The sequence below is a fragment of the Ipomoea nil genome, unplaced genomic scaffold (assembly GCF_001879475.1).
Source record: "Ipomoea nil cultivar Tokyo-kokei standard unplaced genomic scaffold, Asagao_1.1 scaffold1043, whole genome shotgun sequence".
Lineage (NCBI taxonomy): Eukaryota > Viridiplantae > Streptophyta > Magnoliopsida > Solanales > Convolvulaceae > Ipomoea > Ipomoea nil.
The window spans coordinates 11,923,643-12,058,901 of NW_017617471.1; the positions used below are offsets into that span (position 1 = coordinate 11,923,643).

At 34.2% G+C, this 135,259-nt stretch overlaps 11 protein-coding genes, 1 long non-coding RNA gene and 3 other non-coding genes across 18 annotated transcripts; 13 read left to right on the plus strand and 2 right to left on the minus strand.

Annotated features, from left to right (window-relative positions):
• Positions 1-5,545: 5,545 nt before the first annotated feature.
• Positions 5,546-7,061, plus strand: LOC109181054 (ankyrin-1-like). Its single transcript, XM_019330811.1, has 2 exons — positions 5,546-6,162; positions 6,760-7,061. The coding sequence occupies exons 1-2, from the start codon at positions 5,551-5,553 to the stop codon at positions 7,036-7,038; spliced, it is 891 nt and encodes a 296-aa protein (XP_019186356.1). The 5' UTR covers positions 5,546-5,550; the 3' UTR covers positions 7,039-7,061.
• A 5,035-nt stretch (positions 7,062-12,096) lies between these two features.
• LOC109181571 (26S protease regulatory subunit 6A homolog) lies at positions 12,097-15,902 on the plus strand. The gene is made up of 10 exons (XM_019331402.1): positions 12,097-12,383; positions 12,479-12,595; positions 13,381-13,488; positions 13,633-13,824; positions 13,941-14,132; positions 14,394-14,512; positions 14,691-14,778; positions 14,988-15,107; positions 15,205-15,345; positions 15,579-15,902. Exons 1-10 carry the CDS (start codon positions 12,267-12,269, stop codon positions 15,654-15,656), a joined length of 1,272 nt encoding a protein of 423 aa, XP_019186947.1. The 5' UTR covers positions 12,097-12,266; the 3' UTR covers positions 15,657-15,902.
• A 1,572-nt stretch (positions 15,903-17,474) lies between these two features.
• LOC109181570 lies at positions 17,475-25,907 on the plus strand. Its single transcript, XM_019331401.1, has 6 exons — positions 17,475-17,917; positions 20,254-20,423; positions 21,891-21,949; positions 24,485-24,510; positions 24,589-24,979; positions 25,076-25,907. The coding sequence occupies exons 1-6, from the start codon at positions 17,749-17,751 to the stop codon at positions 25,605-25,607; spliced, it is 1,347 nt and encodes a 448-aa protein (XP_019186946.1). The 5' UTR covers positions 17,475-17,748; the 3' UTR covers positions 25,608-25,907.
• LOC109181574 lies at positions 21,958-24,023 on the plus strand. Its single transcript, XR_002054229.1, has 2 exons — positions 21,958-22,438; positions 23,488-24,023. It is a non-coding gene; the product is annotated as an uncharacterized LOC109181574 (long non-coding RNA).
• A 101-nt stretch (positions 25,908-26,008) lies between the features above and the next one.
• Positions 26,009-31,754, minus strand: LOC109181572 (serine/arginine-rich splicing factor SR30-like). 4 transcript variants are annotated; one of them, XM_019331404.1, is made up of 15 exons: positions 31,650-31,754; positions 31,039-31,127; positions 30,541-30,606; positions 30,369-30,443; positions 30,168-30,270; positions 29,502-29,548; positions 29,347-29,404; positions 29,215-29,264; positions 29,028-29,084; positions 28,839-28,954; positions 28,693-28,764; positions 26,665-26,698; positions 26,435-26,584; positions 26,291-26,309; positions 26,009-26,256 (listed from the first exon to the last, which is right to left on the minus strand). In XM_019331404.1, the coding sequence occupies exons 2-14, from the start codon at positions 31,120-31,122 to the stop codon at positions 26,295-26,297; spliced, it is 927 nt and encodes a 308-aa protein (XP_019186949.1). In that variant the 5' UTR covers positions 31,123-31,127; positions 31,650-31,754; the 3' UTR covers positions 26,009-26,256; positions 26,291-26,294. The 4 variants fall into 4 exon arrangements, 2 of the variants coding, with proteins under 2 accessions (XP_019186949.1, XP_019186950.1); XR_002054228.1 differs by lacking the exons at positions 26,009-26,256; positions 26,291-26,309 and adding an exon at positions 27,085-27,223 and having other exon boundaries at positions 26,522-26,584; XR_002054227.1 differs by lacking the exons at positions 26,009-26,256; positions 26,291-26,309; positions 26,435-26,584; positions 26,665-26,698 and adding exons at positions 27,131-27,223; positions 27,336-27,591.
• Positions 31,755-37,328: 5,574 nt separating this feature from the next.
• Positions 37,329-56,417, plus strand: LOC109181270 (the record flags this gene model as incomplete). The annotated part of the gene is made up of 5 exons (XM_019331022.1): positions 37,329-37,412; positions 54,078-54,367; positions 55,566-55,621; positions 55,728-55,958; positions 56,159-56,417. Coding segments are annotated over exons 1-5 (843 nt in total), but the record flags the coding sequence as incomplete, so codon positions are not given.
• Positions 39,537-42,430, plus strand: LOC109181573. The gene is made up of 3 exons (XM_019331406.1): positions 39,537-39,767; positions 39,856-39,946; positions 41,979-42,430. The coding sequence occupies exons 1-3, from the start codon at positions 39,686-39,688 to the stop codon at positions 42,094-42,096; spliced, it is 291 nt and encodes a 96-aa protein (XP_019186951.1). The 5' UTR covers positions 39,537-39,685; the 3' UTR covers positions 42,097-42,430.
• A 10,025-nt stretch (positions 56,418-66,442) lies between the features above and the next one.
• LOC109180873 (60S ribosomal protein L22-2) lies at positions 66,443-68,250 on the plus strand. Its single transcript, XM_019330571.1, has 3 exons — positions 66,443-66,536; positions 66,640-66,885; positions 67,865-68,250. Exons 2-3 carry the CDS (start codon positions 66,653-66,655, stop codon positions 68,007-68,009), a joined length of 378 nt encoding a protein of 125 aa, XP_019186116.1. The 5' UTR covers positions 66,443-66,536; positions 66,640-66,652; the 3' UTR covers positions 68,010-68,250.
• Positions 68,251-69,874: 1,624 nt separating this feature from the next.
• Positions 69,875-70,633, plus strand: LOC109181272 (uncharacterized mitochondrial protein AtMg00810-like). The gene has a single exon (XM_019331023.1). The coding sequence runs from the start codon at positions 69,875-69,877 to the stop codon at positions 70,631-70,633; it is 759 nt and encodes a 252-aa protein (XP_019186568.1).
• Positions 70,634-70,816: 183 nt separating this feature from the next.
• On the minus strand, positions 70,817-72,015 carry LOC109181273 (uncharacterized mitochondrial protein AtMg00810-like). Its single transcript, XM_019331024.1, has 3 exons — positions 71,757-72,015; positions 71,518-71,655; positions 70,817-70,917 (listed from the first exon to the last, which is right to left on the minus strand). Exons 1-3 carry the CDS (start codon positions 72,013-72,015, stop codon positions 70,817-70,819), a joined length of 498 nt encoding a protein of 165 aa, XP_019186569.1.
• Positions 72,016-81,614: 9,599 nt separating this feature from the next.
• LOC109181274 (agamous-like MADS-box protein AGL80) lies at positions 81,615-82,133 on the plus strand. The gene has a single exon (XM_019331025.1). It carries the CDS (start codon positions 81,615-81,617, stop codon positions 82,131-82,133), a length of 519 nt encoding a protein of 172 aa, XP_019186570.1.
• Positions 82,134-88,455: 6,322 nt separating this feature from the next.
• LOC109181275 (agamous-like MADS-box protein AGL80) lies at positions 88,456-88,896 on the plus strand. Its single transcript, XM_019331027.1, has one exon. The coding sequence runs from the start codon at positions 88,456-88,458 to the stop codon at positions 88,894-88,896; it is 441 nt and encodes a 146-aa protein (XP_019186572.1).
• Positions 88,897-119,773: 30,877 nt separating this feature from the next.
• On the plus strand, positions 119,774-119,858 carry TRNAM-CAU. The gene is given in 2 exon segments: positions 119,774-119,811; positions 119,823-119,858. It is a non-coding gene; the product is annotated as a tRNA-Met (tRNA).
• Positions 119,859-119,945: 87 nt separating this feature from the next.
• On the plus strand, positions 119,946-120,018 carry TRNAV-UAC. Its single transcript has one exon. It is a non-coding gene; the product is annotated as a tRNA-Val (tRNA).
• An 87-nt stretch (positions 120,019-120,105) lies between these two features.
• TRNAV-UAC lies at positions 120,106-120,178 on the plus strand. Its single transcript has one exon. It is a non-coding gene; the product is annotated as a tRNA-Val (tRNA).
• The last annotated feature ends 15,081 nt before the right edge of the window (positions 120,179-135,259 follow it).

Genomic DNA, 135,259 nt, shown 5'->3' on the forward strand with positions numbered 1-135,259 from the left:
TTAACCATACTTTCAAGTGTTTTGTTCGGCTCAAAAGCCGTTCATACAATGCTCTAGTCCTTTCATATTCACCTTCTGATATCTCGAAATCAATATATGCCTTCTATAGTAATTCTGGCATGTCCATTGCAGGTTGGTTAATTGCAAGCTCAAAAATAGTCCGGGCTCTCTGTTTCATCCAAAGACTTCTCCAACTCAGCAAATTTAGTTCATGCATAGCAGTTTCCTGGAGACCATTCTAGGTATTTTTCATAAAGTTTTCAGCAACGATTTATGTTACCTAGGTGCAATTCTATTTCAATGTACTTTTTGAATATCTTGTCTTTAGGAGCCATTCCAATTGCTCGTCCAAGGATCAATCTGGCAGCTTTCAGCCTCCACCGGCCGACAGGCGACAACCGCCATGTATAAATTGTAAAATGGTTATTAGATAGAAAAAGAATTGATTTTAAAATGTGTATCTTGAAGGAATATATATGGACATTAAAGTATAACCACATAGCAAAATACTGACTATAACAAATCTATATGGGAAAAATATTAAATCCAAAGAAAAAATATATTCAATGGAGATAATGTAAAAAGTTAAAAAATAATAATAAAGATTTCAGGAAAAACTAAACATAGACAGTAAAACCTAAACAAAAAATATTAAAAACTAAACAGTATATAGTATATAGTAATCTGTCGAATAAACATATACTGTAAAAACTAAATAAAGATTTCAAATACTATCCCTAATCTATCAAATAAACATATATAGTAAAAACTAAATAAAAAATAATATAAGATTGAAATAATCTCCAAAAAATCACCCAAAAGAGTAGGACTTACATACCACTTTAGATAGAGTATTTTTCCTCAAATTTTTTTTTTTTTCTTGGGAGATGAATCTGTACGATTTGCATGTTAAAAAAAAAATAGTATAATCTCCAAAAAATCACCCAAAACAGAAAATATTCTAGTATAATTGAAAGACTAAAATGATCATTATTATTATAGTTAATTTTATCAAATATTGTTTTACAAATCACCGATACAATTTGCTCGTCAAAATTGTTAACATAATTCATTATTTACTAATTGCTGATGATCAAATAAGGTCTATATAGACGTGGAAAAGTAAGAATATATTCCTACAGCTGTTAATTATTCCTATTTAAGCCTTTCATTTCTTTTTTTTTTTGTTGCCCAAAGGTATCCTCCAGTCGATAGTCAGAAGACTAATCCCTCGTCCCTACTGTCAGCACACTATAGGGGACTGGCCAAATGGTTTGTTCTTTTCATTTCTGCAAGACTGCAACACCAACTTTTTTTTTTTTTTTTTTTTTGGAAAATTCTGCAACACCAACTATTTCCAGAGGACCCAGAGTTGTAGACGTATGAGCAATTTAAAGGAGTTGTATCATTCCTTCCAGACAAATACAAATGGCAGGCCCCTGCATTTGCTTTATATCACTAATCTATCATTATATTTGAATGTCTACTTAACTTTTATGGTAGTGATGATGCTGATATATAATATACATATTTCTTGACGCGAAAGACTTTTAATCATTATCAAATGACTTAGGATTTTCAGGAAATTATCTACAAAACGACCAATAATTGTTATACCATGGATCTTGATTAAAGAATTATGTATCTGAAGTTGATATTTTTTTATACCTATAGTTAATAGTTTATATGTTTGTAAATAAATTTTGGACACATAATATAATATGTTAATTATAGACACATAAAATAGTAACTGCAAACACATGAACTATTAACTGTAGGCACATAATATATTACAACATATTATGCATGTGTCTGCAATTATCATATTATGTTTTTGCGGTTAATTATTTATGTGTTTGTAGTTAGCATTTCATGTATCTATAGTTAATCTAAATGTTATTTTTGGACCAAGATCCACAATGTAAGGTATACCGTAATCCAATATAGTATAATTTGCCTTTGGATTTTCAAGAAATTATTTATAAAAATGACTTTGGGTTTTCAAGAAATTATTTAATACATCACTTTGGATTAAGTTCTGGGAAAATTATATCATGAATTTAGATCTATGTTGCAATATAAATCCAAGCCCATTAAAATAATATTGTAAGTTTATAAAAAATTTAGATAAATTAAATATGGTTGTTTCCAAGCCCATATATATATATATATATATATATATATATATATATATATATATATATATATATATATATATATATATATATATATATATATATATAGTGAAAGGTTCCCGTGCGATGAATGCATCCCGTGCGGATGTGCGATGGATTAATGTGCGTGAGATTTGTACACAATGTGCGTGAGTGTTGTGCTTAATGTGCCTGAGATTTGTACTTAATGTGCGTGAATGTGTAAAATGCAGCAGAAAATATTGATGTCAGCTTCTTCCCCATTCCCAGTAGCCATTTGTCCCTCCCTGATGATGATGATGCGGAGGCGGGCTATGGTGGTTAAGAATTATGGGAATAATACAACAGAAATCCACACTTAGCTGCTGTGCAAATTTTACTGTGCGTGCGTCATTTATATAAACATTCAACTGCACTGAAGGTAGCTGATGATCTAGAATTCATGGCCAAATTAAAGGAAGAAGTAAATTGAAGGAAGAAGTAACAAGAAGGTTGGGCCTGAACAGATGCTACGACGATGAACATAGTGCCCTTCTTTTGCGCTACAGCATTGTTGATGCCTTTCAACTTTTCTCAATTATTTGATTGCAATTTGACAAAATAACCGAAATGGCAGGCCCCTCTAATAATTTACAGCAGAACATGCAGCACTGTATATATATCTTATAAAACCAAATTCAGTTCGATCATTATTTGAGTGAGTGACGTATATGGTGGTGATGCAAGACTTGACACGCAATTCACGACCACTCACAATTATTCTCTGCAGGTCCGCATCAATATAATGTATGTGTTACTCTTGATTTTTGAATGAATGGATAAAAATGAATAAAATTTTAAATTTGGACAAAATTAGGATAATGCGTTTGACAAATGCAATTTATATGTTAATCCATCCAAAACCCTACTTGCCAAATGCTATTCATATTTTCTCTAAATACATTTTTGAAATTTAAGAAAATATAAAATTGAATATGGCATACGTGTTTGATGTATGGGTGGAACGAGTGAGGTTTGCTAGGGCCGCAGTTAATATTCATTTTAGTATATAGTTGTATGAATCACGATCCAAAAACGACGTCGTTTCACTTTTTTTTTTTTTTAATGCGACCCGCTTCGACATACATTTTTATAACTCATAATGTATATTATTATAACTTATAAAGTACATCATTTTACTTCAGAAGTTTGAAATTTCATTATTCTAACACATAATGTACATTTTATAACACATAAAATACATTATTCTAACTTATAAAATTTAATGACGTCGTAGAGTTTGGACTATAGTTCACATAATAATTTACCCCGCATCATAGAGAATAGAAAATAAGAGTACATGTTCATAGAATTACTCAAAGAAAAAATATGAATAGCCCGCATTTGGCAAATTCAATTTTGCTTTAATTTGGTCAACATATAAATGACTTTTTGGAAAGGAAAATGCTACATTTGTACTCTCAGATACAAAATCTTATGTAGACATTTATGTTGGGACCCACATGAACTTATCAGAATCCGTCATATTACGGAGTAAAATTTAGGGAGTACATGTAGTACAAACTCTTTTGGAAATAAGTTTTTTCTTTTAACTAATTTTATTACAATGTAGTATTTGTTCATACATACTTTCTTAATCTCTCCCTAGAAGCTAGTAATTTAAGCTACTTTACCGAATTGCAATGAGTTTGTCCACTAGCTACATACATTCAAAAGTTGCACATACATCTCAGATCATCTTCATATATATATATATATATATATATATATATATATATATATATATATAGAGTTAATGTCATTTTTGGTCCTAGACTTATTGGGGTGTCGACAATTTTTATCCTCTATAATAAAATTTGCCAGTTAATAACCACTATTATTGATCGTTAGACACTTTTGATCCTCCGTCAGAAAATTCATCTCTTGACCGTCTAATTGAAGGGTAAAGTTGTCTTTTTATGCCATTTTCTTCTAAGTATTCATCTTAAGACTCCGTCAACGTTGCGATAATATCGAGGAAGGCCGCAGAAGTACGCAGAAGGCCGCAGAAGCCGCCTGCGATAATATCCTCGTCGCCGGAACTAGAGCTACCCAACGCCGCCGGACGAAACTTCGGAAATCTACGAACGGATCTTTGGTGAGATTGGTGATGATCATGAAATTGTGTGAAGAAGAATGATTGGTTTTGGTGTCCAGATCCGGAGATAGCAGAGATGAAGAACGATCGAAATTGGCCCCCTTTTTGTACACCCGTCCTCAAACGTATCGCCCGTAATCTGTTCTAACCGGCGAATTCTCGTCCTTGCTTGTTGTCGCTGATGACCCGGACCTCCCAGAGACTAGCGCTGTTAAAGATTGCCGTTCGAAGCAGAGCTTCTCCTAGTCGCAGAAGTACGCTCCGTCAATGAAGCCGCCTGCGATAATATCCTCGTCGCCGCCCCTTGCTCTGCAGTCTGCTGCCGGTGAATCTTTGTCTCCCACCGATACGTAGGCGGTGGAGGCCGCCGCGTCTCCGAAGAAAAAGGGGATGGGCAGACCTCCCGATTTTGGGCGAAAGAACCGGCGCCGCCCTGCGTTTTGCTCTCGAATCGGAATATATATTTTAATCCTCAAAGTCAACTAATCCTCCTTGGATGGAAAATGATTGGGATCGAAAGGCAATCCCCTTGGCCTCAAAGTCAACTAATCCTCCTTGGATTTCTTCCTGGTATCAACTCCCATCTTCTCATAATCTTAGATTCTAATCCCTAATGTTTCTTTGCAAATGCTGGGTAATTGTATTCGTAGACATGAATTGATTATGATACCCTGGAATGGAATCACCTTATTTTTGGAATTTTTTTTTGAATTGACAGTATAGGGAAGGAAGAACATTGCATCTTTTAGTCTTCAGATTCATTCTCGATTTATGTTGAAAAATTACTGTTATTTTTTACTGTAATTGACACTTCGCCTTCGCCTTCTACAGTCAATGTCGAACTGCTACTTTGTATGGGTCTTCCAATTAGATAGCAGTTGCTTCGAATTGGGTAACAAACGGTTCAATTATGGTTGAAATCAACTTCGAATTGGGTAATAAACTGATTGGGGTTGCTATCGTCTTCGAACTGCTGAGTTGAGCTTCGTCTAAGTTGTTTACAAGTAAAAAAATATTTCACTAATAGGATTAGAAGAAGAACGGATAAAAAGACAGGTTTGCCCTTCAATTAGACGGTCAAGAGACGGATTCACTGACGGATGATTAAAAGTGTCCAACGACCAATAACGGTGGCTACTAAATGGCAATTTTTATTATGGAGGATGAAAAGTGTCAATACCCTAATAAGTCTAGGACCAAAAATGGTATTAACTCTATATATATATATATATATATATATTGGTGGTGTATGCAGTATAAATGAAATTCTTCACAAACACAGGGAGAGAGATGGACGATACGGAGAAAAGGCTTTATGAAGCTGCAATTGACGGCAACACAGTCGCCCTACAAGAACTGCTAGCAAACGACGGACTGATTCTGGAGAGGATAACAGTGACTTGTTTCCACGAGACCCCGCTGCACATAGCCGCCATGCGAGGCCACGTTGAGTTCGCAGCTGCAATTCTGGAACGCAACATTCAACTCGCTTCAGAGTTGGATTCCCGCAAGTTATCTCCCCTTCACGTCGCATCAGTGAAAGGGTATGTGCAGATGGTGAAGCTGCTGGTTTCGGCTTGCCCTGAGATGTGCGTGGCGCGCGATCGATATGGCAGGAACCCTCTCCACCTTGCCGCCATGAAAGGCCGGCTTGGAGTTGTGGCAGAGCTTTTGAGGAGTAGACCGGAGGCCGCTCGACAAAGGACTGATTTCGACGAAACTGTTCTGCACTTGTGTGTGAAATACAATCAGTTGGAAGCTCTCAAGATGGTGTTGGAGAGCATAGATGGTGGTGATGATGAGTACGTGAACGCAGTAGATTCTGATGGAAATACCATTTTGCACTATGCTGCTTCTGACAAACAAACTCAGGTATATGTGTGTGTGTTCATATGCTTTTTTTCTTTTTCTTCCTGGCCTCCAATTTATAGCTAGATGGAGTTTCTCTGTTGAGCGGAGGCCAACAAGGGCCAAATCTAATACCATGTGACTAGGGGATTGTTAGGCAAATTCCCTAATTGGTAAGTTCAGTATCCTATATATTATCTTGGCAAATTCCCTAACTGTACTCTCGGAAATGTGTGACGGTATAAGGAAATAAAGTTACACATTCGCTAGCTACAAGTTATAGCTTTTGGTTTAGGGTTGGGGATTCAGCCTTTTGGGGTAAGTTATAGCTTTTGGCAGAATTGTAAGCGCTTGATCTAATAAGTGGTATCAGAGCCAACAATTAAGATTGACGGGTGCTGTTGGGTGGAGGTTGATAAGGACCAAATCCAGGACTATGTAGTTAGGAGATTGTTAAGCGAATACATATAATCGTAAAAAACCAAGTCTAGTACAGTAACTCTTGAAATTAAAATATTTGACTGTATAAGTAAATAAAATTTACGTCTTTGCTATAAACTATAGCTGGATCACGAAGGTAAAGCTATAGGTAACTAATTAACAATATTAAATTAAGTGCAGATTGTGAAAAACTTTGTAAGAAACAAACAAGCAGATGTGAATGGAAACGGAAAAACAGTGATTGATGACACTACATTAGCACAAGAGGAAAGAGAATTATCCCAAGAATGGCTGCAGCTGCCGGAAATTACTGAAGAACCTCCCTCAACGGGCGGAGGCGCCGCCATGGGAGCCCGACACGACACTCCTAACAATCCCCAGGCAACCCATCAAGCAGAAAGGCCGCCGAGAAGAAAGACCGGAGGGGCAATTATGGTGGCGGCCTCAGTCCTTGCATAGATGACATTCCAGGCCGGAGTCACCCCTCCGGGAGGGGTTTGGATAAACAACGATTCCGTTAAATACAAGAAAGTCCCCGTCGGCGGCCGGTCTCCGCCGCCGCACAAGGCGGGGGAATCTGTGATGTCCGATAACCGGCAGGGAGGGTATCAGCATTTCCTGGACGCCAACACGCTAGCATTCATCGCATCCCTCACCGCCGTACTGCTCGAGCTGAGCGGGCTGAACCTGAGATGGATCGACGGGTGTCTCCGGCTGATCATGTGGTTCACCGTTGCCGCTATTGTGGTGACTTACAGCGTCTCCGCCGTGCTCGTCACTTCCCACAATTCCATATCGGACCTCAGCCGAACGGTCAAGATTTGTATAAGCATTTGGTGCATCGTAATGGGTTTGGTTGTCCATGGGAACACCCTTCGCCGTCTTTACATCTCAAAGCCATGGCTGGGAATTGCAAGGCTTGGGAAGAATATAGTGATGCGAGGGAAGAATATAGTGATGAGCAATAATTACTGGAGTCGAGTCCCACAAGCCTAAGACCTGCAACATCCCTTTCTGGAAAGACTGGTCGGGGATTCAATCTTTTAGGAACCATACCGAATGTAGGGATAGGCTGGGCTCGCTTAGCCACCAACCCAGTGTCTTCAAAATAAATATATTTTTCAGTTTTTTTTTTTTTATTTGTCATGGTCAGATCAATTATGTGTTATTTGCTTATTTTCTATAGTATTTCTAAATTTAATTTGGTGTCTTTTAATATAGTTTTTAAATATATAAATTTTATATATTAATATTGTACTTAACATTATTAAAAGTTATATTTGAAATAATAATTTCAGTCAAGTCTTATTAACTGAATTAAACACATAAAATGAGACGGTGAGAGTATATTATAAGAGAGTAACCTCACTCAAAATGACAAGAGATCTACAATTATAACTACAAGATACGAATTTGAATTATTGTTCTCTTAATTTAAATTGATCGGTTTTAAATTTTCTTTGCTGGTTAAAGTCACAAAACAAAATAGCACAAAACTAGAAATTGATATTGTAATTAGAGAAAACGACTCTTAATCTGACGGGCCACACGCTTAACAAATCTACTAAGATCAGATCAATTTTACTTGTACAAGACTCATTGATTTAACTCATTTAAGTAAGGGCAACCCCCATAGGAGGTCCTTCCAAGGATTTTGGAACAGTATAATTTCTTTGGGTCAGCTTTTTACAAACGGGATTGGAGGATTTTGTGAAGTTCTTCCTCCTGCAAACCAAAATTTATTATCAGATTTTATCAGGCTAGTAGTTTTATTTTTAATTTTTAAACAAAGAAAGAATGGTGCTGCCAGTGATCAGAAGTGAACTTCTGCAAAACAACACCGTGATGGTCTTTTGTGAGATTAGTTTCCTTAATTTTTATTTTAATTATATTATTTTTTTAATAGTGCTACCAGTGGACAACGAAATAATGAGATTCAACTATTTTTATTCATTTATGTTTATTATAAATTTATAAATCAAATAAATAAAAAAATAATTAAAATATGAAGATAAAAATGGTGGGTCCATAAAAAATTATGAAAAATTTAAAACTAATGGGAATAAGAGTTTTTGTGATTGTGTGAGATAGTGAATAATGAGATAGATGTTGGAGCCCACAAAATTTTGGGAAAAAATTCTCAATTATTGAGGATGCCCTAATCAGGACTAGCACTTATTACAACACCAATCATGACTTTAAGTAATCATACTATCACGTACGCATTACAACCCCAACTTGACAAAACTGGTAGGATAAGTTAGACAAAGTACAATTTGAGATGGTAGGATAAGTTAGACAAAAGTATAATTTGAGATAATTTAAGGATGTGTTGGTGGGTATGCTACTTATTATGAGTTTTGATATTTATGCTATGGATGTGTTTGGTTCGCATTTGGGAATCGAAATCGGAATCAGAATGTGTATCAAATATTTGGTAATGGTAATGAGTTTTGGTGAAAGTATATTCATTGCATGTTTGGTAGTAGGGTGGAATGAGAATGATTATGCTAAGGATAAATAATAAGATGAAACCCTTATAAAATAAGGGAATGAATTTTTCCATTAATGGGGTATTCAAAACCCACAGTAGTGTTTTAAAAACCAGTCAACCAAACAATAACAATCACTTTCATACCCATACATAGGGATGTCAATTTAGCCCGAACCCGATGGACTAACCCGATAAAAACCGAAACCGACAGGGCTATGATCCGAACGGGCTAGCCCGATAAAACAAATTAGCCCGACGAGCCCGAAATTGATTAGCCCGATACCCGATAGGGCTAGCCCGAAATTAAAAGGGCTAGCCCGACAACCCGAACTATTGAAAATTATTTTTTATTGTAGAAGTGATGTGAAACCTAACATACATAAAATAATTATTATAATTAAAAAGAAATAAATAAATAATATATATATATATATATATATATATATATATATATATATATATATATATATATATATATATATATATATATATATGCCCGAACCGATTAGCCCGACAACCCGACAGGGTTAGCCCGAAACCGGGTGGGCTGGCCCGATTGACATCTCTACCCATACATGAGTGCTAAATCTGCCAACCAAACACACCCTAGTTTGATTCGCACATGGGAATCGGAATTGGAATGGGTAGCAAATACTTGGTAATGGTAATGGGTTTTGATTAAAGTATTGGGAAAATGGTCAAATATCCCCTCGAACTTTAGCTTAAAAGTCAATTAGGCCCCTAAACTTTTTGAAGGTTCAATTACACCCATCAACAATTCATTTAGGTGCAATGAAGCCCCAAATCAGGTTAATGACCTGCTATCACAGGTCATTAGGGTTCAGGCCACCTTCTGACGAATTTTCCGACAGAAAAAAAGTGACCAGCGGCCGACCGACGAAATTTCCGACAAGAAAAGAAGTGTCCAGCGACCGACAAACGGTCGCCGGTCACAAAGAATGTCATTTTTTTTTGTCGAAAAATTTGTCGGAAGGTGGCCTGAACCCTAATGACCTGTGATAGCAGGTCATTAACCTGATTTGGGGCTTCATTGCACCTAAATGAATTGTTGATGGGTGTAATTACACCTTTAAAAAGTTTAGGGGCCTAATTGACTTTTAAGCTAAAGTTTAAGGGTCTATTTGACCATTTTCCCTAAAGTATTTTGCATGTTTGGTAATAGGGTGGAATGAGAATGATTAGGCTAAGGATGAATAATGGGATGAAATCCTTATAAAATAAGGGAATGAGTTTTTCCATTAATAGGGTATTATAAACCCATGCATATTAGTGTCCAAACAATAACAATCACTTTCGTAATCATACCTGAGTGCTAAACCCACCAACCAAACACACCCTATATTTGTTTGTCTATTTTTATTATCTTACTATTGGAATCAAATTCTTTAGTAATTACAAAACTCAATAACCTTTTACCCATCTACTTTTAAACAATGGAATAAAAGATAATAGAGAAAAATGAAAAATAAAATAAAATAAAAAGGTCATTGCCCATGTATTAAATATGGAATTTTAATATATCTATACAAAACTAATAAGAGGCTCCTAACGGAAACTAAAAAATGTTAGGTGTAATTGTTTGTTAAAATGAATTGTTCATACTACTTTACTCTCTATTATATCATTTACTTTTCTTAAATACACATACATTCCGTTGGTGTAAACTTTAGTAACAGAATATTCCGTTAACTATTTATTATTCTTAAATTATTTTCATAAGGAATGTCATATGTTCGAACCCCATCTCATTCAAAATTGACATAATGTTAAGCATATACTATGAATATGTTAGAGTGTATAAAAAATACAATATAAAATTTAACATAAACTTTGGTCAATTAATTAGAATCACGCATTGGGCATTGATGAAACGATACACCTAATTTATAGTATATATTCAACACAGATGAAAAATCATGTCTATTATCATTGTCTTTTGGGGGAAAGAGGATTTGGTTATGTTTTTGAAGCACACTAGGAGATTAGATTAAATCAAGAATTCATTTATGGCGAAAGTGGCAACAAGAGAAAGCATGGATCACGCTAATTAATAGGGGTTTGTACTCAAAAAATTATGCTTGTGTACTATCCAGTGAGAGTGTTTTCCTCTAAAATTGGTATTGTCATATTTATGCATTCTTGAAATATTTACTTTTATGAAAAAAATTATGCTAAAAGTGCAATATCTTGAGTTAATATATATCACCTCCATTAACGTTTGAACCAACAACCTCCCATATGGAAGAGCAATTCAGTGTCACTAAACCACAAGGTCTTTAGCTCTAAAACACTAATTTAAAAGTACACATTGGCATTGGACCATTGTGGTAACTAGTAACATCCCATATGAAAGCGCAATTTAATGTCAGTAAACCACAAGGTCTTTAGCTCTAAAACACTAATTTAAAAGTACACATTGACATTGGACTATTGTGGTAACTAGTACACACACACGCGCGCGCACATGCACGCACGCACGCGCGCACATATATTATTTTCATTTTTATTTTATTTTTATTCTAATTTATATTTACTACCCAACAAAGTGACTCATTATACTTTAACACATTATAATTACCAAGTATTCGATTCCATTACCATTCCGATTCCAATGTTTGAAGTAAACAAACCCTAAATGATTCTACAAATTGATTTCAGACTTGAAGTTTTCTAAAAAAGTTTAAACGAACCAAAACATGTTAATCAATTTTCTATTATTATGATTCAGAATAACACCAAACATGTTAATTAATTTTTTCTAAAAATTATAATCATCAAATATATTCTTTAAAAACATTTTCTCAAGAATTTAATTGATTGGAAAGTACCAAACCCCTCATACAATTTTTTAAAGTCTCTTCCTTTCACAAACAGAATAATTCCTTTTTTTTTTTTTTTTTTTTTTTTTTTTTTTACCTATTCTAATTTATTCCTGGCCCATGGACCTGAATTTGAAAGGCTGCTGCCTTGCTGAGCTTATAAGAAACCAAGTCTAAGCCCAATGCCCCATTCGATTTTCTTGTATTTACTTCAATTACTTGGAGTCTTGGAGACAGAGTCGATTAAATTTGATACTTTCCCAGTTTTCCTCTAATTCCACTCAGATCGATCCTTTGCTTGCTTCTGAATCCCTCAATTTCTCTCTTCTCTATCGCACACACAACGAGCGGGGATGGCAACGGCGATGGTGGAGGACAGCAATTTCGAGGATGACCAGTTGGCTTCGATGTCCACTGAAGATATTGTTAGGGCTTCGCGGCTGCTCGACAATGAAATTCGAATTCTGAAGGTTCTTCTATTAAACAGTTTTGGGTTTTCATTGAATTTGTGTTTTCTCATTCCAATGTATTCGATGATTCAATGTTTGATAATGATGGACATTAGGAAGAGCTGCAGAGAACCAATCTAGAATTGGATTCTTTCAAGGAAAAGATCAAGGAGAATCAAGAGAAGATTAAGCTCAACAAACAGCTTCCTTACTTAGTCGGGAACATAGTTGAGGCGAGTAATTGGTTCATCTTTTTTGTTCATTATTATATATTGAGCACTGCAACTCATATATGTGGAGAAGCTATGAAATTAGGGGTTTCATGGATTCTAGGTTCTAAAGTTTTTTGCTCAACAGTAAATATTGAAACTTCATATTGATTAGCTGGTTTTTTCTTTTGAGATACACTGTCAAAACTCAAGACCTAGATTGTTGGGAACTTGATGAATGTAACTTAGGAATCAATTTTGGGGGGCACTACTCTGATCATTAGGAGTAAAGTATGAGCTTCATAACATGGAATATATTTTATTACATTACATGTGAAAAACCCAATAGGACTTGAATCATTACTCTACATCCTGCTCTTTCAATAACTAGCTTGTAAGCTTAGATTTAATGTGGAAACACTTAGTTTTATTGGGAAAATAAAATCATTAATGCTATGACTTGTTATTTGTGTAAATTTGTAGACTGATACTAAATTTATTCTTGCATGTTTGGTAGTTTCATAGGCCAATACTTCTATATATTTATAACAGTCCTTCCTTGGTGGCATTGCCTTGAATCTTATTGCCTCTCTCTTTAAGTAGTGGTCTGTTGCCTGGTGATGGATTTCATGTGGGCTGACAAGGAAAAGTGGAAAACTATAAGATTCCTCAAGAGTAAAATCATTGTTTTCTATTGAAGAACATAAGAAATTCAGTTACATGATTTTCTGATAAAATAAAAGATGTAAACACTGCCACACTGGTACGTTATCTCTTTTGAGATGCTAATTAATTTTTGTCATTGTCAGATTTTAGAAATGAACCCAGAGGAAGATGCTGAGGAAGATGGAGCAAATATTGATCTTGACTCACAAAGAAAGGGCAAGTGTGTTGTACTGAAAACATCCACTCGCCAGGTAAGATTGCATGTTCTTGTCAATATTTTCTCTTCATGCCTTTGTTGGTATTCCTATTTGCTGAAGTGAGTGCCATTCAGTTTCAATGATGCCTGGTTGTCTTCAGACTTCAACTGATATTGATTTGCTTGTTATGAATTGTAGACAATTTTCCTGCCTGTGGTTGGTCTTGTTGATCCTGACAAATTAAAGCCTGGTGATTTGGTTGGTGTGAACAAAGATAGTTATTTGATCTTGGACACTTTGCCATCTGAGTTTGATTCTCGGGTTAAGGCAATGGAAGTTGATGAAAAACCAACAGAGGACTACAATGATATTGGAGGCCTTGAGAAACAGGCATGTATTTTTTCTTCACAGTTGAACAATTATGTTGTATGGATTAACTGTACATTTTGTTTATTCTTTTAGCATTTAATGTAGAAATCCTCTAATTTTGCTTGGAACTGTTACAGATCCAAGAATTGGTTGAGGCAATTGTTTTGCCCATGACACACAAAGAGCGGTTTCAGAAATTAGGAGTTCGTCCACCCAAAGGTGTTCTTCTATATGGGCCTCCTGGGACTGGAAAAACTCTTATGGCTCGTGCTTGTGCTGCACAAACAAATGCTACTTTTCTTAAGCTAGCAGGTCCCCAACTTGTTCAGGTATTAGATTTCTTGCAATCTTGTTAATATTTATTTTCCATACATCTTTCTTTGCTTTGCCAACACCAAGATATTTGTAAATTAGTGTTTTGATTTTTTAGATAGAATTTGACACATGTATTTTTTAGTTAGATAGTTAGTGTGGTTATTAATAGTATAAGTTTCAATAAGTTTGATATGTATGTGTATATATATTCTGTATCCTTAGATTGATTATGAAAGTTCATTGTTGACATAACAACCATATTATTATGAATATAGATGTTTATTGGAGATGGAGCCAAACTTGTCCGTGATGCTTTCCAGCTTGCAAAGGAAAAATCCCCTTGCATTATTTTCATTGATGAAATTGATGCTATTGGCACAAAGCGTTTTGATAGGTACACTATTTACCTGGCATTTTCAATTGTACTTGAATAGCTTTGTGCCTCCCTATGCAATATTTTTTGCTGCTTGTTGTTGTTATCATTGTCTGATGGGTGAACAAATGGATCACTTTTTTCCTGCTGATTTGATGATTGTTCACTGTAACTGACTTTTTGTTCATTATATGCACAGTGAAGTCAGTGGGGATCGTGAAGTCCAACGAACTATGTTAGAATTACTGAATCAGCTTGATGGTTTTAGCAGTGATGAAAGAATAAAGGTATATTCTTTGCATGATTAAATCCTTATGATACCATCTCTCTGTTTGGTGGTTGTTTGTACTACTGCCAGCTGCCATTTTTCTGGAAGTGTAGAAATACCCTGGCTTGAGATTTTACACGTGTACACAATGGTTGCCTTTTATCGTTAACAAGAATGTGTCAGTAGACTTGTGCTGTTGTTCATGTTGTCCTGCTTCCTGCCCTTCAGGTCATAGCAGCAACAAATCGGGCTGATATTCTAGATCCTGCTTTGATGAGGTCTGGTCGATTGGATCGTAAGATTGAATTTCCCCATCCTACAGAGGAAGCCAGAGCTCGGATATTGCAGGTAAAGCCTTGCATAAGGATATCTCAATAATCTCTCTTTTTTTTTTCCTATTTGTGTTTTGACTTCTATGTAATGCACTAATGCCATGAAATTACAGATCCACTCCAGAAAGATGAATGTTCACCCAGATGTCAACTTTGAAGAGCTGGCTCGTTCTACAGATGACTTCAATGGGGCACAATTGAAAGCTGTTTGTGTTGAAGCAGGCATGTTAGCACTCCGGCGGGATGCTACTGAGGTCTTTCCCTTGACCCTTTCTGTTGTTCGTTAAAGTGTGTGCAAGGGGTTTTGTCGCCCTTGGGTCGGAAATTTGGCATGCCATGCATCCTATAAGCTTTAGGAGGATTTAATATGAAACAAACTCCATACAATTAAATATCAAGAAGTTGTCTAGAAAACAACAATAAACATCCATTTTTTCTTTGTCAATTGTCGCGAGCACTCATTGTAATTTGCTTGAATCTCCCACAGGTTATCCATGAAGATTTTAATGAAGGCATTATCCAAGTGCAGGCTAAGAAGAAAGCCAGCTTGAACTACTATGCTTAAAATGGAATCAGCAAGGTGGGAATGTTACTTGTTAGATTTTACATTTCAGATGAAGAGCATTTAGCGATTACATTTCAAATCCTAGCCTTCTTATCAGGAATGGGAAAGAGAAATTTATGTGCTTGATTCTGTGGTCTGTAACTTCATATTGACAAATTGTTAACTGCTTAGATCTTTTGACTTTAATTTAAGATATTCACAGAAGTGGGTTCTCTTCCTAATTGGACTTATTTTATGATTCTCCCACCAGTGTTGTCCTAGTTTTGTTGCAAAATGGTTTATGCATTTGTTTTAACGAGTTTGTACTTTGTAACTAGAGGTGTGACTATGGAACAATTTTATGACATTAGACTACAAAATTGCTGGTAAAGTGAAGTATAATTCTGTTAATTAGCTTTATACTCTGATTTTCTTTGGATGACAAAGGAAACTTCACAACCTTTTTTGTGTGTGAGTAAATCTTTTTGTGTGTTGAGTAAATCTTGCATTAATCCTAATTGTCAAAGGACCAAAAGGGAGTAAACCAACCTAGGTTGCCTATAGCTGATCGGCTTAAATTAAGGGACAAAGTTTTGAACTCGTGGCTTTGTGATTATAAGCGGAGATCTTTTGTCATCTTGGTTGGGATTACACCCCTTGTACTCCTTGATTTGGTTTTATAGGAGCTCGTGGTTGATTTAAGGGTGGCTAATAAGTAAAAATGACTGTAATTTGACAAAACTAGCATGTATTTAAAAATTAGGACGTTTTTTAAAGTCAAACAAAATTTAGAAAGACATTTGAGAAATGCATTTTATGTTAGTCTCGGTCAACCACAAACGCAACTGGAAGATGCGAGTCTTTTTATTATTATTTTTTTAAAAAATTTGGTCCCCGGCAACCAGTTTTAGTCGCTGGCTTCTCCGACGAAGGAGAATGTGCCCAAACTGGTCGCCTTCTCCTTTGTTGGAGAAGCCGGCGACTAGTTTTGGTCGTCGGTTTCTCCAGCGAAGGAGAAGGCAACCAATGGCCTTCTCCTTTAACTGGAGAAGTCAGCGACTAGTTTTGATCGCTGGTTTGATTGGACTCAAATTGAAAGTGGACCCCATTAATATTTGTAATAATCACTTATTTATTTTCAAGCTATTTTTCAACAATATGTTTTTAATTATGTTATATACGGATATGAATTTGATTCGGATATCAAATGTAAAAATCTTACACATATTTAAAGGTAAAAAATATATTTATCAATTTAAATTAAATATATCCAAAATAATTTTAAATATAAAATTTTAAAATCACTCGAAATTAAATTTGTGTTAATTTATAACATCAGTCTAAAAAAATAAATTTGAAAAAATAAATATTATTAAATAAATTTTTTAAATTGAAAACGGAGACTGAAAATCAAAAAATTAGAAAACAAAAAACATTTTTATGAAGTAAACTGACCATAAGTTTTTTGCTTTGGAAAAAAAAAATAATAATAATTTTAGATTTCAACTCCAACCTTAACACCGACCCAGAGTCTTCCCACTTCTGTTTTTGAGTTTCACGTGATATTCTCTTCACATGTAAACTGCTGTCCGAAACAAAATGTAAAAGAAAAAGAAAAAAAAATGATAGTGCCACGTCAGAGCCGTCAACCACTGGCAGACGCGTCGGGGCCCACATGCCCACGCAAGCTTTGGCAAAAATAAAAAAGTCAAATTGATCGGCACCGTCCTTAAGTCCACGTCATACGGACAGTTAAAGGATAAAAATCGCAAATCTAAGGGCCGTAAAACAGGCGGTGATGAACCCACCCCCCACCCACCACCCAACCCCCACCCCCTACCCCTACTTCCCCTCTAGGCTCTATCCATCTTCCTTCGTCTGTCTGTCTGTCTTTATAGTATTTCCAAATACAGGCCCTCTTCTCATCAATGAAAGCTGTTAATTTATCACTGAATCGAGAAAATACAGATCAAAAAACTTTGATTTTTTATTTTTCTTTTTGCGAGTAAATCAATAAATAATTTTCATTTTCATATATAAATAAATATAGAAAGAGAAAGAGAGAGAGGGAGAGAGAGAGAGAGAGAGAAATAGGGGTTAGGGTTGCGTAGGTATGGGATTGGGCGATATGGATCTTCTGGAAGACGGTGATTCGGGAGGAGGCGGAGAAGGAGGAGGCAAGGCGTCGGCAGCGGTGTCGTGTTCGATTTGCCTGGAAGCGGTGACCGATAATGGGGATAGATCCTGGGCTAAGCTTCAATGCGGCCATCAATTCCACCTCGGTTAGTTCTATTCCTAGCCGTATGTTGCCCGATTATGTAATTGAGTTGGGTGATTTTGAGATCTGATTAATTGTTATCGCTTTTTCGGTGATCAGAATTCGTCTTATTTTCCATTTTTGAAACTTAGTTGTTGGCTTGTTGATGTTCTGTAATTTTAAGTGAATTAAAGTGGTCGATGCACTGTTGCATATGTTCTTCCGGTGTTTAATTCTTTTGTCAGGTTGAATTATTACGTGATGAGAACCCCCGGTATTTGCCCTCTGCTAAAAATTAAAACTTTCCTCCATATTTTCCTCTATGGAAAAGTCTCACATAGTGTTCTGAATAGTGAAAAACTGTATGAATACAAGTGCACAGAGGTTTTCTCATGAGCTGAATAGTCTTTAATGAGCTTATAGGACTAAGATAATTCAATTTTGCATCGTTATATATTGGTTTATGATTTTCTGGGCAACATTTTTGGATTAAAGATAGTAGATAATTATCAATTTAGCTCAGTGGATGTTGTTAAATGAATTATATTTTTATTACAGAGTAGTATTTAGCATTTTCTGCATTTCTCTTGACACCCTCTTTCTCAGGTGAGGGAGACTTCTTTGATTTGATTTTCCTGACTATTTGTTGGAGCTATTGATTTTTATCATTAAATGTGAAATTAACTGAGTGCTTGAAACAAGCTTTTTCTTCTCTCAACTCTCAAGTAGGTGCTCAGTATTAGGATTTTTTAATTTGAAGTTTTTACATAGTGCAAAAAATGGTGTTTTATTTATTCACTATTTGATTTAATTATGAGGGATCAAAATAAACTAGTAACTGGTGGTTCCTTACAATGAAAAATGGATGAGATTTTATCTGTTTAATTCATTATTTACTTGTTTTTGGGCTGATTACCAAGCTGAGGCACAAACTTTGCCTAACTCATGGTAATGGAACAACCAGTTGTGGATCAAACATGAGGTTACACTAAGTCATATAGAACACGTTATGCCGCATCCAATTTTCTGTTACTTCCTGCTAAAGTAATACTGAAATACATGGAATTAAGGTAATGTTAAAACACATGGAAATCTTATATTGGTCTTACTACATGCTTTAGTATTCTTTCTAAGCAGAGGACTAAAGGAAGTTGATCACATTTGTCTTGACTGTTAGCATTACACTGTTATCTTAAATTTGCACCCCAATAAGTACTACTTCTGACCTATCTTACCTGTTTTACCTTCCTTTTTAATCCATCAAAAAACATTATCCACTTCCCTAAAATAACCATACTAGCTTTTTATTTTTCCAAAACTACCCTTATGGATTTCAAAAACTTAATATACTTCTGGGTTTTCTAGAAAAATGAGCCAAGCAATTCTTCTAGTACCCCTTTCTTCTTCAAACCCAAATCTCTTTCCCCCCATCCCCTTTCTAATGGCAAAATCCCCATTCCCAACCCATCTAATTGGAAAAGGGGGAATGATCCCAAACAACCAATGAATTCTAAATAGGAGAAACTAATCACCAAGACTTTTTGGAGATCACTAGTGCTGCTTCAGTTTTGTCAGGAAGTTCCATCATTGTTCTCCAATTGATGTCTCCATTTGCCTCCTGTCTTCACATGTGTCAAAAGACAAATAAGATTAAAGCTTGTCTGACAACTGACAAGAGCACAACGATACACCGTTTGAACCCCAATCTAATACACAACACAAATAGCTCATCGTTTTAGCAGTCAGATATGCATTGTTTTGTGTTGGAATTATTGACAGTAAATAGAGTAAGCATTTCAGATTTGAATTTCTTAAATTTTACAGGATTTGAATTGTCTTTTGGGTTTGGGCGGATAAATGTTGAAATGCGAAACTCTAATCTGAATATTTTGGATGGAGGTAGACAAAAGAAATGAGACTGTATTTTGAGGTTTGATTTCTGACAAATGGAGTCATGGAGGAGAAATATGCTGGTATGGAAGTAGATGGCTTTGTGAAGCATCTTTCTTCCAAATGGAGCAAGGTTAAAAATGGAAAATAATGTGCTTTTTTATTGTTTCCTTAAAATGTATGCAAAAAAGTAAAGTGGACAAACATTACAGGACAGGGAGTAATTCTTGGTCATTCCATTATTGTAAATTGATGCAAAGTTTGTTCTTTATGCAGTTTCATTGTGCAACTTGATAGTGTTGTTTTTATCAAATTTTCATTCAGTTTGGGCTTTGCTAAATGACGCTTTTATATATGGATTATGGATTGGAGAGTTCGTTTCTCATTAATTGGGTTGTACTTTTTGCTCTGTATTGTATAAAGTGAAAAGCAAGTCATATTTTCTTCTCTTGTTTCTTTGTCCACCTTCAGATTGCATTGGATCTGCATTTAATGCAAAGGGAGCAATGCAATGCCCAAACTGTCGAAAAGTTGAGAAAGGTCAATGGCTTTATGCTAGTGGTCATCGTTCATTGCCTGAGTTTAGCATGGATGACTGGGCCCATGATGAGGACCTGTATGATCTAAGTTTCTCTGAAATGGTACATACACAGTTTACATTTACCTTTTGAGCAGAATGGCATTCTTCTAATATTTTTTTGTCGAAATGGATTTACAGCAATCTTTAGTTTCCTTCATGTTGAGTCTTCAAGGTTTTTTGTGGAATTGATTTTACAAGGTGCATGTGACTATGTTACTTGTAAGGTGGTCTAGGATAAAAGACTATGAACTTTGCATAACTAATATAATTTATATTGCCTAAATATGAACAAGGCATCTGTAAACAAGTAACAACTTGTGGTTTTTGGAAAAAGTAAGAAAACTGTGCAATGGACATTATAACCAATATGGAGTCTAAGATAGCAGGAATGTTGTTGGCTGCCAACGTGAGGAAAAGCATACAGAAATGCTACAGTAGATGTGAAGAGCAACAAGCATCTATTAACTAAAGTTTAATAGTAAAAAGAAGCAGCGAAAAAAGTTTTAAATTTAAAAAAGTAAAAAATAAAAAATAAAATAAAAGAGGGATAGGAGGGGGTTTCAGGTTGAGGATTGCTTTCTGCAGCAAATAGGAAGGACATAATGTTTCTGTCTATTTGCTGTGCTGGGTTCATCATTGAGATCATTAATAATGAAAATAAAGGTGACTCGGTTTTTTATAGATCAATCCCTCAAGTAACTAAAAGGCAAGCGGTTTCTGATAATTACAACATGTCGCAAAACTCCTTGTTTGCGATAACAGGAAGTATCCCTATCAATATTTTTATAGGAAGAAAAGAAAGGGTATATATTCCATATATTATAGAAAAAAAAATCTTAATAGAAAATATTTTAATTGGGAAAATATCTATTTTGATCTTAGAATAAAAGTATTTCTAGTTATTAACAAAGTTGTATGCACCTAAACTGTGGCCACACACTGCCAATTGCTACACACTGTCACCAGTGCTGCTAAACATGAAAACCATTGTATTATGTGTGTATGTGTGGTACATCTAATGGGAACAGAGATTGCACTTTGAGATCTCTACTTTATTTCTCTAACCTATGCTACTGAACTACAAGGTCCTCAACATTTATATATCACATATATGTTAATTCCAAATCAATTATGTGCCTTAATCATGAAAACACAATGATTTTAAATCTTTTGTGGATCCAAAAGTTAAGAGCTATCCCTAATTTTTGCTATATATACACACACACACAAATAAATTTTTTTATTACACATGGCTCTAGAATTGCAAAAAAAAGAAAAAAAAAACAAATAAATTTAAACTAAATAAGTCACGGCTGACTTCGCGTCAAATCGGCTGAGTTAGGCGCCTAGTCGGCCGGCTAGGCGGCGCCTAAATGGAAACTCGCCACGGTTGGGCAACGCCTAGGCGTGATTTTTACAACTGTGGTCAATACATAAGTGTAATTATTTTTTTTTGGTAGGGAATACATAAGTGTAATTATTGTATCTACTCTTTAATATTTTTTCCTAATTTATTCGTTGTTTGCAGTCATTTGGAGTTCATTGGTGTCCGTTTAGTGGATTAACTCGACTACCTTCATCTTTTGAGTAAGCACAATTCTACTCTTGAAATTTTTTTATTTTCCTTTTTTTTGTTGAATAGCTGACTTTAGGTCAAACCTGTTAGAGATTGATTACATTTTGTAAGGATTTTTTTTTGGATGGTTTCAATAATCTTCTTCGTCGTAAGATCTTGAAACATGCAGTGAGTAGGGAAAAAGGTTGTTAAAAGACATGTTGGTAACTGTTCAAAGCATGAGTGATTTGACTAACTGAAAGCAAATTAAAAGACATGTTGGTAAAGCTCAAGACAGATGATAACGGGAGATGAGGAATTGGATTAGCAGTGCTAGTCCCAAGCACCTTAGATGTGGATGGAGAAAATTGGAAGGTAGATAGGGGCTAGAGTTTTACCTGTCATATGATTCGTGGCACAGCCGAATCAATAACCCATTTGGAAGCTGAAGAGACTAGGCAAGTATTGGGATTACATGAAGTTGCAACAACTACAATTGAGGCAGTTGATGAAGATTCTTAGTACCTTAGGAACTTAGCATAGTCATCTACAGAGATTAAAATTGTTTTCTTAGAATTAGCATCTGAAGACACCACCATGCGGAAAACCGATTCCTATGATTTTTATTTTGAAGCCTCCAACAATCCTTCTTCATATGCCTTGGCTTCTGGCAATAATGACAGATTATTGTATTGGGATGTTGCCCCTTGGGGGTCCCTACTTTGGTACGATTGCCTCCCAGACTTACTCGTAGGTTTCTTGCTCACAAGGATGCTACTCGACTGAGGATTCTGTGCGTAGTAATCTAGAGAATACATCTGATAGAGATTTGAGCTCCTCACCTAGGATTTAGCTGATTCTAACCGAGGATGGGGTCCAACCAAAAAGCTCATCATAGCCATTTGTTCTCACCTTCTGCTGTTCTTTGATATCCAATGTGAATGACATTAACTCATTAAGGGCCTCATAAGTTTTCTTGAATTCCATAAAATAAGTCTGTAGAGGTTTGTCAAGCATTTTGGCACGATAAAAAGCCTTATAAACATCATAGATTCGAATAATATTGCCCTTACCCGAATACAAAAAATTTAGATATTCTAACAACTATTTGACAGTTTCACAGTGGCTGACGAAACCAAAGACCTCATAATCAATGGAATTTCGTATTTGAAGAAATATGAAATTCTTTTAGTCTTTTCATCATCATGTGGGTTTTGAGGTTTTCAGTCATATGGTCATCTTTTTCAATGCTATGTAGATATTTTAATGGTTTGTTACCATTCAAGGTCTTTAAGAGCCATTGAGTTTGTGTTATGTAATTCTTGTATTGACTGGAAGAATATCAGACACAACTAAGGACTTATTCTCAGCCATTATGCTAATCAAACAATTAACACGAAGCAAACTTGATACATACCCAACTTAGGTAAATAATTTGCAGCCACACATTGTCAACCAAGCCCAGGACAGTGTGGTAGACGAACGGGCGACCCCGGGAAAGGGAGCTGGAGTGGATTCTCGCAACGGAGCAAGGCAAGTGATAGCAGCGGTGCATTGTGGACACTCGCAGTTCAGAATCACCCCTAAACTTGCAGACCGGTTGACCAGCGACTCCTCTGGTGCGGGCAGTGGCTACAAATGGCCCGCAAAAAACCCGACTCGAACTTCTTGCCGTGCGCACAGAAAAGGAAGAGGAAAAAAATACGGATTTTTTTTTTTTCTCAAACCTGAAGCTCTTGATAGTTGATACCATGTAAGTCTAAGAGAAATCTGTATTTCACACACCACGAAGACAAAGGAATGCACACATATATAAGGAAATCAATCCCTAAGGTCCTGCTACTAGTGACTAAATATATGCCCTACCATGTATAATGTCTAACACTGACAATGTGATCTAGCATATAATTACAGATACTCATGTATGCACCTGCAATTTTCAAGATACGAAAGAAGCATGTGCAGCCTGAAGAGAGCTAATTATCCCATATTCCATCAATCCCATTTTGCAATTATTGATCCTATCTCCCCTAGGCATGCGTAGGAGAGTGCCATAATTATCTTCTATTTTATTGCTATACAGATGTGTTAAGAATATAAAACAAATAGCTGTTTTATCATACTTGACCCAGAAGGGATTATAATAATTGTCTTCAATTTGGATGAGAGTGGATTGAAACATTTTAAATGATGCAGCAAACCTGTAATGGTTGAAAAATTATATGGTTGGGTCTGATTTGGGATGGAGCAGAATGTGAAATGAGGGTTCATATTACCGGTTGTGGATCATGGGATAAGTACTGACCTCGTTTGACTGGGTTTTAATCAATCATGAATGTGTTTTGAGACAGTTCTCCATCCTATCTCTTTATCATTCCCCAAATGGAACATGGTCTCAAGAGATGATTAAGTGTTCTGAATATTGAGTGTGATGCAAATAATGGGGAAGAATTTAAGTTTCTGCTCTCTTCTGCTTGCAAATTTCAGTTGTTTGCCGACATGCTTGTCCTTTAATTATTTTCTTGTATATATACTACTAACATCCTCTTCACTTTTTATATTTGCAGTGAAGGAGATTTTGGTTCGAGTGCATGTAAGACTTTGTACTCTTGGATTATGAGTTACTTTTTCATATGTCTCGGTTGTGATAGAAGCTTTTGCATTATTGTAGATCATGATCTTCTAGGGAACCATGCTGTTTTCGCTGAACATACTGCTGCTGTCTCTTCGTCCACTCATCCATGCCCATATATTGCCTATGTTGGTATTCATCCAACATCCTCAAATTCAAGTGGAAGTGTGTCTGATGGTCCTAATTTTAACAATCACTGGAGCAGTTCAGCTGTTCCAAATGAAATTCCAACAACATATGCTTTTCCAGGCATGGATGTCCATTATCATGGGTGGGAGCACCACCATTCATCTTCTTTTCCTACAAGTAGCAGCCGTATTGGTAATACTGATCAGCCCTCCATTCCCTCTGTTTCTCAGAGAGCTGCTAGAACAAACTCTGATATACCAAGACCTGGATCTTTTGTCCACCCATTCCTTGTCAGTCACAGGTAGAAGAAACTATAACTATTCCATGTTAGTTATGGATTATTGACTTAAAAAATGTTTTGCCAACTCAATTCCTTATATATTGCATGCAATTGCAGTTCTGGTCGACCTGGGAGTTCAGTTGCCTCATCAATGATTCCTCCTTATCCTGGAAGTGTAGCTCGGGCTCGTGACCGTGTTCAGGCTCTTCAAGCATATTTCCAGCAACCCAGCAGCAATTCACCTGCTGCCGCCGCCGCTGCTGCTGCTGTACGGACGCCAGTTATGTCTGGTGGTCGGAGATCCAACAGTCACAGGGTGGTCCCTCAAGTTGGGCCAGTGGCATCCTCGTCTGATCAGGCGGCGGGAGGCTTTTACTTCTACCCATCTGCTTCATCTGGAAGGAGCTTTCAAGAAGCAGAAAACCCTAACCGATACCACAGTTGGGAGCGGGAACACTTGCCGGCCTTCAACCTACCCCAGCAGCAGCAGCAGGAGGTTGAAAGAGATCAAATATGGGGGCCATATCACCATGCACAGGCACAGGCAGGCAGTGGGTCTGATTCCGGTATCAGATCTGGCAGCGGTGGTGGCGGCAATTTCCGTCAGAGGCATGGATCTGAAAGGATGCCATCTCAGAATCGGTCATAGATTTGCTCTGAGCTGCTCTCCTCTCCTCTCCTCAATCTTATGATTTATTTAAAAGAGAAAAACTGTGATTACTATGGCTATGGCTGAAACGCACTCTTTATGTATGCTTTTGAGAAAACCATGTATACTGATTGGAAAGGACTGGAGTCCCTGGTTTTAGTGGTCTGTCAAATATGGGCAGATTGCCAGATTGTATACTGTTGTTGGTGGCCCCGAAATGACTCTTTTCTCTAGGCCACATGGATGCATGCATGTGTTATGGCCAAGAGTAAACACTTAAATTGCCTTTGGTTCATAATTTGTTTGGTTGGTTAGTCGACTACACTGTAATTACACACTTCTCCACTCATATTATCTCTTCTGTAATGAGTTTAAAGCAGGATTTCCAAGGCAGTGTTGTCTATATATGAAAACTCAATAGTAATAATAGTATAGTGTGACCATAAAATCCACAAATTCTACAAAATCGCCAAATCCCCAACTTTGAATCTATATTTTCAACATCAATATATATAACTCCATAAATTCTATTGTAGGCAGTACTAGAGAGAGTTTCTGCCAGCCACAGGTCACTAATCAAGTTTCAAGCACTTTAAACACCACAAAATCCTCGTCGTTTTGACATCTATTCTACTAGCCTTCAGATCTCTCCTGCAATAAACACCATTCCTCACATTTTCAGCAACTTCAAACAGATCTCTCCTGCATAAACACCATTCCTCACATTTTCAGGTAAATTATTTTAGGTCTTTTGAATATATATATATATATATATATATATATATATATATATATATATATATACACAAGCATTCTTAGGCACTTACAGAATGGGGATGAGACAGGCTCCCACTTCGACTTCGACTTCGGCTGGGGCTGGGCTCTCTACTCACAGAATGGGGATGAGATAGGCTCCTACTTCGGCTTCGGCGGGGGCTGGGCTCTCTACTCGTTGCAGCATGTTTCTTCCCCTGAGCCTACATAATACCAAAAGTCAGTGCTAGTTAATCAACACTATATAAAGGGAGCAAAATGCTTTGCATTATAAATTACTTACAGGTGATGCTGGAGATTTAGATCTTGACACAGATCTGTAAAAATTCAAAAACAGCACATTTAGTAACATGGAAACCGAATGTATCCAATTCTAAGCCCAGACCATAACATGATTTCTTCAGTGAATCTCAGCACCACTCATCATTTCTATAAGCTTCATTTGAATCTGAGCAAGCTTACATTGACCACATAAATGGGCAGTTCCTGCCAGCATATATATAAGCTAAAGACAGACCAAGAAATCATTATTGTCTCATTCTGTTAAATTCCACTATAACCAGACCATAATGGAAGCAAGATTAGTTTTCCTGGATTTCCAGTACTGTTAATTGCTAGCAACATTAGCACAAACATGATTCACATTAATGTGTCACATCCATAGAGATCCACCACATAAAGCATTTAATAAAATGCAGTTTACCATCCAGGTTCTGTCGAGGGCTGTTATCAACTACACAGCACACTGCCACAACCAAATGAGTTGCATCATTGCATGAATTTCAGCACCATAACCATCAAGTCCTAACAAGCAATCCCCAGATCGCTGCGGATAGCCAAATCTAGAAAAGAAAAAAAGCAATTTTCATAAAATCGTATATTAACCGCGAAACTGACAAACTCCTCTCATGTTACCCCTCCAAGAGACCAATTATATCATGAGCCCCAGCTCACCATGTATGCTGAACACTGGGTTGAATTTTTATCACATTAGTGATAATAAATATTGATCACAACTGGCAATGAGTGCTCATTAATTTTAGATGTTCATTGACCTTATAGGTTCGTCACCAACAGCATCTAGCATTCACTAAGGCACACATAGCTATGTAAGCCAGACTCCCTAGTAGACCAACTGCCATTCTGAGAAAGCATGGTGGAGAGGAAGAGATGGAATGGGCTAACAGATCGAAGCATCCCACTGTATGACCTAGATCATACATAAAGCAATTTTTTGTCTATAAAATTATGTAGCCTGAAAAGAAATTATTGATCCACATACCAATGAAAGGAAATATTATCTTTCCAGCCTAAATATCCAAATTGGTAATCAACAAAAATCTCAAGTTCCAAAAACGAAGTACTTTTCTGTAAATTGTGTTGTCTGTATGAAATTATATTTTCAAGTACCGATGAAAAGACATTTCTATGCAATCCTAAGCACCTAATTGGCTAATAAACAAAATGGCAACCAGAGAAGTTTTCATAAGCTCCAAAACATCAACTTTGTCATATGTGCTATCCATCTTGCTGAATTATGCTATAGCAAATCTTGCTGATAAGGCAGTCCCAAGAATGTAGTACAAATAACACCTCGCAATTTTAAATTAAAAGAGTAATATTCATTTCATTATTATGAGGCAATAAAGCCTCAAAAGCCTGCAAAATGGTGTAACTGTAAACAAATTTTCTTTGGTTGTTTGCCAGCTTTAATATTCAATATAGATTCACACTTCATTTTTCTTCTACTTGGTCATTCTAATAACTGAAACATATTTGTAGGCCTTAATTATAAATAACTATAGTGGTTTAACTGACTTGTACAGACCACATTATCCAACATTACAAAACTTAATTAGAAACAATCTTTAGAAAATTGTGTTCAGTATACAAATTAAGTCCAGGTTAGCCTTAGACATATAGTTGGATAATGATTTGACTTTTCTAATCACAAACAACAGCTGGACATTTTTTATTCAAGAAAGAAAATGGCTTGCAAAAACTGACATTTCATCAAAAGCATAAATGCTTTCCTCCACCTTAATTTTTTTTTTCATTTTTTTAATAGTAATTAAACACAGCCAGACATCTCAATAAGGCTGAACAGATTTGCTATGGTAAGCCAAGAAGATAAATTTTCAATTTATACAAAATGCCTGACAAGTGTCATTGCCAAGATTATATCAATGTTATTTTCAGTAAAAATTAGTTCAGTTGTTCACATACACAGCAATATACCAAAATCAGAGTTGATAATATTGACAAATAGAAGAAATAACTCGTTGAAAAAAAACACGTGAAATATAAATACCTTGAAATAGAACGGACAGGAGATATAGACCTCGACCGTGATCTAGATACTGATTTATCCCTTGGGGATACACTGCAAATAATTGTGCATTAGAGAGCAAATCATCTGCTGCAATTGATAATTAAGCATAATTTAACAGTGAAAACCTTCTGCTCTCGCTGCTATGGCGTTTGGGACTCCGGCTTCTTGAGTAATTTCTGCTCCTAGAGTAATATGGATTAGGACTCCCGGAGTAGCTTAGTTTGCTATCATATTTCTCAACCTATAAGCATTCACTGAATTAGAAAATTATTCATACATAAGAACTGACATCAGAGATGGGGTTCGAGACAAACCCGTATGTAAGCACGGGAGTACTGATTTTTGAATAGAGTGTCATCCAGTTTCTTTATCTGCAGTAAGAAAAAAAAAAAAAAAAAAAAAAGAGAAATATAAAATTAAAAAAATTCAGAAACAACTGAATTGGTGAAGACTACATAACTATAGAACTAAAGCACCCACTTGAGTACATTACTAACTTACCGCATACTTCATGTCATCATAGTTTGTATAGTCCACAATTCCTCTCATGCCTAAAATAAAAATAGTTCTCAGAATCAAGAATACAGTGAATACCAGTTGATAACAAAACATCATGAGAAATATCATGCCTACCATCCCGTTCACGATAAACTTGAGAAAAACAGACATCTCCAGCTCGGCGCATGTGATCCTAGCATGACCAAGACAAGTAAATCTTGTTAAGGCAACATTGGATAGTCTCTAAATAATGAAAATCAAACAAATCAACCAGCCAGAAGTATTCTTACCTTCAGATCCTGCCATGAGGCAGAAGAAGGAAGCCCAGTAACCAGAACTGCAAAACAAAACTCTCAGAATCAAATTCTTGATGTACATTTGATTAAAAGATCTGCGCACACATATAAATAACCAACTACTAGGTACATAAGAAAACAAATGATCAGCATAATAAATACAATATCAATTGATCAAAATAAGAAATAAAGAAGTGTTGATGTAAATAAAGATAAAAAAAACCCCATGCTAAATCGCTGACCAAACACAGGCTATTGAAGATTAGTAAATAGTAACTTTCTTTGGGTGTGTGCACAAGTTTGTTTCTATTTGTAATAGATATTCAGTAAATAGGTTTTAAGTCTCAAAAACATTTGAATACATAGTACTTTTATTATGTACAAAACTTAAATAAATTAATAACTTCATTTATGTCCAATTATAAAATAATTATTATAGTTTTTTATCCTTTATTCATGGATATTATAAATATAAAGTATGCAAGCTCATCATGACATTAAACAGATTCAGCTCAAGTTAGAGTAGAAAATGACTAATTTTATAACAAAACTTTAAGACTCAAAACTTAAAAATACCAACAGACAAAAACATTCAAAAAGTTATCCCAGTTCTTCTGGAGAATCAGAACTATAGTTTGGATTCTAGAAAAATGTGCATACCCCGATATTCTGAGCGTCTTGAAACTCCACCACGACTCGCACCACTATAGGTGCTTTTGTGATCATATGATGAAGACCCTCGTCCACCATGTGCTAGTTCAACCTGATTAAATTGATAAAAGCAACATGTTAGAATCAGAAAGCAACAGAAACATCAGAAGGGAAAAACTACATATTACAATAGAATGATAGATGACTAACCCGCAAGCGATGCCCATCAAAGCTATAACCATCACGACCACGAATAGCATCCTCAGCATCACGAGGATCTTCAAACTGAAATAAAAGAAACCATTAAGAAAGTTTCATTAAGAAACAAAACTTGTTCAAATAATCATCTAACAGCTTTTTAAAACCCTAGCATTGAACTCACCTCTACAAACGCATAACCTGGTGGTCTTGATGGAATTTTCAAATCAATGTCAACAATATGCCCATACTGCAGCAAACCATCAAACAGATGTCACATTTATAGTAGGTCCATCAAAATTACAAAAAAAAAAAAAAAAATTAAAATAATAATAATAATAATAAGATAGAACACTAAGAAAACTAGGGTCTTAACTCTCAACAATAACTACCATAACCTTTCTCAATTAGGCACATAATCTAATTATTATGCCATCCTTTAACTCTCTCCCCAATCCCTTCTCTTTTCGTTTTGATAAATTACATTACATGCAGAAAGGTACAAAAGATGGTGATATGGGCATTACTTTCAATTCTAGAAGCACCTCATGTCAAAAATGTACAAGCAAACAGAATACTACAAAATACAAGTGAGGACTGAAATATGAATAGCCCTTATAGAAAGCCATGTACATCAGGACCATAAGTATGCTTTTATCATCTCATAAAATGGAAAACCAACCTTGTAAAACAAATCTTCAACTTCTCTCTCCCGGGTATCTTCAGGGAGATTGCCAACATAAACGGTCCTGCTTAAACGACCCATCACACCTGAAACCATTAGCAAATTTGTCATACTTGGTGAAAAATCATTTTAAAATAAGTATTCTAAGTGGCAAGTGACCTGAAAACTTGACAACGAAAATCGTTTGACGGACAACACTAAAAAAAATTTAATGAAACCAAAAAGATCCCAAATAATTTTTTTTTAAAACCACAGCATTCAAAATAAGCACGATATATTTTATTTCTTCATGCACTCCGTATTAAAGAGGTGAAAAAATAAATAAACGCTGTAGGCAAAACCCTAAAGAGCAGGGTTTTATTTCTCCCAATTTCTTTGTTTAAGCATCCGTCCATGGCAAATCGAGAAGAAACAAACAAACAAAAATAATCAAGAAAGACAGCAAAAATACATTGAAAAATGTAAACGAACAGAAACGAATTACATTTTTGTTCTACTGAAATCAATAATTGCCAGACAGGAAGTTTCAGACACAACGAAAGCACTCCACGATTCCAATTTTTGTTCCCCAGAAACAAATAAAAATAAAAATGGAGTAACAAAAATACCTTAAGCGAGAGAAGCAGGATAGTAGGAGGGAGCGCTGGATGTTCAGAGAAAGAAGCGACGAGAGATTGAGCGAAGGGGAAGTTCAGAAGCATACGGCGTAGTATTATATATATATATATATATATATATATATATATATATATATATATATAGTCCGTATCAGTTTAGTATAGAAAGTAGAAGCATAAAGGTGGGGAGGTGAAGTCATCACTCCACGACACGTATCCTACGACCAAACCCCAAAATTTGAACCAAACTTTTTTTTTTTTCTCTCTCTCTTTTTCGTCCTTTATTAATTTTTGAATTAATTCCACCAAGTCCCTTGTTTTTTATGGCGATTCCAAATTTAATCTCAAATTATCATTTTTACAATTTAACATTTAACATTTTTATTTTTTAAATATTTTTAGTCATTCTCACGACTTTTTCTATTTTTAGTAATAATATTTTTATCTTTTGTTATTTTTCCAGATTTCACCGGTTTAATTAGTTTAGAACTTTAGGTAACCTCTAATTTTTAGTAATCATATTTATTTTTTAGTAAAGTCCTAAATCAATTAAACCGGTTGAAAGCGGAAAAATAACAAAAGAAATATATAAAAAAGACAAAAATGTCCTTACTAAAAATAGGAAAAGTCATGAGAAAGACTTAAAGTGTCTAAAAAATAATAGTCTGGGATGCTGAATGGCAAAAACGATAGTTTGGGACTAACTTTGAATCGCCATAAAAAACAAGGGACCTCTGGTGGAATTAATTCTTTTTTTTTTTGAGTTTATTATACAATTGAGAGTTAGTGACCAAAATGGCAAAATCATCTATTATAGTGAAATTATTGATTTTGTCTCAATTATCATTCTTACCAAATTAAATCCTCAATTATGAAAATCATATTCAATTTTGTCATCTCTTAAGTTGAAATTATCAAATTGGAGGATATTTGTGGTACTTTAGTCGGGTGGCGTCATTTCTACATTTACATCTACAATCTACAAATCTAATAAGAGCAAATAATGTTAGGCCCTTAACTGGAACAAAAAAAAAATGTTTATAGTAGTTATTTCTTAAAATGAATGGTTCATATTATTTTGATTTTAGTATTTTTTAAGATTTTCCTTATTTACCTTCTATTATATTATTTTCTTCCCCTAAATAACCATAAATTCCGTTAGTATAAACTTTAGTAACGGAATATTCCGTTAATTATTTATTATTCTTAACATACTCATTAATTTATATAAGAAAAATCTTAGGTTCGAATCACATCCCAATTAGAGTTGGCATAATTGTTAAACATATATTATGAATATATTAAAATGTATTAAAAATATATAATATAAAATTTAACATAAACTTTGGTCAAATAATTAGTCCGACTAAATACATAACATTCAAAGTTGAGCATCAAATATTATAAATCAGGAACTTTAAAAATCATTTGATTTTCTTGAAATTTTTTTTTAAAAAAAAAACACATTTAGGTTAACTTTTTTTTTTTTTTTTACGTTTAATTAATCTTCGTTTCATTATCCCGAACGAAACTTAATATTTCAATTATACTTTTGCATTATTGGAATGGTTTAGGTTAGTATGATATTAATATTTTGTGTATTTTCTTTTTATAATGGTACAATTGTACATTACTTTACAAATATTATATTATTATTTTTTTTATCGGACAAAATTGTTCTTATATCATTGTCAGACCTGTGCGACCTAACTACAAAGTTGTTGATCATAAATACAATTACACATGGACTATAAAACGGTAGGAGCATTTTCCAAATAATTGACAATGTTAACATCATACTAGCTCCAATTGAACAAGTTTACACATCAGAATTTTATCAATGCATGAAAACTGCTAAAGAAATTTGTAAGTTAATTTTTACTATATCATTATAACAATATATATTGTAACAATATATTTTAAATTATTTATCATCATTTTCTATTGACAACAATTGTCATTTACAAACTTTCAAAACAAATTGTATCAACAAGGAATGAAGATTTTTATAAAAAAAATCATTGATTTCATTATTGTTGATGAAAAGTATGTACGGCACTTTATTACTCATATTAAATTAAATAAATTAGTTGCTACAACAAAAAATAATACATATGCATTTAATTAATTTAGAATTAGATGTGGTCTAATGGTACCCGGGTTAGACTTCCATTTGGAAGGTTGTGAGTTCAAGCCTCAGTGGAGGCGTTATTGGCTCTTGGTGTTTCAGTAGGTTGAGAAAGTATATGAACAGATCCTACAATCTAATAGAATTAGATGTTTATAATGCTTTATTTAAAAAAAAAATATTCATTATAAAAAAAATTTAAAAGAAATATAATTTCATTAGTTATATTGTCTTTATTTTCTACAATTCAAAGATTCCTTATCTTTTTTTTTTTTTTTGAAAATAAAGATTCCTTATCTTCAAATTTATTAATTTGTTATATTCACTACATTGTCCATTGTCTTTCTTTTACATTATCTTGTAATTAAATATCAAAGTTATAATACAAAACATGTTATATATATTTATTTACCAAGTATTTTATACAAATATAATAAATATTAATATTTTGTTTAATACTTTCACATGATAACCTACGACACACATCTTACAACACATAAAACATGTAGGGGAAAAACTACAACTACTAAATATCAATAGGTGTTTATAAGATAAAGAGTTCATATTACAACTAAAATCTCCATCATATACACAACAAGGCAAATCTAAAGCTTCCTACACCGTAATCTCATTGCATGATGAATCTCTCTATGCTGCTACCAGTAACCTAATTGCACATGACACACTACAAATTAAAAAAAAAAAAAAAATAGAAGACATGTACTGAAAATTAAAACAATGATAATGCTACCTAAAAGAGAATTAAGAAGAATTAGAGAAATTTAAAACAAAAGTAGTATTTATTTAGACTATCGCTTTAAGACTAAGTGTTTAGATTAACGTTATTACAAAGTTGCAAACATTTATTTTAGTGACAATTATAATCAATATCTCATATATTATCTTGATTTTATATACTTTAAATTATCAATTTAAATAAACAAATTCAACATTTATTTACCTATGCATAAAAATCTCCTATATAATATTGCATTGATATACTTTGAAAATTGAAATTAAATACTTATTTAAAAATAGTCATTAAACATTATCTCATTCGCGCAAAGCGTGTAAAAAAACTAGTATTGTTTATAAGATATTAAAACCCTAATATGAGCGTCACTTTCTTCTATCATTTTCTAAGCTTCAATCTAACCATCTTCTTAAATCCAAAATTTCAACACCACTTTTATAGTTATGTTACCTATGTATACTCACAATAATGCGAGAAAGGGTCGTTCAAGGGTTCACTATGGTGAGGCAAAATCCATCCCTAATTGTCAATTTTTCAAAGATTGAATGTGTGAACATTATGGACGAAAAAAAAAAAAAAAAAAAGGAGAAGAGATTGGAAATGAACATCTGATAATCAAATGAGTAAAAGTGGAGTAGTTAATTCATTAATTTTTCTTTTTTTGTATACTCACTAACTTTGTGTATGGGGAGAGGTGGTGGATGTGAATTTGTGAGATGGTTTTATCCTTTAATATGTTCAAGATCCAGGACAATTATTGAAATGAGCAAAAAATTAAAAGCCTAAAATCAAAGCTAAAAACCCACTCATACTACCATGGTTCAAAATTTCGGGTGAAATCGAAATCAATGTGTTGGTTTAGCGTTTTGACTGTTTTGTTTGTTTTGGTAGAAGGGATAGTGTTATGTAATTTAAAGGCTTAAAATGTTAGGGGTCGTTTGGTTCACGGAATGTCAGCTTACCTTAGAGAATGTTAGATTGCTGGGAATATTAGATTACTGGGAATGTTAGATTCCTGTGTTTGGTTAAAATTGGGGCATGTGATATAATCATGTTTGGTTTAGGGTTATCTTTTATACACACTATAATATCCTTAAGATAACCAAGGTTATCTTAGATTACCTAAGATTTTGAAGGGAATCACATTCCCTTCAAAATCCTATGTGGAGGGAATGTTGCATTCCTTGGGAATGTTAGATTCCCTAAGATAATATGAACCAAACACCGGAATGTGAGCTTTGGAATGTCACATTCCCTTGGTTATGTTATATAACCTAAACCAAACGCCCCCTTAGGGTGTGAACGCTTCATCTAGCTTAAGATGGTTGAGAGTGTATGTCTTGACTTAGAGCTGTCAAGGCGGGCTGGCGGGGCGGGCTAAAAAGCCCGTCAAGAATACGGGCCTAGATAGGGGCAGCCCTCCCCGCCCTCCGTTAGGCCCGCGGGCCCCCGCCAAAGTCCACCTATTTTTTTTTTTTTTAAATCATGTGTGATGTGTTCTTAAAATCTAAACTCTAATGTGACTATGTTAATAACTTAATTGCTATCTACTTAAAACACTTATTCATAAGAAAATAACATAAATTCGTTCATCATATCATGACAATAATGACACCGATAGGGGTAAGTATAATTACCGAAAAACTGATAACCGACTGATAATTTCGGTTATCGGTTATAAGACAAAAAAAAAATTCGATTCGGCTATTCGGTTATGAAGGTGTAATAACCGCGATCAGCGAATAACCGACACTATTATTTATAGTATTATATTATATATATATATATATATATATAACTAAAAAAAAAACGGGCAGGCGGGCTAGCCCGTCAGCCCGCCCCGCCAAGCCCGCGGGCTAGGCGGGGCGGGCAAAAAAGCCCGTTCTTCAAAAACACGAGCCCACCCCGCCCTTTTGGTGGGCGGGGCGGGAAAGCCCGGCGGGCTAAGCCCATTTTGACAGCTCTATGTCTTGTAATGGTTGATTGAAACCCTTGTACGTTGTTGAATGGAATTTTGGTTGAATTGAGATGTAATCATTATATTTTGATGGAATAAAATCATTGCTTTATAATAGGGGTGTAAATGAGCCGAGCTGAACTCGAGCGGCTCATTTAATAATCGAGCTTGAGCCGAGCCTAATTATTCTAAGTTCATGGCTCGTCGAGCCGCTTGCGAGCCATAATAATAATAATAATAATAATAATAATAATAATAATAATAATAATAATAATAATAATAATAATAATAATAATAATAATAATAATAATAATAATATTATTATTATTATTATTATTATTATTATTATTAATTTGTCTCCCTCGTATCGTCTTGATGAACCCGTTCCATCATGGTGTCATTGGTGCCCGTCTTCATCAGCTTTCGCGACTTCGTCTTTCTCTCTCTCTCTCTCTTTCACTTTCGGCGGCTGTGGTTGTAGATGGTGAAGTGACGGTGTTGTTGATGTTGAAATGTTGAGGATGAAGTTGATAAGGATGAAGGATGAAACTGATAAGGGAATAATTAGTCAGGTTTTTAGGTTATTTGTGTTCCTTTTTTTATTTTGTGGGCTTATTATTAAGTTTAGTTTATATGGTGTTTGGGCTATGGGTCATGGGGTTAGTTTCATATTTTGGTATGAGTTGAGTCATTGCTTGTTCAATGTGAGTAAACAGGGGTGTTGCAGTGATGAGCAGCACGGGTGCCAGGAGGGATGCAGACCTGACATATGTCGCGGCAGTTATGGAAGGCCGATGGCTGAAGAAGAATTGTTCAGGATGAACCAAGAAGAAGAATGGTTCGAGATGAACCAATTTGTGTAATGCACCAGGAAAACAGGAAAACACTGGTGTTGGGCAACGCTAATAATGGTTTGTGGTGCAAGAAGCAGGAACATTGTGTTGTTAGGCAGTGTTAATAACGGTGTGGGGTGTGAGTGGCAGGTGCGCTGTGGTGTTTGGCCTGGTTTTGGCTTCGTGGAAGCTTTGTTGGTGCGACAAGTTGAGCTGTGTACTGATTTGACACAACGTGATTTGAAGATTGTTCAAGTGGTTTGAGACCTAGGTGTTGGTCTCGAAGGTTATGACTCTAGATGTGAAGTCCTATGACTCATGTTATATTTGTAACAAGCTGTGCATGATTGATATATATGCTCCAGCTTGAGGGGAGTGTTAGAAGTGAATAAGATAGGGTTGTGAATGGCCATGACATATGAAAAGTGAATACGATAGGGATGTGAAGGGCCATGACATATGAAGAGTCATGGGATGTGAAGGGTCTTCTATCGTGTGTTTAGCATGTATATATATGGCAGTGTGTTTGTGTAGTTAGAGATAATAGTATGAAATAATAGAGAGTACTATTTCTTAACATTGTCCAAATATAATGCATAAAAATTTAACAAAGAAAGAATACAATTCAAAAGTTAATTTAAAAGTGTCATTTTTCGTTCATATTTAAATACAAAATTATTCACCAAAATTTCGATGTCAATTCATTTAAAGTTTTATTTTCAATTACAATTAAGACTAATCTATGAATTTAAAATAAAAATAAAAATTATCAAGTACAAAAAATAATAGATTATATCTCAAATATTTTTTTAAAAAATTAAGTCCCCACAAATTGGAGGCCCTGTGGGGTCGCACGGTCCAGACAGGGTCATGATTGACCTTGCAGTCAAATACCAATGCATGAACATTTTTATATAATTTTACATCAATATAATTTAAAGTACTTATTTAAAAATAATTCTATCTCGTTTGCGCAATGCACATGAAAATTTAGTTAGAAAAAAAAAAAAAAAGAAAAAGAGAATGGTTAGAGTCGAGGAAATTTCAATTTTGGTCATATGTCTATAGGGGTCTTGTTAATTTCAGTCCTTGATTTTTAAAAGTGTCAATTTAGTACCTTAACTATGCAATTTTTGTCAATTTTGGTCACTTCGGCCAAATTGCCGGTCAAATTTCGCCGAAAAATTTTAATTGTTAAAATAATGAGGGTATTTTGATCATTTCACGTCTCTTTTCTTCTTCCCAGGCGAGTCCATCCCTTCCTCTCCCATTTCCGGTGAATGCAATGAACTAAGATGATGGAGAAATGAAGCTTGATGGTATTAAAGATAGAGTTTAGAAGGAGAAAGAACGCCGGAAACGGGAGAAAAAGAGATAGACTCGCCGGAGAAGAAGAAAAGAGGCGTGAAACAACCAAAATATCCTTATTATTTTAACTATTAAAATTTTCCGGCAAAATTTAACCGGCAATTTGACCGGGTGACTGAAATTGACAAAAGAGTAAATACCCAAAATGGTCCCTCGACTATAACTAAATTCACAAAATGGTCCTCGACTTTCAATTTCAACCAATTAAGTCCTTAACTTTGCAATTTTGACATGATTTGATCCTCAATCTATTTGACCGTTTGTTGACCGTGATCAACGATCTCCAGAAGAACCTTCAGCTCTCGTCGGAGCACGTGGAGGCCTCTAGGATGATGTTGCACTGGTTCGGAAACACGCTGTCTTCTTTGCTCTGGTACGAACTCAACTACATTGAATCTAAATGGAAGATGAAGAAAGACGACCGGATTTGGTAGATTGCTTTCGACAGTGGATTCAAATGTAACAGTGCGGTCCGAAAATGCAACCGGAACTTTAAAAAACCGATGATGGACCAAGAAATTACATATATATCCTCAAAAATCACAGTCAACAAATGGTCAAATAAATGGAGGATTAAATCGTGTCAAAATTACAAAGTTAAGGACTTAATTGGTTGAAATTGAAAATCGAGAATTAATTTGTGAATTTAGCTATAGTCGAGGGATCATTTTGGATATTTACTCTCGACAAAATTACATAGTTAGGCGTAGATAACAGAGGCAGCAATTTCCTGAGGGTGGTGGGGAGCGTTATTTCTTTTAATTTTTTTTTTTTTAATGTTTTAATGCTTAAAAGGTGCGCGCCCACCGTTTTTGTGTTTTCAGAATCAAAATCGGCCTTCTCCTCTTGTTTTTCGGTTTTTCCACAATATAAAGAAGGATCCCTTCTTCCTCTCCGGTCAACATTTCATTCCTCCTCGTTTTCCTTACGCATTCTCTTCGTCCTCAACCCCCTAGCTACCCACCTTTCTCATCTCTTCAACCAAAGATGCCTGAATCTAACTCTACCCCCAAGTCCACCTTCGATTCCGTTAAAGAATGGGTCTCTGATCATAAGCTTCGCACCGTTGGTATGCCTTCTTCATTCTTCCTCTAATCTCAAACGGGCTTCTTTTATTCTACTCTATTTGTTAATAATTTGTTGAATTTCGTTTGAAGGGTGTTTGTGGCTCAGCGGTATTACGGGATCTATTGCGTACAATTGGTCTAAGCCCAACATGAAAACCAGTGTCAGAATCATTCACGCTAGGTATACTATTGTTTATTTTATTTTATTTTTTCAAATCGCAGTGGAAATATATTCTCCCTCTGATGATGGATTGTTTGTAAGTTATTTCCTTTGGTTTCAGTATTTTTTTTTTTTTTTTTAATTTGTTGAATTGTTTCATAAATATGTGTTCCAATATGTATATTTGGTGAACATAAAATTTGGGAGATTTAATTTTGGTGATCTTAATCATCTATTTCAAGATGGAGGTGGCAGTTTGGTGGGGGATTGGTTAAAGAAAGGAATGGCTTCCAAATGTTTTCACACCCAACATAACAAATCCTTTTTTTGGTTAAACCCTTTTTCCTAATTTCAACAGACACAACAAATGGCTCCTTAGTTTTCCCTCTCAATATTATGTGTCTGCTGTGGTGTTTGTCTTGTATAACTTGTTTCTTTTTGCCGATATGAGTCATAGTATGTTTTAATGGATTTTTGGTTTCTATCTGATACTCTAATGACTTTCTGAGGTGATTTTTTTTTGAATGTAGTTAAACTTCCATCTTGTAGTATCCATCCTAGCAGGATTGCATCTAGTCTTGCTTAAAAATGACCAACTCTATGCATACTAAGGGTCCATTTGGAAAGCAGGAAAATGACTTCTGGAAAATGTTTTCCGGAAAATGACTCGTTTTCTGGAAAACATTTTCTTTTCCCGTGTTTGGTTGTATTTTGAAAAATATATGAATGGATGGAGACTGAGGAGTCGAAGGCAACCATGATTTGAGTGTTGGTGGAAAATGACTTACGTCAAAATTTGGCAAGTCATTTTCTGCAAAAATGCCTACATTTTCCCTAGTCAATGGAAAATGTTTTCCGTTGACTGGATTTTCCTACTGCATCCAAACACTGAAAACTTGGAAAACATTTTCCAAAAGTCATTTTCCGGGTTTCCAAACGGACCCTAAGGGTGTTAACCAACAATGGTGCTCTGTTTAAGCTTTGATTTTCTCTGGGCAAAAGTCACAAAACACAATATCATACCACACACTTTGCATGCTTGCCACTAAAACTATAAAACAAGGAGCGCATATGGCATTATCTTAAGAAAGTTTACCACTGTAGATTTTGATGATGTGATCTTCTCTGGACAAAACACAAGATCACTCCTTAGTTTTCCTCTCAATATTAAGTGTCTGCTCTGATGTTTGTCTCTTGTATAACTTGTTTCTTTTTGATGATATTAATCATAGTATGTTTTAATGGATTTTTGGTTTCTATCCGATACTCTAATGACTTTCTGAGGTGAAGTTATTCTATGACAGTATCTTAAGAAAGTTTATGGCTGTAGATTTTGATTGTTGAATGTCTAATTCTTGTTGTTTGATAATTAGTTTAGGACACATTATATTTGTAAAACTAGTTGTATACCCTTGAATTTAAACATCTACACCTACAATATTACAATATTTTAGTGCTATTGTTGACATAAACGAGTAATTAATTTGTTAATGGACCTGCTACGTGTGCTTGTTGTTTAGTCTTAACTCTTAACAAGCATGGGGTGGCTTGTGCTGCTTATCCTAAAGATATTGACTAGGAAGAGTTAGAGGGATGAGGAGAATGAACATGAGAGGGCATGGTAACCTGTAGGGTGTGGTTGAGTGGAAGGGACTCACCAAAGGTCAAGGGTTCTATCATTGGCTTTGGGAATGGAGCAGCCTTAAATCTCCAAGCTAGTTGTCCCATCCAAAAGAGGTGCCTACAATTCAGCGAGGGGATTAGTCACTGTGTCTGACGGTGGAAACCTTGGGTATACCCAAAAAAAAAAAAAAGGAGAGGGCATGGTTGACAAAATAAGGAGAGTAATCTGTGGTGGTGACAGTAAGGTGCCGCTAGTGCCTAGTGGGATAAGGGTAGGTTTTGGTCTTTTGGGTAGAGACTATTGGAGGGGATTTGTAGAAACAAGGGACAAATTCTTCGTTTAACCTACAGAGCTTTATCTTCTTGTCTGTCTATACCATCTCATGCTTTTTCAATACGCGTATTAAACGCCTTGTTTATTTAATTTCAGGTTGCATGCACAGGCTTTTACCCTTGCTGCTTTAGCTGGAGCAGCTGTGGTGGAGTACTATGACCACAAGACGGAGAAAACTGACCGCTATGCCAAGTTTCTGGGCGTAGATAAGTGAACATACAGTTTTTCTCATGTGTACCGCCTTTCTGAACCAGTCAGGGAGCTCATATATTACCCAGTTATGAACTCTTAGAAGCCTAATCCTTTTGTAGCTTTTGAGTTGAATCAGTTCCTGATCTCATTTCTTTAAAAGCATTTAATCACTGTATTTTTTATTTTTTATTTTTTATTTTTGCATGTTAGTGTACACGATTAGTGCAACAGGTTTACAATGTTGACAAATTGGAATAAAACACTTCTCTCTTCAAATTATCCGTGTAGATTTCATGAAGTGATGATACAGCCAGTTTCAAACTCTTTCATTTAGGGTTGTTTGGTGACTAGCTAATCATATACATTGCCGCCATGAAATATGAATCTTGTTGGAGTTTCCTTGTCTTTTATGCATTGCCGCCATTAAATATAATCTTGGTGCAGTTTCCTTGTCTTTTATTTAAAATTAAATATAATAATCTTGTTTAATGGCGGCAATGCATATAATTATGTAGTGTGACTGTGTGAGCCTGTGAGGTGATGAATGCATATAATTTTGTTTAATGCCTATGTGGGAGGTGATGAGTTCGAGCTTCGGTGAAGGCGTAGTAGCTTGTATATTTAGATATCCCCTTCCCTTGTAATAAAAAAAATTAAAGGAGAAATTTCCCGAACTTAAAAATAAAATTATATTTTATAGGAAATGAAACATTTAGTTACATAGTTTTGATTTTAGTATAAACTAGTATTTGCACCCGTGCGATGCACGGAATGGATTTGTTGTAATATATTAAGAATATATGAATCGATATATAATTATTTAAATTAGAACATCAAATATTATATAAGAATTATATAATGCAATTAAAGATATGATTTGAATCGTTTATATATTTTGATGTTATTATTGCTTAAATTTGTGCAAATAATTGCTCAAATTAATAGCTAATGTCTAGATGTACGGATGCGGCCCTATAATTTTGAAGATTTTATTTGTCATTGTTTAGTATTTTCATACATTAGGCAAATGTGCTCGTTCTCTAACAACTCAGTTATAGAAATGAATTGCGTGTTATCCTTATTCATTTGTATGGAATATATATTCTTTTGTCTAGATATATAACAATTTTTTCATTTAAAAAAAATTAATATCACCGATTATATTTACACATTATTGAAACCGCTTTGTAGACAATATTGGTAGTGACAACACAATATTGTTCATCTTCGTCTAGAGCTAACATCTTCTCCATCAGGAAGGGTTACTTGGGTGAAAATATATAATGGTAGAATATCACTCAATTAGTTATCCTTTTATATTTTCAGTCAATTCGTAATATCAGATTCATTTTCAGCCAATTATTCTTTTTTATTTTCAGTCAATTAGAATATCAAATGCAGTGATATTTTTACCTAACTTTCGTTCCATTTTTAATTTAAGATGTAGATATTATTATTGAAATATTTCCGTTCTATTTTTAATTTACCTTTACTATTGTTTAAAATATGCATTTACTATTGATAATGTAGAATATTATTATTGGAATATTTTCCTCCAATTTTTAATTTCCATTCTATTTTTAATTAAAATGCAATGATCTTACCATTTTTTTAGTCAATTACAGATCATTTTTTATTTGCAGTCAATTATTAATATTCATTTCCTTTTATATTTTCAGTCAATTAGTAATATTAGATTCATTTTCAGTCAATTATTCTTTTTTATTTCCAATCAATTAGTCAATTAGAATATAGATGCAATGATATTTTTACCTAATTTTCGTTCCATTTTAATTTGATGATGTAGAATATTATTAATGAAATATTTTCGTTCCATTTTTAATTTATCTTTACTATTTTTTAAAATATGTCTTTACTATTTGATGATGTAAAATATTATTATTGAAATATTTCCTTTTCATTTTTAATTTTTCTTTATTTCTAACCAAAAAAAAAAAAAAAAAAAAAAAAAAAAAAGGAGAAGAAGAGACTTTGGACTTCTCAATACTTGCCCACATTGATTTTTTTATTTTTTATTTTGGTAAACCCAGCCGTCAATCACAGTGACTAATCCCCTTGCTAAATTGTAAGCACCTCTTTTAAGTGGGACAACTGGTTTAGAGATTTAAGGCTGCTCCATTCCCAAATCCAAGGATCAAACCCTTGACCTTTGGTTAAGGATAGATGAGTCCCTTACACTCAACTACACCCTTCCAGTTACTTGCCTACATTGATGGGCAAGCAATTATGTTTGTAAGGGGAGCATTGCTCCTCTTTCCAAACATTTTCAATGTGAGATCAAAATGATCCCACATCATTTACAAAGGGAGCCCGTGACTCCCTTTTGTCTTCTTCTAATTTTTTTTAAAATTTTAATTTTATTTTGTATATCCTTTTGTTTGGATGATTATTATTATTATTATTATTATTATTATTATTATTATTATTATTATTATTATTATTATTATTATTATTATTATTATTATTATTATTATTATTATTATTATTATTATTATTATTATTATTATTTGATTATTGACAAATTCGTCATTTTAACAATTTATCTTTAATCAAAACACCAAAAATATTATTTAATAACTAAGTAATTTGCTCCAAACTGCTAAAAACTAAAACAACACATACATTTTGGGTTAATCTTTCCTAACCCCCAATAATAAATAATAAATAATAAATAAATAAAATTAAAATAAGAAGACAAAACTAATGTTTCTTAACTAAGAAACTTTTAACTTCTCAATATTCGCCACATCGATGAGCAAACAATTATGTTTGTACCTCTTAATATAGAGGAGCTCAAGAGCTCATCTTTTCAAACATTTTCAATTTAGGATGAAAATAAACTCACATCATTTACAAAGGGAGCCTGTGGCTCCCCTTTGTTTGTTTGTTTTTTTTTTTTTTTTTGTTAATTTTAATTTTATTTTGTATATAGTTTTGTTTGGATTATTATTATTATTATTATTATTATTATTATTATTATTATTATTGTTATTGTTATTGTTATTGTTCTTATTGTTGTTGTTGTAATTTGATTATTTGGCAAATTCACAAAAATTTTAAGAAATTCGTTTGTTTAATATTTTAAATTTAATCAAAAAATCAAAATATTATTTAATAACTTAGCAATTTGCTTCAAATTGCTAAAAACTAAAACAACACGTACATTTTGGGTTAATCTTTTCAAACCCCCACTACTAATAAATAAATAAATAAATAATAATAAATAATAAATAATAAATTAATCAATAAATTAATAAAAACTAAAATAAGAAGACAACGCTAAAACTTCTTAAATAAGAACCTTTTGACTTGTCAATACTTGCCGACATTGATGTGCAAGTAATTATGTTTGTAAGAGGAGTTTTGCTCCTCTTATATAGATGAGCTTTCTCTTTTCAAACATTTTCAAAGTGTGATCAAAATGATCCCACTCATTTGCAAAAGGAGTCCGTGACTCCTTTTTTTTTTTTTTTTTTTTTTTGTTTAAATTTTAATTTTATTTTGTATATAGTTTTGTTATTGTAATTTGATTATTTGAAGAATTATTCAAAATTTTAAAAAATTCGATTGTTTAACATTTTATATTTAATCAAAACATAAAAAATATTATTTAATAATTTAGCAATTTGCTCTAAAGTGCTAAAAACTAAAACAACAAATATACATTTTGGGTTAATCTTAGTCAAACCCCCTAATAAATTAAAAAAAAAAAAACTAAAATAAGAAGCCATTAAAATAAGGTTTCTTAAATAAGAGCATTTTGAAACGTTGGGCTTCAATAGGTTGAGAAAGTCTATATGAACAGATACTACATGTAACACGGTGAATCGAATAGTTATGATGTGGAACCGTGTCCACTTTGCAAGGTGGACACAGTTCTATGTTCATAATTACTGAACTATATGTTCATAATTATAAAGCTAAATATTCAGAATCTTTGAACTTCATATTCATAATTATTGAACTCTATATTCACAACTACAAAACTCTATGTTCATAATTACTAAACTATATGTTCATAATTATAAAGCTATATATTCATAATTTCTAAACTTCATATTCACAATTATTGAATCTCTATATTCATAATTACATAACTATATGTTCATAATTATGTTCACAACATTATGTTCATAATTTTAGAACTATATATTCATAATTATGATCAATTTTAGAACCGTGTCTACCTTGCTAGGTGGACATAATTCCACAGCATAATTTGACGTGTCAATAGTACTCAAAAAATAAAATATTTGCCTTTGGACTTCTCAATACTTGTCCACATTAATGGACAAACAAATTATATTTGTAAGAAGAGCATTGCTCCTCTTATATAAAGGAGCTCAAGAGCTCCTTTTCCAAATATTTTCAATGTGAGATCAAAATGATCCAACATCATTTACAAAGGGGAGCTCGTGGCTCCTTTTTGTCTTTTTTTTTTCTTTTTTTTTTAATTTTAATTTTATTTTGTATATCGTTTTGTTTGGATGATGATGATGATGACTATTATTATTATTATTATTATTATTATTATTATTATTATTATTATTATTATTATTATTATTATTATTATTATTATTATTATTATTATTATTATTATTGTTGTTGTTGTTGTTGTAATAAATGTTTGTATATCGTTTTGTTTGGATATATATATTCATAATTTTTGAATTTCATATTCACAATTATTGAATCTCTATATTCATAATTACATAACTATATGTTTATAATTATGTTCACAACACTATGTTTATAATTATAGAACTATATATTCATAATTATGAACAATTTTTGAACAGTGTCTACTTTGCAAGGTGGACACGGTGCCACAGCATAATTTGTCGGGTCAATAGTACCAAAAAAAAAAGTCTTTGGACTTCTCAACACTTGCTCACATTGATGGGCAAGCAATTATATGTTTGTAAGAGGAGCAATGATCCTCTTATATAGAGGAGCTCAAGAGCTCCTCTTTCCAAACATTTTCAATGTGGGATCAGAATTATCCCACATCATTTATAAAGGGGAGCCATCTTTGTCTTTGGTTTCTAATTTATTAAGTAATAGACTAATTATTATTAATAATAATCTATATCTATATCTATATCTATATCTGTATATATACTTCTATACTATCTTTTTTTTTGAAAGGTTCTATACTATATATACTATAATTAAAAACAAAATTATATTTATTTGATTTCCTACCCAAACAAATGAAACAATAATAAATAATAAAGGTAAATTAAAAATGGAATGGACATGTAATGACCTCTCCTATGTGGGAGGTTATGAGATTCAGACTCAGTGGAGGCGTTGTTGACTTTTTGTGCTTTTCATTAGGTTGAGAAAGTATGTTTGAACAGATACTACAATGTAGAGTCAGTAGCATTCAAAAAAAAAAACATATGGAATGGACGTAAAACAAAAAGAAATGAATATTAATAATTGACTGAAAATTTAAAATAGAAAACGAAACAGAAATTAAAATTAAAAATAGAAAAGGAAACATAAATTAAGAAATTAATATTAATAATTGATTGAAAAAAAAAAAGATCCATAATTGACTAAAATGGAAAAGGAAATGGTCAGATCATTGCATTTTGATATTATATAGTATAATACATCAAATCACAATTATGTCATAAATCTTTCACAATTTTAAACAATGGAATGAATATTAAAAATGGAACGGAAATATTTTAATAATAATATTCTACATCATCAAGTAAAGGTAAATTGAAAATGAAAAGGAAATAATTCAATAATAATATTCTACATCATCAATAGTAAATGCATATTTTAAGTAATAGTAAAGGTAAATTAAAAATACCAAGGACCTTGTGGTCCATTGGTATCAGGTTGCTCCTCTATCTGGGAGTTGTAGGTGTAAATTGTATATGTGGGTATCCCCTTCAGAAATATTTCTATAATAATATTCTAGATCATCAATTAAAAATGGAATGAAGATCGGGTAAAAATATCACTGCGTCTAATATTCTAATGGACTAATTCACTGAAAATAAAAAAGAATAATTGATTGAAAAAGAATAGTTGAATGCAAATAAAAAAATGATTCATAATTGACTAATATGAAAAAATAAATGCTTAGATCATTGCATTTTAATTAAAAATGGAATGGAAACTAAAATTGTACAAAAATATTTCAATAATAATACTATACATCATAAATAGTAAATGTATATTTTAAACAATAGTAAAAGTAAATTAAAAATGGAACGGAAATCTATATTCTATATTCTATTCTATATATAATTAAAAGTAAAATCCTGCTAGCCAAATTACCCCCAAAATATAGGGGCATTTTTATAATACCATCCATTATTTATATATAGATATTATATACAATTAATAATATTTAATATATATATGGGCAGAAAAATATTATTATACTAGGAAATTAGGAATTTATGCATAGTGCATATATAAATTACACAGAATTTATAAAACTAATCAAATGTTGATGTTAATAATAATAATAATAATAAGAATTTTAAAGTCAGAATTATAAATTTGGTATTAGGGTAATATATATATATATATATATATATATATATATATATATATATATATATATATATATATATATAATCATCCTATTTCATTTTTCCAGTCCAAACTTTTGTAGTAAAGCTTATTTGGTATGTAAATGTCAAATGGAAATTAAATAAAATATATTAATTGGTAATATTGCATAATTAGTACTATTATGTATGGTATTATATTCTATAATATAATTGATAATATTATTGTTGAAGTATAATAAAAACCCTATGTAATAATGTAATAATAATAAAATTAAATTACAATTAAAATTAAAATAATAACAATAACAATAATAACAACAACTAATCAATAATAATAATAATAACAATAATAATAATAATCCAAACAAAACGATATATAAAATAAAATTAAAATTAAAAAATAAGAAGAAGACAAAAGTGAGCCACTGGCTCCTTTGTAAATAATGTGGTATCATTTTGATCTCACATTAAAATTGTCTGGAAAGATGAGCTTTTGAGCTCCTCTATATAAATTGCTCCTCTTACAAACATAATTATTTGGCCATCAATGTGGGCAAGTATTGGTAAGTCCAAAGTCTTTTTTTTTTTTTTTTTTTTTTTTTTTTTTTAAGAAGTAAAGGAAAATTAAAAATGGAAAGAAAATATTTCAATTATAATATTTTACATCATCAAATAGTAAAGGCATATTTTCAAAAATAGTAAAGGTAAATTAAAAATGAAACGAAAATATTTCATTAATAATATTCTACATCATTAAATTAAAATGGAACGAAAATTAGGTAAAAATATAACTGCATCTATATTCTAATTAACTAATTTATTGAAAATTAAAAAGAATAATTGACTGAAAATGAATCTAATATTACTAATTGACTGAAAATATAAAAGAAAATGAATATTAATAATTGACTGCAAAAGGATCCATAATTGACTAAAAAAAAAAAAGAAATGGTCAGATCATTGCATGTTAATTAAAAATGGAATGGAAATTAGAAATTGGAGGAAAATATTTCAATACTAATATTCTACATTATCAATAGTAAATGCATATTTTAAATAATAACAGTGGCGGAGCCAAGATTTTTTGTCAGTGGGGGCAGAACATTACAAAAAAAAAAAAAGTTTTAAAAAAATGAAACACTTAAAGAAGTATAATTATAAATATTTTTGATATATAAGTAAAAAATAAAACATATCAAAACTTTATAAAAATATTTATAATAAAATATGAAACATAATTAATTTGATGAATTAATTAGAATAGAAAATAAATTATAAAGTACACATCTCATTTTATATATATGAAATTGTGTTGAAGTAATAGCCTAACAATTAATAATAAATAGTCATAAAATTTACTAGCACCACAGGATTCGAACCCTCGACCTAACAAAAGGCTAAACGCCCGCCCAGCCAACTGCACTAAACCAACACATGTTAACACTTCTGTGTTTCATTTACTAATACTTTAATTTGTTCTATATATACATATATACATACAAGGATAATATAGGGGTAGGGGTAGGGGTAGGGGTGGGGGTGGGGGGCAGCTGCCCCCATGCTGGCTCCGCCCCTGAATAATAGTAAAGGTAAATTAAAAATGGAACGGAAATATTTTAATAATAATATCTACATCATCAATTAAAAATGGAACGAAAATTAGGTAAAAAATAACACTGCATTTGATATTCTAATTCACTAATTGACTGAAAATAAAAAAGAATAATTGGCTGAAAATGAATATGATATTACTAATTGATTGAAAATATACAAGTATAACTAATTGAGTAATATTCTACCATTATATATTTTCACCAAAGTAATCCGTCCTGATAGATTGAAGGTGTTAGTTCTAGGCGAAGATGAACAAGATTGTGTTGCCACTACCATTGTCGTCTACAAAGAGGTTTAAATATAATCGGTGATATTAAGTTTTTTTTTTTAAATGAAAAAATTGCTATATATCTAGACAAAAAACACATATCTTCCATACAAATGAATAAGGATAACAATTCATTTATATAACTGAGTTGTTAGAGAACGAGCACATTTGACTAATTTATGAAAATATTAAACAATGATAAATAAAATCTTCAAAGTTATAGCACCGCATGCTTACATCTAGACATTAGCTATTAATTTGATCAAATATTTGCACAAATTCAAGCAATGATAACATCAAAATTGCACTATATAATATTTGATGTTCTAATTTAAATAATTATATATTAATTTATATATTCTTAATATATTACAACAAATCTATTCCGTGCATCGCACGGGTGCAAATACTAGTTAAGATAAAAGGAAGCAAAAAAGTAACATGATGAACGATAGAATGAGTTCCCGCCAGTCACGCGGGTCTCGTCCTCCTCCAAAACGACGGTTTCCCTTCAATCTTCCTTAAATTTCACATTACATTTAATACTGAAATTTTGTAAACCCCCCGCCGAATCTTTTTCCGATTCCTTTCAATCCCTCATTCTCTTCTCAATCCGTCCCATTTCAGATCCGTAAGTTTTTTTTTTCTCCTTTCGTTCTCATATCGAACGCCTGTACGCATGACGTGAACAAACATTTTTTGAGGATAAATTAAGTCTTTTCTTTCCGCATTTGAATGTGCAATTATTTGTTCGTCATTATACTTTAATTTTTGTGTATTCCAAGTGTGGATTGGCGTTATACTGTTTGAAGATTGCCAGCCTGAAGCATTATCACTGTGGGATAATATTGCGTCTTTTTTAAGATTAGTTTTTTGAAGCACGATTCATTGGTATTGATTTTAGTTTTACTCTGTTTTCCAATCATTTGATGATTTACTTTAAGTGTTTTTTTTTTTTTTTTTTTTTTTTTTTTAGTGGTGATTGAATTTAGTGAAATGATGATGATGATGATGAGCCTATCCATATGCATTTGGAAAAAAAAAAAGGCTTTATGGATCTCTGTATGTATGTGTCAGTTTTTCATTACATTTCAGGTTGCTTTTTTCACTACTGTGTAATCACTGATATGAAACTAAAAGAATGTGGAAGAGTTGCATGGAACTATATCGCTTGATGGAAATAAAAAAAAAAATTATCATGAGCCACTTGCGGTTTAAAATTTCGAATCAAGTCCCTGGTTGTTTAAAACAACCACTCTCAAACTGGATTTTGTCATGTGTTGGATCAGTACTACACAATCTCTTACCAAAAAGAAAAATCAACATCTGTAAGAATTCTGGCTAAAAGACTTAAAATGCTTTTCACTACAGAATAGCTTTTGTGCTATGTGTGGATGGGTAGAAAGTGAGGGTCAACAAAATGGGAGAGAAGATAAGAGGAATGGGAAAACAGAAAAGAAAATTTGTACTTAGATGAGAAGAAAGGAAATGAGTGTGTTGGGGTGGGTGTGGGGTTGAGAGATATGTTTCCGTGTATAGTGCTTGTTGAGAAATGGAGTGCTAATTTGAACCTCATTTTCTTCACATGCTGGGCAAGAAAGATATCTGACAGGATGGAGGACAATCTCTCCTCAAACCTTTCCTTTTTTTTTTTTTTCCCTGATTGAATTGAATGACCTTTTAAATTTGGGATAAATCTTTTATGCTTTCCTTTTCTCAATTTTTTTTGTTGTTGACATTTTGCTTCAAGCTAAACTTACGTTTTCTTATCATCATTGCAGACTACTTCTAAAGTCCCAAATTTTGTTACCATTAACTATTTTGCCATTATAGTATTTATCTGAAAGTTATGCTACTTTGGAGTTTACATACTGATCATGGAAAAGTTAGATACCCCTGAGAGAAGTGCAGCCTTTGTTCAAGCCACTGTAATGGAAGGAGATGAACATGATGTTGATACTAAAACCCAGGAAAATAAAGTTTCTGATCAGATAAATTCGGTTAGTAGCATGAATACTGAAGTGCAACATGGAAATGCACTCAATGCCCCATTAGATGACAAGGAAATTGGAAATTCTTCACCAAGCTATCCAATGGAGAAGATTTTGGTTGATGGCCATGGTGGACAAGTAGGAGAGAACTCTTTAGGAGAAAAAAATTCAAATTTTCAATCTGTTGGGAAGAATGTTATTTCTGAGTTGCAAGAAGGGAACTCTGAGACTAAGGCACATTCACCATCAGAAAAGATGGAAGGAGAGAACTCTTTAGGAGAAAAAAATTCAAATTTTCAATCTGTTGGGAAGAATGTTATTTCTGAGTTGCAAGAAGGGAACTCTGAGACTAAGGCACATTCACCATCAGAAAAGATGGAAGGAGAGAACTCTTTAGGAGAAAAAAATTCAAATTTTCAATCTGTTGGGAAGAATGTTATTTCTGAGTTGCAAGAAGGGAACTCTGAGACTAAGGCACATTCACCATCAGAAAAGATGGAAGGAGAGAACTCTTTAGGAGAAAAAAATTCAAATTTTCAATCTGTTGGGAAGAATGTTATTTCTGAGTTGCAAGAAGGAAACTCTGAGAATAAGGCACATTCACCATCAGAAAAGATGGAAGGAGAGAACTCTTTAGGAGAAAAAAATTCAAATTTTCAATCTGTTGGGAAGAATGTTATTTCTGAGTTGCAAGAAGGGAACTCTGAGACTAAGGCACATTCACCATCAGAAAAGATGGAAGGAGAGGTCAGTGTTCATAGAGAAGAAGAAGTTCAATTGCCAAAAGAGAATAAACCATTGAACACGAGTGAAAAGATTTCTGGGCAGGCACTCGGTACAGATGAGTTAAATGGAAGAAGGGTTGTTGGAGAGGATGAGGATTCTGGAAATCCCAGGGAAACAAACAAGAGCCTCGAAGGCAATCTTTATGAGAAGGATAAGATAGTAGAGCCTGTCCCTAATGGAGCAGAGGCTCCCAAACCAGAAGTCAATAGGAGTTCATCAATTCATTCCCCTGGTCAAGACTTGGGGCAACAGGGATCTTTGCCTGAAAAGGCAGGATCTGTAAAGCATTTTTTAAAGCTGAAGAGTGCAATTGCAGTTGCTAGTGTTTTTCGTCGCCTTTCTGGGAAAAGCAATGATGGACAAGATGCTCTGGGTGCAGATGAGAATAGTAGGAATTGCAGCAGTTCTAAGGAGGTTAGACCTACTTCCATTGAAACTGAGCATCAAGATGTCTCTCAGAAAAATAGAGATCAATCTGGATGGAGTGCCCTTAGATTAATTGAGATATTTAATGATGATGACAATGCTGATGACAAAGTTGGAGAGAAAGAAAAGGCCATAGAAGAAGCACTCCAACCAGTAGCGATGAAAGGACAGATTTTGTTGTACACAAGGTTTGATTGCAACGACTGTAAGCAGTTAAGAAAGTTTCTATACAATAAAAGACTTCGATATATTGAAATCAATATTGATGTGTACCCAAGTAGAAAGCTGGAACTGGAGAAGATTGCTGGCTCCTCTGATGTTCCTAGAGTGTTCTTTAATGAAGTGCTTATAGGTGGATTGAGTGAAATAAGAAGCTTAGATGTGTCTGGGAATCTTGCTGAGAAGATTGAATATGTTGTTAGTGAGACACCATCCTCTAAAGCACCTTTACCCCCTCTTTCAGGTGAAGATGACTTGTCCAGTAGTGGTTCTATTGATGAGCTAGCACTTATTGTTAGAAAAATGAAAGACTCTATTCCTGTAAGTGACCGCTTTTACAAAATGCGGAGATTCACCAAGTGTTTTCTGGGATCAGAAGCAGTAGATTTCCTGTCAGAAGATCAATACTTGGAAAGGGAAGAGGTTAGTCCTACTTCATACCATATAATGGTAAACGTATGTAGTTATTTCTGAAGTAAAATCCATGTTTCTTAATTACTTTACATCCCTTTCTCTGGTGCCTTGGTTACATAATTAGAAGGAGCTATTGCCAGTTAGCTTGAGAATTACAGACTGGGTAGTCTATATTATAAAGCTTAGTTTGGAAACAAAAGCTTGTGGTGTCTGCTACATGATTTACTGATCTAATAATGTATTGAATTTTTCCTCATTTGTGTTTTTCGGGCAATTCACCAATAAAAGAATAGAGTGCTGTACAACTGTATAGTGGTGTTTACAATTGAATTGATATCTTTCTAGTTTGTCAGTAAGATGTAAGTTTTACTCAATGAGCATTGCTGATGCTATCTGGTTGGCTTTAATAAAATTCCTATAACAGTTACCCTTGTGCAATTTGCTTGTCCTCTTCTATTCAGACTATTTTTGTGGACACTCTGCAATAGAGCCACCTCATGACACCGAGCAACTGCGTCATAAAGGGTTTGGGAAAATAAGATATATGTAACTTTAACTTTATTCTCAGTGTGCTGCTTTCCACGGTCTGAATCTATGACCTATTGGTCAATGAGTGAGCACATGGCTGTTAGACTTGCATAATCTATTAAAATTTAATCCCATCTCCGATTTTCTTCTTTTGGAATAATTATCTCCAACTTGTTTGAGGTATTTAAAATATATCCGTTTTAATGTTTTTGTCTGCTAATGCTACATTTTACCTTGTTGTGATCATGGACATAATTTCTATGCTTGAATATGGTTGTCACTTTTGTCCCTACATCATACTTAAAAAATGATATTTTCTCAGAAACACTATTTTCTATTCTAATATCCTCTGCTGCATAGGTGCATTTGGTAATTCCGTTTTCAAGCTAACAAGTTATACTCTTTGAGGAAGTAAAGTTATTATTATCTTGGTAAAAAAAATAAATACCTGTGTTTGAAGAGGAGGGAGTGTACTGTGTAAAATATACTCTGTGAAACTTTATGCCTCTTGTTGTGGTAGGTGATTAAATCTCAATAACAATGACTAGTATGAATGGTTCAGCTTCACAAAGAAAAGCTATAGTATGGAGGAAATGGAAGAATGAATATTAGTTTAGTTTTCTTCTCATTCCAGTATGATTTGATAACCTTTCCTCTATTGTTATTGTGATCGGAGTAGGCTATTGAATTTGGTCGGAAACTGGCAAGCAACCTTTTCTTCCACCATGTACTTGAGTAAGTTTCTGAAAATTGTGTTTTCTCTTTAGACTTGTGCTTACACTTTCCACCTTCTGCCTAATTGTATGCTATGCTTTGTTTTTGGTGTTTGTTTATGCTACAGTGAGAATTTATTTGAAGATGGCAACCACCTGTACTGTTTCCTTGATGATGATCCTTTGGTATCTCAATGCCAGAACATTCCTAGGGGCATAATTGAAGTGAAGCCAAAACCCATAGTAGAAATTTCATCCAGACTTAGATTCTTATCTTATGCAATTTTTGAAGCTTACACGTCAGAAGATAGGAGGCATGTTGACTATAGAACCATCCATGGGAGTGAGGAATTTGCAAGGTCTGTTTATTGTTCTAAGTGTGTAATTGTTTTATGGTGTATGGGTAGATTCTTTCATTGCCTTTGAGACATTATTGAAGTAAGTCAAGGGCACCCCACTCAATCCCTGGGCAAAGAAATAAATTCGTGCACATATTTGTAGCCTGTATATGTATTCTTGGTACAAATGCTTCTTTATTTACTGAAAGAAACTTTTCCAGGTACTTGAGGATCGTAGAGGAGCTTCAGAGAGTAGATTTGTCTAATATGTCAAGAGAGGAAAAGCTTGCATTCTTTATTAATCTCTACAATATGATGACCATTCATGCAATACTAGTAATGGGGCATCCCTCTGGAGCACTGCAGAGAAGGAGATTGAGTGTGGATTTCAAATATGTAATTGGTGGGTGTACATATTCACTTTCAGAAATTCACAATGGTGTCTTGAGGGGCAACCAGAGGCCGCCTTACAATCTAGATATATATATATATATATATATATATATATATATATATATATATATATATATATATAAAAGTTGGATCGCATGAGGAGGGAATAAAAACAAATTTAGTGATATATACAGTGTTTGTTACATGTTTAGGTCTGAGGCCTACGCATTCATTACCAAACAAACATGTATAACACATGCAATGGATGAAAACAATATTTTACATTCCAAAATCATTAAGCATACCATATATATACAGTGTTTGTTACGTTTAGGTCTGAGGCCTACGCATTCATTACCAAACAAACATGTATAACACATGCAATGGATGAAAACAATATTTTACATTCCAAAATCATTAAGCATACCATATATATACAGTGTTTGTTACATGTTTACGTCTGAGGCCTACGCATTCATTACCAAACAAACTTGTATAACACATGCAATGGATGAAAACAATATTTTACATTCCAAAATCATTAAGCATACCATATATATACAGTGTTTGTTACATGTTTACGTCTGAGGCCTACGCATTCATTACCAAACAAACATGTATAACACATGCAATGGATGAAAACAATATTTTACATTCCAAAATCATTAAGCATACCATATATATACAGTGTTTGTTACGTTTAGGTCTGAGGCCTACGCATTCATTACCAAACAAACATGTATAACACATGCAATGGATGAAAACAATATTTTACATTCCAAAATCATTAAGCATACCATATATATAGACGCCCCATGTTTGAACTCCTTCATTCTTATTTTCATATTTGTGTTTGAAGAGATATTAAAAAATTAATTAAAAAAATCATCAAGACTAATGGCCCACTTCATTGAGTTGTTTGTCATAATTTTCCTCTTACATCCGCTCCTTTATAATGCAGTAGGTATGTTCTTTTCAAAAATTCTTGATTAATAAATTTAATTTGCATATGCGGTCTATATATATTCCATTATGTTATATGTATTAGAAAGAATTGGGATCATCATTTACATACAAAGTTTAATTTGATTGTAAGGTATATTAACTCATGTAGTAATTAAGACTTATATATATATATATATATATATATATATATATATATATATATATATATATATATATCAATTGAAAAATTATATTCTTCTGTTCATAGTAATTGTTCATAGATATATTTACTTAGGGTCGAGATGTCAATTAGTCCAACCATGTTAGTTTTGGGTCAACCTTGTTGGATTATCGCAATTATCTTGTTGATTTTATTTTTATTTTTTTGTTTGAAGAAACTCTCTTGTATATATTACTTGCGAAACAAATAATAACATTAAGTAACTTGAGCTATTGGGCTAGTCCAATAAATTTTTAGTTAGCTCATTCGGGTCTTCGAACTTATTGATTTCGGGCAAAAAAATGTTTACCATAATTCTCAATCTTTTTATATTATCAGAGTATCACGTCGATTTTAGGATAAAATTAATATCGTTATATATTTGCAGAATTTGAGCCCATGAAAAATGTAAAACTGGACATTAAATGCCCTAAGGCCATCCACACTTGTGGATATTGTGGGGAGAATTCAGAATTAAATCTTCCCTTCATGAGATAATAGCTAGTGTGGACATGAGATAATTGAAAAATAATCTCCCTGCAAATGTAGGGAGATTGTCAGAAAAAAAAAAAAAAAAAAAAAGAGAAAGAAGAAGAAGCAAGGCTGTGCGCGTTCGCGCACAGCCTTGGGCAAAAGCCGGGCGCGTGCACTGCACGCGCCCGGAGGCGCGTCAGGCGCGCCAGTCGGCGCGCCTGACGCGTCTGACTACTTTCTTTTTTTTTTTTTTTTTTTTTTTTTTTTTGTTTTGTTTTTTATTATTATTTTTTTCTCTCCTCTCCCACACTCTCTTTCCTAATCACTCTTACATTATCTCCCCATTCTTCCCAACCAATGTGGATGCTCTAAGAAGTTTCGGAGCAGGTCGTACAAGGGTCTATGCTATAGTGACGAGATATGCGAAAAAAGGTGCATCAAGGATCATCAAGGACGTCCAGGAAACTGTCTCGTTGGCATGTGCTGCTGCAACTGGCATTGAGGGTTGAAACCTACCAAAAAAATATTAGTTTTTGTTGGAATTGTGTCCAAACAAAATATTAAAAAATATTAGAATAAGAAACACAAGTAAATTTCAAAAAAATGAAGTTTATTATTATTATTTTAATTTGTATATAGTTTTGTTTGGATTATTATTATTATTATTATTATTATTATTATTATTATTATTATTATTATTATTATTATTATTATTATTATTATTATTATTATTATTATTATTATTATTATTTACGAATTAATAGATTTTATTTAATTTCTATTTGAGATTTACTTACCAAATAAGCTTTACTACAAAAGTTTGAGCGGGAAAATGAATTAGGATGTTTTTGTTTTTAATTATACTAGTAGTTGCACCCGTGCGATGCACGACCATGATATTATGGTGCAATATATAAAAGATTGTTATATCGAAGATATAAGACCAATAAAGTTTTAGATGTAATAAATAGACAAAATATGATTTATTAGTGTTCCATAAACAAAACAATTACACATTATTAAAGATTTCTTTGTAAACTACATTTTGAGTCTTGTTTAAAAGACGTCTAGATTCCCCACAAATTAAGACCTTAAGACCGTCAAGATTACTCACCTTAGAAACTGTTACATATAATTGGTCATGGTTAAAAACAATTTTTTTTTTCAGTAACAAACTAACTTGTGAAAGCGTTTGACCTTGACTTTTGTTGATTGTCATTGCATATGACAACATAAGTGAAAACTACTTTCTTTGAAATTTAAATGGAAATCTTGGGTCTGAAGGAGTAAAAGATAGCCTTGATATCAACACATTTGTACCTGCGTTGTTGCCACATCGAATTTGTGCCTCAATAACATGATTTCTCAACTGTGTTACTATCAACCTTGTACCATTGCACAGTCCCAAGGAGTGATCTATATTTCTCAGTAGCATAACTGGAGTTCCAACTTTCAAAGTTAAACAGTGGTTGGGGGCTCCTAAGCATCTCAAACTGTTTAACTTTTTTAAAAAAATCATAACAAACCAATATTTAAAATATTAAAATCATGTTATGTTATTAAAAATATTAATGTTATTAAATTTCATATATAAAAAACAAATATGAGATTTATTCTTTTATAAATTGTTGTTATTAAATTAAAAATTGATATTTAAGCTAGGTAATTACTAAAAAGTGTTAATATCATATTTGGCCATTCGATGTCATTTGTGATCATCTGAGTATAGTAATTTTGCCACGTTTAGTTCTAAACATTCAAATTGACGACCTATGATCTTTTGACTTTCAAATTGTATTGTTCTAAACTTTCAAATTGACGACACGTGTTCTTTCCCCTTTTCATGAGAACAAAAACTATTAACTCTTTTAATTTGAAAATATAATGATATAATTTGAAAAAATTGAACCTTTAATTTTTGAAAAGTTTCGTTTAATTTTCGTATTAAATCTGTTAAACATACAAAATTTTAACCTTTTATTTTTAAAAAATAGACCATTTAAAAAACGGTTATATATATATATATATTTTTGAATGTAAAAAACGGTTATATTTAAACAAAGATTTTTCATTCTTTTCATAAGAGAAAAAACTATTAACTCTTTTATAAACATTTTAGTTATGTTGTTGTAATATAAGTTTGAGATAATATTATTATTTATGTGCATTGTGTTATTATAATAATAAAATTAAGTTTACTATAAAGAGTAAAATTGTTAATATAAATTGAATAAGGCATACATAGAGAAATAACTGTTCGAAAAAAAAAAATCTCATGATATCCTTATATCCTTATATAAATTAATTAACCATACAACCCGTTTAAGGACAACATTTTGTTATTCTTTACCATTTCGCCTTTCAATTGCATCCTTTCAACTCTCATGTTGTCGAACACAACCTCACTTTACAAATTTAGAAATCAATTCATTCTCTACGTCCCACATACTTTTGAATTTATAAAAGCAGAGAATAGAGATATTAAATCAAACAACTAATTCAATCTGAATATTGCTTTTCAAAAAATGTTCCTTACCGTCTATCTTAAAAATAGGCTAACATGCTAAAAGTATTTTTAACTCTTTATTTTCAAATCATTTTATGATATACTCGGTCTCATCCTCATGTTGATGGTGGGTTGGTGGCAAATAACGGATCAACTGACAACCTTAATGAAAAAATAATCAATTACACTTTGTTCTCATCATCTGCACTATTTTTCCTGCACTTTTCATGTCTAGCTCCATTACTTGAAACCTTATGAAGAATTGGAAAGCTCAAAGGTTTATGTGGGCTAATAATATAATCATTCTATGAAAGTGTCTGAGAAGGACTTGCTAATATTGCTGGATGCAGTTGGACAAAGGTAATTTTAAATTATTGTTTTCAAAGTATTTTAATCACATCTGCATATCTGAAGCCATACGTATTTTGGTGTAAATAGGAGACAACAGCCACAAAAAAATTTGTTGGAAGCTTAAAGCTATACAGTTAGCATAATGAAGTGTTTAAATAGTAAAAAGAATCAATCCCTAAGCTAAATTACCATTCTAAAAAATAGGAAAAATATTCCTGAAAAATTATATTATATGTTTAGTATAATAACAACATAATAACGTTTAGCATAATAGGGAATTAAAAATTAAAAATTAAAAATTAATCTTTGGTAAGAAAATTAATTCCTTATAAATTAAGTTATTACTTACTCCGTATTAGGTTATTACCTTATAATAATAGTTCAGCATAATAACATTATATTATTCCTTAAATTCTTACCAAAGAATATTTCCTTATAAATTACATTATTTTCTTACCAATTATGCTTTATTAATTATTTTACCAATAAATTAATAGTATAGATTTGACCAATAAAATATTTACTTAATTGACTACAAAAATTTGAGCGGAAAAATGAAATAGGAGGATTTTACTCTTTATATATATATATATATATATATATATATATATATATATATATATGATAAATTATAGATTATTTTAATAAGCTTATTATTATTAAATTTGTGCGATTAAATAGTAATATTCAATTTGGTTCTATTATTTTTGCACAATCTTTCTTAAAAGTTCTTGATACTACCGATTGTTTTCCATTTTTCTTTTTTAAGGGAAATAACCATATTATTAACAGATGTTTGGGCTGGAAACTACACAGGATAATTTTATTTTTATTAACAGTATAGAAATTTTTAATTTCATTAGGCTTTAAATACATGTTACCATAATACAAATATATGATAATCTATTCTATTAATAAAAAATAAAATTCTCTCTTCATAACACAAAGAGAACAATAAAAAAACACCATCAGATACTCAAATCAGTACTTAAAACACAACAAACAATATTTTAAAAAAATATTGAATGGCACAAATAATCCATACTCTAAAAACAAAAAATATAAGAACATTGATTTTTATAAGAATTTAATTACAGGAAATCATCAAGTTTAGGCCAATAAAAGCAAAAAACACTAAATGGTGCTTTCAAGCATGCACATACAAAGATATTTTAATCTATTGGCCTTCAATTCTTTCTCAGAATCAGAAGAAATATCTTCATCAAGTAAAGATGAACCGCTTTCCACCACCTTCATCAGATGGCTTTGTTGACTGCAACTTTCGCTTCTCTCTTAACTACAAATAGACCAAAAAAACAGTGAACTCGGGTAGTATCCCCTAATGACTCCGTAACCATTGCATCGCACAAATAACAAAAACCATGCCTGGAACTAAAATATATAAACAATATTACAAAATTATTGTTTTAAACAAACCAATAATACGACAAAATACATATAATAAAAAATTTCAAAAACAAAACAATAATTAAAAACTATGGAAGATCAATTATAGACAAAAATAAGACGAAAAAAATATTTTTCTAAAAAAATTATACCTTTTTGCATTGGCTTAGTCAGAGCAACTACAACTGGTCTAGAGGGGCATCAACCCGGAGAAATCAAAGATAGAAATAGCTAGAAGAGAAATTGTACCTTTAATATTACATTGATAAATCGGTGATGAGAGAGTCACCTGCAAAGGAAAAGAGTGATGCAATGTAAAATGAATACTTATAATTTTTTTAGGTATAAACTCATTGTATTTATAGGTGAAAAATATAATAATTATAAAATTGTAAAATTTTTCAAAAGGAAAGTGTATTTATTTATTTAAGGTATTGCCATAATCAATTCATTATATTGATATTCATAATCAAGACATTATATTAATATTCCTAATTAATCTTATTCCTAATTAATTCATAATATTGATATTATTAAATTGCCTTTTAAGTATATATAATTAATTAAATTTGAATATTACACAAATGCCCTTAAGTTTTGGGGGGAAAATTTGAGAAGGAGGATTTTACTTTTATATATATATAGAATATAGATATAGATATAGATATGTTTTTGTTTTTAATTATATATAGATAGATTGATTCTGTTTTATTTTAAAGCAAAATCTTCCTTAAAGATTAATAGTAAAATAAAGCTAACTTACTAATAACCGATTCTATTACATTTTTTTAAGCAGAATTTTTCTTAAAGATTAATAGTAAAATAAGGCTAAATTATTAATAACCAATTCTATTCTATTTTTTATACAAAAGCTTTCCTAAAAGATTAATAGTAAATATCTTAATGATTCTTTTTCTTATACTGCTTATTGATTCTTTTCCATTTTTCAAAGTCTATAAAAAATTCACATGGCTAACATTTTCTTCCATTCATTTTCATTTTTCCATATTATTATTAATTTCCTTCCCAATATTATTCTATATTGTTTTGGCGTACGACTTTCTTACATTCATTTCCATTTTTCATATTATTATTAATTGTTTAGGCGGGAACTTGTAAAGGAGGATATTGTTTTTATTAATTAATATAGAATATAGATTACCAATTAAAATTAAAAATTTTATTATAATTGAACAGTAATATTACCAATTATTATTTGAAGATTTTGTAAAACAATAAGTAAAATTGTATTACCGATAGGAAAATATATGTACTTTAATTTTAATTTTAATTATTAATAATTAATTCTATTTTATTTTTTAACAAAATCTTCCTTAAAGATTAATAGTAAAATAAAGCTAAATTATTAATAACTGATTCTATTACATTTTTTAAAGCAAAATCTTCCTTAAAGATTAATAGTAAAATAAAGCTAACTTACTAATAACCGATTCTATTACATTTTTTTTTACGCAGAATTTTTCTTAAAGATTAATAATAAAATAAGGCTAAATTATTAATAACCAATTCTATTCTATTTTTTTTACGCAAAATCTTCCGTAAAAGATTAATAGTAAAATATCTTAATGATTATTTTCCTTATACTGCTTATTGATTCTTTTCCATTTTTCAGAGTGTAGAAAACATTCACATGACTAATATTTCCTTACATTATTTTCTATATTTCTATATTATTATTAATTTTTTTCCCAATATTATTACTAATTGTTTGGGCGTACGGCTTCCTTCCATTCTTTTTCATTTTTTCATATTATTATTAATTGTTTAGACGGGAACTTGTAAAGGAGGATTTGTTTTTATTAATTAATATAGAATATAAATATAGATTAATATAAAATATAGATTACCAATTAAAATTAGTTTTTTTTAAATATTATATTGAACAATAATATTACCAATTATTATTATTATTATTATTATTATTATTATTATTATTATTATTATTATTATTATTATTATTATCATTATATATTATTATTATTATTATTACGGAGTAATTATGGCGATTCCATAATTACGCCAAAAAATAAATATACTTTTGACCTATACAATGAGGAATTGAGCATGGACTTCATAATGGTCAAAATCGGTACCATGAGAATAAAACAACTTAACAAATCAGAACTTCAAAAGTCCGATTATTTCAATAATCAACGGAAAAAACTAAGAAGAATATAATAATAGTCAATTGGTGTATTAAAGGCGATTCTTGCTATATCTTGTCGTGTATATTACAACAGAAACACTTAACCACTCCCCATTCTCCAATCACCCGTGAATCACACATTTTATTGTGTGGCACTTTAAATTCTTCACCAATGACAGTATAGCAAAAAAAAAAAAAATGAAGAGAGAGATTAGAGGAGTCAGCACTCATCATCCCTTTAAACGGGCAGGAGTAGGCACCACTCAAAGCGAGATTCACATGAGGTTGCCTTTCATCAATGATAATGAAACTTCAATAGAAGCAAAAAATCAATATATAAAATGGACTTGGAGTAACCGTAGAAATGTTCAAAATAAATAATCATAATCTAGGCATATGATATGAATAACTTTTCGCTGAAAAAAGGTATTAAATTTGGACATTACAACTATGAAAAACGTATTGTATCTAATCCAATCAAACTACTTGGATGCTAAACCTACCGTTAATTTCGAAACGCGGCTAAACTGAATGATCAAGGCTGAAGACCTAGTGGAAAAAAAAAGGGATGCAATATAAAATGAAGACTTATAATTTTTGTAGTCATCAACTCATTGTATTTATAGGTGAAAAATATGATAATTAAAAATTTGTAAATTTTTTTTAAAAGAAAGTGTATTTATTTATTTAAGGTATTGCCCTAATCAATTCATTATATTGATATTCCTAATCAATTCATTATATTAATATTCCTAATTAATTCATAATATTGATATTACTAAATTTCTATTTTTCATTTGCTTACCAAATAAGCTTTATTAAGTATTTGACCAATAAAATATAAAATATTTAATTAATTTGACTACAATAGTTTGAGCGGGAAAATGAAATAGGAGGATTTTACTTTTATATATAATATATATATATATATATATATATATATATATATATATATATATATATATATATATATATATATATAGATAGATAGATAGATATATAGATATAGATTTAATTCCTCAATTTTTGGTGATATAGATTTTTTTTAAGTGACAAATTTAAGGTTTTTAACGAAGCCATAATGCCACAGATAAAAAATTATACCATGGACTAGGGTCTACCTCGCATTGTGGATTCTAGTCAAAAAATAACCATTAGATTCTGTACATGCAGTTGACACATTTTGTAGTTAATTGTTTTTGTACATATAAACAAATTGAAGGCACATCATATAGTTATTACATACACATAACATAATAACTAGAGACACATAAATTGTTAATTGCAGGTATAAAATATGTTAACTGCATACACATATATTAACAAACATTTTATGTGTTTGCAGTTAATAATTTATGTGTTTGTAGTTATCATGTTATGTACCTCCAATTTGTTTACAAGTACAAAAATTGTTAACTGCAGATGCATAATTTTTAAACTATGATTCACATTGCAATATGAACCATGATCCATGATATAAAAATTGATAATTGAGATAGTAAATTTATAGTGTGAGTAAAAATGTTATTTTTCATAAATTATAAGATAGTAATTGAGTAATAAAGAGTTCAATTGTTATACCATGGACGGGGGTTTATATTGCATTGTGAATCATGTCAAAAGATTATGTCTGTAGTTAACATATTTTGTACTAACAGTTAATAGTTTTTGTACCTATAAATAAATTGAAGGCACATAACATGATAATCACAAACACATAAATTGTTAATTGTAGGTACACAATATGTTAACTGCAATCACATAAGATGTTGGTTATGATGCTGTGTATGTAGTTAATATATTATATACCTGCAGTTAACAATTTATGTGTCTATAATTATCATATTATGTGTATATAATTATCGTGTGATGTGCCTTCAATTTGTTTGCAGGTACAGAAATGGTTAATAGACTTTGGTGGTATAATTTGCCTAAAGAGATGACAAATAAATTTATTCAATTTTAGCTGTTTCCTCTGGGCTAAATGGAATAGATTACTGCTGGGCCATTCAATAATAGAAGGCTCAGAAGAGGTCCAATAGCCCAAACTTCATAATAATGGCATTAAACCCTACCGTTTTTCTCTTCCTCACATTCCCAGCATCCATCGCAGCCGACTTCAATCACTTTGTTCAGGTTCTCTCTCCTCCTTCTCGTAATCTCTTTGTGTTGTTTGTGTGTGTTCATTATGATTTCTGCTTGCGTGTGTATATGAATATGTTGGCGGAAATGCTTGCAGGCAAAGAGTCAAGATGAGCAAAGGGAGCAGTGGGGTCGTGAAGGGAGGGAAGAAGAAGGGCGCAACGTTCGTCATCGACTGCTCGAAGCCAGTCGATGACAAGATCATGGACATTGCATCGCTGGAGAAGTTCCTGCAGGAGCGCATCAAGGTCGGCGGCAAGGCCGGAGCCCTCGGCGACTCTGTCACCGTCACCCGCGACAAGACAAAGATCACCGTCACCTCTGATTCCAACTTTTCCAAGAGGTACTTTCAATTTTCCATCTCTTTCTCTCTCACTCTCTATAGTCTTGATTATGAAATTGTTGTGCTTTTTATTATATTGAGCTCTAAGTTTGCTTCAAAATTAGATTTTGTTAGGTTTAAGCATTATTTGTATTAGTTAATGCTTAAAGTAAAATCCTGTATGGCTGTTTCCACTGATGTTTAGGGTTTTTTGTTTTTTGTTTTTTTGACATTGGTATACAATTATTATTTTTTCCTTTCTGTTGGATAAGTTACCTTCTGATGTTTAAGTGGTCGCATCCTTGTATGGTTAGTAAGTTGGTCATATTTGGTGCTGGAAGGTTTATTATGATTGCACTGTCACTTCCATCCATATGCATAATATGATTGCAGTAATGTATGAATAATTTGGTGGATCCATTCTTAACTACTGAATGATCCATTACAATAGCAATAGTGGTGTCTATACTTTGCGTCCTAAAGGGTATTTGTTGTGGTAATCTTCTACGTAGTCACATAAATGAAACCTATTAACTCTTTAACTCTTTGATTTGGAGTAGGCTTGAGACAGTAACTCTTGTCTGAAAGATATATAAGGGTGGTTTTAGTAACGGGAGAAATGAGTCATTTTTTCTAGAAAAAAATTGGAGAAATGACAAACTGAAGAAGGAAAACTTGTTCACTAAAACCATTTTTCCAAATTGAAAAATGGAGAATTGTTCTCTCCATTTTTCTAGAATTTAACTAATTTGGAGAATCCATTTAACTAATTCTCCAAATTTGGAGAAATGGTTCCACACATCATTCCCTTGCAACATCATTTCTAACCCTTATTTTTCCCGGAGAAATGGAGAAATGACTGAAAATGCAGCACAGAGATTATGAAGTAAACACTGCTTGTTGTGTGAAAGAATCCTCTAGCTTTTCATATTGTGCTTACTTATCACCTTTTTCTAATTGTCTCTTCATCATTGTTTTGATTGTTTGTGCAATTTGACAGGTATTTGAAATACTTGACGAAGAAATACCTAAAGAAGAACAATGTGCGTGACTGGCTCCGTGTTATTGCTTCAAACAAGGATAGAAGTGTGTATGAACTAAGGTACTTCAACATTGCTGAGAATGATGCAGAGGACGAAGATTAAGAGTAGTAATCACTCTTTTTTTCCAGATGGTATTGTATTTTTAGTTTTGAACTGTCATTATATTACCTGTGTTTGAACATGTATTCTCTGAATCAGATGTTGCACCTTTTTCCTTTCTCTACTTCTCATTAGATCATCAGATATTGCACCTCTTTTCTGTCTCTACTGGTAAAATTAGATTTTCATTGTGGATTTTTATTTTTCCTCATTTTTGTTATATTGTGATTTTAAAGTTTGGGTCTTATGTTCTGTTGGGTGAGAGACTAAGCCATTCTCTTAGGGTCCGTTTGGAAATCTAATAAATGATTTTCGGAAGTCAAAAGGAAAATATTTATTTTTGGTCGATGAAAAAGTCTTGTTTGGCGAAAAATGTTTTCGTATTTTTTAGTTGGAAGACATTTTTTGAATTTCTTATTTTCCGTCACTCTTTCTTCTTTCTCTTTCTATTTTTTTAAAGTTAATTTTTGAATTATTATTATTATTATTATTATTATTATTATTATTATTATTATTATTATTATTATTATTATTATTATTATTATTATTATTATTATTATTATTATTATTATCACCAACACCACTACTACCACCATAATTATCACACAATTGCCACCAACACTACAATTACTACCACTATTATTATTGCCACCCCACTACCACCAATACTTCCACCAATAATCATCATCATCACTGCTATTAACACCACCACTACCATCAACATTATCACAACCACTACCATCTCCACTATCAATTATTATAAAAAAATATCCAAACAGAAAAAATAAAATTTCTTAATTTTCAACCAAATAAAAAAATAATACTGCTATTAACACCACCACTACCATCAACATTATCACAACCACTACCATCTCCACTATCAATTATTATAAAAAAATATCCAAACAGAAAAAATAAAATTTCTTAATTTTCAACCAAATAAAAAAATAATAAATTTTTTAACATTCAATCGAAAATAAAAAAATTCAAAAAAAATAATTAATTAATGCTGGTATATATTCCGTTTTCAATTTGCCAAATTTTCTATTACCACTCCAGAGTAAATGGTTATTTTCTGCATTGTATATTTGCTTTTCAATTTTATCCCTCTTGTAAATATATATTATTGGTCAATATCCTATGTGTTAGTCATGTTATTAATGTTATTATTAATATTGTTATTCCTGTAACATTAGAATAAGTCAATAGGGTAGTATTGTGGCTAGCCTATTGTATAGGAGTAGTTTACGTAAACTCATCTGTTTTAGTATTACAATTGTAATCTTTTTCCAACTGAATGAATGATCACTATTCTCATCTGGACTACTTCGACACTTTTAGCCCAGTTGTCAAACCAACTACTGTGCGCCTGTTATTTTCTCTTGCTGTGTCTTATCAGTGGACATTGCGCCAGCTGGATGTACACAATGTCTTTCTCAATGGGCACTTAGCTGAGACTGTTTACATGAAACAACCCCCAGGTTATGAAGACCCGACACATCCGGATCATGTGTGTCATCTTCAACGCTCCTTATATGGCCTGAAACAGGCCCCTCGGGCGTGGTTCAAAAGGCTGCATGATTATTTACTCTCTGCAGGTTTTCTTCCATCTAAAACGGATGTCTCGCTTTTTCATTACTCAACGGGCACATCTCGGGTCTTCCTGCTGGTGTATGTAGATGATATTATCATGATGGGTAATGACGCACCGTTGATCGCTACCCTCCTTAGCCGCTTATCAGACACCTTCAAAATTCGGGATCTCGGTACTCCCGGGTTCTTTCTTGGCATTGAGACCGTCAAACTTGACACTGGGATGATGCTCTCGCAACCGCCGTTACATGAATGACATACTGATCCGTGCCGGTATGACCGAATGCAAGCCGCTTTCTATACCCGCTGCGGTCACTCAGGCTGTCTCACCCACTCAGAAGTCATTTGACAACCCAACTCAATACCGTCGTATAGTTGGGGCACTTCAGTACTTGACGATTACATGGCCAGACTTGTCTTACGTTGTCAACCAGCTGTGTCAATTCATGCACTCTCCGACTGTTGATCATTGGGGTCTATTAAAGCGAGTGTTGCGGTACATCAAGGGGACTCTGACCTACGGTCTCCGGCTGACAGTCTCTACCTCGTCTGCTATTCATGCTTTTTCGGATTCTGACTGGGCCGGTTGTCCGGTTGACAGGAAGAGTACTAGTGGATATGCTGTGTTTCTTGGGGCCAATCTCATTTCATGGCTATCCAGGAAACAACGCACTGTTGATCGCTCCTCCACTGAAGCTGAATACAAGGCTCTAGCGGATGTCTCGGCCGAGGTCACGTGGGTTGTATCGCTGCTGCGTGAGCTGGGACTTCATAATGGTGGGCCGTCTACTCTCTGGTGTGATAATCTCGGGACTACCTATCTTTGTGCCAACCCAGTTTTTCACGCCAGGACCAAACATGTGGAGATTGACTATCACTTTGTCCGAGACAAAGTTGCGTCGGGAGAAATGACAGTCAACTTTGTGTCAACTAAAGATCAACTAGCGGATATCTTCACCAAGCCGCTACCCGGCCCTCGGTTCACTACTCTACGGGACAAGCTCAATGTGGTTATGCACCCTCCTTGTGCTTGAGGGGGAGTGTTAGTCATGTTATTAATGTTATTATTAATATTGTTATTCCTGTAACATTAGAATAAGTCAATATGGTAGTATTGTGGCTAGCCTATTGTATAGGAGTAGTTTACGTAAACTTATCTGTTTTAGTATTACGATTGTAATCATTTTCCAACTGAATGAACGATCACTATTCTCATCCTATGTACAATAGTTATGAATGAAATATGGGATGAGCAGTTTTTGCATCTTCTGTGTTTTCTCTTCCCATTCCTTCTCTTTGTATGATTCTGTATGTAAGACTGATACAAGATACACTAAAATTACAACAGGTTAGCGGTACGAGTGTTCTGGATAAGAACGGGTAGAATTGTATTGAATGAACTTAATTACAAAGATACAGATTGAGGGAATATATACAAGAGAGAATTACTGGGAGACTATGATAGTGAGTTATAATCTAATTCAAATACATAGAGTCCTAATACTCCCTCTTAAGCACAGGGTAGGCTAGTAACCTGTAGCTTGTCTCTAAGAAAAGAAAATCTAAGACCAGGTAGAGCTTTGATGAAGATGTCTGCAAGTTGATCATTGGTTGAAATAAAGTTGACTTGAATTATCTCCGAAAGCAACTCTATCTCTAACAAAGTGATAATCAATCTCCACATGTTTGGTGTGGGCATGAAAGATGAGATTTGCACACATATATGTAGCACCTAGATTGTCACACCACAACTTAGGAATAGGAATAGCTTACACTTTGATCTCATGCAGTAGCGAAATAATCCATATCACTTCAACACACACATCTGCTGAAGATCTAGCAACAGTTCTTTGTTTCTTGCAAACCCAAGATACAAGATTTGACCCAAGAAAAACAATATAACTACTAGTAGACTTACAATCTTCAGGACAGCTAGCCCAATCAGAATCAGAAAAAGCATGTAGATCTTTTGACACTGATTTTCGTATACGTAAGCCAAACGAAAGAGTTCCTTTAACATACCTCAGAACCCGTTTAAGTTGTTCCCAATGTGAAACTGTAGGAGCATGCATATGTTAGCATAGTTGATTGACAACAAAGGAAAGATCAGGCCGTGTTATTCTTAGATACTGTAGTGCCCTAGCCAGACTCCTGTACTGCGTAGGATCATCATATAAATCTGCACAGAATGAACAGATTTCGAAACAGGAATAGGAGTAGATAGAGGCTTGCATTCTGTCATCCCAACACGTTTTAAAATGTCATTCATATATCTTTGTTGAGAGAGTAAAATGCCATCATCACATTTGACAGTTTCAATAGCAAGGAAAAAACCAGGTTCACCAAGATCTCTAATCTTGAAAGTACTAGATAGTTTAGATAGTAAATGATTCACAAGGTTCTGATCACTCCCCATCACAAGTATATCATCCGCATACAACAAAAGATACACATGAGCAGAATCATGTGAATAATAAAACAATGAAACGTCCGTTTTTTATGCTTGGAACCCAACAGATAGTAAAAACGTGTGTAGATGATTAAACCAAGCTCTGGGAGCCTGTTTTAATCCATACATAAAACGTTTTAACAAACAGACATGGTGAGGAAGTTGAACATCAATGTAACCCTGGGGCTGTTTCATGTATATAGTTTCAGACAGATTACCATTCAAAAAAGGCATTATGGACACCAAGCTGCCTAATAACCCAACCGGAGGATAAAGCCAAAGATAGTAAAAGCATGATAGTCGTGAGTTTTACCACTGGACTAAATATATCAAAGAAATCTTGCACTAGAACCTGATTAAACCCTTTTGCTACTAACATGGCCTTATATCTCTCAATGGTACCATCAACCTTTTGTTTTGTGCGAAAGACCCATTTACAACCAATAACATTCATATGATTCGTAGAGGGAACAGGACACCAAGTTTGATTTTGAAGAAGAGCACTAAATTCCTGATCCATTGCCTCACGTCACTCAGGATACTTAGCTGCCTGTGTGTAGCAAGTTGGCTCAGTAGGACAAACCTGGGCAGTTAGAACCGTAGGAGGAGCCTGAGACCGACTTCGGGTATCCATGGCATGCGTTTGGACGTTGGGCCGTGTTGACCCGCCACGTGGTCGGCCACGTGGACGGGCTGCAGTAGCTGCTGGTACGGACGGAGCAGTCTGTATTGTTTTTGCCGAAACAGTGGGAACGCCAGCGTGTAGTACGGACTCCGCCTATAGTTCACTTCTGGCGGTTGGAGCTGCCTGCAAAGAAGATTTAGTAACAAAAGGGAAAACTCCTTCATCAAATCTGACATGTCTACACACATAAATCTTGTTAGTCTGTAAGTCCATGCACCTATATCCCCTAAAAGAGTCCGGATAACCTAAGAAAACACAAGGAGAAGACCTGTCGGACATTTTATGACGATTGTATGGCTGTAAATGAGGGTAACACAGGCAACCAAAGGCACAAAGAAAAGAATAGAACGGAGGAGATTTATGTAACATAAGATGAAGACTGGATTTATTTAATGTAGAAGAGGGCATTCTATTGATTAAATACACAACAGTCTCAAAGGCAAAATCCCAGAATTTAGACCGAACAGACGCATGAGCCATGAGTGCTAGACTGGTTTCGACAATGTGCCTTTGTTTTCTTTCAACACGACTGTTCTATTCATGAGTATATGCACATGACTGTTTGTGAAGAATTCATAATTGAACAAACTGTGAGTGTAATTTTTTGTATTTCGCACCTAGATCATACTGAATGGATATAATTTTGCGATTAAAGGACCGCTTAACAAGAGTACGAAACTTATCAAAAATTGAATACAGGTTAGATTTTAATTTCATTGGGAAGTATCAAGTGTAACGAGAGTAATCTACCACAAAAATGACAAAGTAACGATAGCCATTTGTGGATAAAAGAGGAGTTGAACCCCAAATATCTATGTATATTAAATCAAGAATATTCAAACTAGACGACTCAACACGTGCCAAGGGGAAACGAGAAGATTTACCCAATTGACACGCATTACACAAACTAGAATGACAACGAATATTACTACTAGACCCACTAACCGAACAAGATTGAAGAATACGACTAAGAACACGATGATGAGGATGACCCAGACGATTGTGCCAAACTGATGCAGTGGCACGAGTTGAAAGGAAAGCGGAAGGTGGTGGATTAGAGACTGGTAGAGCGTAAAGCCCCGCAGAGCTATTGCCGCGTAGAAAAGTTTCCTTGGAGTTGTTGAGATGAAGTTGTTGGGGCAAAGACTTTTGGATGCAACATTGCTCAATAAGGGATATACTCTACAAAGGGTTTATCATTTCTATCCCTTATCTTTTTATATGCACCGGTTTTTATCCTAAAGTGTGGAAAAAGGGATTTGGACACATTCACTAGCGCACATATTTCATTCACAAAGGTCTTTTGTTGTCACACCCCAAGTCCTGGCAACACTTTTAAAGTGTGGAAAGGGACTTTCACTTTGTTTGACCCGCGCTCCTTTGTCCGCCTAGTCCTCAAAGTAACATCGAGGACGATGTTTGTTCTAAAATGTGGAAAGGACGCACCTTGTGCTTAATGTTTGAAATTTAAATTGGTTGAATGGTGCTTGATTGATGATTGTGTGTGATGATGGAGAGTGCGTCATTGTTCATGTTATCTTGGAAGTGTGTCAGTGATGTGCCAAAAATGTTTAATTTGGGGAATATCCTTTGGAAATTGCTTCTTTACACCAAGTGAGGAATTGCTTAGAAACCAATTAGGTTTATATCTTGGTATGCTTACATGTTATTCACCTCTTATTTTGCTTGGACCTTAGTCAAGGATCTCTCGAAGTGGGAGTGTGTACCCCTCAGCTTTAGAAAGATAATTGAAAGCGAAGCCCGGAATTGAACAAATCTTAGTAAGGCATGGGGCAAAAGGTGAACTTTTGGTGAGCTTGAGTGTGAACCCCGTTTTCTTAGTAAAAGGTATGATGGGTAGTTATGGAGAATGAAAATAAAAAGGCTAAGACAAAAGAATGGCCACCCTATGAGAGGTATGATCCGAGGAGAGTCGTCTCGTTAGGATTTGGGGCACCCATTACACCGACCTTCGAAAAATCATAGAGCTCTACATGAAGTCGGGTCGCTCCAACAACGTTATCCTAGGAGACGAGAAAACAAGAGAGGAGGTGTGCCATCCCGCTAGGATTCGGGCACCCATTGCACCGTCTTCGAAAAAGCGTGGAGCTCCACATGAAGTCGGGTCGCCCGATGATGTTATCCTAGGGGGTTGAGAAGAAAAGAGTGCCCGCATAAGCCATTGGCGGGGAGGGGCCCATGCCGTACCCTCACTTTAGTTTTATGCGTTGGGCTTTGGCGTATTTAGAGGATGCTTGGTTGTGGTGTGCCAATCGTTCCCACTAGTGGGCTTGGCTTGAAGACCCTTGGAAAATAGGAGGTGAATCCAAATTGTTTGCATGCTTGGCGAAATGGTGTGTTCCCTTGAGTCTTGGTATGAGGGATTTCACCCCCTCCGTTGTCTCACACATTCTTCTTGATTGACCATTTGATTGATTAAGGTTTCATGAAGTACCTTTGGCACTTATTGTCCTTGGATTGAATTGATAGCTTGCTTGAGGACAAACAATAATAAAGTGTGGAAACTTGTGATAAGTGCCAATGATACCATCTTTTATGGGTCATTAAGGGATTGTGTTGTGTTTACTTGGAGTCCTTTGTGGATTATTTATGATGTAAATGCTATGAAATGTGTTAATGTGTTTCAAATGCCCTATTAGTATGTACACTTTAGTATTGTGAAGGGTTTGAGCTTAAAGGAGGGCATTCCGGCGATAGTTCGGTAGTTGGAGCATATCTTGAGCTAGGAGTGTCCAAATGAGGTGATTCAAGTGACATTGGAACGACAACTTAAAGGGATACAACTTGGTCTATAGTAGGAGACTCTCTTATAAATTTCGCCAATGAGTTTTTTGATAGTGGTGATCTCCCGGAGGGGTGCAACGACACGATTATCACACTAATTCCTAAGGTGCCTTCCCTGGATGCCGTAAAGCAGCTTCGCCCCATAGGATTGTGTAACGTTGCTTATAAGATTCTAACGAAGACAATGGCAACTAGACTCAAGGAGGCTTCTAGGAGGTTGATCGACCCGCACCAAACTAGTTTTGTGCCAGGTCGTTAGATCACTGATAACATACTAGTCTTTTAAGAAGTTTTGAATTCCATGAGATGCAAAAAAAGTAGCTAAGGGATGGATGATCATGAAGATTGATCTTGAGAAAGCTTTTGATCGTCTATGCTTGAGTTTCATTGAAGATACTTTATGCGATATTGGCTTTAATAGTTCATGGAGACGGAATATTCTAGCTTGTGTGTCCACATCAAGATTGGCAACAACATGGAGTGGGCATCAGTCGAAGTGGTTTAAGCCGGAACGCGGGATTAGACAGGGAGACCCCTTATCCCCTCTCCTTTTTGTTTTATGTATAGAAATATTAAGTCATCTCATTGAGAAATTAGTTAATGAGGGTCAGTGGAAAGGTTTTAAGATAAATAGTCGAGGGCCTCATATCACCCATTTGTTTTTTATAGATCACATGGTCCTCTTTGGGGAATCATCAATACAACAAGCTAGGATCATGAAGACATGCATAAAGAGATTTTGCAGCAGCTCTAGACAAAGATTCAACCTTCAGAAATCCTTTATCTTTTTTTCCAAGAACATACCAACCGATTTGCAGCAGGAAATAGAGAGCTTGATTGGAATCACTAAAGTTTCAGACTTGGGAAGATATTTAGGAGTGCCTTCTATTCATGGGAGATTGAAGAACGATTGTTTTGCAGGTATCATGGAAAGAGTCCAAACCAAACTTGCTGGCTGGAGAACCCGAACTCTATCTCTTGCAGGCAGGCAGATTCTAGCCAAGTTGGTGTTGTTTTCTATTCCCTATTATACAATGCAGTCAACCCTATTACCTGTTTGAGTGACTTCTTCTATTGAAAGCTTGATCCGGAAATTTCTATGGGGCAGTACTAAGGACTCAAGAAACTGCCACCTTATTAATTGGAGCACCATGACAAAAGATAAAGCCAACGGGGAGCTTGGAATTCGAAGATTGGACCTAATGAATGAGGCGTTCATGGAAAAATTAGGCTGGAGACTAGCACACAATGAAGATGCACTCTGGATTCACCTCTTTAAAGCCAAGTATGTAGCTTCGCCTTTGAACTTTTCTTCATGGATTCCAAAAGCAAACATGTCCAATGCTTGGAAGGGCATTATTAAAGCTGTACCGGTTCTGCAGAAGGGTACTAAAAATTTGTTAGGAATGGTATTAATACATTCTTTTGGTTGGATATTTGGGTGGATGAGACTCCTTTGATAGAAATTGCTCTGGTGCCCATTTCCCCTGCTGATATGTATAACTTAGTTTCAAATTATTGGGACTCTAGCACAGGCTGGATCTGGAATAGAATAGAGGGGCTACTTCCGACTTATACTCTCAGTGAAATTGCAGCTATCTTCATCACCGAAACACTAGACTTGAGGGATTTTGTTGGTTGGGCTAGGGAGATGGTAGATTCTCAGTTTCGTCTATGTACGAGTTAGCTTCAGGTCATGTTAGCTCAATCGAGGCTGCCAAATGGAATAACCTCTGGAAGTTGAAGGTCCCTAATCAGGTCTACTCTTTATTGTGGTTAGCAAGGCACGGGAAGATAATGACGAATAGCAATAGAGTTTGGCGAGGACTTTCAGAATGTGATAAATGTTGGTTTTGTGATTCAGTTGAAGACACGGAACACGTCCTTCGTCGGTGCCCTATGGCGGACGAAATTTTGAGAACTACTGCTCCTGTCTCTCATGCAGATTCCGACCCACTCTTGTTTCTGCAATGGCTGGACAAAGGTATTACAGAAAAGGGTAACGGGAGATTGCCCCAGAGTAGTAGTACATTGTTTGCTCTTACATGTTGGTGGCTATGGAAGTGGCGCAACGAAGCCATTTTCAATAACATAGTGTTACCCTTGACTACCCGTGTAGCTTGGATCAAGTCCGAGTCTAAGGAAGTTAGTCACGCCTTTGCTAAAGCAAGAGGGCTACTGTCGCATGAGGATACACCACAGTGGAGGCTGCTTAGGTGGGCTAGACCCCCGGATGACTGTGTGAAAGTTAACGTTGATGGCTTAGTTGAATTAGCTTCAGGTAAGGCAGGTTGCAGAGGGGTATTGAGAGATAGCACAAGGTTGTGGAGAGGGGGTTTTGTATTCAATATTGGTACTTGCCCTCCTCTGGTTGCTGAGGCGTTAGCTGTTATCAAAGGGGTCAACTAGCTCTAGCAAAGGGTTTCACAAGAATAATAGTTGAGAGTGATTCCAGTGAAGTCGTGGATGGTTTTAATGGCAATACCCCGGCCAACATTTCAGTGTGGAATATCATCACAAGATGCAAGATTATCCTTCGAAGAGCTGATGAATGGGGTGTTTCGCTAGTAAATCGTGAGCAAAACCAGGCTGTCGATGCTCTAGCTACATCCTCGACAAATCTCCCAAGAGGATTGTACAATCTTAGTTCTCCACCGGATGAGATTAGAAGCCTGTTAGATGATGATTGTGATGGTTTTCCAGCCTGGAGATTTGCCTTGTTAAGGAACTGACTATACTGTGTAACTTGTTTTGGGTCTACCCCCTCCAGCAGAAATAAAAAAATAAGGGCTACAACTTTCATGAAGACCAAGAAATGCCTTGTTAAGGAACTAACTATACTGTGTAACTTGTTTTGGGTCTCCCCCCTCCAGCAGAAATAAAAAAACAAGGGCTACAACTTTCATGAAGACCAAGAAGGCTAATACGGACTGTGCCGCATCCACGAAGGCTCCACGATCGTGGAGGGTTCGTGGATTCGGAATAGAATGTTCCCTGATTGGATGCACGAAAATGGGAGCTCGTGGATTGAGATATGGGCGGAGAATAAGCATTTTAAGCAAATGCTTGTGGCGTGATTGACTATCTACTTTTCATTCCATCTTTCCAAGAGCTTTTTAGATTAGATATTCTCTCTCTAGGTTAGATCATCTTCTAGATCAAGCTATCTTCAAGGATTGTAGGAGGAATTGACACTTCTCTTGTAATCTTGGATTGTCTTTTTCAATTGATGATTGATTGCAATTGCTCTTGAGTAGGTAACTTCATTAAATCTAATTTCCTCCATTGATTTCTCAATTGCTTTTGTATTTCAATATAGATCAATGATGTTTGGCTAGATCTTCTATGAATTGGATTGGATTGCCTTGATTATACATTCTTGCTTTTTATTGATGAATTGATGAGATGTTGTGTAATGCTAGACCTAGAATGCTTTTGTTGTGAATGAGTTGTGTATAGATTCTCTCTTCATTGTAGGATCCCAATAGGAGAGGAGTATAGAGAGTGGAAGTAGCAAGAGATTGTGCTTTCATGTAATCTTACTCATTTGATTTCCCCGTCCTTCGATCCGAGAGGGCAAGACCCGGGAGGAGAGGGTAAACAACGTGTTTGACAAAATGCCTTAGCCGACTTAGGACCTAAGAGTCTAAGTCCTACGTGACTTAGTGATTGTGTCGTGATCTCCCTAGAGTTAGTCTTGCATTGCACTACCTCTTGTCTACCTTAGGCCATTGAATGCATAAGATCAAGTGCTTTCCATCCAATTTCCCGTTTTACATATTTGCTTACTATCTTTACATTATTGCTCTCTACCTTTGAATACATGCTTTCCTACACCTTGCTTCTACCTAGTTAACTCTTATGAATACATTGTCTAATGTCTATGATTGTCTTGCGCTCCACCTACTCCAATTTGTCATCCTTGTGAGATCCACACTCGAGGATTCCATCTCCGTTTACCCTTTCCATCCTACTAAATTACATCCATAAATTATTTAACAAGCATGGCATATCAAAAACCTCAGAGAAAAAGGTATTAGAAGTCACATATAGTGAACCAGATATCCTAATAGTTATTTCATAAAAAGATTTCAGAATTTTAACCAAAGAAGCAACAAAATCCCAACCCATGAAGTCAGGTACATTTTCACCCAAATCAGCTTTAAAAGAAATGTCATGATCTTCATACACTTCAAATACTTTCTGAAATAACAATTCAGTATGAAGCATCATATAAGTGGAGTTCCACCTTGTAGGAACATCAAGACACAAAGAATTTCTAGCCTCACCCTAATTAAATCAGCTAGGTCCCTAAACTTTTGTAGCATAGCAAGGGAGTTTTTCACAAACCTAACAGAATCCATCACTTTCTTGACAATTGCGTCACAATCTTTCAACCCATCTTGTACCACCAAGTTAATGATGTGAGCAATGCATCTCATGTTCAAATACTTAAACTTAATAGTAGTACAACCCCAAGACAACATTTTCTTCTTCAAAAATCCTAGGGCAGTATCATTGCTGGAAGCATTATCTAGTGTCACACTGAAAATAGATTTTAGACCCCAGTCCAATAGACAACTTTCTAAAGACTTTGCAATACTTTTCCCCTTATGTGAATAGATTGGAAAAAATGAAGTTATTTTCTTTTGGAGCTTCCACTCACTATCAATGAAATGTGCAGTTATGCACATTAATTTATTCTCTTCATCGAGGTCTAAGTATCAATGGTGATACTAACCCCTTGACTGCTATTCCTAAAAAACTTCTTCAAATTCACCCTCTCATCATAAAATATCTTGAAAATGTCCCTACTGGTAGTCCAACTTGAAGGGATTTTAAACCTAGGACAACAAACTAAAACATACTCCCTTAATCCCTGACCCTCAACAATCCTAAAAAGCAGTTCATCCACAATAATCATCTCAACTAAGGCTCGCCTTATCAAGTCTTGATCAAACACCCAGGTTCCCAACACCCCCTCAGTGTCTTCACTACTTTCAGTTCCAATAGAAGGAGTATGTTGGAATGTGAGCATGTAATGCCTTGTATACTTAGAGTGAGGATTTTTAAGGTAGTTAAAGATGTGATTTCTCAGAGAAGAAGTCTCATGTTTCTTGGACTCACATGAAAACAACTTTGCACAACATAAACATTTGACTTTGATAACAATGTCATCATTTTTATTTTTTTTTTTTGATTTTTTCAAAGTGATCCCATACAAGAGATCATGTCTCAACATCTTTCTTTTTCTTTGGAACAGGTGGAGGTAAAGGCTGCTGAGAAGTATTTGTCTCTATAGCTTGGACTTCCACCTCAGGTTGACTTCCAGACAGACGACTAATACTTTCCATTTAAAAAGGGGAAAGTACTAGCGAATGGAAAATTAGGAAATGTTGAAAATAGTTCTTAAACCAAACCGAATTATGAACCGAAATCAAACATTTTCAATCCGAATTGAACTATAATGTTAAAATGAATGATATTTTTTTTAATACTAAAACCGAAACCGAAAAAGCGAACCGAATCCCGAATCGTCCACCCCTAAGGAAAATACTTTATTTTCGTTGCTAACTAAGAATTGTACCACCTAATAAGAATGTATTAAAAGGAAAAATATATAAATTTGTATTCTAAAGTTGAAATCCTAATGCTGCAATAAAATATTTATATTTATTAGTTTTTTTTATGAGTAGATTTCCACATGTTATAAAAGGAATACATTTAATAACCAACTAAAAAAATTAAGTAATTACACGTCAAGATGATAATATTAAGAAGTAAATTTAAGAGGAGATCATTGCGTTACTCTTAATATAGAGTTCACTTAATAATTAAATCGAAAAAATCCAATAAAATCACAATAATAAGTCATATAATGACTATTAGGAAAAAAAATCTTTGGCAGGGTGTCATTACTTTAAAAGAAAATAATCAAAATCATCAGTCCAAAATTTATCCCATTTGCCTCACATACCCTATATAAATCATTTCATATTTGCATAATGTTCAACACAAGAAAAGTAGAAAAAAACACAAATATTGAGCGCTTCTACCTATTGTTTCATTTCCAACAATGGCTAGAAGATTAAGATTGGCATATATTGTCAATGGATTCAAAAGAAAAGCAACCTACAAAAAAAGAAAGAATGAAATGCTCAAGAAGCTTAATGAGCTCACTATCCTTTGTGGTGTAGATGCTGCAATAATAATGTACATCTCTTTCGAGTCAGGGCCAGTCATATGGCCGTCTGCTGGAGAGGTTCAGCAAAGAATTACTAGGTTCATGAACTTGCCACATGTGGAACAAACTCAAAGAATGATGAGTCCTGAAAGCTTTGTTGAAGAGAGGATTCAAAAGTTGAACACTCGACTTCTGAAGGTGAAGAAAGACAATAGGGAGAGGGAGATGGATGCATTGATGCATAAGATCATTACTGGAGAACGAACAATTAATTCTTTGCGTGTCATAGATCAAAACGACTTGGATTGGGTTTTAACAACCAACTTGGTTAAAATTGATAACATGGCTGAGGAAATTATGAGACATTCCTCAACCATAGCATCATCAGATTTCGCTCCAGCCCAACTCTGATTCCTTTTATCCCTGGTGCTCATTCTCTTACTACTGCTTCACCTTTTATTGTTGGGCCTGGCACAAGCATTGTGGTGGCTCCTGCGGATGTGTTTTCCAGTTATCAAGACACGGTGGGTATGCAAACTGGCCCAACTTATGGGGGACTGGGGCCTAGATACTACCAAAATCCTTGAAGTTTTGCATACATCTCTAATTCTATAGTCTAGTGCAGTGGTAATTTTCTAATGGCTATTTAAATTGATGCATTGGGAGTAACCTAATGCATTTTCATATGTTTTGTTTTGTATTGTTCTATTGATAATAAAATATCAATTTCTTAAAAGAAAAAAAGAAAAAGAACAGACTTGAGTATAAATATGAGTTGAGAAAAATCTTTCTCAATATACATTAGTATATAAAAATCAAAATTCATATCCTTACTCATGAACAAAAAAATATAATAGAATTGTAATAAATGACATTTATTGCTCAAGTATTAAATTAGACACAAATAGTAGTGATAACAATTATTTTTCCTATTCCCAATGGAGATTCCCATTTCCCGCTCCAACATCGATAGAGACATGAAAAAATTTCAAGAAATGGAGGGTGGAGACGAGAATACCCCGTCCCGCCCCGCCCCCAAATATTATAATAAGAACACCACCGCCAACAACAACAAAATTGTTGTTGTTGTTAGAGTTAATACAAAAATCTCAATTCACTATGTCATAATCCTCAATTTGGGCCTTGATTATTAATTTACACAAAAGGGTCCCTTAACTATGCAAAATTATGCTCATTTAAGTCCTCCGTTATTTATACTTAGGATTAAATTGAGTAAATTTTTGCTTGGTCGAGGAGCTATTTTTGATGAATTGACAGTTGATGATCAAATTGAGAATTACGAGATAATCAATGGAATATTTTAGCTATTATCTCTTATTATTACTCCGTATAATAATAATAATAATAATAATAATAATAATAATAATAATAATAATAATAATAATAAAATAATAATAATAATAAAAATAATAATAATAATAATAATAATAATAATAATAATTATTATTATTATTATTATTATTATTATTATTATTATTATTATTATTAACTCCAGCAAAGATCCCTTATCTTTGGTGGTAATTTTAAATTTAGTTTCAGACTATTATTTTTGTCATTTAACACTTCTGATTATCATATTTTAGACACTTTTGGTCATTTCGATGACTTTTTTAGTGAAATCCTATTTTAGGCAATTGTATTTTCGTCTCTTTAATTAACTAATTTTGTAATTATATTTTCAATGAGTTAATCCCAACGGAGGTCCCTTTTCATGGGTGACAATTCCAAATTTAATCATAGACAATCGATTTTGACATTTAACAATCCAATCTATCATATTTTGGACACTTTTGGTCATTTTGATAATTTTTTTTTTTTTTAATGTGAAACTCTATTTTAGGCAAGGGAAGTTTTTTTAGCTTTTCAATTTTTTTATTTTTGGTTTTCTGCGCTAATTTTTTTTCTTGATTTTCATCTCTTCAGTCGTGGATTGCACCATCTCCTTCACCCGACTCTTGTTTTCATATCCTTCAACCTTGCCCTAAATCATCATTCATCAATGGCGATACCGAATACGTGAGGACCTTCGAGTGCTGGGAAATCATTTTGCAACGCAGTTGGAAAGCTCAAGATGTCACTATTCGGTTGACTTCAATTTGACCGCTATTGTTTTAGTTTATGATTTTGTGAATCATCTAATATAGCTGTAGAGTAATAAAAAAAAAGGAAATAAACAAAGAAGCCACTTCTCTATTATCAAAAAATAACCTTTCCTAAAATAGAGTTTCATAAAAAAAGTCACCGCAAGGATTAAAAGTGTCCAACATATGATAATCTAGGTGTTAAATGGCAAAAACTATTGTCTAGGACTAAATTTGGAAATGCCACCAAAGATAAGTGACCTCCGTTGGAATTAACTCATTGGAAAAATAATAATAAATTGAAGAGACGAAAATACCTTTGCCTAAAATAGGCTTTCACCGGAAAAGTAATCAGAAGGACCAAAAGTGTCCAAAATATTGAAACCACTTTCGCAACATGTTTTTACAGTTCCCAACCTCATATTTCAAGGTTCTTCAACTCAAAAAGTATTTCAATAACAGTTGTTTGATTTGTTAGGAACATGGGTCTTATATAAGGATCTTGAGACGCAATATAAACAAAGGAACACTTGATCACCTCTCTGCCTTTGCAACCTTTCAATCTTGATGTCTTCTACTCTTTGAATCTTCAGTCTTCTCCTCTCCTCTTCATCTTGAACCATTCGAAAATTAACTACTCAGGTTACTCTTCAAATCGTTGGTTGAGACTAACCTCTCGAGTTAACATTCAGATAGCTTAATGAGCTTGAAATGTTACTCCTCGAGGTACCATTCAATTAGTGCAAAAGTTTGAGCATAAATAATCTATGTCTAGAAAATAAAACAATTAAGGACTAAAATTCCTAATCAGTTGGTATCATCAAAATCTAAAACAAGTACAATATGTTCATAACAGTATGCTACTTTGCTACCTTTAGATCAAATTCTCTTCCTCCTTAGCATCGAGCTATTTCATATGTTGATATGCCAGTTCCATCTTCCTAATTCATCTATTGATCTGCCGCTTCATTTTTCCTATTTCATCTGCTGATCTACCGCAGCCAGTTCTTGTTGTTGTTGGTCTGCTGTTTCAACTATTATAAGGAAATACAGGGGGATTCTATCATAGTCTTGATACAGTATTTCTATGTTTAGAAACATCATCATCAAAACCAAAATACATCTGATCTTAACATAAGCTACTACAGAGTTTACGAAAAAAATTTTACATACTAAAAATGTCAAATTACTCCCTTGGTGAATTTCTTACAAAAGCAACTTCAGAAATTTGACATCTTGTATCTCTAAAGTTATGGTTTGATTACCCTTATTGCATAATAAGGAATATAAAAAACTTTTAGGATAGTGTGATTCACATGCCTAAAGATGGTGATCAAGTGTTCGAACTAAGTCTCAGGTTCTTTATTCAAGACCCGGGTTCCTAACAAGTCATATGAGTGTTATTGTAATTCTTTTAAAGTTGAAGAACCTTGAAATAAGAGGCTAGGAAGTGAAAATTAATGTTGTGAAAATGGATTTAATAAAAGAAAGAGAATAAGATGTGAATTTCCTAGCTTATCTCTCCAAGTTTAATGGATTTTTGAGTTTTTTGTTAAGTTGAGATGGATCCCTAACGTCGGGGACAGAACACGCTACTTCACCCATAACTGAATAGTTGGTAGGAACATTTGTATTTAGAGAGTTGTCTTATTTGGAGAAAATTATTCAGGACAGAATGGAGTTCATTTTTGGACAGAGGGAATGGACTTGATGAGGATTCTTTCAAGATTTCAGTGGGTGGAGGTATAGACTTAACAAATTTCACAAAAGCAGAATTAGTAAAATGAACATAATCAGAATCAATGTTATCAGTGTCTAGCGGTTCTTGTTTTACAGATACAATGGAAGATTTCGTTTTCACATTATCTTTTTTCTGGTTTTTCTTCAGTATCAGAATCACAGAGATCTATAATATCCAGAAAGAATTTTTAACACGTAGATATAGACAATTTTAGCAAATGAACCCTAGAGTTTATAGAAATGAGTTAATACCCATTTTGGTCCCTAGACTATTAGGTAATGCTTAATTTAGTCCCAAACTATTAAAAGTATTCAATTTAGTCTTTTAAGTTGTAAAATCATATCCAATTTGGTCCTCCGTTACAATTGCCACCCACCCACCATTATAAAGAGGGGCAAAAACGTCATTTTATTTAAAGTCGAGGGACCAAAATATGTATTAACTATTATTATCTAATAGTTGAGTGACCGAAATGGGTATTAAATTATTATTATTATTATTATTATTATTATTATTATTATTATTATTATTATTATTAGATATTGTTACAATGTCTCCTGCCACTATATTACTTCTTATTATTTTAAAAATTAAAATGTACCACAAAAAAGCATGCGCGGTCTTTCTTTCATTTTTTTTTTCCTCTCCTGAGGCCCACAAAAAATCACTATCTAGTTCAAAATTCACTCTGATCTATCTCTCATTCTTCTCTATCCTCCAACTCATATTGGACCCCACAAAAAATCACCACTTTCTACAACTCTCGAATGAAACGATGTCAAATATCTTTATGTTTAGCCCGAGAGTCTTGAACTGGGTTTTTAGCTATGTTGATTGCACTAGTGTTATCACAATGTAAGTCCATAATGCTGCACTTGAATCCATAGTCGTTCAACATCTGTTTCATCTACCGTAACTGTGTGCAACAACTTCCAGTTGCAATATAATTAGCTTCAGCAGTGGATAATATATGGAATTTTGTTTCTTGTTGAACCATGAGACACCTTCCCTACGAAGAAGTATCCTCCAGAGGTGCTTTTCCGATTTTCCAGATTTCCAGCCCAATCTGCATCACTACTGTGAATGTGAGATAATGTTTACCTCCGGAGAGGAGTTATTGCCGTAGGCCGTAGCCTGTATGCTAGAGTGCCGAACGGAGACGGGAGGCCGTATGCCGGTGCCTGAGACACCGACCAGTGTCGTACTGCCGTATGTCGAACTGTCGCTCGAAACTGAGAAATCCAAGTATTGAGTGAGACTAGGAGAAGGCCGAACCGTAGCCCGTAGGTCGCCGTCGTTGGTGTAGCGTCGGTCGTTGGTTAGAGTTCACAGTTCCGCTTTGGCCTATGCAGTCTGCACTTCACAAATCGCAAAGAGCTAGAGATGTAGAGAGATTTGGGATTTTAATTTTAGGAGAAATGGAGAAATGGGAATACGTGGTCTCTGGCATTTTCGCTTTACGTTTTTTTTTTTTTTTTTTTTTTTTTTTTTTTTTTTAAATTTTATTTTAAAAAAAATGGGTCGGGTAACATCGGATTTGATCCGGGTTAAACATGTCAAATTGAATACAGGCCGGGTTAGGATTTCCCCCCACCCAACCTGGCTAAATCATGGGTTAAACGGGCCAAACCCGGCGGGTTGAGCCTGTTTTGACAGTTCTAATGGCTTGTTCTCTACTTTGCACTTTTGATGTTTACTGCAATTGTTCTTTGCTTCACAATTATTTCTAACTTTAGTTTCTTACAATATTCAGTATTTTCTTTAGTTTCATGCTTCTGTGAAATTAATGTGCTTCAACATCATTCTAATTTTGATTTCTAGTGCTTGGAAGCATTGAAAAATATTTTTCAGTGCATTGAAAATATTTTTTGCCAAGCAATTACGAATTGTACTGTGTTCAAAAATTAACTATACAATATTTGACACTTGTTCGCCAAATATTAACTATACAGATGGGTGATTCTTCATCTTGTCAATAAAACATTTCAAGTGAGCCACCTAAAGAGCCGGTTGGGTAAAAAAGCCAACTGGTGTTTGGTAATTAGTACTTAGTAGTGTGTTTGGTAGTGTGTTTGGAAAATTGAAAAATTGAAAAATTAGATAATGTTGAAAATTAGGGTTCTTAAACCGAGCTGAATTTCGAACCGAAATTGAACTTTTTCAAACCGAACTGAACTATAATGTCAAACTGAATGGTGACATTTTTTTAATACCGAAATAGAAACCGAATCCCGAATCTCCGCCCCTCCCCCCTCCCCCCCCCCCCCCGACCCCGAAACTACTTTATTTTCATTGCTGCCTAAGAATCACACCACCTAATAAGAATGTACTAAAAGGAAAAATATCTAAATTTGTATTCTAATGTTGAAATCATAATGCTGCAACAAAATCTTTATATTTATTAGTTTCTTTTATGAGTTGAATTACCACATGTTATAAAAGGAATACATTTAATAACCAACTAAAAAAAAATTAAGTAATTACACGTCAAGATGATAATATTAAGAAGTAAATTTAGGAGGATATCATTGCGTCACTCTTAATATAGAATTCACTTAATAATTAAATAGAAAAAAATTCAATAAAAGCACAATAATAAGTCATATAATGATTATTAGGGAAAAAATCTTTGACAGGGTGTCATTACTTTAAAAGAAAATAATCAAAATCATCAGTCCAAAATTTATCCCATTTGCCTCACATATGTTACCCTATATAAATCATTTCATATTTGCATAATGTTCAACACAAGAAAAGTACAAAAAAACACAAATCTTGAGCGCTTCAACCTATTGTCTCATTTCCAACAATGGTTAGAAGAAGATTAAGATTGGCATATATTGTCAATGGATTAAAAAGAAAAGCATCCTACAGAAAAAGAAAGAATGAAATGCTCAAGAACCTTAATGAGCTCACCATCCTTTGTGGTGTAGATGCTGCAATAATAATGTACAGCTCTTTCGAGTCAGGGCCAGTCATATGGCCGTCTGTTGGAGAGGTTCAGCAAAGAATTACTAGGTTCATGAACTTGCCACATGTGGAACAAACTCGAAGAATGATGAGTCCTGAAAGCTTTGTTGAAGAGATGATTCAAAAGTTGAGCACTCGACTTCTGAAGATGAAGAAAGACAATAGGGAGAGGGAGATGGATGCATTGATGCATAAGATCATTACTGGAGAACCAACAATTAATTCTTTGAGTTTCATAGATCAAAACGACTTGGATTGGGTTTTAACGACCGACTTGGCTAAAATTGATAACATGGCTGAGGAAATTATGAGACTTTCCTCAACCATAGCATCATCAAATTTCGCTCCAGCCCAACTCTGATTCCTTTTATCCCTGGTGCTCATTCTCTTACTATTGCTTCACCTTTTATTGTTGGGCCTGGCACAAGCAATGTGGTGGCTCCTGCGGATGTGTTTTCCAGTTATCAAGGCATTGTGGATATGCAAACTGGCCCATCTTATGGGGGACTAGGGCCTAGATACTACCAAAATCCTTGTAGTTTTGCATACATCTCTAATTTTGTAGTCTAGTGCAGTGGTAATATTTTAATGGTTGTTTAAATTGATGCATTGGGAGTAACCTAATGTATTTATAGATTTCATGCATTTTCATATGTTTTGTTTTGTCTTGTTCAATTTCTTAAAAAAAATGCAATTTCTTCTTCTTTCTTCTTCTTCTTCAAAAAACATGAGTATAAATATGAGTTGGGAATTTTTTTTTTTTCAAAATATGTTAGTTTATAAAAATCAAAATTCATATCTGGACAAAAAAAAAAAAGAATAGAAAGGTAATAAATGACATTTATCGTTCAAGTATGAAATTAGACACAAATAGTACTGACAACAATTTTTCTTGTTTCCAATGGAGATCCCCGTTCTCCGCTCCAACATGTAAAGAGAAATGAAAAAAAATTTCAAGAAATGGGGGGTGGGGATTGGAATACCCTGTCTTGTCTCGCCCCAAATTTTTATCATAATAAAAACATCACCACCACTAACAAAAATATTATTATTGTTATTGTTAATGCTATTGTTGTTGTTATTGTTATTGTTGTTGTTGTTGTTGTTGTTATTATTATTATTATTATTATTATTATTATTATTATTATAGTTAACTTTTGCGGAGGCCCCTTATCTTTGGTGGTAATTTCAAATTTAGTTTCAGACTATCATTTTTGTCATTTAACACCACAGATTATCATATTTTGGACACTCTCGTTTTTATATATAATAAAATTTTTATATGTTCTCACGGTATATATAATAGAATTTTCATATGTTATTAGGATATACGGTTCTTGACTAAGTTGTTGGTCCCGAAAATACTCAATATGGAAGAAGATCTAGAAGTAGAGGTGGTGGAATAGACTTTCTTGGTTTTCAAAATTTTCTTTTAAAAGAGTAATATCAGTTGGTTTAGCTGATAATTGCACTCAGGAAGTCTTAAAGCAAGTGATGTGATAGTTTTTGTATGGGTGAGTGTGTATTTTGTGAATGGAAACCTAAACGAGAATGAAATCCCCGAGTGTCATTCTCTAAGGTTGGTAAATTTGGAAGCAAAGAGATATGTTAGTGAGCAGATTCAAGCTTATTACTTACGGGATTCAAGAAGAGCTTTGTATCAAAAGCGAATTGAGAGCGAGAGCAAGAGAAACTAAACAAGTAGAAATCAATTAAAAGGAAACAGGTGTTGGATTGCCCCTTCCTTGCAATGTGCATTTCGTGTTTAGGGTAGGAGTGTGAGATTGTGAGTGTTGTGTTTTCAAGAGAAGTGTTTCGCAATGCCATAACCATTGCAGTCTCTATGGCGTATCATAGGTCAATGTGGCACCCAAGTGTCCACAAGCTCTATGAGACAATTCAACAAACACCTAGTCTACGCCTCTTCCCGGACTACGCCCTCTCGGATCTAAGACGGGGATTGTAAATGGAATTAAGGCTATCTCACCTTAGCTATCTCTTGCCTATGATTAGGAATCCTAAATTATTCAAGAAGTTCTGCCCCACTCCGAGAACACAATACAAATCATTCATTACAACATGAATTTGCACAATCTCAACAATCACACTTTAACATTGAATTCAAATCACACTTAATTAACAAAATTGCAATAAAGTAGCAATCCTAACCCTAGATACTTAGCCACTCATGTTCAAAGATTGCGAATACCTAAAATTGAAGATAAGCATTGAAAGAGAATGGAATTGAGGAATTGAAATGGAAATGTTTACCAGTCTTCAATCAAAAGTAGATTACAATCAACAATTGGAGATGAATTAGCTCTAGACCCAAGGTGTTGTCCATACCTCAAAGCTAGATCTTCCTTATTCTTCTTCTTGAATCGTGAGAGTATTTTGAGAGCTAAAATATCTAAAGAGAGAAACAAAATTTGGAAAATGATCTAAAAAACTACTAACTATAACTAAAATCTCTAGATTTAAAGGCATTTCTCGCACCCAAAACTTCGCGTCCCTGGCCATGCATCGCGCCACGATCGTGGCTAGCACCACTTACTCCTAAGAGCACTGGCCACGATCGTGGTGAGCTGCGTGGCACGCTATGGAGTTTGGCCATTGTGACACCCCAGAAAATTATACTTTAAACGGAATTAATTATCTAATTAATTCTAATCTTGCCTTACCAATTTTCTTCCTAATTTCTTCATTAAAATAGTTGAAGGACCTAAATTGACCAAGTTCCTTAGTCAATGGAAAGGACATTGTGATTTATGCTTTGTACTTAGCCTTTAAAATTCTTCCTAGCCTTTAAATTGATTAAAGGGGACCCACCTTTCAAACTTTTCAGATTTTACCTAGAAAATCCTACCCCAACCAAGAGAATCGCCAATCATTTCAACTTTTCCATCTCTCTCTACAATTCACTTTACCTTCTCTCTAAACTTTTGATTCTTCTCCAAGCTAGATTAAAAACCACCCCAATCTTGCAAGGAACCCACCAAGATTCAAACTTTCTTCCTCTACCACCTTAGGAAGGGTAAGTCCTTAGCTTTGCTAGTGTTATTACATAGTCTTTCTATAACACCCCCGTTTTCCATACCAAATTAAACCTTAAACATGCAGATAATTCTAACCATAAAAGCATACACAGTGGAAGACTTAAGCATGAAATATATGAAAAACATAGAGTGCTATGCCACGCTCACTCAACGGTGAACGCACAAGCGTAAACATCTGCAACATAATCCAGCTATCCCAAAACAAAGTCAACGACATAACGTCTAAAGTCTAATCAATGGCACGCAGGCCCAAATCATCATAAAGAAAAGGGGATTTATTCTAACAGCTTCTAGACCGCGCCCTCATCTAATCAGCACCTGGAAGAAACACAGATATATATATGGGACGACGCCCGGTCAGCGAGTGATGCTGGTAACCCACCAATACATGTGAAATATCATATGTAGATAGTTTATATATATATACAAAATCATTTGCGAAACGGGATATAGTATATATCAATTTCAAAAGCCAAGATAGAGATCAACACAAGACTCTATGCACTCTCAATAAAGATAAGGGAACACATCCCAATACAACAAGAAGCAATAACGACTCACAAGAATGGCTCAAGGCATAATCTACCATCACACAGTAGATTAACACTCGACATACATAACACAAGAGAATAAGGACACAACCATTGGCAACACATTGCCTTTGTGACAACACATGTCACAAGTAGAGGAATACGCACAACAACGGCTACACAAGCCTTCGTGACATCACCCATCACGAATTGAGATGCCTTCCTTATGCCCGGTTCCAACCTTATGGCTACCCCCAACCTTATAGCTAGTTCCAACCTGTACCTCCAGGACCCCTGTACACCAAGTCCAACCTTATTCCCCCGAGGACCGGCGTCCCCACTCCGACAATCTCCAACAATACCACCGATTTCATAGTACACGAGGTACCGATCACACATGGCAACACATGCCTTGGTAAGACATGTTACCCTTTAACAAATACGTGAACCTTACACAAAGGCCACAAACTCCATAATCGCATCATGACCACCACGAGGACCATTGCCGTACCTTGGTGACTAATGTCCCATACCATTAATCGTGCAATCTAGGTATAGCCACACACACCACACTACAATAGGAATCAATCAACGGATCACAACGAAGATATGAAACCATACTCAATCAAGGAATGGATCACAGTCCAACAACAACGATGATTAACACAAGTCATCATCAACAATAAGAAAGGACAAACAACACACACGCTAGCATTTAAACACTGAACTAGCATGCTTATCAAACGGGTAAACCGAACATAGTTCCGAAGAACACACAAGACTCATCACGGTTCAACGAATCACATTGTTGAACACTTAGCACGATTCAAGACACCAAAACCTACATGGATTCCTACCATATAGTTCTAGACATACGAAACATCAAGAAGACGCTCAAATAGTTCCACAAAAGAATATCGGGAAGTCAAAAGACCAAATACCGAGTCAAAAGAATCACGGGGAACAAATCCCCAACCGTCATCAAAATACGTACCCGCGGGTAGGGCCACGGGTGGACCCCCACCCGTGGTTCCGCCCGCGGGAACCTTCCCACCTCACACGCGTACCCCGCGGGTGGGTGGTGCACTACCCGTCGTTCCGCCCGCGGGTACCATGTCCTGTACAAAAATATCCCTTCGGGGATTTTCAACACCAAGCTCAAATTCAAGTCCAAAACATGCCAAATCTCACCAAATACAAAAAAATGACTTGAATCAAAGGAATAGCCAAGCAATGACATACATGAACCCTAATAACAAGCTCAAGATATGCATTTTCACAAGACAATGCATCAACACTCACATTTCATAGCAAAGTCACATGTAGAATCCAATAAATCATCATATAGGTAAGCAAAATAGATTTTGTAGAACATGGGTTACCTCTTGTAGACAAAAACCTTCACTTAACACTTCACCAAGCTCCTAATGGGGTTCACCTTCCACACCCACTTCAAGAACACACCAAAAGATCATAAAGATTCTATCTTTAAGGAAAGACACCTTAGAAAGCACTAAAAACACAAGATAAACATAGATCTTACCCTCCTAGATGCTCAAAGGTAGGAAAGGTGGAATCTTGAAGACAAACTTTGAAGATTTGGTAAAGCTCCAACTTGGCTTGGAAGAAAAGCTATCTAACTTTTAGAGAGAAGGAGGAGCTCAAGTTTAGGAAGTGTAAGGGGAAAGAATGAAGGGTGATCCTCTAGGTTAGCTTGCAATTCTAACATAGGGTGAAATGTCTTTATTACCCTTACCATGGTTGAAAAAATTGCTTGGCGCTCCTCGAGCGCTCGTGGGGCGCCTAGCGCCTAGGGTGCCTAGGCGGGGATTAATCGGCGCCTAGGCGCTCGTGTATTTTTTAATTTTATTTTTAATTTTTTAAAATATTGTTTAAATTTGTTAAGACTTGATAATTATAAACTACTTAATACTAAAATATTAAATTTTAACCAAAAAAACATAGAGTTTGAACAATTTATGGTTATTTCGCTCTAAATGACACATCGTTTTGAGTGAAATAATCCATTTAAAAAAGAATGAAACAATAGCTAATCAGCCGACTAGGTGACCTAGTCGGTGCCTAGGAGGCCTAGTCGGTGCATAGGAAGCCTAGGCGGTCAGTGCCTAGGCGACCTAGGCGGCGCTTAGGCGGCCTAGTCGGCCGCCTAGCCGGCTAACCGCCTAGATCACCGATTGTGGTGATACGCTAGGCGGCCAGCCAGCGCCTAGTGCCTAGGTGGGGATTAATTGGTGCCTAGGCGGGATTTTTGCAACACTGACCCTTACTAAAAGGAAGAGGTGTAAGGGAACAAGGGAACTACTCACAAAGCTTTAGGTACAACACTTGACTTTGGGGTTGACTAGTCAATTACTAGTCCCCGACTATTGAATTTTTAGGAATTTAAGGAATTAAATTATCAATTAGATTAGGATTAATTACTTAATTAATCTCTTAATTGAATTTGGATTACGGGGTGTCACACTTTCCTTATCTTTATCTAAGTTTTGTTGTCTTGTTTGGGTTTTTGGTTGTGTTTGGGAAGATCTTGAAGAAGAAGACCTCCAAGAGGAAGAATAGGAGTTGGAAAGAGTGTTCTTAGGCTTAAGAGGTAACCCATGTTCTACAAAACCTATTTATACTTGCTATTGATGATTTCTTGATGTTCTTGAGTAAATTTGTGCATAATCTTGTATTTATGCATGCTAGAGCTTGTGATTAGGGTTCATTAATGCTATTCTTTGAGTTATTCTTGTGTTCAAGTTATATTCTTGTTGTATGTGAGATTTTGGGTGTTTTGGACTTGAAATTGGACTCCATTTTAATTTTCCCCAAAGGGAAAAACTTTATTGTACAGGTGTACCAGCAGGTACACGGGCGGGTGTTGTGCCACCCGCTGGTCTACCCGCTGAGTATGTGGTAGTGTGGCAGCAGGGAGGGCCACGGGTGGTTGACCACCCGTGGTTCCACCCGTTGGTACTGGCGGAGGGCGTGGCGGGTGGTTGACCCCCCACCGTTCCGCCCACTGGTACGTGATGTTTTAGCCTCTGTTTTGTTGAACCGTGGTGCAATCGTGTGTCTCCTTTGATGTTTCGTACGTCTAGAATGATATCCTAAGTAACCATGATAGGATTTATGAGTCTTGAATCATGTTTAAGGTCAAACTTTGTGATTCGTTGGATTAATGTGAAGTCATTGATGTCCGGTTGCACCATTATGTTTATCCTATTGATTTGCATGCTAGTTACAATGTTGTTGGTACTTGTAACACCCCAAAATTTTGAAACTTTTAAAACTTATATAATAAAGGTAAAATTCTCATTAAATCCCAAAACGGAGTATTACTGAACATGAGAGTGCGGGGTGCTATGCCACATCTGAGCTGGAGAACTCAGATGCACAGGCTAAACTAACTAAATATCCTCAATACATCATCATGACATGCAGGCCGAAAGGAAAAACTATCTAACTAATCCAAGTTCTTCTAGCGCGCTCCGGAAGCTAATCATCTGTGCCTGAAAGCCAAATATATCTGTTCAGCGAATGATGCTGGTAACCCACTCCAACGCGTTGAAATACAATATAGGTAAATATATATATATATATATATATATATATATATATATATATATATATATATATATATATATAGATATATGAAAACCATTTTGAAGCAGGAAGATATATACTTAGGAGACTCTAGTTTTAAAACCAGGAATAGACTCGACAGGTAGGGATAAGCACATTAAACAATGATAATCAGTTATATAGAGACAATATCATAAAGAACACGTATCTAAGATCACAGTTCACTTTCAAATCATTCCCATCAATATTCAATCAACATTCATGTCACACAAGCACACTTTGATGGCGCCACGGGACCAATGTTCCCGGTGGTACTAGGCAATGTTCCCCAAGGTCTCTCGGACATCACTTTCACTAATTACGCCATTTGAGTTTCGAGGTTCTTCATTGAGGCTTATGTTTCTTACCTCATGGCAACCATTTCTTGCCTAAAGTCTTAAGTGATCTCTTGCTTTAGAAGAATTCGGTCATTTTTTTTAGCTCTTGGATGGCCTTAGTCAATCGCTCATCTACCTCTCAAATTTCATTCTTTTGGGGGTAAAGCTTGCCTTGGGAGACATGCAGTGGCCTATAAAGAACATAGTTTCCTCCTCCATGATGTGGGTCGTAGTTGATTTGACCCTTTTCTCTCATAGGACCATAGGTGGGTTTGCATCCAATACCTAACTTCCAACTATAGTTCCTGCTACCATTGTTATCATAAGCATTTCCTCTAGGTCCTTGCGAGAAACCAATGGCGTCCACTTGGTCAAAAGGTCGTAAGGTCCTCCACACATGTTGCAATAAAGTGCAATAGCCATACATGGTTGAGCCTTGGCTCCAAACTTCTCAATCAACCCTTGCAACCTTTTGATTTCGTGGCTCATTGCTTCAACTTTTGCATCATTGGAAATTTGACCCGATAATTCATACATACCGGCTCTTGAATCCCTCTTATTGTACCAAAAAGATGTATTTGAGGAGATTCTCTCGATCAAAGCTTCGGGCTCAACCGGTGATGAAGATACAAATGCCCCGTGGGAAGAAGAATCGAGCAACATTTTGCTTTTATCATTAACCCCCCCCCCCCCCCCCCAATAGAAAGAGGTAATGATTTCCCACGGGTGTAGAAGATCAGGCTGGCATTGCCTCTTGAGTATCTTAAAACGTCTCTGGTTGTTGTATATTTCTCAAACAAATAATACCTGGAGTACCAGGTTATCAGTCCACAGGGAAGTGGTTGTATCAAACACTAGTTACTAATTTATTCACGAGAAGCTAATTCTAACGAAAGACATGGATGGTTGATTAAAATAAAACTAATGTAAAAAGCAAGATTCAGGTTTTGAAATCAATAGAGAGAAGATGAGATTCCTGGGATTCAAGTATTTAATCACCTAGTGCCATATCTTAAGGACAATATTAAATCTAGGTATAACAGGTATGAGAATGCAAAGATGGTATAGAGCTACTCCCGTAGTCCCTAATACTAGTGAATATCCACTCCCGTGATATAAACACCCAATTAAACAAGAACAAGCATTCATAATTAATTCTCAACTAATACCATCTCCCGATGTGCAATAATCAAGAATTAATTCATTCCTTAACCAATTTTCCATTTCCCAAGGTGCAACAATTAAGTGCAATTGTGTGTGCCCTAAATTATGTCCAACTCCCGCTGTGACACAAAGAAAGCAAACGAAACAAGTAATTGCGGCCGTTTAACTACTAGCAACAACAATATAAAACACAATTGCAACAAAAGTTATAACCCAAATAATAATATATTAAAGAATCTGAGAGCTCAGGCACATAGGTTCATAAACACTTTTACCCAAGAATCTCTAATGGAATTTAGCCAAGCATGACTAAATTATACATAGCAAGTATATAAAAGAAGTTACAAATCATCAAAGAGAGTTACAAGAATGAACCCGGTGATTTTCCCAAATCTCCCTAATCTTCTTCTTGATTCCCAAGGCAACTTGTGGCTCTTGATTTCTCTCATTCTTGTCTCCAGAGATCTCTGAATGAATTTTATGGTTGAGGAAGGGGGGATTATATAGTATGTACAAAGCTAGAACCAATCTTGGTCTGAATAGGGAAATTTCGCGCGAAAACGGGCTTAATCGCATTTGGGACGGGTCTCCCGCTCGACGCGTCGAGCCATGTCTTCGCAAACTCTCGGCAGGATTCTGCCCGACCTCGACGCGTCGATACCTGTTGATCTCGGCTGATTTGCTCACTGGAAAAAATGGACACGTCGAGCCTTCGCCATTCGGTCCACTTTGACTCCAAATTTTTCCCCGAGCTCACATTGTTTTTAACCTTGACTTACAATGGTTCAAAAACACTACCAAACACCGTAAAACATTCAAAGCAAGTGTGAACCATAACTAAATGATAAAGCAAGAGATTATGCAATTAAAATACCAAAATCATGAACCTAAACCTAATAAATATAATTAAATCAATACTAAGAATGTGCACAATTGGACTCACATCAGTCTCCACGTCACGCCCAATGATAAATGCCAAAGATGCTACCTTTTGTAGGGTATTTGGGAGATATATTGTGCTATAATTGAAGTTATTTGAGCCTATTACATACTTAGAATTGCTTATTTTGATAAAAGATATGAGCAAGGACTAATTGTGGTATCAGAAAGTGTCACGAAAATGTCCACTAACGTGGATCATTTCGTGACTAGGGCACTGAAACCATTTTTCCGGATTTAAATGAGACTTGTTAGCAAGATTGACTATCACTTTTTCATTCTATCTTTTCACTTTGTAATTTTCTTAGATATTTTTCTCTCTTGGTTAGCTACACTTCTAGATCAAGCTCTCTCTAATCTCTCTATCCAAGCAAATGATGATTGATTGCATTTGCTCTTGAGTAGGTAACTTCATTGCATCTAACTCTTTTACTTTACTCCATTGATTGCTCAATTGCTTTTGTATTTCAATCTAGATCAATAATGCTTGGCTAGAATCTCTATGTGAATTGGATATTTATTGTGATTGTTGATGTATTGATTGAGGTGATTTGGTTATGTGTTGTATCTTTGTTGGGAGTGGAATTTGTCTTGACTCATGTATGTGAAGTGTACACCTCATGCATGAGGTTTAGGGTGAGTGTACTTGCAAGAGATTGAGGTACACTCAAGCCTTTCCACTTGCAATTTCCTCCTAGGACCAAAAATGGTCATGCCACAATAACCATCCAGCGCGCGCCACATGTCTAGATCTAGGTGCACCTATAGTTATAAGTAGGCGCACCTAGGTGTATGAATGTTTGCGGGTGGTTTTCATGGGCACTAACTACCCTCTGAACTCATCTGCAAGAACAAAACCGATACCAAACATAACAAACTCAGATCAATGAATGTTAACAATGTAAAATTACATGCACTTGTAGGTGAAAGTAGGTGCACTTGTTACCTGCACTTTTTATTTCTAAAGGTGCACCAACTACTTGCACATATAACACATTTACTTGTACCAAATGGCACGTGGCACGCGCTGGATGGTTCTCAGTTCTCTCCTGGGTGGTCGTTCGCATGAGAGTGCGCTGCTATATATATATATATATATATATATATATATATATATATATATATATGACCTTAATAAATGTTTTTTTTAAATTAAAGTATTTATTAATATAATTTCGTTTCTACTCAAACTATTTTATCTAATTGATTATATTTTATATTTATGAATATAATTTCTTTTTTATTCTAAAGATTTTTTTTAATTGATTATGTTTTATATTTTGCTATAAATATTTTTATAACATTTCAAAGTGTTTTAAAATTTCACCATACCCAAGTATAGTTTTGACTTCGCCCCTAAGTAGTCTATCATTAACATTTTATTATAATTTATAATATATTTGGACCATATTATAGGTGTTTGATATTTTAGCATTAACAATTCTAAGGTCATTTTGTTAAGGATATGTGTGGCTGACATTTTATCTCTTTATATTTGTGGTAGTTATGTTCCTGTAGAATATGTGTGTTGAACAAGTTGTTACAACCCCCTACTATTCTCCCTCTCTTGTACACTATTTATAGCTCATTATTTTACATCAATAAAGCACAATTTATAATCTTTACACATTTTAAGTATGCCCCCACTGACATAATTTTCTGGATCCGTCACTGGTCCTATCTAAATTTTTTATGAATTTATATATTATTTTAATGGACATGGAGATAGTTTGAGGTAAGTGGTTTCCTGGTTCAGTAAAAATTTTGAATATCTATCAGTGTTGATTATATTATATATGTAAAAAACATTGGCATTGATGTAGAAGAGTGAAGGAAAAGGATGTGAAGCCTGGGGAAGCGTGCATTGCGTGTTCAATTATCATCTTACTTCAATTCGATCTCCCTCCCAGCAACCCAGACAGAGATGAGCATATATAACGCATATATGGCAATATTCCCATTATTTCTTGTTTTCTTGTTGTATTATATTGTGGTTTTGCTGTCTTCCACTGCATTGTCAGGTTGCTTGCTTGCTTGCTGTTTTTGCCATAAAGCCTCCTCTCATCTGCCTTCTTTTCATTTCAATTCCCAACAAGTAATCACCCTATAACAAAATCCCCACGCACTGCATGCATGCTTTAATTTCTTTTGACTACTGCCAAATCACACACACACACAGAGCCCATGTTGCCGCTGAAGCAAAACTTTAGAGTGATCGATCAATTAACTTGATAAAAGAAAACATGTAAAGACAAGAATATTGGTCGAGCGGACAAAATTTGTATTAAGACCTGAGTAATGTGATTACAAAGAAGATTTGAGATGTCTTAATAAAACAACAATGTTCGAATTTATACTAATCCACCCTCTAACTATCTCCACAATAATAGGGAAGATGGTAGGGACCACTTGACTGAGTAATGTAAAGACAAGAATATTGGACTGAGTAATGTAAAGACAAGAATATTGGTCGCGCGGACAAAATTTGTATTAAGACCTGAGTAATGTGATTACAAAGAAGATTTGAGATGTCTTAATAAAACAACAATGTCCGAATTTATACTAATCCACCCTCTAACTACCTCCACAATAATAGGGAAGATGGTAGGAACCACTTGACTGAGTCAATGCACCTCCCCAATACCTACTCACTAGCCACCCGTGGACCACGGAGGCCAACCCCAAAGGGGCCGAGACTTGGTCCTGAACCCCAAGGCGCCAGGCTCCAAGCATTGAGCTGGGCCCTTGAGACCACGAGGTCGGGTGAGGGGCCAGACTCATGGTCAGACCGAGTTGTCTATTACTCTAACCCTTCAAATTTTATTATTACTATTTTTTTTTTTTTTACAAAAAAGGGGGATACCCATACAAACTACGCCTACAATGAGGCTCGAAACCTAGACCTCCCACATAGGGGAGCAATCTGATACCAGTGGACCACAAGCCAATTGGTTTTATTATTACTATTTTAATCACTTCAATTTCTCTTGAGTAGATAAAACAAAATTTAAGTATGTATTTTACACACTTACGTGAGTTACGTCCAGGGGTAGTGTGCGTAGCACATGCCCTAGGTGCAAGACAAAACTGTAAAAGTGGTGAACAATTGTACTATATCTAAAACCCTTTCAAAAAAAAAAAAAAGTACTATATCTAAAACAAATAATATAAATTTTAAATAATCAAATTTTAAAACGCTTCACATTTAATTTGATATATTAATTAATTTAAAATATTATTTTAATTTAAGTAAAATTAATAGACAAAAATAAAATAAAAGATGATTGAAATGATAGTGGTACACAAATATTTGGTTGAAGGATATATAAAACCATTGGAAAGAAAAGATATTAAAGATGACTAGATATTTAATGTCGAATTGAAATCAAGCTACAAATATTTGTTACCAATCGAGATGTTCTAATGTCAATTTTTGTGTAGTTTTGATATTGATTCACTTCACCATCTTAATCCTAGGTAGACTTAGACTAGGTCACATTTTTCTTCTCTTTACCCTTCTTGTCGTTATTGGACATTAGACATGCCCTACTTGCCATTAATAGTAAGAGAACTTAGGCTATCTTTATTGTCAAATAAACATGAAGTTCAATTAAAATGATACTTTAACATAACTATAATGAAACTAATGTGTATAGAAAATGAAATTTAGAAAACAAAGATAATGAACTAAAAAAAGATAAAGATTTTTTTAAAAAAAATTAAATCAAACGACGTCGTTTTACTACATGGTTCATGTTGTTACATTAATCATGGTTTACAGTAAAATTTGCTAGGATGAAAATGGTCTTATAAGGGGGCATACTCTAGTGGTTTTTTTTTTTTTTTTTTTTTTTTTAGTTTTTAGTGGGGTCAAGGTTGAGGTGAAAGGGAGAGAAAGAGAAAATAAAAAGTTGCATTTGTGCGGAAAATGAGTTTTTTTTTTTTTTTTTTTTTTTTTTTTTTTAAGTGGGTCTAACCAAAAACATAAAAGAAAAATCATCAATAATGGTGCTTTAGCAATGCCTAGTGGGTGCGTTGAGGTTAGTCGCCAATTAAAGACAACACTCTTTTATTTATTTTATATTTAATTTTGGTATTTTTATCATCTGACAAAAAATTTCATCAATGATATACTGCTGAGGTTGGTCTAAATTATGGAGTCTAGCCTAGAACATCACATTTTCATCTTTATTTTCTTTATGCTTTTGCTTAAGAAAATGGTAAATGTGTTCCATGGAATATAACTACTACCACACCAAGTGTTCAAATTTTATTGAAAAAAAAAATAATGAATAAAAGTAATGACCCATCTGTTTTCTTTTACAATAAAAGCTTGAGACATTACAAGAAATAGAAAATGAAAGTAAAAAAATAGAATTACACTTTTGTTTTTCTTGTTATAGAATACAGGCCCTAGGCCCCTAGCTATTGGGCACAACTGGCAACGTCAGTGTATCTAGTTGAAATTGTGGTTTTTAGGCTTGTACGAGGCTGCTTTATGTCGTTGTACTCTCCAATATGGGGGTAGTGTGGTAGACAAGTCAGCAATTTGGTAGGTGACATTCGTACAACTTGTACCCAATCGAAATCAATACTGTCATAGTTAAACAAGTAAAGGAAGCATGGTAAAAAAAAAATCCAGCACAACCATACTTTTTAGCTCACCAGTCACCATGGACCACTGGCCTCTTTTTTTTTTTTTTTTTTTTTTTTTTTTTTAATATATAGTCTAAGTTTCACCGTTAAACACAATAACTAATTGTGTCGCTGAATCGTAAGTACCTCTAAGTGTGAAACTGTGAAACAACTAGCTTGGAGATTTAAAACTATTTCATATCCCAAGACCAATAATCGATCTCTTGACGTTTGGTTAAGGATGGATGAATTCCTCTTACTCAATCACATTATATTGCCTAGTAAGCATAACACATCAATCAGGTCAATCTACTTAATTTTTGGTCAATCAACTTGATTTCATGCAAATTTAATTGGATCATAGAGTACAGTTTATCGTTTCAGATTTGCCTAGCCATACAAGTTATCCTCTATTAGTTTGGACTTCTGAACTAACTTTCTTATCAAACTCAACAAATTTTTTTTTTAGCTCTAATTGATCAATTAATTTTTTCAATCTTTAATTTTTTTGATCCCTAAGGTCTAATTTAATAAAATTCACAATTCCAACAATTATTTTCAACCTCTTCAATTTATACTCGAATTTTGAATTAAGATAGTCTCTTCTCACTTAAACTTTTGTATAAATGAATTTACATGGGCAATATAATGGTTAAAACTGTTGTTAAACGAAAAATAACCATCCTTTAATTTCTTGAAGTGGATTTAGAGGAAGGATTAGGAGGTAATTTGTGCAGTTTGAACCAAACCAACCTTTATTATTATTATTATTATTAAAAGAATAACATTACAAATTATGAAATTAAAAAACAATGTATAAATACATGTATTTAAAAGGGAGAAAGAAGGGGGGGGGGGGGGGGGGGGGGGGGTTGTGTATTAACTGTTGAAGTACAAGAATTTGACATAAAATAATATAATAAGGTCCTACGGAAAAACCTTCCTGGCTTCTAGCACTGCCAAATTCCTTGCATGCAAAGCTGCTGCAAGATTTTAGATCATCACAGTAATTAATATATATATATATATATATATATATATATATATATATATATATATATGAGTTCTACTATGCATACTCCCAAATTCTACTCCCTGTATACCAAACAAGAATTGATTATTTTCATCATGTGTTCCACAGAAAAGTGTCTACATTAGATCAAGAACTTATGAGACTGAATAAAAGTTTGGGAGTATAAATTAAGAGTATATCAAGTATTTTTCGTCATGCATATAGTACTACACTACAATACATACATTCTCTTTTTAATTACTCTTACAAAATCAGTTTAGTTCCCCCTGACAGGCCAGGCTGAACTCTAAAGACTAATAAAATGGAGAAAATAAAGATAAAAAAAAAAGTTTTTGTACATACACTCTAAAATAACTTACCTACCTTTTGTAGCTTGTGTCTGCAAATATCGATCTTGGGGTGAGGAAACCCATGTTGGAGAAGGGGAGCACGTGCAGGATTGAAGCAATTCAAAAACTTGCACGTGCCCTGCTTCTCCAACGAGAGCTACCCACCCATATATGACCCATAATGTTGAGAATTGAAGTATGTTTTTCTTGGATTGAAGAAGAAGAAGAAGAGATGAATGTGCAGAAATGGTATGAAGTAGATTGTGAGTATTTATAGAAGAGAAATGAGGAGAGAGAGAAGGGGGACAAGAAGAGTTAAAGCTTGGAGTCTTGGAGTGGGCAATCTTTAATTATTGTAACAATGGAAGAAGCAATCAAGTAGCAGTATTGTGTGTATAGTATAGTATAGTAGTAAATTCTATACTCCGTATTACAGTAGTAGCTGCTAGTAATAATAATAATAATAATAATAGGGTTTCTTCAATTCAATTCATTGAATTGCCTTTTGGTTTGGGTTGTTGATTTTCAAGGCACAATTGATGCTGTGACGGAAAAAGTCTTGCCATCATTTTGCCTCTCAGCTCCTGCAAACCATCTTTATATTGGCAATGTAGTGTTGATTGAACCTTACTGTAGGATATTATGAATTTGACTTTTTATGGGCATTAATTTTTAAGTATTGTAGAAACTTATAAATTGTTGAGATATGTCATGTAATATGTTCATTCACTTAAACTCTAGAGTAATGGTAGTGAGCCTTAGGTTTGAGGTGAAAACCCTTCTTTTTTTTTTTTTTTGAGAAATAATTTGTTTTTTTAAAAAAATAAAATCGATCTTTTACATTAATAGCCACATATTTGACCAAACAGGGCACGGTAAGAGGAATGCATAATAAGTTCAATTCCTATAGACTATTTTTTTGAGTGTGGTGTATGTTATATTTTCATTCTAATATTTAATTTAGAAATATAAAAATAGATAAACAAAAAGTTAATGGTTATATATGATGGAATGTTTCATTTGGCTAGCCTGATTAAGCCTAACCCATTGACTAGCAATCGTTATATCATGGAACCAGGTCAAGAATGTACTGTGGATCCTGGTTGAATACACATAATTTGATTTTATAATGTATAGAATTTATGTTTACAATGTGCAGAATTTATGTTCATAATACACATACACATAAACATGATATAAGGAACATGAATTCTGTGCATTATGAACATGAATTCTTTACATTATGAATATGAATTACGTGTATTATGTTAAGTGTTTATTTATTTTCATTATCTCGTGTTTATGTGTATGTGTATTATGAACATAAATTCTATACATTATGAAGTCAAATTATGTGTATTGGACCAGAGTCCACAGTGCACTATGGACCCTGGTTCACGATATAAATTGCCATTGACTAGGAGGGAAGGAGGGAGAAAATTGTCCAAGTAACCACACACACACACACACACACACATAATGGATCAGGTGCGAAGGTTCTCCTAGGTGAAATATGCGAACTAATCACAATCTTTAATCTTGCCAAAATCAATAGCCCAGAATGAAGAAAAGTTTATATATATAAAAAAACAAAATTAAAAAAAAAACGTAGTGGCATTATGGTCATTTTGCGTAAGGTCACAGCTTAAGGTGCAAAAGTTTAAAGCTTAAGGTGCGTATGTTCAAAACTTAAAGTGCGTAAGTTTATAGCTTATAAGGTGCGTAAGTTTATAGTGTCAGGTGCGTAAGGTCATAACTTAAGATGCGTAATTTTATAGGTTAAGGTGCGTCACTTTCTGGTTTAAGGTGCATCAGTTTAACTCTTATGGTGCATATATTTAAAGCTTAAGGTGCGTAAGCTTATAACTTATGGTGTGTAAGTTTATAGCTTATGGTGCGTAAGTTTAAAGCTTAAGGTGCCGCTAGTTCGAGACACTTGATCATTTGCATCCATGTTGGCTGGGAGCTAATCTTTTTTTTTTTTTTTATATAAATTTTCCTTCAATATGAGCCGTTGATCTAAATTAGATCAACGGTTCAGATCTCATCCCATTTTCACCTGGGAGAAGCTTTGCACGTGAATCATCCCTATATGGAGTGAATCAGGGGCAAAGATAGCTTCTCGATCGTGCGGTTGTGCGATTAACACAAAAAGATGCACGTTAAGCATTAAAATGGCGCACCTTAAGTAAACAAACCACGCACCTTAAGCATACAAACAAAACACCTTAAGAACACAAATCACACATCTTAATTCTTAAGTAAACAAACCACGCACCTTAAACATACAAACAAAGCACCTTAAGAACACAAACAATGCACCTAAAGTTTTAAAATGGCGCACGTTAAGTTTCAACAACTGACGCACCTTAATCATACAAATCACGCACCTTAAGAAGGAAAACAACGCACCTTAAGAAGGAAAAACCACGCACCTAAAGTTTTAGGTTGGCGCACCTAAAGTTTTAGGTTGGCGCACCTTAAGTTTCAACAACTAACGCACCTAAAGCATACAAAACACGCACAAGAAGGAAAACCACACACCTATAGTTTTAGGCCGACGCACCTTAAGCACTACGCAAAACACGCTCCTTAAGAAGGAAACCACGCACCTAAAGCTTTAGATCGACGCACTTAAATTTTCAACACCTGATGCACCTTAAGCCACACAGTACAAAAACCACGCACCTTAAGAAGGAAAACCACGCACCATAAACTTGACCTAGATGCAAAAAGATCAAATTGTCACCGCGCGTTTTTTTTTTTAATTAGTGTTAATCGTGGACGTTCATTTTAGGCAATATCAATGGCTTAGATTTAACCGCACAACTGTACCTGGGAAGGCCTACCACACGCGAACACAATTCTATGGGGCTTAAAATCATTGGTGCCCATGACTTGGGTGCAGGGGCGGATCTAGAAAATTATTTGAGTGGGAGAGTAGCTCAAATGACTTTAGAAATGTCAATGACAAAATATCAAACACCCATAATATGGTTCAAATACAAAATACATTATAAATTACAACTTTCAAAAAAAAAAAACATTATAAATTACAATACAATGTTTATGATAGACTACAAGATAGTTAGGGGAGGAGCCAAAACTATACTTGGGTAGGATGAAATTTTAAACACTTTGTAAAAAATATTTATGGTAAAATATGAAGCAAAATAATTTGATAAAATAGTTTGAATAGAAAAGACATTATATTCATAAATACTTTGATTTTATTTGTATTTTAGTTAGATCAATTCTAAGTATGTTTTTCTAAATTAATTCGAATGCAATGAAGTATAATATAAACTTGTGGACTACATTAACTAAATGTTTCACAAAAAATAGACTTAAAAAACATTTAATTTATTGAAGAGTTGGAAAAGTTAAAATATAGAAAAGAAGCTAAAATATACAAAATTACTACTCAAGGGATTTGGTCCGATCCCATGATATTTCATATCATATTCAAGATTACAATAAACTAAGCTACTCAAGTCCTTAGTAATTAGTATATACTTGACTGCTATATGTGTATTTATATGCATATACATATACATATATAAGGGGTGGGGAAGGGAGCAGTTGTCCCCACTGTCCTTATTTTAGATCTGCTCATAGTTAGGTGATTCCATCATCAGTTAAAAAGAAAGTTAATTGTCCAATACAATTAAAAAATACTATCTAAGGAGGGGAAGATTAGAGTGCCGGGGTGAATAGCATTATATTACTCATATATATTACGTAGTATAAGATGAGAATTGAACCACTATCCTAACTAGTAACTAACATTATTATGAATTGATTGGGCTGCACAATGCTGGTGTTTTTCTGATATATATATGCAGTATTGCAGTGCAATTCTTGTATGCAGATCCAGGAGCTAACATACAGTACGTAGGTGATCGAGCAACGTAACAAATTAATTCTCCTCCTTTTGGCCTTTCCTTCAATCTCTATGACTATATGTACAGTACGTAGGTTGCATCCATTATTTTGATTTTTTAAAAAAATACACAATAATTTCAGGTGTTGAAAAACACAACTCCATGCAAAAAAGGAGACCATAAAAACACGCCACCTTTAAATGCACATGCTAAGGGTCCTCGTCCCATGTCCCAACTACACAATAATTATATTTTTCTCTACACTCGACCATCATCACATACAACTACTTATAGAGTTTTGACCAACGTGATGATCAATGATAGAAACTTTTTTTTTTTCTTAGAGCTACCAATTATTACCTAACTGGAAAAATCAAAGTGGCTTAGTTATACTGATTTATAAATCTAGTTTTATTCTTTTAGTTTTTACAAATTTAATCCTTTAATTGTTAAATGGATTGTAAATATAATTCAGACATCAATTAGACTTTGTTTGTATCTAGAATTTTATGAAGGCATACTCGTAACTTCTAATCCATAATATATATATATATATATATATATATATATATATATATATATATATATATATATATATATATATTATGTGTGTGTGCATGCGTGTGTGTGTATTGGATCATATGAAAACAAGTTCTTAGGAGAAAACTAAGAATCAATCTCAATATTACATTTAAAAAAATCAGACTGATCAGATCAAATTAAAAAAAAAATGTTGCATTTTCATAATTATCACCAACTTTACTATTCAAACTTGAACACTAAAATCTACATTTCTCATAATTTTTCAAGTTTGCACATCTAGTATTAACATATTGCACAATTAGTATTAAAAGATTGCATGCACTTGCAAAAATGCGAACGTGCATTACTCTTAGGGTTTGGATTTTAGAGTTTGTGACTGAGTTTTTAGTTTTATTTGGTTTAGGGGTTCACTCTTTGTTGCTTAGGGTATATCGTTTACGGTTTAGCTTTTTCATTGATTGTTTAAAATTTATCTAAGTTTACATATTTAGTTGTTAAAAAATGCATATTTAAGTGTTCAAATTTACAAAGTGAAATTGACAATAATTATAAAAATGTCATCGCTATTTTTAAATTTGATCTAATCCGTCTAATTTTTACCGATGTAAGACTGAAATTAGTTCTTAATTTTTTCATGTGGTGTGCTCTCATGGGATCATAAGCCTATATATGATGTGAGAGGTGGTTCGGAGGTTGAGAATGGGGTTGCGTGTTGTGCGGGAGTTGAGTAAGATGGTCGATGCATGCACCCCAAGAATAGTGCAGGGTAAGTCCCTAGGCAGATTTGATTCTCCATCTTTACCAAGGAAAAGGGAAAATGTTGACACTTGTGGCTTTGCTTCCCTCACGTTGCCTCCTCAACTTATTGTTTGGCATGTTTCCAATGGTACTAATTATAAAAATTTGTTCATATATGTATCAACTAATTAATTATCATTAAAGTATTTACAACATACTTGGTTCGCAAGATATAAATTCTACTAAGTTTTTATCCAATGTATGAATGGTCATCTTTATAATATATTATTATAAAAAAAAATGGATGACTTGACGATTCTGTTAAGAATAATATGCCAATCAAACAACATTAGTACGCGGTCTTGATGCTAGTACAAAAAAGAAAAAAAATCATATATACTAACTTTTTGCATTTGTTGTAACAAAAGTATATGCCTAAAGTTGTGTGGGTAATTATTTAGTTGACTTTAGGCATCTAATGTGAAGCAAAACAGATGTCTGAAGTTCTAACTTAAAAATTAAGGGCTTTAGACATCTGTTGTGACCTACAATAAATGTGGAAACATTTCTTTTTCTAAAAATGCATAATCATCTAGTGCATTCATTGGTATAATTGGTAGTTGGAAAAATATGAGAAAATAGAAAAAAAAAATATGGTGGCACTTTTGTAATTATTACAAATTTGAGAGTGTATTGGACATAGTTTTAGAACATGTATCTGTTGATAATTAACAGTCCACTCAAGATTTTTAAGAGTGCACTCAAGTTGGTTGTACTGATATGCAGTGGCTTTGTTACATCAACCAACTCAACAAGTAATTCATAATAATTAATTATCTAATGAAAGTTTTTGAGGTTTACTTCAATTTTAGTAGCTAGTACAATTTGGAAATGATAACATTTTAAACTTTTTTTAGAAAAAAACTCAACATGCTGATGATCTTTTTACATGTAATTTTAGCTCATATTCTATCATGGATCTAACTATTACAATTTGTTTTGAGGATTTTCATGAAATGACTTCACTAGATAACGTGAACACGTACACTCGCGGACTTAGAGACCTTAATATTAAATATCCAATTAGTTTCGTTATACCCTTCTAGTACAGTTGGATATATCTCATATAGTACAGTACTAGGTAATGAGTATACTTTAAGTATCTCATCACCCTTACAATTGTCTTACAATGGTCATTATCAAGGTTACTAGTATATCTACTAAGTTACAAACCGTAAAGGTAATATCCAACATTGTCCAACCCATTAGATACATTAAACTTCAAATAATTCTAGCGTATTCTGATCTATTTGAGAAATACATACACTCTCATCAATTTTTGGATAGTTGTACGTTAATATCTAACAACATCCTAGCTAATTGATTGGCATCCTTGTTAAATTTTTGAATGATTTTATCAATATAATGAGATTTGATAACCACAAGACCATCCAATCTTTTAATGATTTCAATCTCAAGGATTAGATCCACCAAACCCCTACACATGGGATGTTGTTGATAACTGCCGACTACTTCATCTACCCATGGTAGAGTACCTCTACATGTGGGAAAGGGGGAGTGGTACAGCTGGATGGATAGAGGAAAGGCTTGACATGGTTCTAGCTAGAGTAGACTATTGTGCCATTTATGGTAAGGTTATTGTCTATAACGTGGACACTTGTAGCTCAGATCACTCGACTTTGTTCCTAGATATTTATGAGAGGGTGTGCGGTGGTTGGAAATAGGTTAGGTTTGAGAATGGTTGGTTGTTGGGTGAGGGGTGCAAGAGGTTGGTGGGGAGACTGTAACACCCCCAATTTTCAGCATAATTTAAAATCATTAAAGCTTACGAAATAAGGATAAAGCTATCATTAATACCCAAAACAGAGCGGAAGCTAAACATAAGTGTCGGGGTGCTATGCCACATCTAAGTTTGAGAACCTAGATGCACATGCTAAAACTAACTAATCAAAGCATTAAACCGTAATCATTATCCACATACAAGCATGGTTCACAGGCCGTCTAACCAATGCTAGAACTAACTAAGCTAGGAACAGCAGCTCCTTCTAGCATGCTCTCGGCCAACTAATCAGTACCTGAAAAACATGCGGTATCACAACCGTTAGCGAATAATGCTAAGCAACCCACTCCCACGCGTTGAGTACAATACATATAGATATAGTAAAACCATTTTTAGACTTGGGAATACATAGATATAGCCCTAAACGACTCTAGCTTCAAAACCAGGAATAAGACTCAAAACATATCAATAGACTTGACACGGCACGGCACATAAAGACACAAGCATGCAAACTAAGACCACAAGACAAGACGATAATAAGACTCGACAATAACAAACAACAACGACAAACGTGTCCATGTTCCAACCTTTACGCCTCTCCAACCTTATAACAGTTCCAACCTGACCTCTAGGCCACCCTACACACCACATCCTTATCCCTCCAGGGCACCGCATGCCCCTCCCCCCCCCCCCCCCCCCCCCCCCCCCCCCCCCCCCCCCCCCCACCTACATGACCTCCCACATAACCACCGATCTCTTAGCATCCGCGATGCCATTAAATCATACACCGGTACCGCAGTACCATCACACACAAGCACGCGTAGTGCATCAAACCACAAATCATATCTTTTCCACTAATCTCATATATTTTCAAATCATGGACCGCAACACACAAGCAAGACTTGACAATGACTTCATAAGGGGATAACCGGGGAAGGGCACATCATGCATATTGACTCTCAACAACAAGACCACTAAACACATAAAGACCACTAAAGACCATACTCTGACTCCACACGGTACAAGTATGGGCCACATGTAAAGACATGACTCACAATTCACATTACGGTACTTAAGACGCGTACTAGACTCACAAACACCAAACGGGGTACAACGGGGCACGGGAAAACGACCAACGGAGACCCACGACACAACCCACCGCCCGTACCAGTAGGCGGTACGATGGGAAGACAACCTCCCGTCGGACTGCCAGTCGGCGGGCTGCCCTGTTCCGGCGGGCTGCCCTGTTCCAGCGGGCAGTCCGGCGGGTGGTCGTCCACCCGCTGGCCACCCGTTGGAACGGTGGCCGGTTCTCGACGGGTGGTCGGGTGGGGGTTCGTCTCCCCACCGACTATGTAACACCCCACTTTTCTTAAACTTAATTAAGGCACTAAAACCAAGTTAAGATAAACTAAGCAGCGGAATTAGAAACAACTAAATAAGATAAGAGGTGTCACTGCCACAGTCACCGACCATGGTGACTGCACAGGCTACAAAAAAAAAGATCTAAGAGTCAAGCTCAAAGTAACTACAACCGAGTATCTAGGGGATGAAACCCTAGTGTCTAGCACCAACAAAAGGATAGTCGACTACAACCCAAAATATAACAAGGAGTTTAGACTACAAAGTTATATAAACTAAACTAGTCTAACTCGTGCTCTCTCTTTCTTACGAACTGGGCCCACCTGAAAGGGTTAACAAACAACAAATAGCAAACAAAACCCGTTAGCACGAAGCTAAGTATAACGTCACTCAACCTTGTAAAGTAGTACAGTATATACTTTTGGAAAACAACAGTTTCACATTCTTAGATCAAACAAGTGTAAACACTTAAACATACTTTGGCGTTAACTTCTAGATGCTTGCAACCTAATAAACATATAGGCATGTTCTTACCATAAACAACTCATCACATTCTCAACTTATGAACAATCTAGGCTTTCTCAAGTACTCAACTATTTCATGTTTTCTCATAAAGTCAAATAGGCAATCTCATGCTATCAAAAACTCATCATGCAATCTCGTGCAAGACATATAACTCATAAGTAATCTCATGCTATCATATCTCATCATGCAATCTCGTGCAAGACATATAACTTATAAGCAAACTCATGTTATCATATACTACTCATGCAATCTCGTGCAAGACATATCTCATAAGAAAACTAGTGCTATCATATACTACTCATTCAATCTCGTGCAAAACATATCTCATAAGCTAACTCATGCCATCATATACTACTCATGCAATCTCGTGCAAGACATATCTCATAAGCAAACTAGTTCTATCATATACTACTCATGCAATCTCGTGCGAGACATATCTCATAAGCAAACTCATGTTATCATATACTACTCATGCAATCTCGTGCAAGACATATCTCATAAGCAAACTCATGATTTTATATAAGTATAGATAGATATACATTTACACTCTTTTTGTAAAAGAAGTACTTTTTCTGTGGAGGTTTCTTAGAGCCAAAAATGACTCGCTTTGATTTTCTTTTCTTAGAGTCTCAATGACTCGCTTTCTTTCTCTTGAGTCTCTTGACTCACTTTCTTAGAGTCTCAATGACTCGCTTTTTCTTTCTCTTGAGTCACTTGACTCGCTTTCTCTTTACTCGTGAGCGAGGTAGGACTTCACCATAATGTGAATGTACCTATTGGGCTCGGCGTCTAGCCGGCCAATCTCTCATCTCGCCCACAGAACCAATCTCGTGGTTCCAAACTCAAACTCTGTGAAATCAGGTATCGAACTATCAGTGTGCACACCCCCCTGACCAGGATTCCAAGTCTGACGGGCAATTTCCAACCTCGTAACGTTGGAATACGCCGTGTTACATGATATCGGATCGCAATGTCCGTTGCTTTCTCTTTTACTCCGAAAGGACATGCCCAACAATGCCATTTACTGTAAAACTATGCTTCCATTCCTATTTACTGTGAATTCTCAATAAATCAATAAATCATGCTTGTAAATCATATTTGACAACTCTTCTCAACAAACACTTAGCAAGTACTTAACATGCATTAGGAAGTTGAAATACTCAATTTAAGCTCTATCACTGTAGTATAACATTCAAAGAGTTCATATTCTGTAAACCTCATTATTCAAGAACTTGGCAATAATCTCATTGAATCATAAGCAACACTTTAAACATGCTTCTTTAACTAAACTTAACAAATAAGCTCATGTTTCTCTATTTAATAATCAAATAATAACATGTTCAACATATATATGATCAAAGTATGATACTTCTTATTCCTACTCACTGTAACAAACTTCAAACCACTTCTACAACAATTTCCTTTACAAAAACTAGCACAAGGAGCTCAAATCTTAACCAAAATCAACGAAATCAAAGCCAAAATGTGCGTCAAGACGGTCCCGATGTACCGAGCCACAAGGGCCCGCGACTCCTCATCCGAAAAGACACGTAGTTATGGCACAAGGGCCCGGCCACTGCACATAAAACTCTCAACGGGGCTTGGGGCGCGGCTTAGCTAAGCCCGCCCCTTGGACCGCCTAAGACGCGGCTCTGGGCAACGGCCCACCTCTATGGTCGTCCCTTAGAGCCGATCTTCCACGGTGCTAGCCAACGGTCTCCTCTGTGAGCCGTTAGCTAGGGCCGTGAGGCTTACTGGTGCACACTGTTTGTGTACCAGTGAGCTTCTTCTTTTCTATAAATAAATCTCAGGCATTTCCAACACATCCAAATCATCAACAACACATCATAAATCAACAATGGATCAATTAATAATTCAAACACTTCAATAAACTAGCATTTATACTCAACATTAGACTTCACAGAGTCTAGAAAATATCTTGGGAGTCCATGGGTTATACCTTTGAAGCTTTCTTCTTCTTGCTTTGATTCCACCCTCTTCCTTAGCTAGCTACAACCTCCTTCACCTCCTAAACATCTCAAACAAACCATACAACTACTTACTACCAAGATCTCAGAGACTAAGCTAGGAGGAAAAGATTAGAAGGAAGCAAGATGAGTGGATGAAAATGAAAGCTGAAATCTTACTGTGTTTTTCCCTCTTGTGTTTGCAGAGCTCCAAAATGTGGGAAGCAAGGAATGGAATCAGGAGAAAATGAAAGGTTACTATTCTTTTTATATGGGTTCAAAACCCTAGGAGGATTCCTTATGATTGGTGGAGGGTAGAAGAGTAAAATAGCATGGCTAAAAGATGAATTAGGAAAAAGTTGGTTGCTTGTGGTCCACCATGCTCCATGAACCAATGCTAGAATTGCTATTTTAAAATAGTTTGGGGTTGAAAAAAGAATTTTCCCGAAATGGTTTCTAGTTAAACACTTAATTTAGGCTTCTCATATTTCTCCTGGTTTCACTCAGATAGGTTTCTCAGTTCAAAACTTGGCACGCAATGTACCCGAAAATTTAGGATGTTGGTTTTAAATCAAGTCTTGGTGTTGAATTTAATTTAAAGTGGCTCAAAATAATTTATTCAATACCAATTTCATTGCAAAATTTTTTATGGAGTGAAAATTGACTATTTTGGATTTTCTTAAAACCGAATTTATTAAATAAATTTTGGGTTGTCACATCATATCCGCTGGAACAAATGTTTCTTGGCATTTTTCCCATCCCAAGAATTCCCTAATTTTACCCAAAATCAAGTCCAAACACGCCCAACCACATATCAACAACAATAGGGACTTGAACACATAGAATAAGCCAAGAAACAACACAATTGGACCCTAAACACCAACTCTAATCATGACAAGACTCAGGAACAAACACATAACGGTTCAAGAGCATCAAGAACCTCAAGAACATCAAGAATTCATCGCATAAAACCCTAAGGACAAGCTCTAAACATAATTGAAATACAAGAACATGCAAATCACCACACAAGATCATCAAGATCATCAAGAATAACAAGAATCCACATCATAAATCCTAAAGACAAGCTCTAACAAGGCATAAATACAAAATCACACACACAGTCATTTAAAGGAGCCAATAAATAAACGATAGCAAGGAAAATAAGTTTTGTAAGACATGTGTTGCCTCATAACTTTTAATTAAACTTCTTACGACTTCTAGGGTATTTCCTCAAGGTGCTCTTCTTATCAATCTTTCCTAAGCTTGGTGAAGGGGAGAATTCTTTGTCTGAACTCTGGGAGGGGATTTTCGAGTGGTCGAGGAGAAGGTGGGAGTGAAAGGTTATAAAGGCTTCCTAATCCCTTTTATATAGGTATAGGAATCCTAATCAGGGTCTAATTAATAATGGGCCCACTTTCTTTATTGTAACAGGTTTGGGGCCTCAATATGGGTAAGGGTCTACGATCCCGCAAATTATGCTGTGCAACCGAATGCACCATGCGCATGGTGCATACGATGCAAAATGACGTCGTTTTGGTTAAAAAACGTGCGTCCCACTTAAAAAAGAAATCAGGTTCGATTCCCGGCAATAGCATTTTTATATATCCATAAATTCATAACTATATATCCATAAATTCATAACTATATATCCACAAATTCATAACTATATATCCACAGTGAATGAATGAAGTAAAAATCCACAATGAATGAACTAAATATCCACAATGATTGAATTAAATATCGACAATGAATGAACTAAATATCCATAAATTCATAACTATATATCCAGAAATTCATAATTATATATCCACAAATTCATAACTATATATCCACAGTGAATGAATGAAGTAAATATCTACAATGAATGAACTAAATATCCACAATGAATGAACTAAATATCCATAAATTCATAACTATATATCCATAAATTCATAACTATATATCCACAATAATGCAATTGCCGAGAATCGAACCTGAAATTTTTATTTTTTTTAGTCAAAACGACGTCGTTTTGCGTCGTATGCACCATGCGCATGGCGCATTCGGTTGCACAGCATAACTATTGCCACGATCCTCCGTGGACCATATTAATTAATTAAGGGATCGTTACTGAATTAAATTCTTTTAACTATTCATTAACGGAATTAATTAAATAATTAATCCAGATTTAAAGGGACGGGGTCTTACAGAGACCTGAGAGAATTTGGTACGACTGGGGTTGCAGCACAAATTGAGCCACTTTGAAACAAGACTTGTTCGGTGGGGCGATGATAGGGTTCAAAAGTTTGGTTGACTGAAAGAGAGTTTAAATAAGGAGTTAAGGCTAACATTATCCCAACAAATCTCTCCAACTCTCAAAAATGGATCCCACTTCCACATCATCTTATTTGCAAATCATTTACTATTCACATTACATCCCTACAAATCTAATCAACTTTCAAAAGTGGGCCCAACATATTAAAATAACATGGAATAAGGTTCAAATTGGCCACTGAACGTAACCTGAAAATGCAATTAGGCCACTGAACGAAAAAAAAAAGTGCAATTAGGTCACTGAACACTCCAAAAATGTGCAATTTCGCCTGATAGCAGGTTACCCTCAATTTTAGCAGGTTATCTGCTTACATGGCAGCTGAGTTGGCATTTTTAATAAATTTTAAATCATTTTTAATAAATTTTAATAATAAATTTTTATTTAAAAAAATTTTTAAAAAATAAAAACGACTTTATTTTATTTTTTATTTAATTTTTTTTTTCAATTTTTTATAAAATTTATTATTAAAATTAATTATTAAAAATTATTAAAAATGCCAACTCAGCTGCTACGTAAGCAGGTAACTTGCTAAAATTGATGATAACCTGCTATCCGGTGAAATTGTATACGTTTGGAGAGTTCAGTGACCTAATTGCCCTTTTTGGAGTGTTCAGTGGCCTAATTGCACTTTTTGTTCGTTCAGTGGCCTAATTGCATTTTTAGGTTACGTTTAGTGGCTAATTTGAACCTTATTCCAAATAACATTATTAATAATATTAAAATATTAAAAAGAAAAAGAAAAACAATAAAAAAAATTAAATAATTTAGCGGTTTGCAAATTTGCTGCAGTAGCAAATTATAAAAAAAAAAATGAAAAATGCTGATGTGGCTTAGCCACATCAGCTTGCAAAGCTAATATTGGCTGGGATAATCCCAGCCTAAGAGGACTTGGGGAACGAACCAATGTGGCCTTCCTCACTAGATTTAACTTTTTGGATAAGTAATTACATGTTCTGATGGACTAGGTGGATGCTTATTGGAAACAAAGGCGCAAAGGGGATGTTAACTCCAAATTTTTCCACCAGACGGCTTTAAACAGGAGAAAGAAAAACCGTGTTGAAGCTTAAAGATGGGACGGTAGGTGGGTGGAAGGGTAGGGTTGAAATCAGTAGTTGTTGGGTATTTTAAGGAGATTTTTATGTCTGCAAGTTGTCAAGACAATGGCTTTTTTGGTTTATTAAGACCGCAGGTTTTGGGAGGAAGGAATGAGGAACTGGTTCGTCCCTTCACAATGGATGAGGTTAGGAAGGCTTTATTTTATTTTCATGGGACCAGATAAATCCCCTAGCCCAAATGGTATGAATCCTGCCTTTTGCCAAAACTTTTGGGAGGAAGTTGGGGAAGATGTTTCGTGTTTTGTCCTGCAATGCTTAAATGATGGTTAATTCCCCTAGAACTGAATGATGCTAATATTGTTCTAATACCCAAGAAACATATCCTGGAAATATTGTTCAAACACTATTAATCCTTTATCATCTTCCAAGCTAGCTTGTTACTACAAAGACTTGTATAATGAAAGGGATGTGGAGGTGATTTTGAGAACCCCCGTTTCCCTAGACTACAAACACTATTGGTACACCGTTTGCAGTGGCTACATGTGGCTTGTTACTTAGAAAAGCAAATTGGGTTCATAGGCTTTATACATTAGCTAGGTTCACCATTAATGGGAATGTGAAGATCAGAATAGGTTGATGCATAAGAATATTTATTGTTTAGCTTTCTGAAGTAGAGGTTTATGAGATTTGATGAATGTTTATTCTGTTTGTTGATACCCATAGCTCAGTTTATATGCCAAACACTACATTTCTTGTATGACATATGTCTTGCATCAAATTATTCTGTACACTATGGTTCACACAGTGCTATGTGAACCATAACAAAAAACACATTTTTAATATACTAAATGTATATTATCCGTGTATTGAATGTACATTATACAAAATAATGTACTTTTCCTGAATACAATGTATATTTTTAATATACTAAAAATACATTATTTGTGTGTTAAATGTACATTATTCGATAATATAATCCACACAGCCATATGGACCATAATGATTGATGTCTTGCATTTGTCACAAATTTTGTCCAAGCATCTCCTCGTTGTTAAATCATCATGGTGGAGATGTCAAAGACCTGTGGACTGGTATAAACTAGTGAGTCTTGATTTAATAATGTCTCAAGTTGAACTTCTATTTGCCTCAGTTGTACCAATCAACTCGCAAACGAAAATGGAGGGGGGAAATTGGTAGTTGTTAATTTCTTTTGTTTGCCTTTTTTATTTTTTAAAAATATGAATTATAACTAATTTATTTATATTTATGATTTTTTGGGTATGACATATAATGTAATAATAAAAATATTCAACATTTAGGAAATTTTAATGCTTAGCGTTCGTTTAGTGTTCACCAAATGATTTGGTTTTATGATACCTGGCAATTGGCAAACATTAAGGGGTGGTGGCGCAGTTGGCTAGCGCGTAGGTCTCATAGCTTCTGAGTTATCCTGAGGTCGAGAGTTCGAGCCTCTCTCACCCCATTATTTTTATCTCTTCCCACACAGAGGACCAAAACTTCAACAAATTAAACGAAACTACTAATAAAAATACAGCCTTTCTGATGTTGGGTTGTTGTGGTGTAGTGGTTATCACGTCAGTCTTACACACTGAAGGTCCCCAGTTCAATTTTGGGGAGTAACATTTTGTGATTCTAACTTACCGACTAACTCTAATCTAAAAGAAATGTGTACTAATAATATTTAAATAATATTTTAATTCTGATGTTGGGTTGCTGTGGTGTAGTGGTTATCATGTCAGTCTTACACACTGAAGGTCCCCAGTTTGATCCTGGGCAGTAACATTTACATTTTGTAATTCTAACTTACCGACTAAGAAATGTGTACTAATAATATTTAAATAAGGATAGCATACTATTACATCTTAATACGGGGTATATACAATTTACCGCTCCCTTCAAACACAGGCTTCTATTAACCTTTACAAAAGCAAGGTTATATTCTCAGTTAATATATCTACGTTTTAATGTGGTTCTTTTTTATTCTTGAACGTTTCGGTTTTATATACTTATTATGTATGATCAATGATAAAAGATGATATGTTAGGAATAGAAAAGACTTTCTTAGCTTCAGATAATATTGACATCAATTTTAGGATGCTGAAATGTTATGTACTATAAAACCTAAAATCCTAAGTCAATGGTTATAGACTTGTAGTAGGAATCATGAATTCCTTCTGTCGGATGATACTTGGGAGGGACCTAAAATGAACTTAAGATATGTGATTAATATCTTTTGCTAGTTTACAGTTGAATATGTAATATAATGGAGAATTCTACTAATATGAATCAACTGGTTATATTCAGTCTTGTATATTCCAGATATTAGTAAATTAGTGTTTAGGGACTGGCTTATAAAGCATTAGCCATTGCATATTCATTTATGCATACAAATTTAAAGTTTAATGCTTAGATACATCGTAATATGTGCAGTACCATCTTTAATCCATAGAATCATTTTGCGTTGTTCTGTCAAATACTCAAATTTGTTCCTGTTCCTTCTGATTCTGATGTTGCATACCATTTTATGCATCAGAATTGGATGTTATTTTTTTTAAAAAAAATTGCGTTAGATGTATGAAATTCACACAACAAATTAGTAGCTCTGTAACACACAACACATTGTATTTTATGTTATGAATTTATATTGCGTTGTGAAATTCTGTGTCTATAAAACATCAATTTTATACCTAAATCAAATTTGAAAATAAGTAAATATATAACATGTGTATGCGTCTTGTGTTGTAAGTTTTTGTGTCTTGTGTTATGAATTTCTGTACCTTAAGAGTATGAATTATGTACTTAGAATAGATTAGTAGTTGTGTAACACAATATATTGTGTCTTATGTTATGGATTTATATTTTGTGTTGTGAAATTCGTGCATATTGAAAAGAAATTCTCTACCTAAATCAGATTTAAAAATAAGTAAATATATAACACGTGTATATGTCATATGTTGTGAGTTTTTATGTCTTGTGTAATAAAATTCTATACCTGAACTATGTTATTAGCTGTGTAGAAACATGAGAAATGAACAAATTGAAAATTTGTTAAAATTTAAAGATCAAAATAATATCGTTTTGATTTAAAGTTCACAATACTATATGGACCTTGTTCTACGATATAAATTGCCCTCAAATTCCAAACTATATACAAAGAACAACGTTTGTCCAAGCTAAAGCCCAATGAAAGACCAAACACAAAAGCCCTAATGTTGCTGACAATCATTATCAATAACACCACAGGTAATCATACCGACAAATTCTATTATGGATTATGTTACATTTTGCATCGTGGACTCTAGTACAAAATAACATTTAGATATATATATATTTTTTAATTAACATATTATGTTATTGTAAATAAATTGAATATAGTCTCTCGGGACTAACTCAAGTGGTAGATCACATGATCTTAAGTCACCACACCGGCAGAAGGAAGGTGAGGGTTTGACTTTACTAACAACATCTTGGAGCTAGGGCTCCTCAAGTTAGAGTTTGGCCTCTTAGACTTCTAAAATTGGGGCAAATTATGTTGTGGAAACGTGCCCACTTTGCAAGGTGTGCACGGTTCCATATTCATAATTTTTATATTGTAGATTCATAATTATAGAGCTATATGTTCATAATTTTCGATGTATATATTTCTAATTGTTGAACTCTGTTTTCACAAATCACAGAACTATATGTTCATAATTTGATAACTATACAGTTTAGAAATTACGGATCTACAGTACAGAAATTATGAATCTACAGTACAGATATTATGAATCTGCAGTATAGAAATTATGAATCTACTGTATAGAAATTATGAATCTACTGTATTTAAATTATGAATCTACGGTTTAGAAATTATGAATCTAAAGTATAGAAATTATGAATATGGAACCGTGCTCACCTTGTAAGAGCATCATTATCATTTATCAGTTGGGAAGAATGTGGGGAGAATGTAAGAGTGATTAGGAAAGAGAATGTGGGAGGGGAAAGAAAAAAAAAAAAGAAAAAAAAAAGAGAACATTAATTTAAAAAAAAATAAATTAATTAAATACTGCGTTAGGCGCGCTATCAATGCGCCTGACGCGCCAAACGGGCTCGTGCATTGTGGCACTTGGCTGTGAGCAAACGTGCACAGCTTTTGTTGTTGCCTTTTTTTTTTTTTTTCTTTTTTCTGTCATTATTTCAATAACTTGCAGGCCAATTATTTTTGTAATAATTCTTCTCCACATCAAGTATTAATTTTGCTTGAGAGAATTCATCTGACAATAACTCTAAAATAACCACTATAGTGGATACTCTAAGGTCAATCGTTATGCTATGGACTCGTGTCCAGCATGCATGCTGGACACGGTAACGGTGCCGTTAGTGGCACCGTTCTCTTCCACTTTTGTTTTTTTTTTGTTTTTTTTTTTTTAAAAAAAAAAATTCAGACCACTTTGTTATAAGAGTATATGTTCATAATTTTATCATTATATGTTCATAACTGTAAGTTCATAATGTCAGAGCTCTGTGTTCATAATTGCATAACTGTACATTCATAATTTCATAACTGTAAATTCATAATTTTCGAAACTCTATGTTCACAATTTTAGAGCTCTATGGTCATAATTTTATCACTATAGTTCATAATTGTAAGTTCATAATGTCAGAGCTCTGTGTTCATAATTCCATAACTTACATTCATAATTCCATAACTGTACATTCATAATTGCATAACTGTACATTCATAATTGCATAACTGTACATTCATAATGCCACAAACGAATAACGGCGTTAACGCCGAGACAAAATCAAAATTTTTTTTTAACTGAAGGCCGCGTTTTCCATTAAAACAACGTCGTTTTAGACTTGTGTGCACAATGCATTGTGGACATGAATCCACAACATAATTTGTCCTCTAAGGAGAGCACGATTCCACAGCATAACCTTCCTAAAATTAGAGATTGAGCTTCCTAAGTTGACAGAAATATACAAAATACAGATAGATTCATTCTGCAAAGAGTTGTGTACCCCTTCCGGCAACTCTTGAGCAACTCTTGAGCAGGAGTAGGTCCACTATAAGAGTATATACAAAATTTTTATGTACTAGACTTCATCGGTATAATTTGCACTTCGGCTAACTTTAGATTTGCCAAAAAATCCACGAACACTGCACGTTTTCCAAGACCCTCTCCTTTAATTTTTTAAATTTTTACATAGTGTTGTAATTAATATATTTGTTTTCCATTTCAACTTAAAATTAAAATCCTATTATGTGTCATCATTTTTTACCATTTAGTTGTATCCATACGTTTCAAAGAATCACAACTTCACTCATAATAATACTTTTTTTTTGAAAAATAATATTTTATTGATCCTTTACTTCTTCCTATTTATTTTCTAGACAAATAATATCTATCTTTTAGTTCTCTTTTTATGTCTCTCATGTCAATAATTTTTCTTAATTGAAATAATTATTGATGAATGGTGGGCTACAAGGATTTGAGATAATGTGAATAAGAGCACACATGTCTGGTTATTGATAAATGAAAAGCACCTTTCACTGTCAAAATCATAAAACACCGTCACAATTCGGTTAAATTTGTAAAATTACTTTGTAAGATGTATTCATAATTGATTAATTGTAATTATGAAGTGTAAATCACTTTGCGAGGTTTATTCATAATTGATTGATAGTCGAATTGCGAATTATGAATTGTGCATTTACAAAAATTATACTCCGTAATATGTATTAGTTAGTTTGTGATTGATATAAAATTTTGAGATTTATAATGAATGTTAATTTATAATTGATATCAAAATTTCATATTTCTACTTAATGGAGAACATAAAAAAAGACTTAACTTGTCGTAGACATTGTATTTTGATATTTTATATTAAAATTATTTTATTTAATTAATAATATTTTATATTTTATCATAATATTTTTATCGTATTTTAAATTATTTTAATTTCGCTCCCATTCAAAAAAAAAAAAAAAAAATTGTAGATCTGCATCTATTTTAACCGACCATCTTTAATTTTCAGTTTCCATCCACCTAAAACTCAAGAGTCCAAAACCATACACCTCCAAAGTTATAAGACCATTCCAACTTCCAAGTTACAAAAGTCTAGAAAGGGCAATGCCTCTTCTCTCTAACGAAAGGACATAGGGGAAGGTAAAGCCTTCCCCAAAACCTCTTAGGCGACTAAAGATAGCCACAAAAAAGATGGTTTCTAAAAATTTATAGTAGAAGAAAGTGAAAGTTAAGAGAGATTATCTCTAATTAGAGAATTATATTATTATAAAGTGATTGTTGTGTTGTTGTCAACATATATATTTTTTTTAAAGATATTTTATTCTCACTCCCTAATTTGGCAAGAGTTAAAGCAACAACTTGTTAAAAATTATGCTTAAAAATCATTTTAATTTGAGAAAATTGCATTTTTTGTCCCTAAGTTATAGAGTAATTGTAGAATTTATCCCTAAGTGTTGGTCATATTCACTTTTTGTCCCTAAGTTATCATTGACATTGCACTTTTCGTCCCTTTACTAATAAAATATTAGGGACGAAATTTACAATTTTAGTATAACTCAAAGACGAAAAGTGAGCACGGAAGGACGAAAAGTGCAACGCCAATGATAACTTAGAGACGAAAAGTGAGCATGACCAACACTCAGAGACGAATTCTACAATTACTTTATAACTTAGGGACGAAAAGTGTCATTTTCCTTTTTAATTTTAAAAATAATAACATTTCGTAAATTTATTTATATCACGTTTTTTCGTGGAACTAAAATGAAGTGAGTGAATTTTGTACCAATTGTTATGCATATGTCCATATGAATTGATATGTTAGTTTTAGAGTATATTATATGTACTTTTTTTTCTTCTTCTTCTTTTTTTTTTTTTTTTTTTTGCCAATGACATTGTGGTTGGTTTAGTGGCATGGAGTGACTCTTCCATATTAGAGGTCATGAATTTGAGCCTCAGTAATTATGAATAGATACTGTATTGGAACAGACTTACTAGTACTCAAAACAAATATGTACTTTAAAAAAAAAATCCCATTGCACCCAATTAATACAACCCATCATGAAAACAAAGTTATCATTATTATTATTATTATTATTATTATTATTATTATTATTATTATTATTATTATTATTATCTATTTTTATAAATTTGTTAACAGCAGAATAATGGCATGCACTTATAATTGTAGTTTGACTTATAAGGCAATTCAAACCCCACAAAGCCAAGTGGAGTAAAGCTTAGTTAGTTGGGTAATTGTGTGGCATGTGGGAGAAGTTGTGCTATTCCAAATCTGTTTTTTGGAATGCAACTGACGAAATAAACATTGTGGTGCCGCTCATTATCTGTCCCCCTACCTAATCAAAAAGAAAACATCGGAAATAAATACAGAAAATGACACTTTTTAATCAACAAAATTTTAATATGTGATTAAATTTATCACTTTATTAAAAATTAAATTTACACCACAAATAGATATATGGTCCAGGCTAAAAGTTATGGTTATTATGCAGTATGCTAGCATTTTAGGAGCGCCCACCAATGGATACAGAATTGTAAGGCTGGAGTTTGGATCTTTGAGGTTGGGGATTCAATCTTTTGGGAGAAGAATTATAGGGACAGGGAAGATGATGTTTAGTTGATTAAACATTTGATGAGCATGATATCCCTTATGATGTTTTGTGGTTTCATATATAGTTCATTTCACTTTTGGTTCCACGACTTTTGATATTCAATCACTTTTTATGCACAACTTTAAAAATTTTAAATTTGGATGCCTAACTTTGTTATTTTTATTAGTTTTGGTCTTTTCGGTCAAATTGGCAACGAAATGTTGCAGTATTTTATATTTTTAGGGACAAAATCGAGATCTAATCATCGTTCACACTGGACTGGTCCAATTAAGAAGCAAGGTGCTAGCCAGATTGGTTTTTTCATACGAGAGGAGGTTCGAACTCTTGACATCTCTTAAGGAACAAGAGTGCACGGCCATTCACGCCAACCAAGCTGGTTAAATAGGTCATAAAAGTAAAGTGTGTATTTGATGCATATTTCTACGCACCTTAAGCACACAAACAAAGCACTTTAAGAACACAACCCACGCGCCTAAGGTTTTAAAATGGCTCACCTTAAGTATACAAATCACGCACCTTAAGAAGGAAAACAACGTAACGCACCTCAGCAACCGCACAACCGCACCGGAGAAGGTGACACACACACACACACACACACACACACACACACACACACACACACACACACACACACACACACACACACACACACATATATATATATATATATATATATATATATATATATATATATATATATATATATATGAATGTTTAGTCTATTCAACATTTGATGAGCATGATATCCCCTATGATGTTTTGTGGCTTCATATTTTGCATCAATAAAAATTGAACTTAAAATGAGATTATAATTTAATTAGAGAGAAACACTTAAGTTCCGTTTAGACATTTAAAAAATGTTTTTCAAGAAAATAATTTATTTTTAAAATTTTAATTTATTTTTTTTTAATGTTTCGTTGAAGGTCAGAAAATTATTTTTGTCTGTTTGACATAAAGTTAAGAAATTACATTTTTCTGTTTAGTTCATTCTTCTGAAAATGAACATATTATTTGTTATATTATAATAATTGATGGGGTGTGGACCCCGGCCCAAGAAGAATTGGGAAGCCCAAAGAGAATAAGGAGCAGCCCAAAGGAAAGAGCAGAGGCCCAAAAAGTAGTAAAGCCCAAGAAACCTGGACCGAGTCAAGGAGTCGGGCCGACCCCATGGTCGGAACAGGGACTCGGTCGGCAGGAGGGACGAAGAGCCGTTGGAAGGCATTGAAGGAGGTATTAAAGAGCCCAATCAAAAGAGCCGTTGGGAGGCCCAGTAACGGCAGCCCTACGGCCCTCAAGTATAATTGAGTAGTCAAAGCCCTTTAGTATGTATTTTAAGTCCGAATTAAAGGAGAGTCTGCTATATAAAGGCCCCTCCGAGATTGTAAAAAAGGCGAGTCCATGCCCCAAGAATAGAGACACACGTTCACCAAAATTGTTTGCTCCTTTCTATTTTTAGTAGTTTTATTGAAAGGTGCATCCACCAACTAAGGTTGTGTTGGACCTCCCTGAGCCCAAAAACCCTAAAACCAACAACAACAACAACAACAACAACAATAATAAATAATAATAATAATAATAATAATAATAATAATAATAATAATAATAAGTGGTGGTGGTGGTGGTGATGAGGTAGTGGTGTTGTTGATGTTGTGGTGGTGGTGGTGGTAGTGATGATGGTCTGCTGGTGGTAATAATAGTAAGGGAAAAGTGTCAAATAGGCCATCGAACTTTAATTGAAAAGTCAATTAGACCCTAAACTTTTTAAATGTGCAATTACACCTATCAACAATTTATTTGGATACAACGGAGTCCAAAAACCTGTTAATGACCTGCATCACATCTCATTAGGGTTCCGACAACCCGTCAACGAGCAGGGCCGTTCCTAAGAAGATTGGGGTCCTGTGCGAAAATTTAACATGAGCCTCTTTTTGTATAAGAGTTAATACCATATGAAGTCCTCCGAGTATAGTGGTTTTGCCACGTTTAGTCCTAAACTTTCAAATTGACCACTTGTGGTCCTTCGACTTTCAAATTTAACCATTTGTGGTCCATGTTAACCACCCATGGTCCTTCAAGTTTCGAAATTTAACCAGTAGTGGTCCTCATGAAAGGACTATGGTTGGTTAAAATTTAATAGTTGATGGACCATGTATGGTTAGCTTGGACCACAAATGGTTAAGTTTGAAAGTCGAAGGACCACATATGGTCAATTTGAAAGTCTAGGACTAAAGATGGCAAAATCACTATACTCGGAGGACCTCAGGTGGTATTAACTCTTTTGTATAATTATAAACTAGTAAATTACCCGTGCGATACATGGATAATTTTTTTTATTATATATTTAAATAATAAAATTAATGATGAAATTATAAAAATTCTAATATTTGAAAGTGTACATTTATTTGAAATTATAAGATTTGTATATTAGTATTGATATTGATTACTTAAAAATTATATTAGGAACTTTCAAAAAAAAATTATATTTGAAAAAGTCTAAACAAAAAATAGAAGGAAGGGAATGACTAACTGATATTATTTTAAGTAACAAAAATATACTATAAATGTCTATAATCAAATGAAGATATATTATATTGTACTAAAATATATAATAATCTATAAAAAATAAATTGAGGATGTCAAATGCACAAACAACACACTTCAAATTAATGATTACTGAGACGAAATTCCTCCGTTGTGAATACAAATCTTGCGTGTATGCATTATAATAGGAATATGAGTAATTTTACTTTTTATATATAATAATTTTTACAATATTCAAATAGGCACACCTCAATTCCTTAAGTTATAGGAGTATAACTCTATACATAAATCAAGTCTTTAGGAATTACGAATGTAAGCTTTGTAGAATTTTAAACCGTCTTAATTTCTTTATACATAAGTTATACCAACACTAATAATTTAATATAATAAAACATAAATATATACTATTTTTTTTTTTATAAAAGTGTCCTCAAAATTTGAGGCACAGCAACCAAACTATGAAATGTGTGTACATAACTCCGTAATATATACATATTCTTTTAGATGATTTGGGGCCCCCAAAATTTGGGGGCCCTGTGCGTATGCCCTGGCCAAACATGGCCAGGGACGACACTGTCAACGAAATTCCGGCAAAATTTAGACAACAAAATAATCGGACTATAGGATATTACTTTACCGTAGGTATTGGCATTGAGGCCTCAGAGATGTCTATACCCTATAGTGTCAACGTAACTATCACATGCACCCAAAGACACTTGTGTATCACTCTACTCTCACTTAAAGTAGATATAACACTGACTGGTTATACCACTCCTGAAATAACAATTTTGGGAAAGAAATAAGAATCTAGGGTGCAGACTACCTGAAACAAGAAAGCAATAAATGATTAAAAAAATAAAAGGGAAGCGAACAAGAAAATACACGAATAACAAAAAGACAAGTTATATAAGTAATAAACAGAATATTACTTCGTATATCATTGGTAAGATTTGAGATAATAAGCTCAATATAAAAGAGGAGATACTAATATGCCTAAGCTTTTAGAGATAACTCATTGTAAACAAATATTTATTGCCTACCAACCTTATTCTTATTTTTTCTCCCGTATTTTCCTCTTATTTTTTTCTTTTCTTTTGTTTACTGATTTGTTTTTTCATGTTAGCTTTTACTGTTTTTAATGCTATTTTTTGTTTGTGTTGTTTTGTTTTTCTTTTTCTTTTTATTTTTCTTTTTTGTTTTTGTTGTTTTATAAACCTCTAAAATCAAGAAACCAACGAATTAGTTAAAGAACAACACAATGGTATAAACAAAAAAACAAAAAAACAAAAAAAAAAAAAACAAAACAAAAAAACAAAACAAAACAAAAAAGTGATCTCAAGATTCAAGATTCTGCTTGACGGTCCCGTCTAATTAAATTGGAAAAATTCTAGGACAGGGAGAGAAGAGGGATGAATAGACTTTTTTTCCCCTTTCTTTTTAAGATAAAAAATTTGTTTAAGAAAATTTTAAAAATTTAACTAAAAACAGTCAACGTCAAACTTTTAGTGAAAATAAAATTTGCACAATGAAAAGTTGATTTTTAGAAATTAGTTGAGTAATTAATGAAGAGATTAGCAAGAATAAAGTAAACATCACAAAGTGAATGCCACATAAATTCATAGTGGTTCACTAGTAATCTTGTTCCACTCAATAAATTACAAGTGAAGCGTGAAGCCGCAAGTGTTTTGATCATTATGCTTACTGAGACACAAAGGTTGAAATTAATCTCCCCAACTACTGAGACATGAAAGATTTTGATTTTTAAGAAGCTCGAATGAAGTTTCTTGAATTGCTAGATGATGGCGTAAAAAACATTTTACAAAATGTTTGAATACATCTTTTATGTATCTCGTTGCTTTTTATTGAGTTCTTCATGTATTTATAGTTGGATTTCAAATTCGTCCGTTGGAGGGAAACCAATTTAAAATATCAATTTGTCATTAATCATTAAAATAATTTCCATGATTTGACAAGTCTAGACTTTGTCCACTAACAGCTTGCAACCTGTCTTGATAATTCGGCTTTTGCAACTTCCAAGGTTTCTTTTTAGAAAGGCAAGTATCCATCTTGTAGTGTGCCAATGTCTCCAAAAGCATTAAGATTCATTAGATATAGTCGAGACTGTTCATAAAAATGTCATGTTGTATATTGTTTTCCTTGTTTATAAGCTTTGCTACTTATCAAACATCTATTGCTTAAATCTTCTACTAGTCCAAAAGTCTTGCTACTTGAAAAACCAAGTTGTTATAAAGTTATGTTGTTTCAAACTCCTACTATCTCAATACGCTTGCTATATTAAAAGTCTTGATGTGCTGACGTAATATACTACGTCACTTTTGAAACCTATGTTGCTCACTTGATTTCTGGTGCATGTAAACTTCTACTGCTTCGAAGTTGTGCTACTAGCTAAACTTATGTTGTTGTTAACGTCAAATACTTACGTTGTCATTAAACTTCTACTGCTAGGAAAGTCTTGCTATTAGAAGAGTCTTTTGTTATTGCTTAACCTTTTTTGTTGCATATTATGTCAGCAATGTGTCATCACCAAACTTGTATTGTGTTGAAGTATTCTTGTAAGTTGTAACTTACACTTAGGTGAATTTTGTAGTGATTATATGAATTTAACGCTGCATTATGCTTACTTCTGGGTAGGTCACCCATTTAGTAAGTCAAGCATGCTTAACCAAGGAGTTATTTGGTTATCTAGTTGTCATATCTTTCTTAAAACCAATTCGTGATAAGTAGGTGGACATTAACTATTTAATCACATCCCTCTATGGTAAGCAACAATGTCACATTTCGAATCGAGTAGGGACTGAATTCGACCGATCTGGTCTATGCCCAACAAGCCCCTTCTAACACCTATCGCAACCTTTGATCACAATGTCCAGTTACACAGCATGCCTGACTCGGTCCTTAATTAGCCCCCGCGCCCATTAATCCCTTTCCTGATACTGGACTTGGCCTGACTTATGCACATCCCATATGGGACTAGACTCGGCTACTGCATTGCCATCGATTTGAACCTGTGACCTCCACTCTAATACCAATTGTTGGATCTTAGTTCTGCACTATGCTTACATCCTAGTAGGTCACCCATCTTGTAAGTCAAACACACTTAACCACAGAGTTATTTGGTTATCTAGTTGTCATATACTTCTTAAAACCAATTGTTGATAAGTAAGTGGGCATTAACCATTTAACCACATCCCTCTATGGTAAACACAGCGCCACGTCTAGAATCGACCAGGGGCTGAACTTGGCCGACGCCCAACATAATTTAACATTTACTCATAACAGTGTTTAAATCGAGATCCAAGATTTGATCTAGGGTGAATCAAATAAAAAATGATCAAGAATGTTATATTCTAAGATTGAGCCAAGATGATATGTAACACCCCCAATTTTCAGTATAATTTAAACTCATTAAAGCTTACGGAATAAGAACAAGTCTATCATTTACCCAAATAAGCGGAAGCCAAACATAATAGTGTAGAGGTGCTATGCCACATCTAAGCTTGAGAACCTAGATGCACAGGCTACTAACTAACTAAACATAATCCATAAACATTATCCGAATACAAAAGCGGCTCACATGCCATCAACTAAAGCTACTACTATCTAAACTAGGAACCGCAGCTCCGACTAACGCGCTCACGAGCCAACTAATATGTACTTGAACAATATGCGGTGTAGCAACCGTTAGCGAATTATGCTAAGTAACCCACTCCCACCTGTTGAGTACAATAAGTATAAATATAGGAAAACCATTTTTAGACTTGGGAATACATAAATATAGTCCTAACAACTCTAGCTTTAAAATCAAGATCATGACTCAACAAGGGCACATGCATAACGACATAATCAGACTCAATGCATAACAGTACTAATGACACTATAAGACCACAATAAGACACGAGCATGCAAATCATGACCACAAGACTCAATAACGACAACAGACCAAGACCACATAACACGTCAACAACAACAAACGACAACAACACAATACGTCCATGTTCCAACCTTATACCAAGCTCCAACCTTTACTCCTTCTCATCCTTATATCAGTTCCAACCTGTACCTCCAGGCCACCCTGTACACCACCAACCTTATCCCCCCGGAGCAATGCTCCCCGCCTATCCAACCGCCAATCTGTTCCGCCGATCAAAGCACACTCAGTGCATCAAAAGGTACCCCAGCACCATATCAAAATACAAATTGCATTGCAGCGCAATATCAAAAGCACACTCAGTGCATCAAACCACCAATCGATTTTCTACCGCCAATCTCATATCTTTTCATCACATGGACAACAACAACAACAATCAATACTCAACAATAACTTCAACAAAGGGCATTCAAGGGAGGGCACAACATACGCACCGACTCTTATCAACAAGTGACACCAACACAACCACATGACTGATGGGGGACAACCTAAACATTACTTACAATGACAACAAGACAATCGCAAGCCTCATAGGGGACATTACAACTCATACTTTGAACCTACGGGATACCAACTTAGACCACATGCATTAACAAGACTCACAAATCTTATTACGGTACTCAAGATATCAAACTAGACTTACCAACATCAAATGAGACACAACGCGGTACGGGAAAACGACCAACGGGGATCAACAGCACACCACACCTCCCGTACCAGCGGGCGGTACGGCGGGTGGACAACCACCCGCCGGCGGGCTGCCCTGTTCCAACGAGCAGACCAGTGGGTGGTCGGGTGGGATTCGTCCCCCCACCAACTACCCGCTAGAACATTAATCCTTGGGATAATTCTTCCCTTCGAGAATTCATTAATTTGTCCCAAAATCAAGTCCAACACACACATCAACAATAATAGGGACTTGAACATCAAGAATACACCACGGAATAACACAATTGAACTCCAAACACAAGCTCTAAACATACCAAGATGCAAGAATAATCATATAAACATTCAAGAACCTTAAGATTATCAAGAAACCATCACATAAACCTTAAAGACGATCTCTATCAAGGCATAAACACAAGATCACACATACAATCACTCAAGAGGCCAATAAATCAAAAGATAACAAGAAAAATAGGTTTTGTAGGACATGGGTTATCTTTTTGCCTAAACAGAATTCTTCTCCAAGATTTTCTTCCAATTGATCTTCATTATATCATTGAAACCCACCACACACAAAAATGGGAGAACTTAGATGGATATATAACCCAAAACATAAAACCATAACCTTTCATTACGTACCTCTTCTAAGCCTGGTGGTGGGGAAGAACTTAACTTGTTAGCTTTCACTAGCGGAAGCGATGGGGATTCCTTTGGCTAGGTCTGGGGGAATTTCGAGTGAAAGAGGGAGGAAAAGGTTTTGCATGCTTTCTTATTCCCTTTAAATAGGTTTATGATTCCCAATCAGAATCTGATTAATAATGGTCTTCCTTCTTTATCCTAACAGGCTTAAGGCTTTAATATAGACAAGGGTCCACGGTCCATCATGGACCACATGAATTAATTAAGGGATCCTGGGCTAGATTAATTTCTTTTACTCATTCTTAAAGGAAATCTATTAAGGTATCGATAGAGGACCTACGAATTAATTTAAATAATTAATTCGGGTTTAGAGGGCAAAAGTACGGGGTGTTACCGCTATAATGTACATAGGCCAAGCCACATTAAAAAATTGAATCCAATCAAGTAGTTAGTCTACCCATAACCTTATAAACTCATATGTTTTCTCTTATATTTTTAATGTGGGACTCTTAACACTCTTCCTCAAGTGGACAACCGGGTCATTTTGAATCTAACCGGTTGACCACTTGAAATTGGATTGGACCTTCCCCTAAAACGAAAGCTTTGGATGCCACCAAAGTGGACCAAACAAGCGGGTGCTTGGACGCCACCAATACCATGGGTAGACAACGGGGTGAACACAAAGTGTTCCGAACAAGCTTTGATACCATGTTATATTCTAAGATTGGGTCAAGAAGCTATAATGCACATGGGTCAAACCACCCTAAAATATTGAATCCAATCAATTAGCGCTAGATAATTTGACTTATGACCTTATAAATCTATATATATGTTCTTTCTTATATTTTTAATGTAGGACTCTTAACAAAGAATCAAGAAAACAAATAAGATTTTCAACCAAGAATACTTGACTTACTCAAGAAAATGATAAAGATTGAATCTTGATGCAGGCAAGATGCAAAAAACACAAAGATTTTTTAAACACAAGCAACACATATGATAACTTATTTAAATCTATGTCATCGTAATATGTGCTTAATTGTACTACTTATCTAGTGTATTACTTTGTCATTTTTGGCTTAGTATTGCTTTAATTGTGTTTAAAATGACCAATTATTGAATAAAGTATGTGGGAGGAGCTAATTGAGAGCAATATTGTATTTTCAAGGTTAAAAGGACAATTTCAAATGCAATTTGGAGAAAAAAAAAAAAGAGCAAAATAGGATGGAAGCCAAAACAACGTCGTCACATTGGAGTGCCACATGCATAATGTAGTTCATGAGGAACAACTTTAGAAATTCATTCTCTGCTATCACGAGTAGGTATTACGGCATGGCAAGGTCTTGTGAGGGAATCATATGCGAGGCATTGTATGCTATCACGAAGCTTCATCACGGTGTGATAAAGAGGCGTGATGCAATATTCT

Excerpts from the sequence above, each read along its gene's own strand:
- LOC109181273 (XM_019331024.1), bottom strand. The coding sequence starts at position 72,015 with ATGGGGAGTGATCAGAACCTTGTGAATCATTTACTATCTAAACTATCT. Across the intron at positions 71,656-71,756 it reads TTATATGATGATCCTACGCA|TTTCACATTGGGAACAACTT; the intron begins GTACAGGAGTCT and ends ATGCTCCTACAG. Across the intron at positions 70,918-71,517 it reads GGCTAGCTGTCCTGAAGATT|TCTTACATACAGAATCATAC; the intron begins GTAAGTCTACTA and ends ATCTTGTATCAG.
- LOC109181570 (XM_019331401.1), top strand. The coding sequence starts at position 17,749 with ATGGGATTGGGCGATATGGATCTTCTGGAAGACGGTGATTCGGGAGGA. Across the intron at positions 20,424-21,890 it reads ATCTAAGTTTCTCTGAAATG|TCATTTGGAGTTCATTGGTG; the intron begins GTACATACACAG and ends CGTTGTTTGCAG. Across the intron at positions 21,950-24,484 it reads CGACTACCTTCATCTTTTGA|TGAAGGAGATTTTGGTTCGA; the intron begins GTAAGCACAATT and ends TTATATTTGCAG.
- LOC109181571 (XM_019331402.1), top strand. The coding sequence starts at position 12,267 with ATGGCAACGGCGATGGTGGAGGACAGCAATTTCGAGGATGACCAGTTG. Across the intron at positions 15,108-15,204 it reads CCAGAGCTCGGATATTGCAG|ATCCACTCCAGAAAGATGAA; the intron begins GTAAAGCCTTGC and ends ATGAAATTACAG. Across the intron at positions 15,346-15,578 it reads TCCGGCGGGATGCTACTGAG|GTTATCCATGAAGATTTTAA; the intron begins GTCTTTCCCTTG and ends AATCTCCCACAG.
- LOC109181272 (XM_019331023.1), top strand. The coding sequence starts at position 69,875 with ATGACCGAATGCAAGCCGCTTTCTATACCCGCTGCGGTCACTCAGGCT.
- LOC109181573 (XM_019331406.1), top strand. The coding sequence starts at position 39,686 with ATGCCTGAATCTAACTCTACCCCCAAGTCCACCTTCGATTCCGTTAAA. Across the intron at positions 39,768-39,855 it reads TCATAAGCTTCGCACCGTTG|GGTGTTTGTGGCTCAGCGGT; the intron begins GTATGCCTTCTT and ends TTTCGTTTGAAG. Across the intron at positions 39,947-41,978 it reads GTCAGAATCATTCACGCTAG|GTTGCATGCACAGGCTTTTA; the intron begins GTATACTATTGT and ends ATTTAATTTCAG.
- LOC109181054 (XM_019330811.1), top strand. The coding sequence starts at position 5,551 with ATGAAATTCTTCACAAACACAGGGAGAGAGATGGACGATACGGAGAAA. Across the intron at positions 6,163-6,759 it reads CTTCTGACAAACAAACTCAG|ATTGTGAAAAACTTTGTAAG; the intron begins GTATATGTGTGT and ends AATTAAGTGCAG.
- LOC109181274 (XM_019331025.1), top strand. The coding sequence starts at position 81,615 with ATGGCTAGAAGATTAAGATTGGCATATATTGTCAATGGATTCAAAAGA.
- LOC109181572 (XM_019331404.1), bottom strand. The coding sequence starts at position 31,122 with ATGGGTCGTTTAAGCAGGACCGTTTATGTTGGCAATCTCCCTGAAGAT. Across the intron at positions 29,405-29,501 it reads CCTCATGGCAGGATCTGAAG|GATCACATGCGCCGAGCTGG; the intron begins GTAAGAATACTT and ends TGGTCATGCTAG. Across the intron at positions 29,265-29,346 it reads AGTTTATCGTGAACGGGATG|GCATGAGAGGAATTGTGGAC; the intron begins GTAGGCATGATA and ends TTTTTATTTTAG.
- LOC109180873 (XM_019330571.1), top strand. The coding sequence starts at position 66,653 with ATGAGCAAAGGGAGCAGTGGGGTCGTGAAGGGAGGGAAGAAGAAGGGC. Across the intron at positions 66,886-67,864 it reads GATTCCAACTTTTCCAAGAG|GTATTTGAAATACTTGACGA; the intron begins GTACTTTCAATT and ends GCAATTTGACAG.
- LOC109181275 (XM_019331027.1), top strand. The coding sequence starts at position 88,456 with ATGCTCAAGAACCTTAATGAGCTCACCATCCTTTGTGGTGTAGATGCT.